General features: G+C 38.4%; 1 long non-coding RNA gene across 4 annotated transcripts; it reads left to right on the top strand.

The window, feature by feature from the left end:
• The first annotated feature begins 16,103 nt into the window (after positions 1-16,103).
• LOC123567477 (uncharacterized) lies at positions 16,104-107,022 on the top strand. 4 transcript variants are annotated; one of them, XR_012419726.1, is made up of 8 exons: positions 16,104-16,203; positions 18,684-18,862; positions 46,332-46,490; positions 48,042-48,163; positions 62,206-62,327; positions 66,262-66,414; positions 102,599-102,682; positions 106,478-107,022. It is a non-coding gene; the product is annotated as an uncharacterized lncRNA (long non-coding RNA). The 4 variants fall into 4 exon arrangements; XR_010579331.1 differs by lacking the exon at positions 106,478-107,022 and adding an exon at positions 38,956-39,049 and having other exon boundaries at positions 102,599-105,298; XR_010579330.1 differs by lacking the exon at positions 106,478-107,022 and having other exon boundaries at positions 102,599-105,298.
• The last annotated feature ends 4,683 nt before the right edge of the window (positions 107,023-111,705 follow it).

Below are 111,705 nucleotides of genomic sequence, written 5' to 3'. Positions count from 1 at the left end.
TGACATCTGTTTGGTGGTATCCTGCACTGCAGCTCCATGCTCTGTTTTGAGAAAGATGGTCAGTTGACTAATGGACCATCCATCCAGGGCAGACACGGACAGGTGCCCATTTCCCCACTGCTGTGACAATGTGGCCATTTTCAGTAAAGGAACACGTGATTTCTTTATTCTGTTCCTTCCTTCCCTGTCTCATCTTTTCTAACACCACTCTCCATTAGTCCTCTGGGCTACCATTTTTTTCCTTACTCTGTATTGGATACTTATGTGCTAGGAACTCACAACGTTCCTGCAAGATTGATACCATCTATTTTACAATCTCCAATTTATAGATGAGAAAGTGGGGTGTGGAAATGTGAGACAACTTTCCTAAGTCACTCAGCTGGTGAGGGGGTAAAGCCGCTCTGGGATCATAGGTTTGTCTGACCCAGAGTCTAGGCTCTCAAGCACTATATTTACTCTTCCATGCTTCCACTGTGGGTGGAGTCCCAGGGCATATTCTGGGCGGCTGCCCACTGCAGTCAGATCCTGCCTACCCAGTCTGTAAAATGGAGCATCTCTGTCCTTTCTTACTTCCCACTATAGGGAGCAGTCCCCCTGACCATGGGTACACACCCAGGATATGTGACTTCTAGGGAAATCCCCCTAAAGGGGAGAACCCAGGAGAGGTTGGAAAATCAAAGCATACCTGGCTGCCCACTGCCTTTGGTTTTGGTAGAAAGACTATTCCAATGGTTCATCTCTCTCAGCAACAATCTGTTCTTATTCCCGCTGGATAAGGGGTCAGAGTTAGGGTCACCTTCTGGCTATTCCAATGAGAACTCATTTCTTGCAAAAGGGCTGAACTCTACTGCCCAAATTTCTCCCATCGGAAGGCCCCAAGAGCCTTCTCCATATTCAGTAGTTCAGATCACACCACATTTTTATAATCAAATATACATGCATGTGTATATATATGTGTATACACGCATATATATTTGCATGTATATACACCTGCATATATATTTGATTATATATATAGACATGCACATATACAGTATTTATTTATTTTGTTTTATTAGTTTTCTGAGACAGAGTCTTGCTCTCTGTCATCCAGGCTGGAATGCAGTGGCATGATCTTAGCTCAGTGCAACCTCCACCTCCTGGGTTCAAGCGATTCTCGTGCCTCAGCCTCCCCAGTGGCTGGGATTACAGGTGTGCACCACCACACTTGGATACTTTTTTTTGAGGTCGAGTCTCACCCTGTCACCCAGGCTGGAGTGCAGTGGCGTGATCTCGGCTCACTGCAAGCTCCACCTCCCGGGTTCATGCCATTCTCCTGCCTCAGCCTCCCAAGTAGCTGGGACTACAGGTGCCTGCCACCATGCCCGGGTAATTTTTTGTATTTTTAGTAGAGACATGGTTTCACTATGTCAGCCAGGATGGTCTTCATCTCCTGACCTCGTGATCTGCCCACCTCGGCCTCCCAAAGTGCTGGAATTACAGGCGTGAGCCACAGTGCCCGGCCGATAATTTTTATATATTTAGTAGAGGTGGGGTTTCACCGTGTTGCCCAGGCTGGTCTCAAACTCCTCAAGTGATTCTCCCCTCCTTGGCTTCCCAAAGTGCTGGGATTATAGGCATGTCCACTGTGCCTGACCATATATACAGTATTTAAAGGCAAACAATGAATGTTACCTTTGCTTCCATAAAAGTGTTACAATCCCATGAATAGAAGGTGGCTAGCATTTATCCAGCACAACTTTTTTGAATTAGTGCCATTGGTTTATTGCATGCATTTACATTATTTACCCTAAAAAGCAAAAGATCACCCACTCAGAACCTGATTAACTGCAAAGAGAAATAAGCGACATGTTTTTTAAAAAGTAGAGAGAAAGGAAAAAGATTATATGACTTGTTATTTATGATGACTAACCTGGTAAATTGGTCCCCTAATGGCCTAAAGGTGTCAAAAAATTTACAACATATAAGTATTTGGAGGCTCAGAATATCTGGCTCTGTGAATCGCTTTAGACTCCAATCTGTTCTCATTTGCATCTGAAATAATACTGTTTACCTCAAATGCAGTAGATCTTGTCTGAAGAGGCTCACGTATGAAGAGTTCTTTAAAAAACTTGTTAACTTAATTGGTAAAAATATTTTTCGTAAGTTATGAAGTTGCTCAATTATATACAATTAAAATGCTGAGGAAAGTATAATTATGGCTCTGAACCAGTGTACTAAATTTGTTTTGTTATTGACAATTTTGAGTATTAAAGAAACTTATTTAAAAGGTATAGTTGCCCAAAATTAATTTTTTAAAAAGTTGTAAGCATCTTAGAATCTAGGTGCTGACTAATGTATTTCTATCTTGGACCTTATACAAGTTGATGATAATATGAATATTTTATTAGAAGCTGGCTGGGCGTGGTGGCTTACACCTGTAATCCCAGCACTTTGGGAGGCCAAGGAGGGTGGATCACGAAGTCAGGAGATTGAGACGATCCTGGCTAACACAGTGAAACCCCGTTTCCACTAAAAATGCAAAAACAAAACAAAAAATTAGCCGGGCGTGGTGGCGGGCACCTGTGGTCCTAAATACTCGGGAGGCTGAGGCAGGAGAATGGCGTAAACCTGGGAGGTGGAGCTTGCAGTGAGCCCAGATCACGCCACTGCACTCCAGCCTGGGCGACAGAGAGAAACTCCATCTCAAAAAAAAAAAAAAAGAAGAGGTAGGTAGATGCTATAAGTGAATTACAGAAAGAAGATCCTTGAAGAGAATATAATAGCAAATATAACGAATGCTGTTTTATTTCCCCTATGAAGAATTAGTAATAAAATAATTTTAGGATGAGTAGAAAATTTCATGGGCCTCAAACGTTAGAACTTTTGAAAGTGAACAAATGAATAATGTTTACTGATCTGTTTTTTGTTTGTTTGTTTTAGATGGGATTTCACTGTGTTGACCAGGCTGGAGTGCAATGTTGTGATCACAGCTCACTGCAGCCTTAACCTCCCAGGCTCAAGCAATCCTCCCACTTCAGCCTCCCAAGTAGCTAAGACTACAGGCATTTGCTGCCACACCCAGCTGATTGTTCATATTCTAGAGATGGGGTCTTGCTGTGTTGCCCACGCTGGTCTTGAACTCCTGGGCTCAAGACATCCTCCAGCTTCGGGCTCCCAAAGTGCTGGGATTACAGGCATGAGCCACTATGCCCAGCCTGGTTTGTTATCATGTTAAATTATAAAGTATATAACACAGAAGTAAAACAGTTGAAAACAATGTGTGAAATTTTAATAAAATAAGTTTGTATCACAGAATGTATTCTACACTTGTTTTTAAAAATGTTTCTTCACAAGGCAGGGCGCGGTGGCTCATGCCTGTAATCCCAGCACTTTGGGAGGCTGAGGCAGGTGGGTTACCTGAGGTCAGGAGTTTGAGACCAGCCTGACCAACATGGAGAAACCCCGTCTCTACTAAAAATAAAAAATTAGCCAGGCGTGGCGATGGTGCCCCTAATGCCAGCTATTGGGACGCTGAGGCAGGAGAATTGCTTGAGTACGGGAGGCGGAGGTTGCAGTGAGCCGAGATCACGCCATTGCACTCCAGCCTGGGCAACAAGAGGGAAACTCCATCTAAAAAAAAAAAAAGTTTCAAGTGCTGTATTATGGAAAATATCAAGTCAATGACATAAAATAAACATTTTTGACTCCACTGCATGAACAATAGCTGCACGAATAGACTGAATACTAAAATACGTTGTTGAGGAACTCAGGTTGATAGGATGTTCTCAGGAGTTAGCACAGTGGCCAGCTGGCGTTTTGTCTGCTTGGAATCTCTTCTCTTTAACCATAACACTCTTACTCCTTTTGGAGAACACCTCTCCACTCTGAGTGCACGTGGTTCCAGTAAGGCTGACTGTGGTGACTATAATAGTTGATGCCAGTGATAGGGTACAAGATCCAGGCCTGGGCAAGGAGGACACAATATTTCTTGGCTCCTGGGATTGATTCAGATTTGGCTGCATGACCTGAGTCAGGCCAATTAGAATCCATCCTAGACTTTCTGGAGCTGTCAGGAAAGAGGTGCACTTTTTCAACAATGGGATTGCTGAATTCATAGGATCTACAGATGAATGAAGCTGACGGTAGCCATTTTAACTGCTACTCATAGGAGATATACTAAGAAATGAATCCAACAGGAAGGAAGAAGAGTTGAGAGGAGAAGAGAGACAAACACCTGAAATGCATGAACACTTGGATCCTGCTCTGTCAAAGCTAGTAATGCATTGACTATCCAAATATGTGGGCCTTAATTTTTGTTTTTGCTTAAACTAATGTGAAATTGTGTTACTGTCCCTCCCAAATAAAATTGCCTCATGAATACACCTAACTCAAATAGTGGTAGCAATAAGTAACTAATTTATAATAGTAACAGAAAAATGTGCTAATTAGGTAGAAATTGTAAAACAAAGAAATTTATGCTTATCAGGGCTGGGTATGGTGGCCCATGCCTGTAACCCCAGCACTTTGGGAGGCTGAGGCAGGAGGATTGCTTGAGCCCAGGAGTTCAAGACTAGCCTGAACCTCATCTCTACAAAAGAATACAAAACTTAGCCAGGTGTGGTGGTGTGCACTAGTCCCAACTACTCGGGAAGCTGAGGTAGGAGGATCGCCTGAGCCTAGGAAGTTGAGGCTGCAATGAGATACAACCATGCCACTGCATTCTAGCCTGGGCAGCAGAGTAAGATCTCATCTCAAAAAAAGAAAAAAAAAAATGCACATCAAAAAGCACGAGAAGCAGAATATATTTTTATTAGGTTATTTCAAAATTTAGGTAGGATTATAGAATTTTAGTCCTGTAGAGATTAATTATTTCAACCTTCTAACTTTAAATTTATAGGTAAGAGAACTGAGGTCCAGAAGGAAGCATCTAAAATATTTAATAAAGCTTATTGATAAATGCTTCCATAGGATTATAATAATGGAAATGAGTAATGACCTGCTGAAGGAGCTTAAAAAATTTAAATTTCTCAAGGCCCAATAGTGAAACCATGAGCTTCAAGTCAGTGAGAAGTTAAAAAAAAAGAAAGCAACCGAATCAATGCCATTTTTCATCCAATTTAATCCAATCAAAAGAACCACAGGAATGAAATAGAATGAATCTAATTTAGAAATAGTTTATTCCTTTTCCTTAAGTGTGACTTCACCCTTCTTTCAACCAAGAAATGTAGACAAAATCTACGAACAGATATGCACCTAAAAATATGAGCCAGTTTGTTCAGTATTAAAATATTTCTTTGAACTGAAAGACAGAAGCAGCCTCTTCAGGAAAATCCCTCTGGGGTCCTATAAAAGTTTCATGCATTCTAAAGACTGGCGACCAGTGTAGCCTGTTCTTTGGGCTTGTTGTTCAGTGGAAAGAACATTTTCTTTGATACTTTAAGTTTGAAGAATCGGTGTATATTTTAATGCCACATATGTGAAGATACTTTTCAAATTTACTTAGAAATTTAGGCAGGAGTATAACTTTTTTGGGAGAGTGAGATGAAAGAAGATTCTTTTAAAAACAGAAAATGCAGTCAACAATCAAGAATAGAAGTTCTTCAGATAAAATATTCACTAGAACCTGGGAAATTTGATTGTAAATCTCCCTGTTGTCTTAATAACTAATACCTGTTTTAGCTGTGTTGGAAGGAGTGGCGATAGATCCTTCCACAATGAAAATAAAGCAGGATTTGCCTATTTTGTAAATAGAACATTTATATATTTAATTTTGTTCAGTTGAGATTTACTTGTATATGTTTCTCTGTAAACTTGGGGATATTGACTTATTTTGTGAACACTGCTCATTACAGACCAGTCCATCTCGACTTGACACTAGTCTATACCTAAATTACTCCCAATTATTTTAGAGTTAAATTTATGTGACTGAAAGTCATGTGGTACGAACAAACAAGAGTAAAGGATTGTTACTGGACTGATGAGATAATTTGCTTTTTAAAAAAGTTGAATTATAAACTGTGGGCACTAGAAATTATATTATTTAGGTGGCTTTAATTGCATGAAATTCTGAACAACTGTTTTTGAGGGACAGATATTTATTTAAATTTTTAACATGCATTTTCCACTCTGTCTTTATATTTCCATGATTGTCTTTATTCAGTAGTACATGTTTTGCAAACTCTTTCCTTAGTGCAGGGATTGCAAAAACTGTCATGAATTAAATATGTCATCTATGAAGTATACCTAATCTATAAGCCAGCATCACGTAATGCAGCTTAATCTTGATTTTCTTTGACAGTTGTAATAAAAATTGTTTTTGATTTTAAAAACTATTAATCTAGTTTGTTTATTCTTCAAAGGAATAACAAACACCTGACTGAAATAAACCTTTGGTTAAAATTATGGATTGGCATCATCTTACCTTTAATTTCTAAGCAACTATCAGTATTTTCATGTTACCAAAGTCTATCAAGTCATTAGGAAAAATGACCAAACCCATTGTTTGGCATCATGGAGACCAAACAGCTGGCTGACTTAGATAAAGATTCCAGTCTTCTGTAAACTGACCATGTGACACACTGGAGTCACAACAGAGGATTTGGAGATACTGAATTTGTCTTTTAACATTACACTTGGGAAAAATAAAAACTAAATCATCTACATTTTGAAATACTTTTTAAATTTATTTCAGTCTTTCATTCATTTATAATCATGAATTTGAATAGTGGAATTATGGGTTGGGTTTTTTTATGGGCAGCTTTGAAAGGTTTTAAAAGAGAAAAGGAAACTATCAGCCCTATCTCTGAAAAACAAGAAAACACAATGGAAATAGTTTACATCATATGGAGATAATACATAAATAGTAAAAGGACTGTGCTATTATAAGTCTAAAACACAGGGCACACTTCCTACTCTTTATCTTAAGATACAGACTCCTTTGATGGAGAGTATACATAATGAAAATAAAGCTGAGCTAATTGTTAGCTTTAATTACTAAAGGTAACAGGATACAGCAAACAGGGTCTCCTGAAAAAATGAGGCTATTAAGTGTCTTTGAGAGAATAAAATACCTAGGAATCCAACTTACAAGGGATGTAAAGGACCTCTTCAAGGAGAACTACAAACCACTGCTCAGTGAAATAAAAGAGGACACAAACAAATGGAAGAACATACCATGCTCATGGATAGGAAGAATCAATATCGTGAAAATGGCCATACTGCCCAAGGTTATTTATAGATTCAATGCCATCCCCATCAAGCTACCAATGAGTTTCTTCACAGAATTGGAAAAAACTGCTTTAAAGTTCATATGGAACCAAAAAAGAGCCCGCATCTCCAAGACAATCCTAAGTCAAAAGAACAAAGCTGGAGGCATCACGCTACCTGACTTCAAACTATACTACAAGGCTACAGTAACCAAAACAGCATGGTACTGGTACCAAAACAGAGATATAGACCAATGGAACAGAACAGAGTCCTCAGAAATAATACCACACATCTACAGCCATCTGATCTTTGACAAACCTGACAAAAACAAGAAATGGGGAAAGGATTCCCTATTTAATAAATAGTGCTGGGAAAATTGGCTAGCCATAAGTAGAAAGCTGAAACTGGATCCTTTCCTTACTCCTTATATGAAAATTAATTCAAGATGGATTAGAGACTTAAATGTTAGACCTAATACCATAAAAATCCTAGAGGAAAACCTAGGTAGTACCATTCAGGACATAGGCATGGGCAAAGACTTCATGTCTAAAACACCAAAAGCAATGGCAGCAAAAGCCAAAATTGACAAATGGGATCTCATTAAATTAAAGAGCTTCTGCACAGCAAAAGAAACTACCATCAGAGTGAACAGGCAACCTACAGAATGGGAGAAAATTTTTGCAATCTACTCATCTGACAAAGGGCTAATATCCAGAACCTACAAAGAACTCAAACAAATTTACAAGAAAAAAACAAACAACCCCATCAAAAAGTGGGCAAAGGATATGAACAGACATTTCTCAAAAGAAGACATTCATACAGCCAACAGACACATGAAAAAATGCTCATCATCACTGGCCATCAGAGAAATGCAAATCAAAACCACAATGAGATACCATCTCACACCAGTTAGAATGGCGATCATTAAAAAGTCAGGAAACAACAGGTGCTGGAGAGGATGTGGAGAAATAGGAACACTTTTACACTGTTGGTGGGATTGTAAACTAGTTCAACCATTATGGAAAACAGTATGGCGATTCCTCAAGGATCTAGAACTAGATGTACCATATGACCCAGCCATCCCATTACTGGGTATATACCCAAAGGATTATAAATTATGCTGCTATAAAGACACATGCACACGTATGTTTATTGCAGCACTATTCACAATAGCAAAGACTTGGAATCATCCCAAATGTCCATCAGTGACAGATTGGATTAAGAAAATGTGGCACATATACACCATGGAATACCATGCAGCCATCAAAAAGGATGAGTTTGCGTCCTTTGTAGGGACATGGATGCAGCTGGAAACCATCATTCTTAGCAAACTATCACAAGAACAGAAAAGCAAACACCGCATGTTCTCACTCATAGGTGGGAACTGAACAATAAGATCACTTGGACTCAGGAAGGGGAACATCACACACCGGGGCCTATCATGGGGAGGGGGGAGGGGGGAGGGATTGCATTGGGAGTTATACCTGATATAAATGATGAGTTGATGGGTGCAGCACACCAACATGGCACAAGTATACATATGTAACAAACCTGCACGTTATGCACATGTACCCTACAACTTAAAGTATAATAATAATAAAGAAATTAAAAAAAAAAAAAAGAAAAAAAAAGAAGTGTCTTTGAAATAACCATGTAAAGCTTAAAAACAGAAAAAAGAAAACAGCAAAGAGTATGAACATTACTTGGAAGGAAATACAAAGAGACTTTGAATGAAAAGGACTGAAGTCACTCATATTCATGTAGAAAATTTCAGAATTAGCAGCCATGTTGGTACATAGAGCTCCTGTAAATGTTTGCCAAATAACTGAGCATTTTCTGTGTTTTTAAAGAGTCATTAATGTTTTCTCAGTTTATCGCATGTAATTATACAGAAACTGTGATCCGAAAGAGCTATTACTAATAAGCCCTGAGACTACAACATGAAAAAAATACAAATAGGAACAAGTATGACTATTTATACAATAAGAGTGCTAGCAGTATTTCCTTTGTTCAAAGAGTTAGAGAAGGAATAAGATAAATGAAGATCCTTAGAAGTGATGTGGAAGTGAACTTTTTTTTTTTTTTTTTTTGAGGCAGAGTCTTGCTCTGTCGCCCTGGCTGGAGTGCAGTGGTGAGATCTCGGCTCACTGCAAGCTCCGCCTCCTGGGTTCAGGCCATTCTCCTGCCTCAGCCTCCCTAGTAGCTGGGACTACAGGTGCCCGCCACCATGCCTGGCTAAATGTTTTGTATTTTTAATAGAGACGGGGTTTCACCGTGTTAGCCAGGATGGTCTCTATCTCCTGACCTCGTGATCCGCCCGCCTCGGCCTCCCGAAGTGCTGGGATTACAGGCGAGAGCCACCGCACCCGGCCGGAAGTGAACATATTGAAGGGAGCTCAAATATTAACATTTTGCTTACTAGAAGGAATCCCTGGGCTAAAGCAGATCTTTACTGCTGCTGTAAGTCTCCATTGGTCCCTTGTGTACAGCCCTTGTTAAATGACTTGCTTCAGGTCATATCCCTTCTTAAAAAAGTGCAAGGCTGGGAGTGGTGGCTCACGCCTGTAATCCCAGCACTTTGGGAGGCTGAGGCGGGTGGATCATCTGAGGTGAGGAGTTCAAGGCTAGCCTGGTCAACATGATGTAACCCCGTCTCTACTAAAAATACAAAAGTTAGCCGGGCATGGTCACACGCACCTGTAATTTCAGCTACTCGGAGGCTGAGACAGGAGAATCACTTGAACCTAGGAGGTGGAGGTTGCAGTGAGGCAAGATTGTGCCACTGCACTCTAGCCTGGGTGACAAAACTAGACTCCGTCTCAAAAATAAAAAATAAAAAAAATAAAAAAACTAGGGATGAATAGGGTCAAAATGCAAATACTCTTTTACTTTTGTGTGATGAAATTATTCTCAAACATTTTTCTATGTGCATGCAAACATGTCAGCACTGGGGCTAGGGTACTGTGAATGAGGACTCCAGGGTATAAAATTTAAGAAGGCACTGAGAGGTAGTGCCTTACTCTTTGTGCCCCAGGCACCTCTAGTCCTGGTCCTAAACATATGCAAATATACATACACATATTTATACAAATTATATAGAATATATTTAAAATCAAAATGAGATCACACTGTGCATGTGATCCGTAACTTAACTGAGTCACTCCACAATCCATGGCAAGCCACCTGCCTTGAGACAATACATACATCAATGTCACTCTTTTTTTCCCTTTCCTTTTTTTCCCACTCAGTCTTTTTGTTTGTTTTTTGAGACGGATTCTCTCTGTCACGCAGGCTGGAGTGCAGTGGCCTGATCTCGGCTCACTGCAACTTCTGCCTTCCGGGTTCAAGCAATTCTCCCTCTCAAGTAGCTGGGATTACAGGTGCCCACCACCATGCCCAGCTAATTTTTGTATTTTTAGTAGAGACGGGGTTTCACTATGTTGGCCAGGCTGGTCTCGAACTCCTGACCTCAGGTAATCTGCCCTTCTCAGCCTCCCAAAGTGCTGGGATTGCAAGCGTGAGTCACCGCAGCCAGCCTCCCCATTCAGTCTTGATATTTAATTTTTGGTTATATGAAACCATGGCTTTGCACATATTTTAAAATTCTATCCTCAGTAAACACCACGATGGAAGAGTTGTATAAGGCAAAATATGAGAGAACGAAGGCAGAACTTCCACGCCCTTGCCAAGTGCACCACTTTCAGGCACCTTCGTAAATTTAACTATCCAGAAGCTACTTATTCTTTCAAATAGTTGCATGATACAATGTAATATGAATGTATTATCATTTATTAAATTCTCCCTCTGTTGATGGGCACTTATATCATTTCCAGTTTTGTGAGTACTGCTAATAATGCTGCCATCTTGTACATATATTTATGTATACTTGTGTATTTCAGAAGAGATTGTTGTACATTCAACAAATATTCACATTTTAAAAGTAAATAGATACTGACAACTGTCTCTCCAACTGTAGCACTGTCAAATCAAACTTTCTGAGAGGATGAAAATGTTTTCTATCTGTGTTGTTCCATATGGTAGCCACTAGCCACATGTGGCTGTTGAGCATTTCAAATGTTGCTCGTGAGACTGAGGAATTGAATTTTAATTTTACTTCATTTCAAATCTGCATTTTCAGTCAGTTATTTTGGCTGATAGCCATTGGTTAGGACCTGTATAAAAATATTGAATAATAGCTATGAATAGGCAGATTTTTTTTTCTGAATTTTAATCAAAACACTTTGAGGGTCTCACCATATGTGTGACATTTCTTGTTGGTTACTGATACATTCTTTTTGTCAAAGTAACAGACACAGCTAGTGGGCTAACCCAACAGCCGTTCTGTGGCCTCCCACTGTAGATAATGGAAAGCTAGATACTTACTTCCTCCATTAAAGGGCAGTCTACCCACTTCTTATGGGGGAGAGAGATTGTGAAGCCTCTTAAGGGATAGGTATCAGAGCATGTGTGAGTGGAGACCTCGTTGGTATTCTTCGTTCCCAACTTCCAGTCTTGATGCCTAGAGCTATGGCAACCCTTCTGATTGTAAGCAACCAATATGTGAGAATGAAGAGCAGACAGCTAAGCATGGTGAGAACACAAAGCTAGAATGAGCCTGAGTCCTGGGTTATATTTTTGGCTCACTGACCCAGTTCTGAGATTGTCTGCTTCCGAAATTCTTGTAAAATAAACACAAAATGTTTTTACAGCTTAAACCACTATTCATAGTTTTCTGTTTCTTTCCACCAGAAGCATTTTTGTTTTTTTTCAAGACAAAGTCTTGCTCCATTGTTAAGGCTGGAATGCAGTGGCGTGGTGGCGTGATCACGGCTCACTGCAGCCTCTATCTCCCAGGCTCAAGCAATCCTCCCACCTCAACCTCCTGAGTAGCTGGGACTACAGGTGCGCACCGCAACCACAGCTAGCTATTTTTTTTATTTTTTTATTTTTAGTAGAGATGGAGTTTCACCATGTTGCCTATACTGGTCTCAAACTCCTGAGCTCAAGCAGTCCTCCTCCTTGGTCTCCCAAAGTGCTGGGATTATAGTCATGAGCTGCCGGAAACCTTCTTAACTGGTATAAGTTAAGAAAACTTTTTCTTTTTTTTCTATTCCTAGCTTTATGAGTATTTTTAAAACCGGAAATGAGTGTTATGATCAACCAAATGTCTTTCTGAAAATGACTTTCAAATAACAGTAAATACTTAAATTGTGCTTAATATATGGAAGGCACTGTTCTAAAAATTTTTCATTTATGAACTAATGTAATCTTTATAGCACCTCTATAGGGTACATATTACTCTTTTCCATATTTTACAAATGAGGAAACTAAGACACAGAGAGGTTAGTTCAATTGCCCAAGGTCACACAGTTAGTAAGTGACAAAGCCAGGATTTGAACCCAAACAGTTTGGTTCTAGAATCCTGGATCTTACTGTATCTCTAGTATTGAAAATGACCCATGGACCACAATATGTATCTCTCAGTTCTATCATAATTTTATTTTTATTTGTCTTTATTATTTGGTCAAATTAATGGCAAGTGAGTATGAATTAAGTATTTTTTACTATAAAAAGAAAGCACCAGTAAAATTCATTTGATCAAGCTTCAAAGCAAACCTTGGCTATTCTTACTCATTAATTTTCTTAGTTTGACTCCACAAATTCATTTCTTAGCCTTCTTTTTTTCTTTCTGAGACTTAAAAGAACAATATCCCTTTTTTATTCCTACTAAAGCTAGAATTGTAATGGATGAATTAAGGTAATTTTTCCCATTTCTTTGACTTGTCTTGATTTTGGCCACATTTTCTGCTTTTTCCTCCCTTCCTTCTTTGATGAAGGACAGTGATGCTTTTGTTCTGTCATCTAAGAAAGCAGCATAGAAGCAAACAAAAAAGAAAATGAGAATTTACTGCACCCACCCACTCCTGGGTTTTTATGAGTCATCTTTTTTGTCCTATCCAGATAGTGCATAACTCAACAAATATGGACAAGGTCTTAAAATCCTGTTGGCATTTCCTAAATAATAAATGGTAATAACAGAGCAACCTGGCAAAAGCAGTTATATAAGTAAGATGTAAACTTAGATTATCTACAATTCATGGTATAATGGGAATTGCTTTTCAGCTTTCTAGAAGTTGGCAATAGAAAATTATGTTGATACTTTATAATCTTTCAAGGCATTTGTTCTATTTTTCTTCTTTCATATTCTTTAGGTATTGATTGGCATCTGGCAATGCCTTTGGAAATACAATAAATTCAAAATAACTAAACAGGAGTTTGTGCAAAAAATAATTGTTAGTGGCCTGACTACAGTCTAACTATCACTGTAGGCTTGTTCTATTTACTACCACCTGGGAAGACATGGAATTTCTGTGTGTGTATACAAATATAGTGATATTTAATTCATAGATTTATCATAACCATCATCATCATCACTACCTTTATCATTATCAATGTGATAATGGTAATATCACAAGTTACCCTAACAATAATTTTCATGATTATAGGAGGTTTTTGCATATCTGCCATTTGTTATAATTCATTTTCTAGTGATTAAAAAAAATCATTGCTAGGTGTGTAATTAAATGTCAGTGAATCTATATAATTAATCTGTATTCTGTAATAAACACTACAATCTCAACCTCACATAAATCCATGAATTAAGAACTATATCTTTGGCAAATATATATGAGAAAGGGTGTATAAATATTTTCTATAATGTAAATGTGAAGTTTATTTTAGCAAAGCCAGTCAGAAGGGCAGAAAAATAAAAATGATGCAGGCAGAAGGATTGATAATATTCACAAGGACAGAGGCAGGAGTATTTATAATGTTCACAGTCACAGAAGAAAATACAGAGCAAGATGGACCATGAAAATGAAAACATCAGAATAGAGGGAGGAGAAATTCAATAAAGACAAGAAGATTTAGAGACTTGAAAGGGAAGCTTGGAACTATTTATTGCTTTGCTATAGAAAGCAGTGGAACCAAATAAAGAATAAAATAAAAATAAGGAGGTTGGAGGAGGAGATATTCTAGGGAATTTAGATAAGGAATTTGAGTCTATTGGGAATGCGAGTGTTTGGAAATATACATACATCTCTCCATTCAATTTCACGCTTGCAGGAGCACAGATGAGAAACTAAAAATAAAAAGAAAGGCAAGACCTTTAGTGGGGTTTCTCAGGGCATTACCTCATGAGTACTGTTTTGAAGGACGACCGCCTTCCATGCTCTTTAGCTTTTATTTTACTTTACTCCATAATGGAATTTAGATAAATTCCCTGTGTAACATCTTCATAGACACAAGTTTTAGAAAAGTCCACTATTCCCCCTTCTCTATAGCATAGCTTCGTGGTGGACTATTGTCATGCACAGCCTTCTGTGTGAGGATGTCTTAACTCAACTCCCAAGAAGTTCTGGGTTCAAATCCTTCTTCTTCAAGCTACTACCAGTGTCACTGAGAAATCCTATAGGCTTCAGTTTCTTTACCTGTAAAATTGGGAAAACAACTGTACTTAACGCATAGGTTGTTGTGAGATATCAGATAAGCATAATGCATGGAACAGTGAATGTTCAACAGCCGATATTATTTCTTTAACATGAACAATCTTATAACCATCAATATGGTCTTTACCTACCTGTTATTAATACTTTGCCTAATGGCTTAGTATTGTACTGACAGAAAGCTCACTCTGCCTAAGCAAGTGATAAATTTATTCTGGGCATGATGAGGACTTTTACCTGGTTTTATTGATTTAGAAAGATAAAGAAATTTAGTGCCTATTTATGATAATGTAAAAATTACTATGTATCAGAGAAAAAGGCATATTAAAAGAAACCTATTTTTTAGAAATGAATAGAAACCAATCAATGTGACCTTGAGACTTTAGCAAGATGAAGTTTGAGATATCATGTGGTCATGAAGATGGAGGATGCAGTGAGGCAGGGCAGGCTGGGGTGGTGAATATGCCTCTGGGACTTTTCTTGGCCTAACTTGATCCTGCTCTAATTGAAAACAGGAGCATAATCAAGAAAATGGCTCTTGTGATTAAAAAAACATTTAATATGTATTAATATACATATATGACCACATATTTACATAAATATTAAATACTTATAAAATAGTAAATATATATACAAGTAGATTAATTATTTTAATGGAAAAACTCATGAAACCACTATCTGGACAAAGAAACAGAACAGTGCCAGCACTCCAGAAACTGTTCATGTGTCCTCCTCAACAACAATTCCTTTTCCTGCCTTAAACTTAAATACTATTGTGACATCTATAGTAATCACTTCCTTAATAGTTTTTCATAAAGAAAGTTATGTGATAAGTGTTAATTCTAAACTTTAAAAACTTATTATGTAGTGTGATCCTGATTTGTGCATAAGAACAGAAGTGTACTAAATTGTGGGTGTCAATTTTAATTTGTGACTGAATGTCTTTATCTACCTGGGTTTTGCTTAATGCTATGTTAATAGAGAACTTTTTTCTATACTGAGACCAGATTTGTTTATATTAGGTTTGTTTAACTATGATTTGAGGTCATTTATGATCTCTCAGATTTTCACTACTCCCAATCGAATGGAAATTGATTTTAGGACTTCTGAGTACTTATCAGGTACCATACCGTAGTTGGCAGTCTGATAAATATTTTTGCCTAGTATATTATTTTAAATCCCTTTACTTTCAACCTTTCTGTATTTTGTATATGTTGGAAACAGAATATTGCTATTTTTAGTAGTATTTTAAAATATTTCTCTTAATAATTTTTTCTGTTTTAATTAAAAGATTTTGTACATTTATGTTTAATGTAATTGCCACTATCCTTAGGTTTAAAGCTGCCATTTTAATATTTAGTTTATTCTTGTCTCACCTTGTTTATATATATTTTTTCTTTTTTTTCTTTTCAGAAATGAGGGCTTACTGTGTTGCCCAGGCTGGTCTTGAACTCCTGGGCATAAGTGATTCACTTGCCTCAGCTTCCCAGAGTGTTGGGATAACATACAGGTGGGAGCTACTGTGCCCAGTCTGTTCATGTTCTTTTTCCTCTTGTTTCTTTTCTTTATTATCTATTCCATCATTAGCTTGATGGCTATATACTCTTTTACTATTCTTTTATTTGCTGATTAATCTAGAAATTTAAAAATGTAGAATTTATTTATTCTGATTCTATTTAAACAATATTTAAAAATATTTATTATTTAGTGCAGTCTGCTTATAGTGATTTTTCTTTTTTTGGTTTGTCTGAAAATGTCTTTTTTTTTTCATTTTTAAAGTACATGTTGCTGGTTATAGGTTGACAGCTATTTTCTTTCAGTATTTGAATGATATTCTGTTGTCTTGTAGATTCCATTGTTGCAGTTGCTGTTTCAAAGTCAATTTGTCTTTTTATTTCTCTGGCTGCTTTTAAGATTTTCTCCTTGTCTTTGAATTTCAGTGGTTTTATTGTTGTGTACCTTTAGGGTTGTCCTTTTTATTTGTTTTTCTTGGAATATTTTAGAGCTTCTTCAATCTTTATGTGTTTGGTCAATTTTAGAAATTCTCAATCATCTTATCTTTAAATATTGCTTCTACTCTATTTTCTCTCTTCTCTCTAGGACTTCAATAACAAGAATTAGAGCTTCTCATGGTATCATCTATGTCTCTTAAATTATTTGGTCGATTTTCCATCCTTTTATGTCTCTCCTTCATCTGGATATTTTCTTTTGACTTATGTTCTAGTTAGCTTTCTAATTTTCTTAACAGCTGTGTAATCTCCATTAAGGTGATATTTTTCAGTTCCAGATTTTCATTTACTTTTGTAGTTTGCAGCTCTCTGCCAAAGTCTCCAATCCTGTATCTTACTTCCTTGAACATTAGCCTGATTCTCCTGAACTCTGTTTTTATCATCTATTGTTTCTTTGGATTTGTGGGCATGTCATCTTGGCTCCTGATACATCTGGTTATTTATGAGTACATGCTAGCCATTGATTTTAAAATTGTAAAAACAATTTGAAGTCTAAGATGCTATCTTCTCTCAGAGAGGATTAACCTTGGCTACTGGCAAGTGGCCAGAAGCAGTAGAGATAAAGGATCAAGATAAAGGATCACTTTAATTCCACTTCAGAGATGATTTGAAGTTAGGCTTTTGTTTCTGTGAAGAATGGTCTACTTCTCATTTACTCCCTTTGGCCAGAGCCTTGGGGTTAAATGGAAATAATGATACCACCAATTTCATAGGGCAATAAACATTCATGTAAAGCACTTAAGCACAGTGCTTGTATATAGTCTATGCTTAAAACTGTTAGTTAATATTGTTAAGAATCAATAGAGGAAGGTTGGGGTTATGATTCTACTAGGAATTTACTTAATTATTCAGGGTAAGTTGTGGACCTTCTCTAAGCCTCAGTTCCTTCATTTGCAAAATGAGAAAGTTAGATGAAATGACTTCTAAAGTCCCTTTAAGCTCTAAAATTTTATCACCATGCAAGTCTTAAACAGAATTGCAGACTCATTCTGCCTTCTTCTCCACCCATCAAGAACATTTGTTACAAAAATATGTTATGGGGAAAAATATAACTTTCCTGGTAATTTATAGGGCTATATGCAGGACAGTTTGGGTTGATAGCTTAGTGGAGTTATCACGCCACTAAGAGTGATTGTTCTTCAGATCATTAAATTATGAAAACAATCACACACTGGTATGGCTGCTGTGCTGCTACTGTTTCGTTTGAAAGACATTCATTAACAGAGGTAGAAAGACCAAGAGATATCTGTGAAAGGTTAAGGCCATGTTTCTCCCTAGTGTGGATTAACGTTGTCTTTCACAACTGCCATACCTTGTTTAGTAATGAAAAAATGGAAATCTTACTTTAAAAAGATAATTTTTTAAATATTAGACTTCTTTTTGCTTTCAAAGCTAAAGTGATGCATAACTTTAATTATAAGAGAATTTCAAAATCATTCTTTAATTCTACCTTATCTTCCTTGTCTACAGATTCATAATCTACATGTTCTTCATGTGTAGTCTCTACTAGTTCAGAATCAAATATGTCAATTCTATTGTACTATTTAGAGCATTACATGGCAGTGACATCAAATTAGCATATATATTATTTTCTTCACTTTGACTATGTTTAAAATGTCGCTAAGATTTTCTTTGTCTTAGCTATATTAAGGAAAAATATAGCCAAAGAACGTTAGTTACCAAATCCTTAATGCCTGTTGCTTGTTTTTAATTTTTTAACAGAAATATTGACAATACACTCTGCGTCAGAACATAAAGATGTTATCCAAAATTCTCTTGGTAGTATATACAGCTTTCCAGACTACATATCTCCAAGAAAAATCTTGGATTACTTTAAACATATCATTTAAGAATCTGAAAAATGTTCTTACCTTAAACAATTTAAACAAATGCGATTTTGTGAGTTTTTTGATTGATATCGTCTCAGTGGACTCAAGGACAATCTCACTTTCTCATCCATCTCCTTGTGATAAAATGACAGGCATTTCAAGAGATAAGAGGCAGGCTGCTGCCCACTCAAAAGTATCATTCCACCCATCAGACAGAGCTCCCAAATTAAGGATCGTAGCAATTACACACAAGCAACAGCATGGAAAAGAAGCCAGTGCTGCAGAGGTGATCTGGATCCAGGAAGAAAGGGAAGATACCTTCAATCAAAAAGTAAGTCTGTCATTTCTAACATGTGGTCTTGCCTGTCTTTTCTGCAGAATTTTAAATGCTACTACAGTTTCTTCAACTTCTTTCCTCCTCCAAGGCTGAATCATCACTAATGTTTACTAAAGAAGGTGTGTTCTATTCCTTGGTCTTAAGAAAGATGACTGAGTTTTTTCTCAGTCTCAAAGAAAAAGAGAATTATCATAGTGGAGAGACTACATGGCTTAAATTATTTTTTGGAAATTAAGTTTTATCTTGGGGTCTTGCTCTTCAATTTCTGGCTAATTAATCTTGGTCAATTTTTTAATCTCTCTCTATTACAGTTTCCTAATCTGTAAAACAGAAATAATAATAAAACCTTTAAATCCTTGATAATTGTTAGAGATTAATATAATTATTGTTTTAAATGAATTTATGCTGAAGTAGTCTTTCTACCTTTATACCCAATGACTTTCTAGTACACAATACCTGTCTGGTAAGTAAAAGACAACAACATCAATATTGGGCAGCATTACTGCTGGACCTAGGACTGAGCTAGGTGTTTTGGAAAGTGAAAACATGGTCCTGACCTTAGCTACCTTAAAATTTAGTTATGTACATGAAAAAGATACAGTAGAAAAATTACATTCAGTTGTGAAAATGCATTGAATTGTATACTTAAGATATGTGTAATTTTTATGCCTATTACTAATCAACAAAAAGAACAGAAAAGTAGACAATTTTATGGCAGTTGTATAATGTATGGTGTAAAAACCTAAATACATTTATATCCTAGTTGAAAATATAGTTAGAATTAATAGCTTCCCTTTTTTGGAGCCACCACATTTATAATAATGTAGAAATCATCATAAAGCACCACATAACATGGCTACCTTTCTAGAATTGAGATTGGTTCCTAAACTGGATGAAAATCTATGTCCTATTTATAGGACAACTAAAATAATTCTCTTGTTCTGTGTTTCCATACTAGAGCTTTCCCAGAAGGTTCGAGGAAATAAGTCTTACAAAGGAGCTTGCTAAATTAACCTGTAACCCACCAAAAGCAAGAGAGGGTTCTCCCTCTAACTCTAGCAGAAAAGACTTGGGGCAGAATGCTTGATGCTTCTCTTACATATGCCTATCTCTGAACTCTGAAGCAATCACTGAGCCTATGGGGGGAGAACATGCTCACTGTCTGGCTTATAATATGATGGGGAGTGAGGGTACTGTGACCGATAGCCCCCAGGATAACACATTTTGGAGAAGTTTCGTTCTTTGAAGGATGTGAATCTGGGCAGACCACTCATAACTGTTTGCATAGTAAGTGAAGAAGTTTGAATATTCTTCTGTGGAGTTTCTTGATCAAAATTTCAAAGTAGAGATGGGGGGCTGATTTAAAGATAATTGCTACAATTTAGGTAGGATCAATGAGCACAATAGCTATGGAGAAGAAGGGATGTGATAAGGAGAGACCTCATATTAGGATGTAGCATCTACAGAAATGATTGACTCATTGTCTGCAGAGGACCTAGAACTAGAGCAAGATATCCATGGTGGTTCCCAGATATCCAATTTGGGTGACCGGAGGATGGTGGTGACATTCCTTTTGAAAGGGAGATGGGAAGAGAAGTTGGTTAAGGTCGAAGAGAAGACAATGAGCTCTGTTTGGGACATGTTGAGTTGTAGAAAATAATAATGAGTTGGAAAAACATAAGTCAAATCATATCGTAAAGTTTTCTTAAAATTGAAATTCTTTCAACAAATCCAGGAATTACATAATTGAAACGTCTACAGAAGGAAAAGAAGGAAGGAAATAAATAGTTCAGTAACCATTTATTTCTTGCAAAGCAAGTTCATTGTGCACTTTACTTTATTTGGGTAACTGAAGGAGCTTTGACCTTCCATTTAGAATAACTGTTCCACTGCATTTTATGATTACTGAGAATATTTGTTTAAAGAATAACATTTTTCCTATTCAAAAATAATTCATACCTGTTAGCGACAATTTTAAAAAGATAAAACAATGCATCATGTACCATAATAAATATATTTGGCATGGTCTGTCTTCTCTAAAATGTTTTTAGTTATTACAAATCACATTTGTTATTATAGAGAAGAGTCTAACAATACAGAAAAAGAGTTGATATCACTTAAATCTCACTACCTTGATTTAGACACAGTTGGCATTTGACTATGTTTTTGTGCATTGCTTTATGTACACACACACACACACACACACACGCACACACAGATACTAATGTATTTGAATGTAATCATGTCATATATGTTCTTTTTTTAACCATGAACAGTCCTGTTTATTGTTTACTGGTGATTTTTCCTTGTGTCTCTCCTTTTCTTTATTCCTTTATTCTCTGTCCTAAACAACATATATTAATGATACATCTATATGCATAATCTATCCACATATATTTAGTACATTATATATAATATAAATTATTTAGCACATTATATATAATATATAATATTTTATATCTGTATATATAAATATACATATAAAAACAGAGGGACTGGGCACAGTGGCTCATGTCTATAATCCCAGCACCTTGGGAGGCTGGAGCAGGAGGATCACTTGAGCCTAGGAGTTTAAGACCAGCCTGGGCAACATGGTGAGACCCTGTTTCTACAAAAATAAAAAGTTTTCCAGGTATGGTGGCACCTGTGCTTCTAGCCACTCAGGAGGCTGACAGCAGGAGGACCACCTGAGCCCAAGGAGTTGGAAACTGGAGTGAGCTATGATTGTACCACTGCAATCCACAACCTGAATAAAGTAACAGAGAGACACCTCATCTCTAAAAGAAAAAAAAGGGAGACTTGGTCATGATTTTAAAAACTAACATTATATTATATGTATTTTTCTGCATCTGGCTCTTCACCCTTAACTACACATTGCGAAAATCCCCCCCCCAAGTCAGTAGCTTTAGGTATCAGGTAAGAGCATCTCATCTACTTCAATGTAACTCTCCTAAGAGCAGGAACAATGGCATATTTGTTTTCTGTAGCACCTAATATTGCAGCAGGTATAGCACGTACTTAAGAATGAATATGTTGCTATTGTCAATAATTTGAAGTCAGGCTATTGAGAATGAAAATATTTGGGCTGAGCAATTTGTCACAGTTCATTTATGCAAAGCACTAAGTGACATAACCCCATGAAGTTGATAATAGTATTATTATTATTCTCATTTCACACACTAAGAGGATGAGGTACGTAGACAATACATAACTCTCCCAAGAGTACAAAACCTGTGCATTGCAAGACAGCACGTTCAAGTCTCACCAACTCTAACCAAATGTGTTATCCCTTGTATTTTGTGAACTAAATAGCAACCATGATAAAATCAACATGTCCAATATGTATAAGAGAGTAATTCGATCCTGAGGACTCACACTATGATTTCTGCCTGGAGCTTTGCGTGCAACTCTCATGGACACATTTTTCCTCTTGCTCCTTAGAGTCTTTTATGGTGTGTAGTAGACATGGATTTTCACATTCCATTTACAGAGGAGAAGAATAAAAACACAATGAGGTTATTTTATCAAACGACATACAAAAAGTCAGTAAGGGGAAGAGACAAAGAAACCAGTTCTATTAATCCCCAGGCTAGATTTCTGCCTCCAACAGAACCTGAATTCCGGAAAACCTCATTGAGCTTATGTTTTATTATAAAAGCGAATCTCAGCACTTGATTAATTTATGGCTTTAAGCAGAAGGAAGGGAGGAACTGTGGTGCTTCGGTTGGAGCTGGTGCATAGCTGGGGACGCAGAGCCAAGCTGTGGTTCACCTGAGCTGGTGTGCTGCACAGATGGTCTGCATCAGAATCTCCAGGAGCGTGTGCAGAAAAGAAAGAGCCTGGGTCCACCCATGGAATCAGAATTGGGGAATAGAGCCTGGAATTTAAGGGATGGACTCTATGGGCTATACTTTTTTAAGAGAGGGGATCTCCTTATGTTGCCCAGGTTGGACTTGAACTCCTGGGCTCAAGTGATTCTTCTGCCTCAGTCCCCCGAGTAGTGGGGATTACAGGTGTGAGACCCTGCACCCGGCTTCTGTGGGGTATGCTTTTAATAATACCAGGCAACTTTATGCATGCCAACATTTGAGAACAACTGTTTTGCCCTTCCAAGGCACCTCTTGGGCATCTTGGCTTAGCGGGAAAAGCTACCACTTACTGTGGGCTCTTGGGGAAGTCACTTGAATTCCCCAAATCTCAGTTTCCACATCCATAAAACAGGGATAATAGCACTTAGGAACACATAGGGCTATTATAAGAATTAAAAGTCATGTATGCAAAGATTCTGGCACCCAGTAGTTAACTATAATTGGTATTAAACTCACATTAATCATAGGAGAGGAGGCTTATGAGGATATTTCAGAAACTATGAATCTGATGAACTTTGCATGACCCTCAGTGTGGAAAGAATCTTGAAGGAAAAAAGTTAGGAATCCAGTGATGCACAGTGACTAAATCCAAGTAAAGGTCAAGATTTTAACACGCTACACAAAGCGGCATCACTCCCTCCTGACATTCTTTTGGAGCAGATGGATGGGTCACATAATGGAAAGCAGACCCAGGCAGAGGCATGGCATGGAGACGGCCGGTTGTGAAATACATTCAGATGGGGTGGTACTGTTTAGATAATGGTGGTAAAACTATGTTGAGTCAGGTGCCAAATGATGAGGCACCGATGCCAAGACAAACTGACAAACTGGAAAACAGCAGCACCAATACAGACCTCTAGGGAAAAGATCAGGATATACCAAATTAGAGAAAAACAGGATCCTTCATAAATTATAGCTTTGTAAATGCATGTGATAGAAAACTTTACATGTTTTCTCAAAAAGGGAAGCAAACAAAAATGGAAAATTAGGGCCAATTCCGATGAGCAACATGGGACATTTGTTATCAGGGAAGCTTCTTAGATCTAACTATGGGTACACCACAATCTGTCTTAGCATTAGAGACCTCAACTGTGATATGAAAAACTAATTGTCTCTTCAGGCCTGTTTCAGTGGGAAAACCCCCTGGTTCTATAATAACACAATAAAATGCTGGCTTTAGTCTAATTTAGTCTAAGTCCCATCTGAATTGGGAATTTTAACAAGATAGCATTTCGATTAGTACGCTTTCTATGTTGTGCCTCTTGTTTTATGTTACATTATGCGTTGTTTTTCATATAAAACAAAGCTAATAGTGGGAGGAGAGTAGCATTACCATTTACTGAGTGCTTAGCTAGGGCGGGGCACTTAGCTGAATTCATTTCAGATGTTATTTAGACCTCACAAGAATCTTAGAAGATAAGTACAATGATGATGTCCATTTTACTTATGAGAAAATTGAGGAGCACGTTCAAAACCAAGCTGCTAAGGCTCAGAGGACGTACTGAACCCAAGTCTCAGTCTATGCACAAGTTACCACATTGAGAGAGAGGAGGGACTGCTCTCTGTTGTTAGATGAGTTTAGAAGGGAAGTTCCTTATTCCTCTGAGAACCAGAGGACCCCGCTTGTCTTAGATTCTGTTTTACATCCACTCCTGTATGTGCTCCACTTTCTATTCCTGGAATCATCCCCTTGGAGACCCAAAGGCTGACATTGCAGCAATGAAATGAGCCATCTGTCACTGCATATTTTGGCCACAAAGCTTTAATTGGAATCCAGAAGGAGGAAAAAAGACGTGACAGAGATTTTGCCGGGTGAAGTCCGGGGCAAAGGTCTGAATGACACCATTGATGAGTGACAGCCCCTTCCTTCCCGCGGGGCTTCTGCACACCGAGTTCCCCGAGTTGATTGTGACGATCCTGGAAATATTATCAGAAAATGGTTCCCTCGCTGTCGTACTGCTTCATTTTTGTTATCTGGGACCAAAGATAATGTACCTAATGGCAGAGAGTAAAAAAGAAACAAAACATTTTAAAAGATGTTAGAGACTATTTTCAGTCTGTAGCCAAGACTGCATGCAGTACTTAGAAATGTTTTTTATTTTAAAAAATTGATAAAGTATGCTTGTATTTACATTCCCAAGATTTATTTTTGAAGCAAAGTTTTCTGCTTTAAGTTCCCCCATTTTTAAAAAAGTATGGAAATTCACAAGGTTTGCATTTAAATTTAGAGAGCCAAGATAGGTCAACATTTTTTGTTTTTTGGACAGGGTCTCAGTCTGTTACTTACACTGGAGTGCAGTGGTGCCATCATAGCTCACTGCAGCTTCGACCTCCCAGGCTCAAGTGAACCTCCCACCTCAGCCTCCCAAGTAGCTGTGACTATAGGCACATACAACCACACCTGGCAACACTTTAAAAAAACAATTGAATGCAATGAATAAGGAAGAAGACTTTCTTTTACTTGAACAAATATATCAATTATTCATCAAAATTAAAAACTCATATTCAATAGTGAGAAAAAAATAATTTTTTGACATTGGCCTCTGAGATGGGTTTGAGTCTACCGGACCCAGGGGCTGTACATACCAGGAAATTGGGTGGGAACAACTTTTGTTCCAGTCACACAGGAAAAGGCACCTCAAAATTCTTATTTCCAACTTCTCAGCTTTCAACAATATGGTCCATGTATAAACCTGGGCTTATCTTAACTTTGAAAGTTTTGGCATATGAGGTGATACATAGGTATTGAATTGGGACTATCTGCCCAGAACATCTCAACACCATGATCATCCACATTCCTGGGCAAATACTTCCCAAAGCACTTTAACACTTGCTGGTACCTTTTTACCAACCTGTGAAGGTGCATAATCTAAGAGAGATAATATTGACCCAAACGTAAGGGATATACAAGTGATTTTAAATAAGCCATTAGTAAAATAATAAATTGTATATCCTTAAAGTCACGGTTAAATGGAAGAAGAATATACCCTAAAATGGGGGGGCGGCAAACAAGGGGAATTCATGAGTTACAAGTTTGCCAGGGAAGAAGCAGTTATCCCTGGGGCATAGGGCAGGTTTCCTTGACAGGCAGTGTGATGCTGAGAGGGGGAAACTCCGGTGACTGGACCTCCTCACAGGTTGCTTACAGAGTGGCCAGAAGCAGTCCAGACCTGGTTGGGGAAGAACCACTGCAGTTAATCCTGGAGAAGCCTGTGGTTGATAGAAGGTAGAGCTGTGCTAAGGGCTCACTAACTGGGGAGCAGGTCAGGAGAGGGAGAGCAAGATGGGTCAAGGCTAATTGCAAGACGTTGGCTGTGAACGAACGGGTAGATATCCAGGGGCTGTCAAATTAAAGGTGTGGGGTCAGCAGGACAATTATGGCCTCAAATTTTTTGTAGAACAAAGTGGGATTATTTTAGAATATTTTATAAAATTGTGTATTAAGAAAAATCGGTTACTAAAGTATTATTGGTACCTTCTTCGGAGGATGCCAATTTGTTTCTTTAAGATAGTTCTTTGAGAAAGAATGAATAAGATTAACTATTTGATAACATAACAGGGTCACTATAGTCAATAATAACTTAATTGTATATTTTAAAATAACTTAGGGTGTAGTTGGATTGTTTGTTACTCAAAAGATAAGTACTTGAGGGGATGCATACCCCATTCTCCATGATGTATTTATTTCACATCAATTATCAAAACATCTCATGTACTCCATAAAAATACACACTTACTATGTACCCACAAAATTAAAAATAAATAAATAAATAAATAAATAAAAGTTGGGGGGACAAACACAAAATAAAATAAATGATACTTCTTTGGTGTGCGCACGGTAGACCAATTCAGTCTAACTTTTAAACTTTCACGTGCAGAGATTTAAACATCATTCTCATATTATTTCTAACTGCTTCTGACTGTTAAAACTTACAGATAAAGGTATTTAAAACACCTTTATCTTTGAGGATACAGCAAAAGGATTTTTTACTTTTGTTTTTATTTTTTTGAGAGGGCGTTTTGCTCTGTCGCCCAGACTGAAGTGCAATGGCGCGATCTTGGCTCACTGCAACCTCCGCCTCCTGGGTTCAAGTGATTCTCCTGCCTCAGCCTCCTGAGTGCCCTCCCGAGTAGCTGAGATTATAGGCACCTGCCACCACACCCAGCTAATTTTCATATTAATTCTACTTGCTAGGTGTGTAGGCAGAATTCTAAATGGTCCTCCACGATTCCATGTCCTGTAATTCCCAAATGTCCTGTAATTCCCAAAACCTGTGTTATATGGCACAGTTAACTTTCTAAGAGGGAGATTATCCAGGTAGGCCTAATCTAAACACATCAGCCTTAAAAGCATAGAGCTTTCTCCTGTTGGTGGCAGAAGAGGGAGGCAGAGAGATATGAAACACAAGAAGGGTTTCACAAGATGTTGTTGGCGTGAAGATGGAGGAGGCGCTATGATGAGGAACGCCGGTGGTGGTCTCCAGAAGCTGAGAATGGCCTTTGGCTGATAGCTTGCAAGGAAATGGAAACCTCAGTTCTACTGTAACGAGGAACTGGATTCTGCCAATAACCTGAATGTGTGAATGCGCTTGGGAACGGATTGTTTCCTGTATCCTCCAGATAGAGCTCAGCCAGCTGACACTTGGACTTCGGGGATATGAGACTCCAAGCAGAGAAACCAACCAAGACCACCCGACTTTGACCTTACAAAAATGTGAGATAATTAGTCGACATTGCTGTAAGCTGCTAAGTTTGAGAAAATTTGTCACACAACAATAGATAAAGATGTTATCTCTTGTGTCTAGGCAAATGGAACTCCTGGCTGAGTTATGAAGTAAATAAACCCCATCTAAATTTTCATTCTAAATTTCCATGATCTTGTGGGTTACATGTTATCCTACTTGTTTATTTACATACATTCTAGTTTGTTGGGCACAGGAATATTATGTGGCCTTGGTGTGATACTTAGAGAAAAATGCATGGTGGGCTGTTAAGATTGGGGTGTTGCAGATGGGGGAAAAAAGGCCCTTCACTCTAACATCAGGGAAATTTTCAAAATATTACTGGGAATGAAGCATTAGTTGCTACCGCAGTTTGACAAATGTTAGGGAGAGTGTGTGCTGCTCACATATTCCTGAGGGAGCTGCAATTTGGAAGAGTCTCAGTGTTAAGCACAGACAAAGCAGACTAAGTCTGGAAGGCATCCCAGCCTACTTTCAGAACTGGGACTATGAAGTACCTCTTGAGCAAACCTTTTAAAAACTTGATCTACAATAGAAAAATTACCTGCTTTATGATTTCTCTTCTTTCTCTCCTAATCGTAGGTGTGAAAAGAGGCAAAAGCCTGACAAACGAATAGGTTAATGTCACCCTTACATTTGCTTGGAAGGGCATCACCTCCATCGACTGTGTCTAACAGAGTGGCCAGAAGCAGTGCAGACCCGGCTGGGAAAGAACTACTGCATTTAGTCTGGGAGAAGCCTGTGGGTGATAGAAGGTGGAGCTATGCTAAGGGCTCAGTACTGGGGAACAGGTCAGGAGAGGGAGTACAAGATGGGTCAAGGCTAATTTCAAGGCATTGGCTGTGAATGAAGGAGAGGATATCCAGGGGCTGTCATGAGTGCCAGTCCCTGCTCCTTTCTCATTAAAAAATAATTTTCTGCCAGGTATAGTGGCTCACATCTGTAATCCTTGCACTTTAGGAGGCCAAGGCTGGAGGATTGCTTGAGCCCAGGAGTTTGAGACCAGCCTAGGCAACATAGAGAGACCCTATCTCTACAAAAAAGAAAAACCTAGCAAGGCATGGTGGCTCACACCTATAGTCCTGGCTGCTAGGGAGGCTTAGGTGGGAGGATCGCTTGAGCCCAGGAGTTGGAGGCTGCAGTGAGCTATGATTGTACCACTGTACTCCAGCCTAGGTGACAGGGTAAGATTTTGTCTCAAAAAAAAAAAAAAAAAAAAAAAGGATTTTCTCATCTCTAAAAAGAGGAAAATTGTTGTAAAAGTTAAGTGGAAATTCATTGAATTCTTTAGCACTGTGCCTGGGGGAGCAGGTCAGGAGTAGGAGTGCAGGATGGGTCAAGGCTAATTTCAAGATATTAGCTGTGAATGAAGGAGGGGTTATCCAGCGGCTGTCACAAGTTGAAAGGGCTCCATGGAGTCGCTTCTTGATATTATTTTTACTTCTACTTCTCTGGAAAAGTCAGAGTTGTGTGCCTGGAGCACATTGTTAATTCCTGATATGACTTTTGCATCATAAAATCCAATTCTTTCGGCTTCCAGTTAGCAATGGCTGAGCTCTACAACAAGAATTACAGGACGCTCTTAAGCTGGAGGTTCTTAACGTAGTTCAAATGTTTCGAGTGCTTTCAAATACAGCTCGACTTTAAGGGCAATGTTAAGAAATGATCCAAATAAATTTGTGACGATCCATGTGTATAATCATACATGTGGAAATGCTTATCTAGTTGAGAGTCATTCTCGAGTTCATTTTACCTGCTCTGTCTACTTCCATTACCAGAATAGTAAATAAATAATAATACAGGGTGAAGTGGAGTAGTACAGAGCCCTATAGCAGGATCTTGTAGATAACTAATATTTATATCAGATTTTATAGTTCATAAATTATTGGGGCCGGATGCAGTGACTCATGCCTGTAATCCTAGCACTTTGGGAGGCCAAGGCAGGCAGATTATCTGAGGTCGAGAGTTCAAGATCAGCCCGGCCAATATGGTGAAACCTTGTCTCTACTAAAAACACAAAAAATTAGCCAGGCATGGTGGTGGGTGTCTGTAATTCCAATTACTTGGGAGGCTGAGGCAGGAGAATCGCTTGAACCCAGGAGTCAGAGGTCACAGTGAGCCACTGTACTGCGGCCTGGGTGTGACAGGGCGAGACTCAGTCTCAAAAATAATATAAAAAAATATATAAAATAAAAAAATAAAAAAATTGTTAGAACAGTCATTCTAGGTTATAATACAGCGTCATTATTACTATCACATGTATGATGACGTTAAGATTTAGAAAGGCAGAGTGACTTGCCTAAAGTTATTCTTAAAGTTCCTAGGGAACATTTTCTCTCAAATATTCTTATGAATGACAACTTACTTCCAGGGAATCATTGATACACTCAATCAGGAAATAGTGGATTAGTTTGGGCCAGGAGCGGTGGCTCACGCCTGTAATCCCAGCATTTTGGGAGGCCAAGGCGGGCAGATCACAAGGTCAGGAGATAGAGACCACAGTGAAACCCCATCTTCCGGGCACAGTAGTGGGCGCCTGTAGTCCCCGCTACTCAGGAGGCTGAGGCAGGATAATGGCATGAACCTGCGAGGCGGAGCTTGCAGTGAGCAGAGATTGCGCCACTGCACTCCAGCCTGGGCAACAGAGTGAGACTCCATCTCAAAAAAAAAAAAAAAGGAAAAGAAAAAGTGGATTAGTTCTTTTATGCCACCAAGAGATCGAGTTAGAGATTAATACTATGTAATACAATGATTTATAGCAATAGGAATTTGTTATCAAGACAGGCAAATTAAGAAATCAAAGCCATAAACAAACCTTCAGTGTGTTTTGTAGGCAAGAATATAATTGAGAAATGAGATGACATTGTATTCGCACTGTTTAGAAAGGAGATCAGACCAGGTCACAGTTTTCTTAGGCAGCTCTAGTTCTCCCTTACTCATTCATGACATGAATCTTTAGAGAAAAGAGAGACACATTTTGAAGTTTACTTTTATTTCCAATTGTATGTCTGTGGCCATGGACAAGCTTCTTGCCTGTAGAATCAAAGAACTGAAAAAGTTCCGGAGTCATATTCGCTGAGATGCCCGTCTAACATTTCTGTAATTTGGAAGTTTTGAAGTTACTTCCAGGCAAATATATCTCTTCATTCATTTTCCTTTCCCTGTTCACACTGAAGCCAGATGGAATCTTGGTGGCAAAACCACTAAGGACAATGCTATAATCACTGCAGGGGTTGGGAGAAGGCTGAAAAAAGTCACAAACTGACTCCCTGGAGAGTGTGCCTAAGAGGAGGGACAGTCTTATCCCTTTTCCTTGGTGATACTTTTAGCAATTACAGATTGGTTGTGTGTTTAAGATTTTCATGTTGGAAATTACAGATTGGTTATGTGTTCAAGATTTTTATGTCATCCCTTCCCCAACAATTACTGAACTGTCACTTTTCCGCCAATAGATATCTTCTAAGTTGCTACACAGACACTGGTGTTTTTTTGTGGTTCCCGAGCACAGGGTCTTGAGTAGTTGCCTGTGATTTGCCACTGGTTGGTCTTGCATCAACATACACATTTTGGACCCAGTGCGGTGGCTCACGCCTATAATCCTAGCACTTTGGGAGGCCGAGGCAGGTGAATCGCTTGATTGTAGGAGCTAGAAACCAGCCTGGGCAACATAGAGAAACCCTGTCTCTAGAAAAAAATACAAAAATTCACCAGGTGTGGAGGTGCACACCTGTAGTCTTAGCTACTTGGGAGGCTGAGACAGGAGGATTTCTTGAGCCCAGGAGGTCGAGGCTGCAGTGAGCTGTGATCACGCCACTGTGCTCCAGTCTGGGTGACAAAGTGAGACCCTGTCTCAAACAAACAAAGAAGTGCACATTTTGATATCTGTGATAACGATAGTTCTACACATTTAACTCTGGCACAATTTAGAATGATGCGGCTGAAACATTGTCAGCAGGCTTTCTGCCTTGAGACATTGAGAATTGGATAATCTGACACAGTCAATGAAATTGAAAGGGAGCTGTTACTTTTGAATACTTATGAAAAGCATAAATATTCGAGGTAAGTGTGGAAGGTACCATGAATCAGATAAATCCAATTGCTTCCTTTTTCAGAGTTGGGAGGGGTAGGGAATAATCCCAGAATATTCTGATGAATATAATAAATGATACACAGAGACAGTTGTGGGTGGGGGGAAATGAGCTGGGATACATGCAAATGTCCTTCGGAAAATGGCAAGAGGAGCTGCACTCTCAGTGGACATTCTGTCCCTGGGTCTCTCCTCTTCAGTCTCTTGTATATTCTTGTTACTAGCGACCTGAGTTAGTAAGAGATTTTGGTTCTTATCTTATGAATACAAGAAGAAATGTACCATGTACCAGGTACTGTTCTGGGACTGACAAGGACCAATGCACGGCTTGACGAGTGCCAAATATCTGTCAGGAGGACTGAACGAGGCAGGGACCAGAGGCCAGGACTCTTTCTCAAGTGGCCAAAGGCCAGGGAGCTGCCTCAGTCACCTACCCAGATCAGTGTGGGTGTAACAGAATGTCAAAAGGGATTTTCCCTGTTGTGCTAATGGGGAGTTAAAGGCACCATGCGCCTCACATTCTACATTTGGAGTGACACCAGCCAGTGAGCCAGTCACCTTTCCCCACAGTGTAGTGAGAGGTGCCAGTGCTCAGAATACTGTCACCTTCCAAGACAAGGAAGGTGTCTAAGATAATTGCCAAGAAAGTCTGCAGGTGGGGTGGGTGACTCTTTCACACAGAGTCAGAAACAAAGGATCTCGTCCTCTTTGAAAGTCATGACCCATTGGAGCTGCTGAGTGCTCGTTACTGCTGGGACACGGAGATATAAACGAAGAAGGTCAGCAAAGAGGCAGGCCGATGGGGCAGGTGGCCCAGATGCAGCCAGGCTCCCACCCTGAGGAGTGGCAAGGATGCGAGAGTGGCATGGACACCCTAGGATGGGGGGAGGTTACTTTCTGGAAGAGTTCCCTGCACAAAGAGGCTGCAGGGCTGGTGCCTGGTGGCAGGGGCTAAGAGCCGGTGAGTGGTCTGGCCAGAACCCACACTACGCAGGTCCAGAAGCCTTATGGGGGAAGGTGGACCCTACAAATAACCCCATGTGTTCTCCTGGAGACCTGTGCATGAGCCCTTGACACAAAAACAGCAACAAAGTCATGTCTCTAGGTCACAGTAACAGAGCAACAGTAATGACAACGAGAACCCCACCTTGCCAGCTGAGTAAGGAGGCATTGGCCTGTCTCTTCTTTCTCCTCACTGCCCTGACACTGGAGGGGCCAACACCTGGGAGAGGAAAGAGGGGAGCCCTGTGAGGGCAGATCAACACCTACCTCCTCCCTAGGACCCTCCCTCTGTCTCCACCACACACGTGCACATACAGTGAGTTTGCCTGAGCCAAGGACAGGAAAGGAAAAAATGCTTGAATCCAGCGACATTGAAATTTTTAAAACAAATAGTACCATGTCTTAAACACTCATTAGACAGTTTTAATAACAAAAAAACAGCTGAAAATGTTCTCAAGAAGTTGATCAGCAAGGAGGAAGGGAGAAGATCCACAGAAATATTTGGAGGCAGCTATTTTTTGGACAAAATAGGATGTATTCTGTTTACACCCACAATGAATAGCGGCTCCTCAGTAAATAGAACCGAGCGGGCTCAGGAGTGTAATGAATACTGTGCAACGGGCAATGTGAGTGCAACCCAGAAGGGAGGGAGAGAAGGAAAACAAAGAGAGGAAATAGACGAGGGAGGGGCAAGCACAGCCCTTGATCTGCTTCTGCCGAGTGGAGGGCTTGTTGAAGCTGTGGTAATGGGGACTGCCCTCCACGGTGCCCATGTCGCTGGGGCATTCTTTATTCTACTGCACTGTGTCTAATCATTGAATAACAAGCAAAACCAATGGCTGTCCCTCTTCATGATTGTCATTTAAGTGTCTTCCTCTGGATCAAACATGCATAGCTCCTTTCATCACCAAAATCTTTAATCATTTTTATTCCCCTTTCTTTGTTCTCTAAAATGTGGTCCCTTTGGCTTTTTTCGAGTAATTTAGCAGGAATCATTTTCTAAGTCTTTTGTTACTCTTCATGCATATAAGTAATCATTTGATTTTATGCCTCAAATGTTAGAAATGGTGGTTAAATCAATACTACCTCACACATTTGCAAGAGAAAATAATTTTTTTGAATAAATTTCCCCAGGCACACAAATAGATGAACTGTTGGATAGATTATTCCTTGGGTTTCTAGAAAACATAATAGGAATAGATTATTTCCACCAAAACAGTTTATTTCTTGCCATTCTTTACACTGTTTATGCCAAAAAAGTCAGGCAACGTCTGCAGTCATTTGGATAAAATGCTGCCCCTGAGATTGTCTGCTTTTTGATGAAAACAACCACCACCACCACCACCACCACCACAACAACAACACATTTTCTGTTTTCTTGATCAAGGATATTTCATCTGCCTTCACCATTTCCAATCTGGCTGAATGTAGTCATCAAGTTGCCAAAACAAGATACCTTGAAATTGATAATTCTCTTGGAATCCGGCATAGATGGTTGCTGCCTCCACAGTTTGAAGTTCCACAAATACAACATCTTTAATGCTGGAAGGAACTTTCTGGAAGAAAATAAATTTTACTCCCACGTGATTTTGATTTTATAGGAGACTATAACTTCTGGAGTTCCTAATAAAGAATAAGAAGAGGACTGTTTTTAGTACATGCTTTTAGAAGAAACAATTCAACATATTCTGCCAACATGAACTCTTAAAAGACTGTGCAGGTGTCTCGTAAATATCCAAAGGTTAGCCTATGTCAGGAACACATTTATTGCTTTGATACTATTAATAATATAGACATTTACTATCTGGTGTGACTCCATAGTACAGCTTACATCAGGCACATTTAGATCATAGGATATAAGAAAAGCTCACTTTTGGATACTCATGGGGAAACAAAGCAATGAGGTCTATTCTTGGCTGAGGATTAGTGACTATAAAAATCAGAGGTTTTTCTTTTTTTTCCTGGTTTATAGTTTTCTTAAATGACAAAGGTCAATATTCAGAGAAATATATATATATATTTTCTGATATTGAAATTTTATTTCAAATATATATATTTATTTGAATATCACGATGCATTAAGACTATTGTCTTCTAGGTTTTTTTCCGCAAACTTTTTTTATACATTACTTAGGGTTGCTAAATGACAACCTAATTATTCAGTGATTTTTTTCCTCTTCTTTACTTTGGGTATGCTAAAAAAGTGTTTATACGCCCTGCGAACGGGCAAATTCTGCAGGTGAGGGCTGTGAGAGCAGCCCCACCTCAGTGCCAGACTTCTCTGCTCATGTGCCCACTAAAGAAACTTCAACAAACTGTGCAGCTTTTCAGTCATTTTTAAGTTGACTTCTAGAAGTGTTTCAATCACCAATTCAAATAAATTTACTTATTTGTATTACTAGGATGTAGAAAATATTAAACATCTTATAAAATGACATAAGATGAAGATTGACTGTCATTGGATAAATATTTTACAATATGGTTTAAGTGCATTTTAACTACCTTATGAAATGCAGCACGCTGAGGTGTTACAACAAAGAAGGCATGCAAGATTTGTAGCCTGGGGGTTTTCCAAAGTATCTAAAAATTTTGGGTAGTGTAAAGCACTCCCATTAGAATTAAAAGAATGACTGTCACAAATCTGTATTTTTCTAGTTATTTTGAATATAGAAAAATTACAAAATAAGCTCAAATACCTTCCTTCTTAATGCCAAGCTTCACCTTAAGGGATACAGGTGTCAAACAGGGGAAGGTAGGAGCCTCACGTATTTATGAAAGGAATCTTTTCCCAAACCCATCTTTCTCTCATATGCCTTCATTTGGGGTCTTGGAGCCTTTTACACCACAGGAAAATGCGCAGTAGTAAGAATTGACTTGTGTGAGAAGACGGTCCTTACCGCCGTAAAGTGGGAGCGGGACTGTGGAGAGGTGGTCTCATTCTCAGGCAACTCAGTTTTTAGAAAGCATATTTGGAAGTTGAAGATCTGGAAACCGAATGCCTTAAAACTGTTTGTGTATGCAAACCCCTGTGCATCTGCAAAGCCCAATGAAGGACCACCTTTCTAGGCAATATTTTTCCTGATCTCTCACATATGAGTACAATTTTACAAGGCATCAGGAGAATGAGTCTTGACCTATGCCCAGTCCTTGGTCTCCTTGTTGTAGCCAGGTTGACTCTTAATAGAACAGGTGGATCATGACAACTTCATGATTCAATGCTATGCTGGAAAATTCTTCACAACTGGCTCTTACGGGGAGGAGGAGGAAGAAACTCAGATGTATAGTGTTTGCCCATTTCTGTGGTGTAAATACTCCTGCTATGGCCTATTTTAAGCCATGAAGTGAAGTTATCTGACTTGCAAAATTCCTGAAATTCACAAGTGGCTTTCAGGCTCTCACAGATTGGTATGAGCCAGCTCCAGCACATCACTGAACCTTCATTCATTTACAATCAGATCAGGGTCAGTTGGAGATGGAACATTTTGCAGGACCCCTGGATTTTTCAGTATGTATATTTACATACTTTTCAAAACCTAGCACCGCTCTTCAGGTTTCCACCTGACCCATTGATCACAGGTTTAAATAAATTTATTTATTTTTGTTACTAGGAAGTAGACACCTCAGTCCATCTGTCCCATTATCTGGCCTTATACCTAGAATGATGACTAACTTGTCCTTCCTTCCTAACAGTCCTAACTGTGGTTTTCCTCCAAGTATGTGCAAACCAGGTACTGCTTCTGGAATAAAAATCATGCAATTGAACAAATGTCTATTTTCAACATATCTTATAAAACACAGGTGTCAAGTTGGCTTATCTGTTTTATTTATTATGTCTGCATTGTAGTTTTACTTTTGAGGGGAAGTACTTATAAAATGCTATTTGAACTTAATGATACTATTACATCGAATGGGTCATATCCTCTGAATTTGGGCCCCTTCAGAAGTAGACCCTGAGATAAGAATTTGAGTACAAGAACATAAGTGGGAGTTGAACAATGAGAACACATGGACACGGGAGAGGAACATCACACACTGGGACCTGTCAGGGCATGGGGGACTAGGAGGAGTAGGGGAGGGATAGCATTTTGATGGGTGCAGCAAACCACCATGGTGCGTGTACACCTATGTAAGAAACCTGCATGTTCTGCACATGTATCCCAGAACTTGAAGTATAATAATAATAATAAAAGAAATCAAGTTAAAATAATATACAAAAAAAGAATTTGAGGCTGGGCGTTGTGGCTCACACCTGTAATCCCAGCACTTTGAGAGGTCAAGGCGGGTGGATCATGAGGTCAAGAGATCGAGACCATTCTGGCCAACATAGTAAAACCTCATCTCTACTAAAAATACAAAAATTAGCTGGGCATGGTGGCGTGAACCTGTAGTCCCAGCTACTCGGGAGGCTGAGGCAGGAGAATCTCTTGATCCTGGGAGGCAGAGGTTGCAGTGAGCTGAAATTGTGCCACTGCACTCCGGTCTGGTGACAGAGCAAGATGCTGTCTCAAAAAAAAAAAAAAAAAAAAAGGAATTTGAGTACAAGAAATATTTAGGAGGTGTAGCAAGCACCAACAGGGGAGAAGGAGAAGGAAAATTATAGAGGCAAGGGAAGGCAGCCAATGAAAGAAGCCAGCTGCCATAGTAAGTGACTGGGGCTTACTCTTATGAGGAAACTGTAGAAAACAGTGCAAACACATTTCTCAGAATCACCCTGCCAGGAGGCAAGGGAGCTGGGACATTTATACATGAACCCCTGACAGGCATTGATTGAGGGCTGCTTTTGAAGGTTGCTCATTCCCTGCCATTTGCCTGCCTGCCTGCCTGCCTTCCTTCCTTCCTTCCTTCCTTCCTTCCTTCCTTCCTTCCTTCCTTCCTTCCTTTCTTTCTCTCTCTCTCTTTCTTTCTTTCTTGATGGCGTCTTGCTCTGTCACTTAGGCTGCAGCGCAATGGCACGATCATAGCTCACTGCAGCCTCAAACTCCTGGGTGATCAAGCAACCCTCAGTCACGCAAGTAGCTGGAACCACAAGTGCGCACAACCAAGCCTGGATGATTTTTTTATTTTTTGTAGAGATGATGTCTCACTATGTTGCCCAGGCTGGTGTCCAACTCCTATGCTCAAGTGACTCTCCCACCTCGGCCTCCCGAAGTGCTGGGATTGCAGGTGTGAGCCACTACACCCAGCTCCACTTCCATTTCGCTAGGTACATGGTGAGATTGGTCCTCAGTTCTGGGAAAAGTCCTCAGGCTGGAGATGGAAATACTGGCAGCTGGAAGAGGCTCAAGCACATCGAAAGCCAGAAATAAAGGTGGGGGGCTGACAATGTCTCCTATGTTTCAAAACTTAACAACAAATATGGCAGTGCTTTATTTATATTACTGTTTGTCTAGAAGCTCCAGTTCCTCATACATGTAGATGGCACCGAAAAAGAGCTTAATCTTAATCACATTCTGTCTTGATCAGGGCTTCTTACAGTAGGTGAGTGTCAGAATCTCATAGAAAAATGGCTCCAGACACAACTCAGAGACCCTACTTATTCTAAACTGCACCAAAATTCAAGTCATTGCTTTAGAGGGTGATTCCTAAATACTGGTTCAAGCAGAGGTAAGGCGAGAGTTCATTATGAAACAATCATCTGGGGATTTTGTATTAAAAATAGATCCAGGCTGGGCACAGTGGCTCAGGCCTGTAATCTCAGCATTTTGGGAGGCGAACGCAGGAGGATCGCTTGAGCCCAGGACTTCAAGACTAGCCTGGGAAACACAGTGAGACCCCTGCCTCTACAAAAATTTTTAAAATTAGTCGAATATGATGGTGAACGCCTATAGTCCCAGCTACCTGGGAGACTGAGGTGGGAGAATTGCTTGCGCCTAGGAAGTTGGGGCTGCAGTCAGTCGAGACCTTGACACTGCACTCCAGCCTGGGCAACAGAGTGAGACCCTGCCTAAAAAATAAAAAATTAAAAAAAAAAAAAAAGATCCCAGGATGCCCTCCAGACCTCATTCTCTGTAGGTGTGGCTTCAGGTAGGTTGTCTGTTGAAAGCTGTCCATGTGGTAATGATGCCTAGTCTGGTTTGGGAACAAACAGTAAGCCGAGTTGGAACCGACCTGTGAGTGTGCACCTAATCTGCATTCATATTCTAAAGAGGAAAGCTTTTCCCTTTTTCAGTGATGCAATTGACAAATATTTTGCCTCCTTCTCACTGCTATCCTCTAACATGCCCTCCCAGATTCTCTGACATAAACATTATTTTAAAAAATTTCTTTTATGCAGAATATTTCTTTAAAAACTAAATTAAAATTTTTATAATGTAATCATATAACTAAACAATTAGAGCAACTCTTCTGGGAAGTCTTCCCTGACTTTTCATTCCTCTGGCCTCCACAGCCCTGTAGAGAGATCTTCCTCATGGCATTTGCCACTTGTCCAGAAATAATATGTCACGTGTTGGTGGCTCCCGAAAGATGGCGGCCCTCACCAGGTACGGACCTAGTTTTATTCATCTTTGCATCCCCATTCTTGAAGACAGTGCCTGCCTGGTTATAAATACTTATCAAAAACCACATCGTGTACTCTTTGGGAGTATATGAAAGAAACTCAGGAAGATAAACATTCTTTGTGAACTAAACACATTTATAAGTCTTTAAAGAAAAGGAATGTTTATCTAACAAGCTACAAAACAGACTTTCATAACCTTGTGTTTGTACATAATTCCAAAAGGGATTGGTTCAGTTAGTGTTCCTGCAGCAAAAATATTCAAGCTAGCTATGACCTTGGACCAAGCACTTTTGTGTGTCTGTGTATTTGTAAACATCTTTTTAATTTAAAGTTTTATTTTATTTTTTATTTTTGAGACAGGATCTCACTCCATCACCCAAACTGGAGTATGGTGGCGTGATCATGGCTCACTGCAGTCTTAACTTCCTGGGCTCAAGCAATCCTCCCACCTGACCCTCCTGAGTAGCTTAGCTGGGACCACAGGTGCAGGCCACCACACCTGGATTTTTAAATCTCATTTATTTATTTATTTATTTATTTATTTATTTAGAGGCAGAGTCTCACTCTGTCCCAGGCTGGAGTGTAGTGGCGTGATCTCCGCTCACTGCAACCTCTGCCTCCCAAGTTCAAACAATTCTCCTGCCTCAGCCTCCTCGGTAGCTGAGATTACAGACACCTGCCACCATGCCTTGTGCCACAGCGCCTGGCTTTGTTGTTTTGTTTTCTACATCAGAGAATGAATATGGGCCTTTTTAGGGCATTGCAGACTATGATGATCAAGGATTAGCAAAGAGACGATACATTTGACCATAAATTTCTTTTTTAAAAATTCCCCTTAAGAGTGTATAAGACAGAAATTTCTTAACTCAAAATAATTTTTGGGGAGAAAGATTACATTATCTGTTAAAATGTACTCAAGGAAAGAAAGTACGAAAATAAGAAAGAGGTTAATTAAAAGAGTGAAATAATTAACATTTTCATTTTAACAACTTGTATAAAATTACGTGAAAAGTAAGATATTCGTCGGATAACCTAGGAAATTCCCTTTGTAAAATGTAACCATGAAATAAGAGTTTCAAGATTGATTCATGGGAATATGTTTCATTATTACGTGGACACACCTTGAACAGTCAAAGCTATGGAAGAAGTTATTGGAAGATTTGATAAACTTTTCTTCCTTAGAGAATCCTAAGACTGGGCTTGAAATCCCTCCACCCAATGGATTCTAAAGGTGATCTGGCTTAGACTACTGGGGCCCTTAAGTTTTCTTTCAGTTCCAAGAATCTGTGATAAAGGCTATAGATTTCAAGTTGGATTAGAATACGTTTATTTCAAGAATAAATGGTTCTTAATGACAGAGAAAGAAACGTTGTAGTTCTGTGACACAACACATTTCCTTTGGGCCCCTGGACTTCAAATTGACAAGGGTGAATCATATTGAAATCATAGCATACAAATAAAACAGTGAAGATGCTGGAGCCTCTTCTCATGATATTAAAGTTCATCTGTCAGGGGATGCCCAATGGTGAGTAGAATAAAATAGTATTCTCAAATGAATGTTGGATTTCATGGTAGAACAACCCAAATCATTTGGTATTGTTTAATTTTTGCCTGGGAACTTCTTGTGGTGAAAGAAGTTTCTCTCTTCCCTTCCTCTCACCTTTCTTTTTTGCCCTAAAGTTTACTGTGTTAGCTGTTAACTTGGAAATATGTTTATGCTGCTCCTGATAGACACTCATAAAAACATAACAGAATTGTTGTGTCTTCATATAAAAAGTGTAGTTATCTCACTTTGTATAAAGGGGAAAAGGAGAAGAGTAAGAAGAAAGATGGTATGAAAACCTCAGCTTTTAAAAATAGAGAAAGCTTAAAGTGCTCTTAAAAGTTGTCAGATTTATAGCCTTAAAAGACTTGAAGACTGAGAGCCCCATTTATTCACAGCAGAGGCGCAAGGCCCATCTCTGCTCTCTCGTGACTCATCCTGCTGCACTGGAAGGGTCGCCCACAGATGAGAGGGTAATTTAGTTTCTCGGATTGTTCAATCTTCTTGTTCAGTTTGCTCACAAAGGTACTAATTAGGGGAAATTGTTTTGGTGCTATTTTTCTCATTTGAACATCTGTTCCTTGTAAGCTGGACACAGAGAATCAAAGTCACTTATAGAAGCAACTAGGGAGTCGGAGGGTGGCAGTTCTGAGTCATTGTCTTAATAAGTTCGAGTGTAAACCAGTGGCCAGTGTATGAAAGGAATCCCTCTAAATCCGCGAATTTTCCATGTCCAGGTAAACATACTTCCCCTGCTAAGACTGGAAACCATAGCAGCCAATGCTTTAAAAACCAGTAGCTTTTGTATAAAAGAGTAGCGTGTGTATTTTTACTTTTTTTTTTCTTGGAAATATGGTTAATATTTGTGCCCAGCACTGTTCTAAGTGCTTTGTTTTGAATCCCCAAAGCAACCTCAGATCCTATTAAAACATGTGCAAAGTACTCGTTAAGGACATATCTCCAAAGAAGATAGACAAATGGTCCATTAGCACCTGTAAAGATGCTCAATATCACTAGGCACTAAGAAAATGAAACTCAAAACCACAAAGAGATACCACTTCAATACACTAGGTTGGCTATAATTTTTTAAAAAAAAGGGATGGGGGGAACCAGTGTTCACAAGGATGTGGAAAAATTGGAACCCTTGTACGTTACTTGTGGCAATGTTAAAGGGGGCAGTCACTGTGGAAAAGAATTTGATAGTTGGTGCCTCAGAAAGTTAAACATGAAATTACAATAAGACTCAAAAATTCCACTTTTAAGAATATACCCAAAAGAACCAAAAAATAAGTACCCAAATATTTGTACATGAGTGTTCATAGAAGCACTGTTTATGATAGATAAAAGGTGGAAATAATGCAGTGTCCATCCATGGACAATGACTAAGCAGGGTGTGGCATATACATTCAATGGAATATTGCTTAGCTGTAAAATGGAATGGAGCATTGATACATGCTACCATGTTGATGAACTTCAAATACATTGTGCAAAGGACGTGACTTTGTTTTCTTTTTTATGGCTGTATAGTATTCCATGGTGTATATTTGCCACATTTTCTTTTTTCAATTGTTGATGGGCACCTAAGTTGATTCCATGGAGACCTCTACCCTTATTTTTAGCACTACTGCTTTCAACAACACTTTCCTGGATAATAAATTAATGAGCTTTCCATGCGTATCAGTACTTTTCCTTTGAGAACCTTGCAATGTGCTTGCATTAAGTGAAAGAAGCCAGACACAAAGATCTGTATGATTTCATTTATGTGAGTTATCCAGAAAAAGTAAATGCATAGAAAAAGAAAGCAAATTGGAGGTTGCCGGTGGCTGGGAGAGACAGGAACAGGGAGTTGCTGCTTATCAGGGTAGGGAATTTCTTTCGAGGTGATAAAAATATTTTGGTACTAGAGAGAGTTTATGGTTGCCCAACATTGCGAATGTACTAAATGCCAGTAAATCATTCCCTTTAAATGGTTATTTATTTTTTATTTTTTTGAGATGATCTCTTGCTTTGCCGTCCAGGCTGGAGTGCAGTGGCGCGATCTCAGCTCACCGCAAACTCTGCCTCCCGGGTTCACGCCATTCTCCTGCCTCAGCCTCCCGAGTAGCTGGGAATACAGACACCTGCCACCATGGGTGGCTAAGGTTTTTTGTTGTTGTTGTTGTTGTTGTTGTATTTTTAGTAGAGACGGGGTTTTACCATGTTAGCCAGGATGGTCTCAATCTCCTGACCTCGTGATCCACCTGCCTCGGCCTCCCAAAGATAATGGTTAATTTTATGCTATGCAAATTTCACCTCAATAAAATAAAGTGGGCGTAGTCTCAGGCCAACTGAAACAAATTGGTCATCCTGTTGCTTACATGTGAAAAAAATCTGTGAGCAAAATAACTGCCTCTGAGTTATTCCTTGAAACCACTTAACAGGTGACGCCTTTAAAACACTGAAATACAGTAAGTGCCCTATATACATTACTTACTGTTTAGAAAAAATATAAGTGATAGTTTGAGACAGTTTGCAAAAACACCATGCATGTTCTATTAACTGGCCTCTAGCACAGTTTCTGGTGCGTGATACACATTCTCTTAATGTTTATTGAATTGATCTGATCGGGAAATCTCATTCTCTAGAGATATTCTAGGACAAACTATTTATCCCATCACTTCAAATCTTTGAAGGTTAGTTGATGGATGCCTCAGGGGACAACTAAGTTCAGGTAATATCTGTTACTCCATATACTATTTCATATAAAACATTAAACTCTCAATGCAATGGAACAGCTGATATGGATGAAAAGCCATGTGTAGCTTTCTATTAGTCATCTTTCATACCCCTGAAACAGTAGTACAATTAATAATTTTTTTCTCTAGACAAGTTCTTAAACTAAGTAAAACCATGTGTAACCTCTAGGAATCTTCTCAACACCAATGGCACAGAAATCCAAAGAAAATAGGAAGACTCTCATGTCAAAATATGACAGGCTTTACTCCAACAAGGCAGTAATAACTTTCCAGATTGAGTGCTTTGTCAAATTACTTGTTTTGATACTCACAGACTCTTAAACTAGGTCAAGATTCATGAACAGGAGCAACAATCATTTGCTAAACATTTAGAGAAAGCATTTTATGGGGAAGAAGCTGTGTTACTAATTTTAGACCTCTACTCTTTTTCTTCTTTTAAATAGTAGATTCAGGGGGTACGTGTGCAGGTTTGTTACGTGGATATATTGCATAATGCTAAGGTTTGGGCTTTTCTTGGACTTGTCACCCAAATAGTGAACATAGTACCAAATAGGTAGTTTTTCAACCCCTATCTTCCTCCTTTTCTCCCCCTTTTTGGAGTACCCAGTGTTGATCATTCCCATCTTTATGTCCTTGTGTACATAATGTTTAACTCTCCTATAAAAGTGAGAAAATGTGATACTTGGTTTTCTGTTTCTGTGTTAATTCCGTTAGGATACTGGCCTCCCTATACACCCATGTTGCTGCAAAGGACATGATTTTGTCCTTTTTTATGGCTGTATACTATCCCATGGTGTATATGTACCATATTTTCTTTATTCAATTCACTGTTGATGGGCACCTAAGTTGATTCTGTGGAGACCCTCTACCTTATTTTTAGCACTACTGCATTCAGCAATATATTCCTGGATAATAAATTAATGAGGCTTCCATATGTCTCAATACTTTCCTTTGAGAACCTTGGGATGTGTTTGCATTAAGTGAAACCCATTGTAGTCAAGTAAGTGAGTCAAGTGGTCAAGTAAGTCAAGTCAGTGGTCACTGTTGTACCAAGTTTAAAAGAATAATTGCCGTATTTAGCTTTGTAATGTCCTCATTTTATAAAGTAGATATTTCATGGCTCAAACAGGATCAGTGATAAGGTTATTCATGGCTGAATTTCTACTCATGAACATTTCTGACAGTAAATGCATACTGTCAATTCATAGAAAGAGAATTAAATGGAATTCCAGATTTTAATTACCCTATCCTTCCCTCCAAATCTGTTTCTTAGTCTCTGGTTTTACTTACCTTTGTACATATCAGCATCCAAATACTCAAGGTTGGAACTTGGGAGCCATTGTTGCTTCTTCCTTTTTCTTGGGCATCCTCACACCCACTCCATCAGCAAGTCACATCTTGTCACTCCTCTCCTTGTCCTCTGTCCCATCCTGGTCCCAGCTGCCCACTTCTCTTACCAAGATGCCTCAACGAACCCTACCCTTTGGCTTGGCCTCCAGCAGCTGTTCTCCATAAGTCAATCAGCACAATCCTTGCAGAAAGGAAATCAGTCACTGTGGGTCTCTGCTCAAAATCCTTCATTGCCTCTCACACTCTTTCCACCTCAGGACCAATTATGCTGGTCAGTTTCTCCCAGGAAACGCTTCTCTACTGTTTCTATGGCCAGCTCCTTCTCATTCCACCTTGAGGAGTATTCTGTCTAAAGCAGGTCTTCACGCCCAGTACACAAGACAGCCATGATTATCCATCAGGCTTCATTTGTTTCTTTCATAACATTCCCGATTTTATATTTACTTGATTATTGTCTATTTCTTAGCTTTTCTCCCTTTAGAATGAAACTTCCATGGTGACAGGGATTGTGACTTATGGACCATAGTATCTATTTGCGGGTCTGTGAGTAACACTGGTCACTGCTTGGAGGGTGAACTCGTCACTGCTTCTGGGTCCTTTCCACTTCCTCTGCCTCTTCTCTCAATACTCCAGCCCTGAAAACTCTGATGATTCAGTAGGAGCCGGTAAAAATGATAGGCAGGGGTTAAAACACTCTGTTTCATTTACAACAGAGAGAATTTCTTTACACTGTATTTATTTAACGGTTTTCCCCCAAATACATGTGTGTATAGGAGAGGTGGGGATGCAGAAGGGGATGGAAAAGAGTTCACATATTTTCTCTCCCAATTTGTGAGATGTAGAAATGAGAAGGTGAAAATGATTGTAGAAAATATTAAACAAATATTTTGGAGGCAGGTCCAGCTTTTGGAAGCGCAGTATTTTTTCCAGTAATCAATCTCATTGATTGCCATGGACTCATTTTATGTAAAGTGGGCCTAGTAAAGAGATTGGGAAAAAAATATGTTAGTAAAGGCCCTTTATGGTTTCTCATAAAGTTTTTCCCTGAGTAAGCAGGTACGAGAGAAGCCTTTGTCTTCTGATTACATATATAACTAAGCTATGAGAGTTTAAATGTAGCCTTATTTGTTAATATCAAAAGAAATAAGTTGTATATTTGGTGTGGAATCTTCCTGCTTGTGCAATTTTTGTAACATTTACCCTACCACCTGGAAAAAAAGATTGGCCTTCACTTTCTACTAAGAGGCTAATTTTACTTGGGTGGTGTGGACCATCTGTGGATCCATTCACTCACTACTTAGTATATAAATATACCAGGGACCATTGGTGGAGTCAGATGAATTATTATGGACTGGTTTACTCCCTGTCTTCTACCGTGTTAGACCTCTCAACTCCCTAGTAAGAGAGGCTTCCACTTTGTATTTAGTGTGCCAGGTTAGGCATGAGATTTAAACTTAGATTAGTTTAATATTTATTTTCTCTTTCTTGACATACATTCAACCTTTTTATAGCCTTTTACTCTCTCACCAGATGTGGTCCATCTCTTCACACTGCAGTGGGCCTCATGTGATTAAGTCAGTTTCTTAAACACCTCTTGGTCCATCAAAAAACTATATTTTAAAAATTGCTTTCTAAAGGAGACCACGTCTGCAGAAAACTTTTGGATGCAACACAGCTGGTTCGCTTCAGGGGACACATTCTCAGAAATGGCCGGATGATTTCTGTGTGGGCTGGTTCCAGGAGAGCCCTAGTGAGGTGCTCCCTAGATCATCAACATTAACAAGCTCCCTTTGCAGGTCAGTCCCCCAGCATGCAGTGATGTTTTATGATGTTTAGGAAGGTCAGAGGACTGCCAAAAATCATTAAATGCTTACTGATCTCTACTTTCTGGTTCCTTAGTCATTTCCTCAGACATCTGTGGTCTGCTTACTTCCTTTACCACCTTTTTTGAGTGTAAGTATCATGTGGATGCTTTTTGACTTTTTATCATACATGATGGGTCAAAACTGCTCACCATAACACAAAATAAACAGTAACAAGAACAGCCACAGCCAAGTGAACAAATGTGTTTTAGAACTCACGCAACTCAGGAAAATGAGGTAGAGTTTTTTTTTGGCAGAATCCCTTTGCAATATGATGCACTAATACTCTTAGCTGGGAATAAATGTAAGGTAGAGTGTGTGGAAGATACCACCTAAAGCATGGTGTGGAGCGTGGGGGAGCCATATATATATGTATATGTATAATGTAATATATGTAACTGTATATGTATATACATGTATGTGTAGCCATATATGTATGTGTATGCATGTAGTATAATGTATATGTATTGTGTATGGGTGCTTTATATAGATAAGCAAACATACATATATATACACACATATATGTTAGTTTATAAAGAAAAATATTTCAGAGACTTACAGACATTTGAGTTAGCACTGTGTGCAGCGTTATCAAATAGGGTCTGTATGTATTCCCTTAGATATGGGTTTCCAGAAAAAGCTTAAGTGAATGCCCCCAGCAGATTATCATTATGTTTAGACACTACACTTACAGTTTCATTTCATTCTGTAGTAAGGTGAGTTGATGATGGTGTTATTTCAATTTACAACTGAGAAAACCAAAATCTGGATGCATTGTCAAAGGAATTGCACTAGCATCTGCTGCCTCTCAGCATTCAGAGAATGCTCAGGTATTGCGATGGTGAAACAATTGTTTACAATCTTAAATTACTTTGCCATGTCGTTAGTCACAAATCATCCATAGGCTGCCTTCTTTATGTCATGCGCTTGCTTTTAATTAAGCTCCTAAGGAAGCAGAACCAGCAAAGGCTATTGCTGTTATTATTCATGGTGCATTGTTGGCTAAGGCTTCCATAATAACTGTGTAACACAATATCACACATTGTAAATATTTATGAACTGTGCTACAAAGAAATTGAGATTTTAAAAATATTAACAAATATTATTTCATAAGGAAAAATCTATTGTATAAAAGATCACCGTGTCAGATAATCTGTTATAATTATTAAGTGAATGAACTTGTTAAAAATGAATTGGCTATAAAATGTCATAAAATGTAGCAGATTAGACTACTTTTTTGGAGTCTTGCCAGACTTTTTTTTTTTTTTAATGAGTTAATATATTGCTTTTAGCAAAGAACTCCTGAAGGCAGAAAATAAATTAGAACTGACTTGAAAATTCCCATCATGCTTCATTCTCTGGTGGAAATTTGCAGACTGTAATGGAGTTTGTTACATAATCAGCTTTGGGCATTCAATGGCTTCTTTTATTATAAAGCAGAATTCTTGCCTAACACAGCTTCTCCTCCCTTTTTTCGGCCCTCAGTTTCTGGAGTTACAAATGCATTTCAACAATGATCAAGTCATGCTGCAACAGGCACAGAGAACAAATAACTGCAAGAAGAAATTGCTGAACTTGGGTCTGAAATCCCAGCATTAACAAAAAAGGTGAGATCAATAATGTTCAAATGGGCGAGCTGATGACAAATTTGAGATAACTCCATTGTGGATTTCATACCTACTGTTTTATCCTCATTCTTCACAGAACACATGACAAGTTGGTATTATGAAAATCATTATAAAACAATTACTTGCCATTTCTAATTATGTAATATTTGGAAAATGTCCAGATGTAAATGTGTCATGCTTCTTTTTTTAACTTTTGGGCTGTAAAATAATTAAGAAAGATGAAATTGAATTAATGTAATAAAACACTATTTGACATAAAATAAATTTTGTAACTGATCCAACAAGTTGTAGGTAGAACTCCTTAAACTCCAAGTAGCATTGAACTTTCAGATGCCATTGAAAATACGTTGCTGCTTTTTAATGACTTCAGGAGATTGAACAACTTAACTTTCTTTCGAATATTATACTGATTCCCCCCAAACCAAACGCAATATGCTTTTCTCAGTGACAAAAGCCAAGTTTCTCACTGTACAAATTTACCAAAATCAGAGACTTTTCTTATGATTGTGAGCTGGCTAAAATTTACCAAAGCTATGAAGATGATATTATCACCAAACATTGCTATGAAGTTTTTTATTCAAGTATTACTACCATGGTTGCACAATAGTGTGAATGTAATCAGTGCCACTAAACTATACATTCAAAAACAGTTAAGATGGTAAATTTGATGTTATGTATATTTTACCACAATTAAAAAAAAAACACAAAGAAAGAATAATTATGCAATAATCACCTGGGCACAAGTTTAATAAAAAGAGCACTACATTTAGTTCTGACATTTTATGAGTGCCCTCCCGGTATCTCCTGGTCCCTTCACAGCCCATCCTGTCCTGACCTGAATTTTGTGTTACCGTTCGCTTGCTATCAAAGATAGCAAAAGTCTTGCACATGAAAGAACTTTATAAATGGAATCTTCTTCTATGTGTCCCTCTGCAACAGCTTTTTCATTCAATCTTTAGTTCCAGATTCATTTATATTGTTACATGTAGCTATACTTTATATGTTTTCACTGCTCTATCACATGGATATACCACAATCTATTTATCCATTTGCTGTCGATCTGTTGATTGAGGTTGCATTTGGGCTGCTTCTCATTTTATTCTTTTTTTTTTTGGTTATTACACATAGTATTGCTTTGAACCATTTGTCTCCCTGTACATATGGACAAAAATTGTCACTATGGCATATACCTAAGAGCAAAACAACTTTTCTAGAAAATGCCAAATTGCTTTCTAGATAATGCTGACTTACTTTTCAAATTTACCCACTTACATACCCACTAGCCTTGTAAAAGTGCTGGGACACTCCATGTTCTCACTAGAGTTATAATGTTTTGCCTATCTGGTTTATATAACATGATAGCTCACTGTGGTTTTAATTTTCAACTTCCTGATTTCTAATGAGGCTGTGTCTCTTTTCCTTTTTATTGGCCATTTGTGTCTTCCCTTCTGTGAAGAGCCTATTCAAGCGTTTTGTTCATTTTTCTATTGAGTCCTTTGTCTTTTTCTAATTAATTTGTGGAGTTCTTTCTGTGAGTGATGTGGATTGCAAGGTTTTTTTTCCCAGTTTGTGGCTTTTCTTTTCACTCATTTGGTGCCTGCATCGACAATTTTTTACATTTCTGTTATGGATGAAATCATGAGGGAAAGAACAAAAGATACAGTTTTGGCAGTCTAGTCATAATCTGTGTCTCGTCTCATAAATCACACAGGGTCTATCAGCCTAGAAGGCTGAGTTTGTATTTCTGTTGATTGAAGGCAGCAACTACATCTCAAAACTCAACTGCATCTCAGTCATCATTAAGCAATGTTTATGGTAGTATTTTAACTGTGCCTGGAACAAATGGTTACTCCATCCATTTTCCTAGCCCACTGCACATAGTTTATTCAGTAGCCATAGAATCTGGCAAATATATAAATGCCTGCTTTCCAAGATAAGAATAAGTTACAGACATTCAAGACTTTTGTATTAGGAAAGTGCAGGCGTTGTACACAGACCTGGTTTCAAATACCTCCTCCTTCATTTTCCAGGAATAAGATCTCTAGGCTTCCACTTCCTTATCTCTATATTGGGATTAATAATAGTTACTGCAGAGGAGATTTGAGTAGATTTAATTACAAAATCAACTTAGAGCACCCATCATTTAATACATGCTCAATAAATGATAATTATTAGTGGGATTACCACTGTAAAATAAATGGCTATGCCAAGAATCACTGTATATAGATACTTCAATTTTGTTAAAACAAAAGGGTAGACATGTAAACTCAAGGAAAGGTAAAAATTACCCCAATGAGATCTCAGATTTAAGAGCAGCAAGATAGTGAGTTGTTGCCACAGTACCAGGGCCAATACCCATAAGGGGGAACCAGAGTACAAAATGTCCTCACCTGCTCCATCTGCCCTACCATCCCCCATGGTACTTCCGGTTTGATCCAGCTGTGCCACTGTCAGAATGGAGTAACTAGAAAGTCAGTAGCTCAAGAGCACATTTGATTCTCTTATTATACATGGAGCACTTCTTTAGGGGCCAGACTGGAATTTTTTCCCACCTCTCTGCCAATGTTGAGCACATGGGTAGCACAAAGGTCTGATCTTAAATCCCGAATGAAAAAGATATTATTGCTGCCCTTGAAGAGTTTAAAATCTAGTTGGGAAGAAAGCAATCCCTATAAAACAATTGGAGAGTAATGAAGAAAAGACAATTGTCAAACTGTTGATTTTATTTTAATAGCTACATCCTATAAAGAGTTCACTGATACAGTAAAACTATTATTAATTAAAATTGGTTATTTTTTCAAGATTTGCTGCTTATTAAAAAAGAAAAAAAGCAAGTGTGCCTTTGTTCAGTACTTGTTTCCTATCCAGATGTCATCAGTGATGTTTTAACCTCATATCCTATCAGCTTCAAGTTAATTTGCTGCATTTTCTTTGTCTATGTTTTTCATTATTTTAAAAAGTGTTTGTTCACTGGGTTGGCAGCAAACGAGAATTAGTTCTTTGCAGCCTTAAGTGAACTGACCTGACCAAGGTTACCTGCCAGCAGGCAGTCATTTTTACAGAAAGGACTGAAGTATTTAGACTGGTAGCTCTGTACTTCTTCATCTCACTGCTTTTCCAGCTCAAGTGGAGATCTATTTTTGTCTGGGTGGTTTAAACAAGGTGTGATGTTAGTGCAGGGATGAATGACTCTCACAGGGAACAAGAACTCCGGCTTCCCAGTGACAGCCTGTGCCTGCCTCTCCTCCAGGATGCTTTCCTACTTATCAAGGGAATGAAGACAAGTGGACGTGGGTCCCGCTGTGCTGCAGCACCTTTGAAAATACCTGTGAAATACAAATCAGTGCTTCCATTTCTGAAGCAATTGCAACAACTCTTTAGCCCAGAGGATGAGCAGAGTTTAAGAAGATAAATCTGAAAGACCCTTTCAGGGGTTCTTTTATATTAAGACACCCAGAAGGCAAAACTGAAATAACTGAAAAAGAAAAACACACAAAAAAACACACCAGGAAACCCCCAGAAGAAGCTGCTATTCCATTGTAAAATTTAGGATATACCTCTACTTATACAAGTTGTCCTGAAATAATGTTAGTGTGCTCCCAAGGTAGCAAATATAGATATAAACACCTAGCCAGCAAAATTGGCCCCTGAATTTATAGATTGCCTTGTTTCCAAGAATAATGATTTAGTGAAGGTGTCAGCTGTCACACTACAGCCATCACTCACTCAGCAGTGGAAAGAGTGCCTAGTGCTCATCCAAGCCTAAAGCAGGATGCTTATTGACTAACCAGGAAATGAGGCTTCTGATAGTCTATTAGAATGTTAAAGAGAAAAAAAAAACCACTGAAACATTTGTAATAGCTCACTGTTGAGTAAACATCATTATGCACAGTACATCTTTGCCAATCTTTCCTGAAATCATTATAGGATGCGTACTACCTTTGACAATGAGAGGTATAACTGGCCTGTCTCCACTGCCCCAAAAGGGTGTCTGCTTTTAGAAAAGGAAATATTCTAATAAAAAGACACCCTTAACAGGAGATAAACTGGAGTATGGATTTCCACTATAATTCTTGCATTGTCATTGAAGTATATGATTCTAAAAGAAATTAGGGCCTTTCTAGCGTATTGATTTATTCACATATTTTTCTTGTTTCTTTTTAAAATAAATGCTTAGTATATAATAATTTGTGAGTCTGTTTGTTTTATTTTAAAGCAAGTGGAGAGGAACCCCTCTGTTGATGGGCCCACCAGAAAAAAAAAAATCTCAGGAGAAAGATTTGCGATGGTTTTTCCCAGAAGATCTACTTTGAGAATCACTATTGGGCCCCCATGTGGGTGGCCTGGTTCCGAGAAAGGTGATCAATTACATTCCTGGTCCTGATTTTGTTGTGTGTCCTCCACAGATGATGTCATGTTGTTACTGCTACTCCTCTGGCTATTTGACCAATGTCTGTCAGGTTTCTAGATAACGTGTTTCCATAGCCTACGCCTTCTGCCTTGGATGGGTATAAGTCGGTTGCTAACATCAAAGTGTCATAGAGCTGTTGTGTCACAACGTGAGAGACTCCAAATGGCAAGGGGCCAGTGCTTGAAGTTTTCAGACACTTTCTGTGATGCTGAGCTGGAAGGAGGGCACATGTCCTTGCTCCTTCCCATTCATGACTGGATTTTAGGTTCTTTCCCAGTATTCAGAGTGTCAGGGAGAGGGAGGGGAACTAGCAGCAGTGCATATGAAAGCTTGTTAGAAATGCAAAACCACAGGCCCGACCAAAGGCCTACTGAATCAGAATCTGTACTGTAACTAGATCTCCAGTTGACTTACGTGCACACTCCATTTTGCAAAGTGCTTCTCTACTTTACCAAAGGATCGGTTCATATGGTCTTTTCTTACCCCATACCTTTGCCCTATCCCTTTAAATCTTTCCAAGGATTCTTCACTATTCAATGTAATTACATAATACATCTTAGATTCTGCCTTTACTACTGGAACAGGAAGTCAGGATTGAGGAAAGGCAGCACAAAAATAGGACTATTATGAAGTAAGCCTCAGACATTCCGATTTCTTCATATTAAAAATCTACTCATAATGAGAATTAGTCTAGCTGAAATTACTGGCTAAATACAATACTTAATAATAATAACAATAATAATGTTCTTAAGTGAAATAAAATTAGACACTCTTTTAACCTCTGCATTTCTGTAGTTTGTGCTTTTGTTGGTGTCATAATTACTATTACATTGGGAAGAATCATACTGATTTAAAATCTGATGAAAATAAGGAATAGATGCTGAGGTCTTAGGAAAGATTCTTCGAGTGAATGCCCTCAGCGATAATACAAATGTCCCTTCTTTTCTCTTGTTGAAACTGGGTGTCATGGTAATTTTTGCATCACGTGTGTCTGTGGCACCAAAGGCCTGGGTTCTTCTGGGGAATGTCACAGGTCTGTTGGTTCAGGCCACATTCAGAATTCTGGGACAATCTCTTCATTTGACTACCCTAGAGTAACAACGATAATAGTGATAACAGCTTAAATCTCTGCAAGCACGTTATATTATGTGTGCTGAAAGGTTTATGAAAAGAAAACAAAACTAAGAACTATTCAATAACAGGCAAATAGGCAAATTATAGTATTCTGACACCCCACAATAAAAAAAAGTGGTCCCTGTATGCTAATCATTATTAGTTACTTGGCATACATTATCTCCAGTTCTCGTGTCTAGGAGCTATTATTCTTATTTTAGAGTTAAAGAAAGTTAGAGAAATTTCAAAACTGTTCTTAAGATCATGCAAATAATAAATGATGGAGCTTGTATTCAAACTGTAGTCTATACTTCCCACAAACAGGCATTTATCTAAGCTCTACAATTCTTCATCACTTGATATACGATATACAATGAGTAATTACCTTTTAAGGTAACAGGGGAAGGCAGCTACTTCCAGTGGACTCCTACAGTACCCTTCATCCCTGAACTACAGATCCACTGAGGGCCCTGGCACTGCTGGCTAATAGAAAAAGTCTGAATGAAGTCCAGGATCATAGTGATCCCAGGTCTCCAAAGGTCCTGCTTGCATTGCCCAAGGGGAGCTTGTGTTCATTTGGCAATTTGTTTTCATAGCTACAGTTACTTTTAATCAGTGCTGCTGTTATTCTATTTCCTTCAGGATTTTTCTCTATCATTGGTCTCTCTCGTGTTTATATTCCTCCCCTCTCTCAGCCCTCTTCTCTTGTTATGGGCATACTCAAGTCTCATCCTAAAAAAGCAATCAACCACTAGCAACAAGAAATGTTTCTTGACTCTGATTCTCCTTCCTACAGTTGCTCCACTCTTATACCCTCTTCTGCCTCTTGACAGAGTGGCTGCCTCACTTACTATCTACAAATCATTATTTTTCATTTACTTTTGAATCAATTGCCGCCTGGTTTTCTCTTCCTCCACTCACTGAAACTAATTGAACTATTTCCAGCAAGTTTCATGATGCTGATACCCAACAGCCTTTTTGCTGGAGGAAAATGGAAATATAAATGACATTTTATATTGGAGGAAAAGGGAATATAAATGACATTTGTGGAACACATCCTGTGAGTCATCTTTCTGCAATGTCCTTTGTCTATATTTTCTTATCTAACCCTCACAGTAACCCTGTGATATTTTAAAAAATCAGTATTATTATTATTTAAAACTCAGGAATAGGTTCAGACCATTCCATTAAAATAAGGTAGAGACCTGACTCAAACCTAGTTCTGTCTGACTCGAAATTTCATGTTATTTTATTATACAAAGTGTAAACCAACCAACCAACAAACAAAAAAGGTCTAAGCCACCACACTGCCCGCCCAGCCATCTGAATGGACCCCTCCTCTTGGCCAAGGGCTTTCCAAAGTTAACCTGAAAAACTTGTTCAGGCCATGATGGGAAGGGGGAGCCAGACATGCTTCATTATACTTTCCTGCCGTTTGGAATTACTGATAGAACAGACTCTTTAAGTCTGATAGGAAATATTCACAATCTATTCTCCCTCAGTCTGCTACCTGGAGGCTTCATCCGCCTGATAAAACCTTGATCCCCACAACCTCTTATTGTAACCCAGACATTCCTTTCTATTGATAATAACTTTTAACCAATTAATTGCCAATTAGGAAATCTTTCAATCTGTCTATGACCTGGAAGCCCCCACTTCAAGTTGTCCTGCCTTTCCAGATTGAACGAATGTAACTCTTACAGGTATTGATCGATGTATTATGTCTCCCTAAAATGTATAAAAGCAAGCTGTACCCTGACCACCTTGGCCACATGTCAGGACCTCCTGAGCCTGTGTCATGGGTGTGTCCTTAACCTTCCCAAAACAAACTTTCTAAATTGCTTGAGACCTGTCTCACATGTTTTTGGGTTCAAAAGGGAAAAAAAAGAAATAGAAGCAAGGAGTGGAGGAGAGAGAGAGAGGGAGAGAAAATGAGAGCGAGAATGGAAAGAAAAGGAAGAGGGGAGGAAAGATTTAAATCCAGCACCTGTAATCCCAGCACTTTGGGAGGCCAAGATGGGCGGATCACGAGGTCAGGAGATCGAGACCATCCTGGCTAACACAGTGAAACCCTGTCTCTACTAAAAAATACAAAAGATTAGCCGGGCGAGGTGGCGGGCGCCTGTAGTCCCAGCTACTCGGGAGACTGAGGCAGGAGAATGGCGTAAACCCGGGAGGCAGAGCTTGCAGTGAGCTGAGATCCAGTCACTGCACTCCAGCCTGGGTGACAGAGCGAGACTCTGTCTCAAAATAAAATAAAATAAAATAAAATAAATAAAAATCCAGCAAAGTTTTTCTACAAGTGAATCAAATTGACCATTAGATAAATTTCATTGCTATTATTACCTTTCAATTTTATTGTACAGGAATATTTTATTTCAGGATTGAAAGTGGAACATAGAATTGGGAATAAAATATAATACTAGTAACAAAAGTTACTTATGTTCCAAAAGTAGCATACTTAATGGAAAGGCTTCCGATCCTCTGTTAAATTATGTTTTCTATAGAAATGAAGGCTGCAGCTGGGGTATCTACTTGCTAATACTGCCACCATGCCCAAGTTTCTGAGGGATTTGTTCATGCACAAGAAACTAGGATATGGGGTGGATAGCGAATGAACACTAATTTGTGTGTGCTATTTAAGTTTTTTTGAAATTATTCAAATTTCTCTGGCCTAGAAACCAGGACAGAATCTCAGGACAGATGGCTTGGTAATGAGTTTTTCACCTCTTTTGGCTGCCAAGCAATTTGGAAATTGCACTCGTCCAGGTCCCTGTCAATGCAGTTCGGCACTTCAACTTGAAGACGAGTCTGACACCAAGAAGTTATCATCATCAGCAGCTAATGCTTAGCAAGTGAGGCACATCAAGTGTCATGAAAACGGAAAGACAAAAATTCTGTTCTGGTTATTGTAACTCCTTAACAAGTTTGGGGTGCAACTGAACTTCTGCATTGAGTTAGTTCAACTTATATCTGCATTTCAGACTTCACTCTTAGCTTGAAATTCAATACTATTTATCAGATTATCTATTGGACAATTTTTACTTGGGTGTCATGCAGACACTTCAAAGTACACAGGCTCAAAACCAAACCCTTAATCTTTCCCAAAAAAAACCCCTCCTGCTCCACCGCTTCCTGTCTCAGTAGTCTCAGTGAATATTAACATTATCCAACCAGCCAGTGACTCAAGCCTGGAAACCTTCTTGACTATTCCCCTTTCTCCCTCCATCACGTCTAATTACAGACACTTCCTAAACATCTCCTGAATCTGCCCACTTCTCTCCAACCCTATCACCATCACAATCTTTAGACCATCTTCAATTAATTTTGAACCACACTTGGTGTAGCTCCCTGACTAAAGGCCATCAGCCTTGCCCTTCTCTGCCCAGTCCATTTTCTCTGTGGAGCTAGTGTGGTACATTATATCAGATTGTGCCATTGCCCTGCTGAAAACTTCCCCAGACTTTCCGCTGGCTGAGGGATGAAGTCTAAACTCCTCAATATGGCTCAGATGGCTCCCTCCCCAGCACCAATTTTTTTTTTTTTCCAACCAGTCAGTCATTAAGTCAGCAAGTACTTACTGAGTGCCTGTTCTGTGCCAGACCTTGCTTTAGGTCCTAGGGATACAGCAATGAACAAAATAGTCACTGCCCTTAAGAAGCTTCCATGCTAGCAGGAAGAGACATGATAAACATGGCAACCAACAATTGTGTAAGCTTAGGTGCTGGCAAATACCAGAAGGGAGATATTTGTGTGTGGTGCCTCCTATAAGCTTTTCTTTATCCCACCTAAACTAAGTTAGATGCTTTGGACATGTGCTCTTCTGTAAGCACTGTGTCATCACACTTTAGCACCTCTGTGTTATTTCTTGTTTGATTGCCTACCTTTTATGCTGGATCACCATAGGTTTGGGGAGGGCAATGATTCATTCTAGATACCATCATAGCCTAATGACTAGTTATTGCCTAGCGTATGTCAGAGGCTTAGTAAATGTTTGTGAAAGGAATGTTACCTCTTAAGTATGAATTAATTGGTAGGCTGTTATCTGATTGGGTAAATTAAAATATATATGGCTAAATTAAAAAATTGGGTGAAAATTAAAAGTTATAGTTCTTCTGAAATTCACACCTGTTCGGATACCTGCAGACCTATGTGCACTATATTGAACTTTCAAACACACAAGTTGATCAAACTTATTTACTTCAAATCACCCAATTCTTACAGATTATAAATTTTATGTATTACTGATTTTGAAGTTTTTCTTCTCATTTGCTAAGAAAGCCAGATTAAGAAAGAACTTTGTTTGGAACATTGCAATGTGGAGAAATATGCTCTGAAATCAAAACATTGCAAGGAAAAAACATAGATGGCTTTTGTGTCATTTTAGTTAAAGAAACAAAAAAGTGGGTAGAATAGCATAATCATTTTAGCAATCGTATGCTGCTATCTTCTGTTTGTTTGATACATTTACCTTTGCAAGATTTATACCTATTACTCTGTTATATCAAATATTAAGTTCTTGCCAGGATGGATAGAATGATGGTACGCCCTTCTAATGGGAAATGGAACAAGCACACTCTCTTCCATCTTCAGGCTCTTCAGAGAAGAACATGTATACCTGTGCTCGCCATAAGGCCAAACAAATCACAACAAATAATATCAGCCTGAATAAAATTTGGATTGACTTTATATGCTTTTAAAAGAAACAGTTTGTCCCACCCTTAAAAAAAAAGTATTTGGTTACATAATTTTGATGATTTTGTTCTGTTTGGATGAAAGAAACTTCTGGGGAGAGTTCGAGTTCTAAGTCCTTTATCATTCTCCTCTTAAGATCTCACAAAATCTTATGCTTTTACTGTGGTTGTCTAGGGTGTGTACCAGAGTTTCTGGAAAAAAAATGTTAGCTTTCAAAACAATCTTGACACATAGAACCTACAAGAATAGCTGTCTTGATTTCTCTGTCTCTCTCTCTCTCTTTCTGTGTGTGTGTGTGTCCGTGTGTGTGTGTGTTTTAACTAACTACCCTTCCTCACCGAGTCCATTGCTTGCAAATATTCCAAGATATATACCTATAGTTTGAAATCAGTTGCTTGGTTTCCAAATGAAAATAGTTGCAGACAGAATGCAGCACAAGTGATGTGGGAAAGCTGAGCTTTGGGATTAAGAGCCACTAGACCAGGATATTTTTCTCAGTGGTCCTCTCTTCCTATTTATTTATATTTTCATTTCACATCATGTCCTTACTTAGAATTTACCTCTTGAAACTCTCAGTTTCAAACTAACTGAGAACTTGGTACTGGTTTCTTTAGTATTGCTAGTTTAACTGGTGTATTGTTTTGTAGAAACTCTTACTCGTGTACAGACTTAAATATAAAAATTCTTACTGCAAATAGAAATCCTTCTGCACACTTCACAACTTCTCAATCATTACAATGCACTGATAGTTCTCTTAGTTTTCATGTTATGTAGTCCATATTCCATTCAGTAGCTTAAAACATGAGTGAAAAAATGAGTGGTCAGAAGTACGTGGCCTGGAAAGATGTCTGGGTAATGAATTCTGGGAACCAATATGGCAGTCCAGCTTCACAGACTCTGAGGTCTCAATTGTTTAAAAAGAGAAAAGATAAAAATTGCCCAAATCTCAATTACCTATTACAACATGGAAAAACTCACACAGCATGCCACTGGCAAAACTCAGAAACAGCTTCCCAAGTGTGGAAACACATAAAGCAAAACATTCTTTCTTTATAGTAACTATTTATTCTCAGAGCCTTGCACATTTATTATGAAAACCAAATTCAGTTCCCCTAAGGGGCAAGAAAGAACTACTTCCTATTGCATAAATTTATAGAATTATAATAGCAAATATTTAAAGCCTTGCAATTTGTTCCTTGGGTAGCATTGTATCGTCCTCTTCTGGGTTACGCAATTCTGCCTTGGCCTTTCAAACACAGAAACATTTTACCCTTGACACAATTTGGAATTTGGAACTGCCTGTGAAAACATGAATAACTTCATTTTTCCATTTGAAAAGTCCCTAAGCACAAACTGATAAATTCTCAAAGAACTTCAGTGCAGAGTTTGCAGGCTAGCATTTCAAATGCCAAGACCTATATTCAAAGTGCTTGAATTGCCAGAAAAAACACAGCTGTTAGTCCCTATCTCAGGCAATCTGTACACCATCTTTTAGGCTGGGGAGATTGTAAATGAGCTGAAGGCTAGAGGCAAATCTTAGAAGAATCAAAATCAGCACTGAAGGGACACCTATCCAAGATAAAAATATATTACGTTCTAAATATTAGCACTAACTCAGAATATCAGAAGTTTTAAATTATTGTTTATTTTGAAAGTCTCCCTCTCCTTTACCACCAAAAAAAGGGTCACAGGATCCATTAGCCAGAAATTTCCTCCTGACCTTCAGTTCTACTTTTGATAAATGTTCTTGTGTCTTGTTTTAGCTATTATTTAAAGGATTATGGTGGCCTAGAAACTAGCCACTGCAGTGATTTTATGGAGTTGTCAATGGAGAAGATCTCATGAGGTCAGAGTAGCTGTGACAGAGACAGTCTCTGACATTTTCATAAACTAAATTGAATTCTTGGCATAATCGGAGCTTGGACAGCATGAGTGTCCAGCCTTGCTACCCCTTAGCTGTATACATTCTGCTTTAATTTCTACCCGAATAATGTGATAGAATAAAGTGGGCTTATTCAGCTGGGCTTTAGTTATGACTTGAGATACAACAAAGTGCACAAATAATAAAGGATTTTGTTTCTGGAGACGTGAAAAGCATCTTTGCATTTTCTCAGTATGTTCGACACCTCCATGGGTTTGTTCAGATTTTGACAGGCTGGCTGCTGCAAAGATAAGATAAGCTCTGGGTTATGTGTAATTTCCTATGCACAGACCCTAGCTACAGCCTTTTCCTACCCTTGGTCTGACCCTCTAGTGTGTTAGGATATTCTCACGAGAAACTCTGTCTTAGATTTGCTGGAATCTTTCTGGAATCAAAACCAATTGGTTACTTACATTCTTTCATTTTACCAACATTTGCAACATTTGCCGAATATACCTACCTTATGTCAGTCTTTTACATGTGTGTACATATATATGTGTGTGTGTGTGTGTGTGTGTGTGTGTGTGTGTGTGTGTGTGTATGGAGAGAGAGAGGGAGAGAGAGAGACGGGGTCTCGCTATGTTGCCCAGGCTGGTCTCCAACTCCCGGGCTCAAGCGATCCTCCTGCCTTGACTTCCCAAAGTGCTGGGACTACAGGGGTGAGTCACTGTGCCCGGATCTACATGCATGTATTAATTCATATTCACAATTTCTATCTGGCAGGTGAAAAAATGAATCCAGAGATTTAAGTAACTTGTCCAAGGTCACACGACTAATAAACGTTTTGCCAAGATATAAATTTATGTTCTCTGAAACTCTGAAACTAGGTGCCTGTCTTCAGTTTGAGATGCCTTAAGCTAACACAGTGGTGGATGCATATCACAATGGAAGCCATGTGTCTACTGAACCAATGGGATCAGTGATGTAATATGGTCCAGTGAGTGCTCTCAAGGACCTGTTCTGCACTTTCTCTGTGATGTGAGATTGTGTGAATGCTGATGATGTAAAAATTTGATCAATAATGTACCAAAGTGGTCTTTCCATTTCAGAAGATATATCAATTTCAATCCCTATTAATATCAAATATCAAAGATCTGGTGTTCCACAGTTCTCAGGAGAATTATAACCCACACCTAAAAATACACATCATCTAATTTAGATTTAATGATCTTCTTCCTAACTTCTTGTTACCAACCACTTTATTAAACATAATGAATGGCTTCTCTTAGGACGATCCTTTTTTCAGGATGCATATAACACTGAGACTGTCTCTTCTGGCAGTTGCAGCTGTGATTTTAATTGGCTTCATGCCACTCTGTTCCAAGCCTCAAGGCCTTCTCATGAAAGCCATAGAACTATTTAAGTACAAAAAGATCTCAGAGATCACCTAGTCCCAAAGTCTCAAACTGACAACTCCCAGGCCGAAGCTGCCTCAATTGTATGTTGTTTGTTCTCCACAGTAATGACCCAAATCAAGTTCTTACACCTTTTTGAATTGGTTGCCAAAGTTTCTAAGTGGGTATATTTCAAATGAAAAATCTATATGTTGGGCTTCTCTTGAAAATTTGGAATATGAGGCAGCACTGGGCCTGTCTTTCGGTGTGGGAGACACCAGCCATGGTAGCAGGTACTCCTGTAGGTGCGGCTGAGCTTGTAGTGTGAGGCCACCCTGGTACTCCCCTGTGGGCTGGCAATACTCTTGTCTGTTGGCGTTGGTCACTGTGTTTGTATTATTTTTTTCTTGTAGGATTAAGAAAGAAAAATATTTCTGACTCTGTCAGAAATAAGAAAAAAATATAATTCGAGAAGGTTTCATGTTAAAAAAAATGTTAAAAAACCCAGAAGAGAGTAAGTTTCTTTTTTTTTCTTTCTTTTTTCTAGACAGGTTCTTACTCTGTTGTCCAGCCTGGAGTACAGTGGTGCGATTTCAGCTCACTGCAACCTCCGACTCCCGGGTTCAAGAGATTCCCGTGCTTCAGCCTCTTGAGTAGCTGGGATTACAGGCAAGTGCTATGACACCCAGCTAATTTTTGTATTTTCTGGTAGAGATAGAGTTTCACTATATTGGCCAGGCTGGTCTCGAACTCCTGATCCACTCGCCTTGGCCTCTGAAAGTGCTGGGATTACAGGCATGAGCCACCATGCCAGGCCATTATTTTGAAGATATAAATACAGACATCCAAAGAGATTAAGTGGCTTTGGGTTTATAATTTTAGGCCATAATTGGTGTGAAGGTTTTTTCAACCATTTTGTATAGTGCTTGGCATGTAGGAGATAACAAACATTTGTTGAATTAGTTCGTGGGTTGAAATTAGGGAAAAAATGATCTTAATGTTGTGAAATGTTTTAAGGAAAGAAGATGAATTAAGGCATGGTATTAAAGAATTTATGTAAATTCAAAATGGGCACAAATATTGTAGGGTGCAAGCATTATTTTTTTAGGGCTTCAGAGTCAGCTGAATCTTTCCTCTTAGAAAGTACTTAACCAAGAAGGCCTTTTACCATCTCCCATGTCTGTCAGGCATGTATTTTATCCAAACTACTGTAGAATTGTGCTAGAATATATCTCAATTAAAATATTAAGTTAGGAAAAATGGTTATGAAAAAAGGCTCTCTCTCCTTTCCACCTATCTTTCTCTCTTTCTCTCTCTCTCTCTCTCTCTCTCTCTCTCTCTCTCACACACACACACACACACACACACACAGAAATATGCTCAGAAAAATAGTCGGCCCGCAAAATTTGATTTTAATTATTCATATTTTTCAAGGTCACATCTTTTTTGTGTTCTTCTATTACTAGATTATAACACATAAATATTTCTTAGATTAAAATAACTGTTTCCTTCCTACACATAAACACTAACAGAGCAGGATAAATTGAAAACATGAAGACATAGAAAAGAGAACCCTATTGTTGCACCTAACTTTTTTTCAATCCAAATGAAGTACAGAGGCTAGCTATTTAAGGTACCACTATCTTGAAAGGATATGGATCCATTCCTTACCTTGTGAAATCACGCAAATGTTCAACCCAAACTCCTTTCCAAGTTCTCCAGACACAGTTGTTCTACATCTATAAGGCAGTGAGGGGAACTTCTACACATGCAGAGTTTCTAGAACTTGGTGTGAGTTCTCAATATTTTTCATTATCCTCCAAATACTTTGTAGGCTTCTGTGATAATTATTATTATCATTTTAGAGACAGGGTATCCTTCTGTTACCCAGACTGGAGTGCAGTGGTACAATCACTACTCACTGCAGCCTCCAACTCCTGGGCTCAAGTGATCCTCCCGCCTCAGCTCCCTGAGTAGCTAGGGCTGTGGATACACATCATCATGCCTGGCGGGTTTGCATATTTTTTGGTAGAGATGGGGTCTTGTTATGTGGCTCAGACTGGTCTCACACTCCTGACCTGAAGCTGTCTTTTTGCCTTGGCCTCCAAAAGTACTGGGATTACAAGCATGAGCCACCACACCCAGCCCTGACTTCCGTGATTATTGTTTCGTTCAAAGGAAAAGATTCCACAATAACAGTTGTGCTTAAAAATCATTCACAATAGGGCCAGGTGCAGTGGCTCATGCCTGTAATCTCAGCACTTTGGGAGGCCAAGAGAGGAGGATTGCTTGAGCCCAGGAGTTCAAGACCAGCCTGGGTAACCTAATGAGACCCTGTCTCTATAAAAAGAAAAATGACTCACAATCTTTCTTCATCATCAGGAAGTTGTTTTTCCTGTTCATCCTAGATATTGCATGGGTACATTTACAACCATTTCCTCTGTCTAGTTAGGTTAAATAGAAAACTACTGAGTTTGTGCATGCACGGGCTCTTGAGGCAGCACATCTTGGTAAGAGCTCAGGGCTGGCTCATCCGCTCTGCCCTGCACCCCCTTGCACTATGTGCTTACATTTGATCAAATTACTTAACTTCTCTAAGCCTCTCTTTCCTCATCTGTATCATGAGAATAATGATACTAGTAACACCTACTGTTTTAGGCGGGTTCCCTGGGAAATAGATTCTGAGGTAGAGATTTGCATGCAGGGGGTTCGGTGTGGATGCCTTGGAATCCACATCTGTGGGAATAAAGGAAGCAGGATTCGGTAGAGCTGGGAATTGAACTACAATGCAGTGCCCACGAAAGCCCCAGCTGATCCCATATGGCATCGAGGAGCTAAGAGGGCCCTTTAGAGTCGCCCACCTGAGGCAAGTGGGCTGGACCTTTAAACCCTGGGATCAGTCAATGAGGGAAGAAAACCAACGCTGAGTGACAGCTGAGTGCAATTCCTGGAGAGTAACGCAGCCAGCAACATTGCTGGGAGCCGGGGAATGAGAGGCTCAGTTTTTCAGAGGCGATCTGGACAGCGCACCGTGTACCTGTTACTCCTGCCTGGGAGGATTGAGTGAGACGATTCATAAACATCATTTTTCTACAGGGACTGGCACACAATTTGTTATAAATATTACTGATAGATACTTACTGAGCATTCACTATTTGAAAATGCTAGAAAGACACTGGAGACACTTAGGAAAGTACAAAAATCAATCAGGAATGCACTCTTCCTGAAAAGATCACAGTTGAATGGGAAGACACAAACTAGAGGCTGTGGTCAGTCCTACCCTCCTGGTCATCGCATATGCTCTTTGTAATATTCCCTAATTTCCAAATGGATACCAGATATGTTTTGTAGCTTTCAAAGTGATTTTTAAAAGTGTATTCCTGCTCTTCAGCATCTTGTGGTTTTTCATTGGAGAGTCAAGAAATATGTGCATGAGAGAACTTGATAACAGTACAACATAGGGTTAAGTATAAAAGTGTGTGACGATGACCCTAACTAGTGACAGGGGCCTAGCCTGAGAAAGAGTGTGGGTGCTGGAGTAGTCAGGAGGGCTTCGTGGAGGAAGGGATTTGACCTGGATTTTGTCAGACAAATGGACTTTGGATAGGTGGAGAGAAATGAGGGAACTCCAGACCCAAGAAGGGCATAAGGCAGGGGTCTGCCCATGCCTGCGGGTGGTGAGGGAGGCAGCAGGATGGCAGTGGAGGTTTTACATTGACACTGACCATTCAATGCACCTCTGCAAACTGGTGGAATCAGATTACTTCTGTGACAGATTGGGGCATTTATGTCTGATCCTACCAGCACTCTTTAGAATTTTTCAGTGACAAGGATGAAACCTTGTAACAAGGAGGTCGATCTGGGGTATCGAAAATGAGCTATAAAGGAAAATTAGCATTTATAGAGCACCTCCTGGGTAACCTTTTCAATGTCTTCTATTAGTATTACCATGTAAGCCAGGCGACAGATACTGAAGCTGAGACTAGAGACTGAGATTGGACACCCAGATATCAATGCTTTGTGAGGCAATTTTAGCAAAAAGATGATTTACACAGAGGAGAAAGCATAGACTTTGGACCCAGACTGATAAGGCTCAAATCATGGTTCCACTACTTACAGGACATGTGACCTTGCATAAATGCCATAACCTCCCTGTGCCTTTATGTTTCTATCTGCAAAATGAAAACAGTAATTCCCATCTTACAGACTTGTAGGGACAAAATGATAATTTAATACAATATGTATTGAAGTTGCTTACTAGACTTATAGATGTTTGATAAATGATATTATCAGGATCAATCTTATTATTATGCCCATGTCAAGAGCTTCATCTATCTTCTTTTTAAACTTGTATTTTGGATTTGTCTCTGTTTGCCTGGGAATTCACAGTGCTTAAAATAAAATATAGTATTTAAATTCCACTCTTAAGGTCTAATTGTAGAGCTTTACCATGATTTCTCTTAAGTGTCAGAAGGAACAAGGCTGATGTTAACTTGTATCTTTTGTTGGTAGATGAAAGTGCCTTGATGAAAGGTCACTGATATGAGGTGTCATCCTTTAAATTTCAAGTCCATACTCATTATGCCACCTTTTATTTTTTCAGGTCTCAAAGTATTTTCTAGACCAGACCATTCTGCTGTTGACATCTCTGATGGAAAGCCCCACTAGATGTCTTTGCCCGGACTTTTCCTTCTTTTTCACCTCATCTTATGCCCTGCAGAGGAGTAGAGCCTAGTGACCAGGAGGAGACCTGCAGGTTAGGAGCTATGTCCATTAAAATTAGCAAAGATTAGGCCGGGCGCGGTGGCTCACGCCTGTAATCCCAGCACTTTGGGAGGCCGAGGTGGGCGGATCACAAGGTCAGGAGATCGAGACCATCCTGGCTAACAGGGTGAAACCCCGTCTCTGCTAAAAATACAAAAAATTAGCCGGGCGCAGTGGCGGGCGCCTGTAGTCCCAGCTACTCGGGAGGCTGAGGCAGGAGAATGGCGTGAACCCAGGAGGTGGAGCTTGCAGTGAGCTGAGATCGCGCCACCGCACTCCACCCTGGGCAACAGAGCGAGACTCCGTCTCAAAAAAAAAAAAATCAGCAAAGATTACATAAAATTAAACATTCTGGTCCTCAGTTGCCAATAACCACATTTCAGATGTTCACACTAGTGGCCCCTGTATTAGGCAAAACAGATTTGGAAAATTTTGACCATCACTCAAAAGTTTTTTTGGACAGCACTGTTCTAGAGTCAAATGGAATGAGTGATCGCTGTATTGCCCAAGCTGGAGTGCAGTGGTGCCATCTCAGCTCACTGCAATCTCCACCTCCCGGGTTCACGCAGTTATCCTGCTTCAGCCTCCCAAGTAGCTGGTATTACAGTCACGCGCCACTGTGCCCGGCTAATTTTTGTATTTTTAGTAGAGACGGGGTTTCACCATGTTGGCCAGGCTGGTCTAGAACTCCTGACCTCAAATGATCTGCTCACCTTGGCCACCCAAAGTACTGGGATTACAGGCGTGAGCCACTGCACCTGGCCTGAAGTTGAGTTATATCTTTAACACTCACTGTCTAACTTTGAGAAAGCAATTTACGCTTTCTGTGCCTTGGTTTTATTATCTACAAAATGAGGGTATAAGCATCAACTTACTGGGCTAATTTATGAGAATTAGATGAGTTAATATATGAAGTATATTTAGATTAATCCCTGGTACATAATATTTTCTCAGTAACTGTTAGCAATTGCTATTCATTGAAGTCTTAATTAAAAAAATACCCACTTCAAAAAGAAAACAGACTAGATAGATGAATGGAGGGTGGCTGAGAGCAGTTGGCCATTGTCTATGCATCCAAAGTTGGTGTATGTGTTGTCATGGAACTCATCATGCAATATTGTAATATTCGTTGTCTGTATCTGTTTTCTCTTCTTTTTCTTTTTTTTTTTTTTTTTAGTCAGAGTCTTGCTCTGTTGCCCAGGCTGGTGTGCAGTGGCACGATCTTAGCTCACTGCAACCTCGGCTTCACAGGTTTAAGCAATCCTCCCACCTCAACCTCCCCAGTGGCTAGGAATACAGGCACGCGCCACCACACCCAGCTATTTTTTGTATTTTTTGGTGACGACGAGGTTTCACCGTGTTGGCCAGGCTGGTCTCAGATGCTTGACCTCAGGTGATCTGCCCACCTCGGCCTCCCAAACTGCTGGGATTACAGGTGTGAGCCACTGTGCCTGGCCTGTGTCTGTTTTCTCTAGGAGACTCCACACTTTGGGAGTTCAGGGACTGGCGCCTTATCCCTTGCCACACTCCTAGCACCTACCGTGGTGCCTTGAATATAGTTAGGACTTGGTAAGTACTTTTTTCCCTCAACATGGTCGAACTAGCTCAAATGCTTAAGAACCAACAGTTTTCTTATTTACTGATATTTTAGTGGGAATCAGAGGATTGGAGTTTTGCTAATTTTCCTGTATTTTTAAGCTGGATAGAGACATAGACTTACAATTAGATTTAAAGATAATGGGGAAAAGGATTTAAAATCAGGAATGGATAGGAAGAGCCAAAATGGATAATCACTTCACATGCTGGGAAGGAGGGAGGAGGGAACGTGAGGAGAGAAGAGAAGATACCAAGTTGGTAAATCCTGTGGGAGACAGCTAAAGACAAATGTTCCCTACTTCAACATTTTACCGTAGGGAGGTCCTGAAGCCCTGGATGTAATTATCTTGGCTGGAACTCTCAGACTAGGGTAAATAGAAATCTGAGTGTGTCAACAAATTATTTAATTAAACAGAGTACATGGCAGTGTGAAAGCAAAATTATAATGTGCAATAGGATAATGTGATTGAAAGCTTCAGCTGCAGTGGAATGGAGAGAGTAAGACATGAAAGAAAAAATGATATAGTCCTGAGGACCATGGACTATATCATGGACTTGGGTAGCCAATGTGAAAAATAAAACAAGAAGTCAGATAAAGAAAATGGAATTGTGTTATTCAAGAACACCTGTTTATTTAGATCAACCCCTTGGGTTTAAAATAAATTTAAAAGCAATTGAGATTAAGCCATCATTTTAGATGAGCCAAGGAGGCCTGAAAGTGGCATTAAAAGGGTCTCAGGATTTGTGCCATCAGCATAAAAGTGGCAGTTACAATTAGAAGCAGAAGTGAAATGGCTAAGATGTACAAAAGCAAGAAATGAACAGATGGCCAAGGCATTCAGCTTGCTAGGGTGCTAAAACTGGATATATTTTATGTTTCATTCCAAGTTAACAAATATTAGGACATTAAAATGCATGAATGTAGTGTGTTTTCCATCTTGCCATGTTTTTATTACCAAGTTAGGGGGAAAAAAGTAAGCTGCACGGAATGTATGCAAATGCATCAGTCTAAACAAACTCAGAGTCAACGGAGATGAGGAAGGTCAGCCAGATTTCTATTTTCTAAAGAGCTGCCTGGTCAATTGTATCCTAAGCTTCCTGTGTCCAGATAGTCCTAAGTGGCCACCCACTTCCAGAAGGACTACAAAGAAGGTTAGATTGCTGAATGACACTTTCTTTAAAGGTGATAGTAGCTCCCAATGAAGTTTATACGTGGAAGATGTTTTCATTGACCTTTAGTATGTCATTCATCATAAGCAATCATTAATACAAGGTAAGGTCACTGTGATCAGTGGAATATTGATAATACCATTACAAGACCCATTTCTTACACATTTTCTGTGGAGCCTGGAGCTTTCTCTGTCGACTGAGGTCACAGTTAAGCACAAAATTTTCATTGGTTTGCAAGCTTACTGATTAAGGAGTAGGAGTATGTTTAGAGTCACTGATCTCTCCTGAACTTATTTATTTGATCTCAGCCCATGTCTAGGGTTCTGAAACCAGATCGCGATGCTGAGTCCCTAATGGAAAAGTTGTCAAGTTCCCTTTTTTCATGATTGTCAATTTCTAGGCTACCAGATTGTCTTCTCGGTCTTCAGAATACATAGCCATGCATCTCTGAAAATGAAGAACAATTTCTCCCTCTCCACTTTTCAGTTTTACCTGGACCAAAATTGCACTGTATTCATTCATCCAGTCAGTCACCTAATCTGTCTTTATTGAGTGCTGATTATCTGGTAGATACTGAGCCGGGAACCAGGGATAAAATGGTTTCTGCACTTATGTTTAAAAGAGATTGACTTTCTCACAGTCTGTGTTTACTAACTTTGACTCCCTTTGACATAATCTAAATGCAGTGGAGAAGAACATTCAAACCTAACACCTATGGAGGCTGAAGCTGTACATATAAAGAAATACCCAAGAGAGTGTGTGCCCTTCCTCTATTTCCATCTCCTGCCCTGCTCCAAGTTATGTTCTGGAAAATACTACTAGGTTGGTGCAAATACTTAAATATGTATACAAAAAAGTGTCTGTGAACATCAATTTTCTCTCAGGCTGCAGTGGTCATTGAGAAAAGGGCATTTAGCTTCCTCTAGTACCATATTAATATCTGGAAGGAATACAATTTTTGACCAAAGAGAAGGAAACAAAATTGTGTGTATATCGTATGATTACATTATTTCACATGAACTTATGGAAAGATGTATGTGGATGTGAGAGTCATCTGGCTGAGACATCCGTCACCCGATTGATGGACAGGGTTGATTCAGCTGAATCTGGCCGGGTAGGCGGGTGTCCCCTTTCTCACAGCTCCATGCGTATCTCTCCTGAGGCTTCTTGGTCAAAGAGGATGGCCTTTCCTGATAGAGAAGGATCATTCTTCAGTCAAGGGTATGTAAGCCTTTCTGCTGTCTGGCTAGGACCTCCCAACAAGATCTATGTGTGTGTAAACTAATATGTATATATTTTATTATATATGTATAATTTACCTATGTGTAAACACAACACCAAATAACATATACTTTTTTTGAGACAAGGGTCTCACTCTGTTGCCCCGGCTGGAGTGCAATGGTGCAGTAACAGCACACTGCAGCCTCTATCTCCCAGACTTACGCAATCCTCCTGCCTCAGCCTCCCAAGTAGCTGGGACCATGGATAGGCACCACCACACCTGGCAAATTTTTAAAGTGTTTGGAAAGATGGGGTCTCACTATGTTGCTCAAGCTAGTTTCAAACTCCTGGGCTCAAGCGATCCTCCCACCTCAGCCTCCCAAAGTGCTGGGATCAGAGGTGTGAGCCACCACACCTGGCCAACACATACATTTTTAAATATGGTTAAGGCAACCCTCACAGTAGCCATGGACTTGAGGAAATGCTGTGTATGTGTGTGTGTTGGGATAAGGATGGAGGCTAGGGCAGGGTAGAGAGACTTCGAGAAGGGATGCAGAGCACAGAAGCACAGAATGCCTTAGTGTCTTCTATAATAACTATTGAAGGGTTATGAATGGTACAAGAACCATGGCCAGTAGTGATGATGGCAGAAGGGAGAGGATGGAAAGAGATGATGATTTGAACATGGATCAAAGAAAGATGGTACCTTGAAGACATTAATAACATATCCTGATGCTAATTTAATATATAATATATATATAATATGCACAAGTAATATATATAATACATAAATCATGTACCATAGTAAATAGAAATGTCCTCCATATTTCTGAAGTTTAGAAAATGGTGATAAGTTTTCTTTATATGGTAGCAGAGTTAAGCCACCTTTATTTATAAACTTAAACTATGTGTCATTTATAAACTTAAATTACGTGTCAAAGGTAATTTAAAAAGCTATCTGTATGAAATTTGCTATAAAGAATGAGTATATTTTAAAACTGATGAAATATGGATATAATTTGCAGCCATACCCTGCTGTTGATTACATGATTTTTTAAAAGCCAATAATTATTTCAATATTCATCTAAAATATTCTGATTGAATGAAGAGATAAACAAATCTGCTATTAGAAGATGAAAGGAATATGTACATGTAAAATCATCAAAGAATGTGCTTTAGAGAATTACACAAATACTTGAGGAAAAATTATGTAAATAGCATATTTTAGAAACATAAATGTAAAAAAGTTCCAAAAGTGGCATACTATTATATCATAAATATGTATTATTCTAAAAGTAATGCTGAAGGCATTAAGCATTTCTCTTTAGGATAAACACTATTTAATGAAAATAGAAAACATTTTCAAAGTAGCTTGATTGCTAAGTGTTTATACCAGCTACAACTCTTTCAGTAAAAAATAAACATAGATATTTAGGTAGAGAAAATAACTTAAGTACACTTTTTTCAGAATACATGACCTAAGGATTTAATATTTCAAATATAGAAATAATTTTAAAGGCTTAAAAATAAGACCTATGTAGTTGAACAATAAAATGTATTTCTAAAACATTTTATAAATATAAATCCCTTTCATCAGCTCTGCAATTATTCTTATCTTTGTAATTATGTCTTCCTGGTCTTAGAAAACAGATAGAGAACTGAGACACCGTAGGGTCATGAAAGAGACACTGGACGCCAGGGTATTGCATAGCTACTAACACTAGACACTTAAGATAAATGTTTGTAAAAGATAAATAGCCAATGGTGAGTGTTTACTATGTGCCATGTGAAACATGGTTTTCCTTCATTTAAAAAATTTTATCTTTCTAAAACACTATGAGAAGTAACATTTATTATCCCCATGTTGCAGATGAAGAAACCAAGACTGAGAGTGATTTATGTTAATTTGCCCAAGGTGAAGCAACTAGAAAATGGGAAAGCAGGACTGGAACTTAGGAAGCGAGGTCTTTCACCACTGCCCTGTACAGCCACCCATATTAAATCCAACTATAACTCTTTATGATTAATTTTATCTCAGGAAGTCAGAGAACTGTAAAATAACCTGCCCAAGGTTCTTTTGCAGATTGTGTCAGAGCAGGATTTAAACCTGAGTCTGACTTCAAAGTCATCTTCCACTGTGCTTTGCTGCCTTCATCTGAGATGTTGCCAAATACCTGTGTCACATACTGGCACCTGCAGTTTATTAGGCTGTTGGCATCTAGTCAAGGATCCTCACAGGATGCTAAAGCAGTGGTAGGGACCAGAGAAGGACTTCTGCCTAAAAGTACCTGCAGACCGGTCCAGCTGTAAATCTGAATCTGTTAACTTTGTGCCACGGTGACCCCTCATGGGGTCCACATCCTATACAATACAGAGCTGACCGCCATATTTCAAAATGAGTTAAAATGTGCGAATAACCATAAATATGAGTGATGGAGTAAAAAGATAAAGTCAAACTAGATATATTTAGAATAATAAGATGACAGACATAATAGAAATATTGAAGGTCTTAGGAATTAAATGAACATTAAGAAATGCATCTGAATACATACGATCTATTCTGCAACTAAAACTTTGACTATTGTTTAGAATCAGATTTTAAAATCAATGTAGCTTTATATGGATAGTAATCATAATACTATCCATAATCATGTGTAGTTATCAAAATAAACATTATTCCTCAGGAAAAAAATATACGATTGTATGTACTGTATTATTGAAAAGGTATTCTTCTGCTTCAATGGAAATTATGCAGTTCTGCTGAAAAATTTCTTCAAAGTGACCCTTGGAGATCTGGACTCTTAAAATGTATATGCATGTTTCACAATTGCTTAAATTGAGTATGCTGACAATGGAAATAACAACTTTGTAATTACCAGAAATGAACCCCTCCAAATGAATCACTTTTTAGTGAGGACAGAGGCCTTTTGAACTTTGCCAAAACAGGTGCTTCATGCAGAGACCAAATGCTAGGATTATTAAGCAATAATTAGAGAAATTCTAGGTAGAGGGAATGTATGAAAGAACAGACTTTGATGAGACAGATAACCTTTCAGTGTTGCTACTGTGTTCTCATGGTGGATTTTCCCATTCAATTCAACAGCCAGCAAATAAAGAATAAATTAGAACATGCCCAACCGCTAGGAAGTCATTTCTCCTGTTAAAAGGAGTCCTAATAGGAAGCAGAAAATCAGAGGGTGGAGTTGATAGTGTTCTGTTCCCTCAGGGCCCATTCCTCAATGGTGAGAGCTCCCAAGAGCCTCATGGCTGATAAACTGCTGGCTCTGGAGTCCTGCCCCAGCTGGCAGACATTAAGTGACCGGACGAAGAACTGACCCGTCCCGCTGCATCAGCCAAGCCCATCCTTCTTTCCCAGATAGGAAGGGACGCCAGGGCTCCGAATGCAGGTCTGGTGTGACTTGGGGACTCCTGGCACACACTTCTCTTTTCCCTCCATCTGTTGATTCCTTTAAACCTGAAGAGGTGGAAAATATCTCTGAAGCAGTAGATCCCTGGTATTAACTTATTTTGTGCCAGGAAATACTATAATTCAAGAAAAATTCTTTTTTCCTCACTAAGGATGTTACTTAGATTATTTTAGGGCTGTCTTTATTCTGGCAAAAACAATTCTGATAAAATACCACAGTATGTGGCAAAAATAAACCAAATAAATATGTTAATAAAATAAATAAAGCTTGTAATGGGTACATTAAACCCAAGATTCTCATCATGCACCACCTTACGATTCTCTGTAAGTTACTGTACTATTAAAGTCACCACCAAGTGAACTGTTATTAAGAATACAGCTGGCCAGGCGTGGTGACGCACGCCTGTAATCACAGCACTTTTGGAGGCCAAGGCGGGTGGATCACCTGAGGTTGGGAGTTCGAGATCAGCCTGACCCACGTGGAGAAACCCCGTCTCTACTAAAAATACAAAATTAGCTGGGCGTGGTGGCACATGCCTGTAATCCCAGCTACTCAGGAGGCTGAGGCAGGAGAATCACTTGAACCCAGGAGGCAGAGGTTGTGGTGAGCCGATACTGCACCATTGCACTCCGTCTCAAAAAAAAAAAAAAAAAAAAAAATACAGCTATAGTTGGAGTCTGGGTCCTGGATGAAGCATTTTGTTTTCTTCCTTATTCCCATAACTTCGTTACTCTGCCTTTTAAGACCATCTAATTTGATTAGCTCTGTTGAGTTGCCTGTTTAAGATATTTTATCATGCTAAAACATAATGGGAAATGTTCTATAAATGATTTAGTTAAACCTTTAAAAGTTCTTTAAATAATAGAAGAAAAGCCTGGTGTGCTTCTAGTGAGATTCTTGAAGGATTAATTCACTATTAAAGCTACTACTCTATTCATTATCCACATGTGGTTATCAGGCAAACCCTCCTTTCAAGGTTCACTTTCAAAGAGTTGCCTTGTGATCTTGCTTCTTGTGGACAGAAATAAGATCTCTGTTTGCTAGAGGCAAATGTATTACGGCCAAAGCTCCAAGAAGGAATGCCATGAAGCAATGGGTTTTCAGGAAAAACCAAACCAAACAACAACAAAAATGCTCTGTTTCTAATAAGACTGATTCTTTGATCCACTGGAAGTGGCTCCTAAGGTCAACAGGAGTGGAGTTGATTTGGTCTGGAAAAGCTGGAAGGTCAACTCTGGAGATAAACAACTTGGGGTTCTGTGCTGGAAACTAGGAAACTCGGTTTCAGTCCTGAATTTCCCAGTAAGTTCTTGTGTCACCTTAGCTTGTTAGTGTACCCCTGAAGGTTACCGTTCCCTTGCTTATTAAATGAAGAGGGAGAGGGCTTATGAGTGGATCTTCATGGAAGTTGTCAGCCTAAAATCTCATGGCCTCAGATTGCCCTTGAAATATCATGAACACCTATGTCAGAAATATTGTTTAATATTAATTGGAAATACCTTTCACATCCTCATGTAAGTATGTTTGGGATGATGCCATGTGTGCATAAGTGTGTTTCTTTTTTCTCTGCTTATTTAAAAATAATCATGAATTAGAGTGTCAATATATTTTTAGTTCTAAGAAAGAGAGCATAGGTATAGGATAATTTGGGCAAGTTTTGTATTGAAGGCAGAAAGTCACTTTTACTAAATTCCTACTTAAAAATCTTAAATGGAATATTGTATTTCCACAGCACTAATAGTCATGCTAGATTTTATAGAATACCTAAACTGTATCCAAGAAGAGGTCTTGTTTGAAATTGGTGAAAGTCTATTTATTAAACAATTATTTTTTTCTACTTTTTACTTTTGAATCAAGCAATTGGGGTAATTTAATTCATTTACTCATTTTCACCTTTTCTGAGTGCCTACTAAGTGCCAATTACTGAGTTGGAAACTGCAAGGATTAGAGACATAAATGACAAAACTACTGACCTCTGGGAAATTGCTATGGACAAGTGTAGGATTATACTTATAGGCTTCCAGGTTTCAGACATGCAAAGAACAAATTACATCAGTTATTTCTATATTATGTTTCATTTGTTTGTTTCCTTTCTGCAATTACCTTATTATCAAAGAGGGGAAATATATAGACGAGGCCAGGAGCGGTGGATCATGCCTGTAATCTCAGCACTTTGGGAGGCCACAGCAGGCGGATCACATAAGGCCAGGAGTTTGAGACCAGCCTGCCCAACATGGCAAAACTCCGTCTGTACTAAAAATACAAAAATAATTAGCCAGACGTGGTGGTGCATATCTGTAATCCCAGCTCCTCAGGAGTTTGAGGTACAAGACTCCCTTGAACTCAGGAGATGGAGGTTGCAGTGAGCCCAGATCATGCCACCGTACTCCAGCCTGGGAGCCACCGAGCAAGATTCTGTCTCACAAAAGAAAAAAGCATAATGAAGTATACAGATGATCGCAACTTAAGATGGTTGGACTTATGATTTTTGGACTTTATCATGGTACCTGTACAACCATTCTGTTTTTCACTTTCAGTACAGTATTAGATAAATTACATGAGCTATTCAACACTTCATTATAAACTAGGCTTTGTGGTAAACGATTTACCCAACTGCAGGCTAATTGTAAGTGTTCTGAGCACATTTAAAGATAGGGTAGGCTAAGCTATGATGTTCTGTAGCTTTGATGTGGGAACTGCATTTTCGACTTACGGTATTTTTAACTTATAATGTGTTTATGGGATGTGGCCCCATGGTAAGTGGAGGAGCATCTGTAGAGCATTTTTGTAGGGAAACACTTTACCACTAAAAAGAAAGTTTGTGTGGCGCAGCGGGGAACCTGCAGTCTTCTTTTGGTTGATACAATGCAAATCGTGTCTATTTTGCAACACATCCTCCCTTAATCCTTGGGCATCATTCATGTCAGCATTGCTTTTGAAGGTTGCATCACAAAGCAGCTGAAGGGAACACTCGCACAGGTGTGGGAGCCATGCTACTTACCTGCACAGTGACTACACCAGGTCTTCCTTTCATGCATACAAAGACAGGTGTGAGAGATATCCAAGGGCAGAGGGTCTGGGACACTGTGACACTGGATAGCAGTCATTTACTGTGCCCTTGGGGTGTGGACAAAGAATCCTTAATCTAGAATTTCCTCACCCTCCTATTTTTCACACCTAACTGCATCCAGAAATTGAGTAGCTACAACCTGCAACCTTCAAGCTAGTAAAGAATGTCCAGAGTCAGCAAATGCAATACACGGTGGCCATGCTTAGTTGTAGTGCGGGACTTGTTTCACTGTTCTTTGGTGGCAAGAATTGACTTCAGGAAATAACTTGGAGGGGAAAGGAGACAGGTTAGCAAGTAGAGAGTTTCCCAACATTCAGGAATTGTGTGGTCATGGTATCAGTCACCCATCGGGGTGCTCACCAGCTCAGACAAACCAGGAATGTGTTACTACACGTTGGGAATGTGGGAGATCACGCAGCCACTGAAAATTTGAGCTGTCGTGTTTCTGTGATTCTGTGAACCAATGATCTTATTTTTCGGAGGGTTTTTACTGAAGGAAAATTCAAGGCAGGTTTGTGTAGTACAGATTTTCCTAAATTCTGTCCCACACAGTATGAGTTTTTAGAGATTTAAGTTATAGCAGAAACAAAGGTGTTCTGTAACAAAAATCGTTTTGGAAAATGTGAGGTGTTAGACAGTAGAATCCTCCCTTGGGGATTCATGATGTACATTACCAGGACATTTTGAAAAAGTTGATAGTGAAGAAATTCGTTTAAACTTTGTTCAACCCAGTATTTCTCAAACATATTTATTCCAAATGTAATTTTTTTTTTTTCTTTTTGAGACAAGGTCTGACTCTCTCACCCAGGCTAGAGTGCAGTGGCATGATCTGGGCTCATTGTAACCTCTGTCCACTGGGCTCAACCCATCCTCCCACATAAGATTCCTGAGTAGCTGGGACTACAGGTGCATGCCACTATACCTGACAAATTTTTTTTTTTTTTTTTTTTAGAGGCAGGGTTTCACTGTGTTGCCCAGGCTGGTCTCAAACTCCTGGGCTCAATGATTCAACTGCCTGGGCCTCCCAAAGTGCTAGGATTACAAGTGTGAGCCATCATGCACAGCCTCAAATACAATATCTTTTATTTTTGTATAAAGCCAGTGTTCCAAAGTCTACCACTTGACACATTTCCTGTGGTAAAAAGAATATGACTTTTTGACCAATTTGAGTGGCAAGTCTGAGCTTGAACAAAATTCTTACTGTTTCAAGTTTCAATGTCCTCATCCAAAAAAAGGAGAATTACTTACTCATGCAGAGTCTTATGAGTATTAACGTATGTCTTAGAAAGTGCTTAACAGGCCAGGTACAGTAGCTCATGCCTATAATCCCAGCACTTTCAGAGGCTGAGGTGGGAGAATTGCTTGAGGCCAGGAGTTTGAGACCAGCCCTGGCAAAATAGTGAGACCCCATCTCTACAATAAATAAATAAACAAATTTAAATTTTTTAAAATTAGCCAGGTGTGGTGGTGTGTGCTTGTAATTCCAGCCTTCTGAGCTCAAGCAATCCTTCAGGAGGCTGAGGTGAAAGAATTGCTTGAGCCCAGAAGGTCAAGGCTGCAGTGAGCTAGGATCACACCACTGCATCCCAGCCTGGTGACAGAGTGAGACCCTGTCTATAAAAAAAAAAAGGAAAAAAAAAGTGCCTAAGTAGTGCTGGACCAACAGCAAGTGCTCAATAAATGGTGACTATTTTCATTAGTTGCTAATTTTAGGACTTTTTTTGTTTTCACTTAAGTACCTAATCACTCCTCTTGCAGTTTAAATCTACTTCCTTCTGACTGACTTTGATGGAAATAGGAAACTGTCATTAATCAGTAAAATAACAACTCCGATTCTACAATTTGGTGAAACAGCTGAGGCTTCATCACCCAGTCTTTGCTCATGGGACAGAAGGCCTCACTGGCTGTGATCCCCAGGCCCTAATTTCAGGGAAGAACTTGTCTTTAATCACTTTTCCGAAATAGACCTAAAGCCTAGGGACACAGTGTTATAAAGGAGTGCCTAAGCAGGGTGCTTGAAGGTTGAACACCTGCTCAAATAGTATTTTCCTTGTTTGAACTGCCATAAAATTTTGTTTGGATTCATTATGGGGACTCACATTTTAAGACTGTGATGGATTGTGTACTGTTGCCTCCTGCCCCTATATTTGTGGAGTTTACTGTGGGCATTTTGCATTTTAAATATTTGTTGTTCTGAATGCAAAGATGGACCTTCCTGCCAATGCATAATCTAGGTCCCCAGGTTTAGGCGCAGAATGTAGGCTGTCATCTCCATTTTTGGCCTTAGTCCTTATAGGAGACAAATTCTCACTGAGAAAGCCTAGTGCTGTATATCTTTTCAACAAAGCTTTTCTTTGCAGAACACGACTTCTTCCTGAAATGATGGGAGATGAAAGAAAACAACTCTGTTATCATGATAATGTGGTCGGGAGAATGCCTCAAAGTGGGTGTCTAATTTACTGCGGGGCTTTCAGTGGCCAGTGGTTGAGGTGGAAATTGAAAAATGTCTTTTGTTGATGATCAGTCAGCTCTTGTGATAACACTCTTCCCTGTTTTTAATTTTTAAATTTTTTGCCAAGGGCACTTTCTTTCGGGAAAGCATGGTGACTAAGGGCACAGACGGAACTGGGTTCAAGTGGCCTTGGACAAGTTGTCTTATCAGATCCTCAGCTCCCTCATCTGTATTTGGGGATAAAGATCCCCTGGGGTCATTATCTAGGGATATTGTTAACAATAAATGTGAAAAAAAAAATGTGTATGTAGTGATTGATACCCTGAACATAGTCAAAGTCAGCTATTATTGTTATCTTTTTAAGTTTATTTGTTAACAAATAATCAGACGATTATCATTATATAACTTTATATGTGTATCATTTTATTGGATATTGTGAGATGATTAATACACAGAAGGTTAGTTTCCACTAGGTGTTTACAATCTTATCTTAATGCGAGGCAGACATGAGTCACTTCTCTGTACACAAGGGAGGAGAATGATTTTCTTATTTGGCTCACTAAGTCTTCATACTCTCAAGAAATTCAGATGTCGTATATCACACAACTTTTCCCATCAGATAGAAATTTAATCTATAAGGAAAGACATGCAGAAAGAGCTGTTTTATAAGCTTCATGTTAATTTTATATGAGGGCATTTTATTCATCAGATTACATTGGTGATTATAAAATATTGTTATCTTCAGACTTTTCTATATGGGAATCAACAATTGTTTTTTGCATAAAAGAATGCATGACTAAAGGTGTAGTGGCTCATGCCTGTAATCCCAGCACTTTGGGAGGCTGAAGGGGGAAGATCATGAGGTCAGGAGATCGAGACCATCTTTGGTAACACGGTGAAACTCTGTCTCTACTAAAAATATAAAAAAAATTAGCTGGGTGTAGTGGTGCGCACCTGCATTCCTAGCTACTCGGGAGGCTGAGGCAGGAGAATGGCGTGAACCTGGGAGGCGGAGCTTGCAGTGAGCCGAGATCGTGCCACTGCACTCCAGCCTGGGCCGCAGAGCAAGACTCCATCTCAAAAAAAAAAAAAAAAATGCATGACTAAAAGAAGTTGGTGATTTATAGGTGACAAAATATATGGGCATATCTTTGCATAGTTTTTTCTGAAGAAAAATTTTACAGCAATAGGTAAGAGAGGGAGAAGTTGATGTTGGTAACAATCCAGATACAATGTGATTAGAGATCAGCTGATAGGAAAAATAGAGAACTGATGGAGCCAGTTAGAAAGGGTTTGCAAAGGCCAAGTGCAGTAGCTCATGCCTGTAATCTCAGCACTTCGAGAGGCTAAGGGGGGAGGATTGCTCCATCCCAAGACTTTGAGACCAGCCTAGACAACATAGTGAGACCCCATCTCTACAAGAAAAAAAAAGTAGCTGGGCATGTTGATGTGTGCCTAGGGGTCCTAGGAACCTAGGAGGCTGAGGCAGGAGGATTGCTGGAGCCCAGGAGTTTGATGGTGAAGTCAGCTATATTGTGCCACTGCACTCCAGCCTGGGCAACAGAGTGAGACCCTGTCTCTAAGAAAGAAAGAAAGAGAGAGAGAGAGAGAGAGAGAGAGAGAGAGAGAGAGAGAGAGAGAGAAAGAAAGAAAGAAAGAGAAAGAAAGAAAGAAAAAGAAAGAAAGAAAGAAAAGAAAGAAAGAAAGAAAGAAGGAAAGAAAGATGAAGGAAGGAAGGAAAGAAGGAAAGACAGAAAAAAAGAAAGAAAAGAGAAGAGAAAAAAGAAAAGAAAAGGAAAGAAAAAAAGAAAAGAAAAGAGTAGGTTTGGGTTTGCAAGGATGAGGTTTCCTACCACCACCACTACCAAATAGCTCTTTGGATTTTCATACCTCTGGGCTGCCCACTTTGAGGGAGGAATCATTCTTATGTCAACTACAGGTTTTCATCATTTCTAAATTTAAAACAGAAATGTAAATGACCCATAATTATTGTAATTTTTCTATAAACCAAAATATAACATGAGCTGCAGATGTATCTTTTGTTTTACTGATTTTCCTTGTAAATTTCATTGTTTGTATTTCTATTAGTGAAGTAGGAAAGAATTGTGGCATCTGGGGTCACAAACAATCAACATTTGATAGCTTAATAGGCTAATATTGCCCATTTATTTTCACATTGTAAAGTACATAGAAATCCTAACTGTGAACATCTCAAAAAATGAGTCCTTCCTGGGCTTCATTTACCCAATGTAGGGAAATTATTCCTCATACCTTCAAAGTATCCAAACTTTCCTCATGCTCCTGAACTCACATATCTTCCAAACTAGTATCAGAACTCTTCAGCTAAAAATTATACATTGATTCTGACTCACACATTAAACCAATTATATTACTCAGTGCTTTCTCATACAAACAGCATACTTAGAGTGGTTCCATATGTTTTGCATCTTTCTCAAAATGTTCTTTGAGTCAGGACAGATTTAGCATATCTAGCCGTACTGCAAAGATTAATTGGATTATTTCACTTTTTATTTTTTCTCACCCCCTACTTAATTTTTTCCCTGTTTTATATAAAAGCTCACTGTTTCAAAGTCACTTTTTAAAAACTACAGGTATGCAATATAAATAAAAACAACATCATTAAGTGTTTTGGTAATAACAGGTCCTGGCAAGGTTATAGAACAACTGGAACTGTCATATGGTGCTGGTGGGAATGCCATTTCAGAAAACTACTTTTCATTATGTACTAAAGCTGAATTAATATATACATACCACTGATACAGCAAGGATAAAAATGCATATATATCCACAAAAAGCATGTATACGAATGTTCATAAGGGCACTCTTCCTACTAGCCCGAAACTGGAAACTATTCAAACGCCCATCAACATTAGAATGGACAAGTAGATTGAAACTACATAGCAATTGAACACTGTACAGCAATGAGACTACACAAACTACCACACACACACAATATAGATGAAGCTCAGAAATATTAATATCATGTTGAGCAAAAGAAGGAGTTACTGGATTATTCTATTTACATAAAATTAAAAAACAGGCAGTGATTGTTTTGGGAGGGTCTGATAACCAGAAGAGGGCACAGAAGTGCAATTCTGGGACGCTACACATGTTCTGTTTCTTGATTGGGTGCGAGGTACGTGAGCTGTACACCTTGTGAAAGCTCATCCAGCTATACACTTGTTATTTATGAACTTCTCTGTATGTATGTTACACTTCAATACAAAGTTTAAGAAATGTGGTAGTGTCAAAGTCAAGAAACTGAACAGATGGCATCCAAAGAATGCGATCTAAATTTATATGCAAATTGGTCCTACCTTTTTTCAGAAAATTTTTAATTGATTCAGCACATTTATGATTCAAGAGTTGTGAGCTTTTTCCATTACATTGAAATTATCCTGGAGATTTCAAAGGCCTGTTTCATTCAATGTACCTTGAATTACTCTCTTCCCTATCTAGCTGTATATCTGAGACATAGCTCCCTGGGGTCAAGGAACATTAATTTTATAACTTTTGTTTACCAGCAATACTGAAAGGTCATGAATATGCATTTTTCTCAGTCTTAGTAGAGATAGAAGATAGTCATGATTCTCCATATGTGCCTATCCTAGTTCACCATTGCTAGAATAAGATTAAATGAAATATTGTATATAAAAAGTGCCTTGTAAACTTAGTGTAATACAGTGTTTCATTATTTGAAAACATTTTTAGTAGAACACATAATATTAAGGAATCAATGGAAAAACAATAAGTTAAATTTCCTTACAGTGAAAGGATCAACTATAAGATAGATCTCTACATAGTGCCTATTCACATACATGAAGTGAAGGTGTTTAAACATTTAAAACAAGTGTGAAAAGGAGAAAACATATTCTTAATAAGGAAAAATCACTTGCCCTTTCTGGGTCTTAATTTGCTTGTATGTGAAATGAGAGTTTGCATTACTGATATCTAATCTTTCTAGATCAAGTATTCTCTGTTTCACAATATGTTATTTATGTACATAATTCACAGTTTCAGCATGGTAGGAAGGAGAGAGCACCACACTCTAATGAAAAAGTTCTTTGCACATCAGGCGTGGTTCTATTACTAGTTGGAATGCCTTAAAAAGTAATTTGGAATGATAGAAAATCAGAGATGGAAAAAACCTTAGTCACAACTGACCATTTTGCAAGTGAGGATGCTACGGCTGAGAAATATTGGATGTTGTACCTAATTACAAAGTGTTTCTTAGTAGTGGATCCAGGCCTAATATCCAGTTCTCAAGAACCAGTATACCATTTTTATAACACTTTGCCCAAAGATATCAATTGTTTTTGTCCCATAATGTAAAAAGAGTAGAAGTCAACTCAATCTCAAAGCATTAAAGCTTACACCTGGCTTTATTTTTTTAAGTACTTAAACATCCTATGTTGATAGTTCCCCTCCATTTGACTTTAAACAGTTAATACACAGCTATCTATAGTTGTTTATTTTTTCTGCTCTGCATAAAAGCACAGCCTTCTCAGTATTAGAACTTAGTGCTACGTGTCGCGTATTCACACAGATACAATTATACTTACACATATGTTTGTTGAGCACATTTCACTTCTTGTAGTTGAGATTTTCCATAATTTTGAACCATGATTCCCTCTAGCAATAAAGCTCAGTGCAGAGTTGAGGATCATGGGAGGGCAAGTCATGTGGGAGAAATACATGCCTTTTTTTTTCTCCCGAGATCTCAAAATTTCTTATTTACATAAGCCTCGTTCTTCTCAAAAATAGAAATACAAGTCCTGTTCTGTTTCATTGCACAGGATGGTTAATTCTTCTTTCACTACTCTGAAGTTGTAAGAAGTTTAATTGCCAACCAAATGGAGAAACACATAACTTTTCTTGGCATAAGAGAGGAAATAATATGAGAATAGTTCAAAATTAACATTTTCATCTGGGCTCTTTATATAGTTCTTATCTACTAGATGCATGACTTTGTGATAGCTACCTAATTTGAAGACTCAAAGGTAGGGAAAAGAATACATGGGAATTAGGCTTGAGATAGTGTCAGCCACTTTGTGATTTTGGGCTCACTTAGTCTCTCCTTCACAGGTTTTTTGCAACTATTAAGTAAAATTACATCCGTGAAAAGTACCTTGGAAAATAGATAGCATTGTACAATTTTAAGATGTTAGTTTTGTTACTAACTCAATATATGTGCCTGCTGAAAGATTGATGCCTTTTTTACATTACTGGAAGGTTTTGTCTATTGTGCATCTTCCTCCTTTACCTCTAAGTTTTCTTTAGGATTTTTTGCAAGATCATCATCCTGGATGGCCTAACTTTACCACTTAGTAGGAAAAAAAAGATGGATCCTTAGTATATTACAGAGGAAAATAATTAATCAAAATGAGAAAATCATTGCAAAGTTTTAAGAGATCTCATCAAAAACTCCTTGGGTGAGAAGAAAATCTAATCCCTAAGTCACAGATCCACCCACAGATATCATATAGTAATTATGTCATCAAAATACCATCTATTCTGTCACTGATGGATGTTTAACATGTCATATTTACAAGTTACTCACACATTTATTCAAGTAATATTGACTAAGTTCCTTGGCAAGGCATTATGCCAGATGCTAAGGCTTTGTATAGGTAATGGATCACCTATTATTCATTCCACAATATTCCTTCATATCCTTACTACCTCGATTCTCTTTATCTGATCCCTGACCTTCTCATTTGTTTGACTTAATGAGAAATCTGTCTAATTTCTGGGCAGGAATCATGTTTTAAAGTGCAAAAAGGCAAATGATGGGAGGAAAAAGAACATATTGGAAAAAGTCTTGGTAGAGAGAGAAAGAATGAAAGTAGGACAATAAAAACTACAAGAAGGAAGTTATGGTACTTAGCATGATTCATTTATTTAATGATCCTGTATTTAAGACAATATTGTCAAGACGCCAGTTCTTCCCATCTTGATCTTTATGTTCAACATCAAAATCCCAGGAAGTTGGCCAGGCACGGTGGCTCACACCTGTAATCCCGGCACTTTGGGAGACTGAGGCGAGTGGATCGCTTGAGGCCAGGAGTTTGAGACCAGCCTGGGCAACATGGAAAAACCCCATCTCTACAAAAAGTACAAAAATTAACTGGGTGTAGTAGCATGCACCTGTGGTCCCAGCTACTCAGGAGACTGAGGCTGGAGAATCGCTTGAAACCAGGAGGCAGGGGTTGCAGTGAGTCAAGATCACACACTGCATTCCAGCCTGGGTGACAGAGTGAGGCCCTCTCTAAAAACAAAACAACAACAACAAAAAGAACAACAACAAAAAAATCCCAGGAAGTTATTACGGATATCAACAGAGTTATTCTAACATTTATGTGGAAAAGCAAAAGACCCAGAGTGGCTAACAGAATACTGAAGAAAAAAAATCAGAGAACTGACACTACTAACTTCAAAACTTACCATAAAGCTACAGTAATCAAGAAAGTGTGGTATTGGTGAAAGAATCAACAAAGAAATCAATGAAATGGAATAGAGAGCTCAGAAATAGAAAAATATATTTAACTGATCTTTGACAAATGAGCAAAGGCAATTCAATGGAAAAAGCATAGTCATTTCAACAAATGGTGTTAGAATAACTGGACATATACATGGACAAAAAAAAAAAAGTCAATCTACCTACAGCCGTTATACCCTTCCCCAAATTTAACGCAAAATGGATCATTAGACCTAAATGGAAACCCAAAACTATGAAACTCCTTGAAGATAACATAGGACAAAATGTAGATTTGGTAATGGCTTTTTAGATATCCCACAAAAACATGAACCATCAAAGGAAAAATTGATGTTAGATTTAACTCAAATCTAAAACTTCTGCCCTGCAAAAGACACTGTTAAAAAAATGAAAAGACAAGCCAAGAGTAGGAGAAAATATTTGCGAAACAGATGTCTAATAAAGGACTAGTATCCAAAGTATATAAAGAGCTTTTAAAACTCAACAATAAGAAAATAACCCAATTTAAAAATGGCCAAAAGATATGAACAGACACCTTAACAGAGGATATACAAATGGCAAAAAGCCTATGAACAGATGCTTATCATTATATATTATTAAAGAATTGCAAATGAAAACAAGGAGACACCAGTACACACCTATCAGAATGGCTAAAATTCAGAACACTGACAACACCAAATGCAGACAAGAATGTGGAACAACAAGAACTCTCATTCATTGCTGGTGGAAATGCAAAATGGTACAGCCACTTTGGAAGACAATTTGGCAGTTTCTTACATAACTAAATATATTTATACCATATGATCCAGCAATTTGCATTCCCTGGTATTTACCCAAATGAGTTAAAAACGTACGTTCACAGAAAAACCTGCACACAAATGTTTATAACAGCCATATTCATAATTGCCAAATCTTGGAAGCCACTAATATTTCCTTCAGTAGATGAATGGATAAAGAAACTGTGGTTCATCTATATAATGAAATATTATTCAGCAATAAAAGGAAACAAGCCAGCAAGTCATGAAAAAACATGGAGACAACTTAAATGCATGTTGCTAAATGAAAAAAGCCAATCTGAAAGGTTATATATTGAATGATTCCAACTATATGACATTGTAGAAAAGGGAAAACTACAGAGACAGTGAAACAGGTCAGGGGTTGGGGGAGGCAGGAAGAGATGAAAAAGTGGGATACATGAAATTTTTAGGGCAAGGAAACTATTCTGCATGACACTGTAATGGTGGACACATGTAATTTTGTTTGTTGTTTTGAGTTTTTAGAGACAGGGTCTCACTCTGTTGCACAGGCTGGAGTGCAATGGTGCCATCATGGTTCACTGCAGCCTCAAACTCCTGGGCTCAGATGATCCTACTGCTTCAGCCCCCTGAGCAGCTAGGACTACAGTTGCACATCACCGTGCCTGGCTAATTTTTCTTTTTTGTTGTTGTTTTTGTAAAGACATGGCCTTGCTATGTTGCCCAGGCTAGTCTCGAACTCCTGAACTCAAGGGATCCTCCTGTTTCAACCTCCCAAATTGTTGGGATTACAAACGTTAGACCCTGGCCACATATCATTATATATTTGCCCAAACCTGTAGAATGTATAACACAGAGTGAACTTTAATGTAGTCTGTGAGCTTTAGTTATTAATAATGTATGTATATTGGTTCATCAATTACAACAAATGTACTACAAAATGCAAGATGTTAATAAATACAGGAAATTGGGGAAGGGGTAAAGGAGATATAAGAACTCTTTTTACATTTCTACTCATTTCTTCTGTAAGCCTAAAACTGCCAAAAGAAAAAAAAATAAAGAAGTCTATTAATTAAAAAAAGAAAAAAGATCCCATGCAAAACATTCACTGGAGAGCAATCAGTTACTAATCTGGTGGACAAATTTTTAAAGTCTTCCTAAAATTTGCAATTTGCTCGAATGCTTGAATTTAGATGAAGGTTATATTGTCTAATCATAAGTCATATTGTTGTTTTTTTGTAGAGACAGGGTCTCCCTGTGTTGCCCAGGCTGGTCTTGAACTCCTGGGCTGAAGCAAGCAATCCTCCCACCTCAGCCTCCCAAAGTGCTGGAATTATAGGTGCAAGCCACCACACTCGGCCTAGTCATACATTTTAATAGTTTGTGAAAAGAGAGGCCAAAGTTCTTACCACATCGACTGTATTTACTGTTAAGTCGTTGCAATGTCTTTATGCCAGCATTTTCCAAATAAAAAGCCCGAGGAATCTTAATCCTGTAAAGTCATCTTGGAAGAAAGTTTCTGGTCAAATTAGGGAAATACGGTACTCAATAATACTCCCTTACTGAAATTTCACAATGCATATTGGCATATTAAAATCTCCCAGAAGTCCTGTCCAAAACAAATCTATTAACTGTGTTTAATCCAGCCTATTTCAATTATTAAACCACAGAATCTTCTTTTTCAGTAAAACCTATTAAAATCTGTGGAACATTACTTCTGAGAAACATGCTTAGAAAAGTGCTGCGTAATGCAATTATAGAATGTTTTATTTCTAACAAATAGGATCCAACTTTGTTTATAGCTTTATTGAAAATGTTAATTTACCATAAATCACACATGTTTAAAGTGGATAATTTAATGACACTTATTTATACATTTGTGAAACCATCATCCCAGCCAAGATAATGAACCCATCCATCAACCCCCCCAAATTTCTTTATATCACTTTGCAAGTCTTCTTTTCTGTTCTCCTTAACCTTACTCCCAGGGAACTTTCTACAACCATAGATTTGTTTACGTTTCTAGAATATTTTATAAATGGAATTATATAGTATGTTATATGCTGAGTGTTTGTGTTCCCCTAAAATTTATAGGTTGAAATCCCGATCCCCAGTGTGATAGTATTGGGAACGGGGGTTTTTGGGAAGTAATTAGATAATGGGATCAATGTTTGAATCATAGGAAATACCGAAGTTTGCTCTCTCTGCTGTTTTCTATGTGTGAAGATGCAATATGAAGACAGCCATCTGCAAATCAGTAAATGGGCCCTCTCAAGACGTCAGATCTCATGGCGCCTTAATCGTAGACTTCATAGCCTCCAGAACTATAACAAATAAATGTTCATTGTTTAAGACACCCAGTCTATGATAACTCGTTACAGTAGTTTGAACTGAGTAACATAAAGTATGTACTCTTTTTGTTCTGGCTTCTTTCACCCAACATAACTATTTTGAGGTTCATCCATGCAGTTGCATATGTAGTTCATTCTTTTTCATTGCTGACTAGATTCCATTTTATGGATATACGATTATTTTCATATCCATTAACATGTTAACAAGCATTTAGATTGTCTCTGGTCCTTGGCTTTTATAATAAAGCTGCTATGACAGTCATGCGTAAGTTTTTGTATACATATATGCTTTCATTTCTCTTAAACACATAGAAGTAGAAAAGCTGAATCATATAGTAGATGTGTGTTTAACTTTTGAAGAAACTGCAGACTGTTTTCCAAAGTAATTGTACCATGCTATAGTCTCACAAGCAGGGTATAAGGGTTGCAGTTCTTCCACATTCTTGTCAATACTTGGTATGCTAAGTCTTGGTAATTTTAGTCATTTTACTAGTTGTGTAGTGGTATCTCATTTTCAAAAATTTCCATTCCTCAGTGACTAATGACATCGAGCATCTTTTCATGTGCTTATTTGCCACTTGTATATTTTCTTTGAGGAATGTCTGTTCAAATCTTTTGTCCATTTTCAAGGCATTGGGTTGTTAAGAGAGTTCCTTAAATATTTGAGATACGAGTTCGTTACCACATATGTCATGTGAAGACATTGTCACCCAGTTGATGAGTTATCCTTTCATTTTCTTCACAGTGTCTTTCAGAGAGCAAAAATGTTTAATTTTGATGAAGTCCATTGGACTGTTTTTTTTTTTTGGTTTTGTACATGTTGTACGAAGAATAGATTGGAGTTTTTATTTTGCTTTGTTTTTGGATGCTAATGTTCCATTTTTCCAAAACCACTCGTGGAAAAATCTCTGTTTTATCCACTGGATTGCCTTTATACACATGTCAATCAATTGTCTACCTAAGTAACCCACAAAAAACTATTAGAGTTCATAAACAATATCTAATTGTAATTATGGATTTATCTCTTTCTCCTTGCAGTCCATCTATTTCTGATTCAGATATTTTGAAGATCTGTTATTAGAGGTCTTAATGTTTAAGATTGTTATATCCTCCTGATGAATTTACCCTCTTTTTCATTATGAAATGCCTCTCTTTGTCTGTTACATTGTTTACTCTGATGTTAATGTAGCTACTCCAGCTTGCTTTTTATTCACATTAGCATACTATATCTTTTTGTATCCTTTACTTTGAACTTATTTGTATCTTCTAACAAAGTATATAATTGGGTCAGTTTTATTTAATCTGACAAGCTCTGCCTTTAGTTGGTATGTTCAGACCTTTTACATTCAATGTGATTATTATAATCTACCATCTTACTGTTTATTTTCTATTGTCACACATGTTCTTCCATTTTCTCTTTCTCTTCAGTATTTTTTATGGTTCTAGTTCATCTCCATTGTTTGTGCATTGGCTGTAAATATTTTTTTGTGCTAGTTTAGTTATTGTTTGGGGGATTATATTGTACATCTTTAGTTGATCACAGTTTAACTTCCAGCACTATTACATTACTTCAAGTATAAGACCCCTACAAAATACACTTCCTTTTCTCCTCTCCTGGTCTTTGTGCCATTGTCTTCATACATTTTACTTCTATATGGGTTATAAACTCCATGATGTAATAGTAATATTTTGCTTCAATCTGTTGATTAACTTATTATTTTTGTTTTGTTTTGTTTTCTTTGAAATGGATTCTCACTCTGTCGCTCAGGCAGGAGTGCAGTGGCACAAACTTGGCTCACTGCAACCTCTACCTCCCGGGTTCAAGCAATTCTCCTGCCTCAGAGAATCTCAGGTAGATTCTCCTACCTCCCAAGTAGCTGGGACTACAGGCATGCACTACCACGCCCAGCTAATTTTTGTAGTTTTAATAGAGATGTGATTTTACCATGTTGGCCAGGATGGTCTCTCTCTTCTGACCTCGTGATCTGCCCGCCTCGGCCTCCCAAAGTGCTGGGATTACAGGCGTGAGCCACCGCGCTCTGCCAAGAAAAACATTCTTTATATTTACAAGACAGTTACCACTTTTGGTTTTTTCTTTTTCTTTTTTGTATGTCCAGGTTTTTATCAGTATAGTTTCATTTTGCCTGAAGGGTTCCTCTTGACATATTTTATAGATATGTGGTCTGGTTATTTATTCTTCTTTTATGTGTCTGAAAAATTCTTTATTTCATCTTTGTTTCTATAAAATATTTTCACTGGCTAACAAATTCTATTTTGGCAACTTTTTTCCTTTAATATTTTAAAGATGTTGCTCCGCTACCTTCTAGCTTGTGTTGTTTCAATAAGAAATCTGCTTTTCTTTTTGTCTTTATTCTTTATGTAGCATTCCTTCCCCACTCTGCATCACATACACAAAAGTGGCTTTTAAGATTTATCTCTTTGTCTTCAAGGAATTTTATTAAAATTCATCTTGGAGTAGTTTTCTTTTCATTAATTATTCTAGAAGTTTGTTGGAATTCTTAAATCTGTATGTTTACAGTTTTTATCAAATTTGGAAAACTTTGGCTATTATTTCTCCAAATATTTTCTCCTACTGTATTGGAGACTCCAATTACACATATACTTGGCTACTTAAAATTATCACATAGTTCACTGATGGCTTTCTTGTCCCTCTGTGTTTCATTTTGGATAGTTTCTATAGCTGTGTTTTCAAGTTCACTCATCTTTTCTCTCTTAATTTCATTTAGAGTATTTTTTATCTCAAAATTATAGATCTCCTTTCTAAATATTCAATTTTTGTCTTTTTAATATAATTTACATATTATGATATATATTTAATACATAATATATTATATTATAATATATTAATATACAATATAAAATTATATTTCATATTATTTTATATTATACATTATTATTTAATATTATATTGTTTTATAATATATATTAATATATAATATTATAATATATAATTAAAATATATATTATTATATATTAATATATAATATAAAACAATATATATATTTAATATGTTCAGTCTTTCTGCTAGCTTTTTTTTAACATATGCGGTATCATTATCATAACTGATTTAATGCTCCTGTCTACTGTTTCTATCACCCATGTCATTTGGGGGTCAATTTTGATGGACATTTCTTCTCATTGTGCATTTTATTTTTCCCCTCCATTGTCTGCCTTGTGATTTTTTAAAAATTGGGTGCTAGACATTGTGTAATTTGCCCTGTGGGGTGCTGGGTGTTTTTGTATTCCCATAATAGTTGTTGAGCTTTGTTCTGAGACATGGTTAAGTTACTTAGGAATAGTTAATCCTCCTGGATCATGCCTTTAAACTTTATGAAGAGGGACCAGTGCAATGTTTAGTCTAATGTTCATTATTTTCCCTACTGTTGAGGCAAAACCCTGGTTAGTATTCCAACTGAGGCCCCATGAATCATGAAGTTTTCCATTTTGGCTGTTGGAATTAAGCACTATTCCTGCCCCTGTGTGAGCTTCCGACACTGTTCCCCTAATAATTTCTACTGGATCTTTACCCAGCCTTGATAGTTGATTTACGCACACGGCTAATCAGTACTCAGCTGAATACTTATAGGAGCCTTCTACAGTTCTCCAGAGTTCTGTCTCTGTGCAGCTGTCTCCCTTTCCTGTACTATGTTCCGAGAAGCTCCACCTTGACATCCCCAGACCCTCAGCTCTGTCTCCTTACCTCAGGGAGACTGCCAGCCCCTGCCTGGATTTTGCTTCCCTGTGTTGTGGACAGGCCATGTTCTCCAAGCAATTGCTGTGGCAATCAGAGGGCTCACCTTGCTTGTTTTTCTTCTCTTGAGGGTTATTTTTTCCATGACATTGTTTCGTATATTGCATCCATTTTCAAAGTTGTTTTAGGTGGGATGGTAAATCCATATCCTTTTACTTCATCTTGGCTAGCCATGAAAGTCAGAATTAACTATATTTAGAAATATTATGACAAATAGATCTTCAAAGGAAAGTAGAAACTGACACTTATTGAGGGCTTCCATGTTTTAGGCACTATATCCTGTTATCATTGTCTCAACCACCAAGTGAGATTAATACCATGAACTTGATTTGTAGTTAAGACAGAGCCCAGGCTAGTTCATACAAGTCATAAAGCTACTAAATAGTAGAGCTGAGATTTAAAGCTCCATCTGTTGGCACAGTCCAAACTGTTTTCTTTTGAAAGGCATCCTCATACTAAACATTCCATACAGACTTCTCTAATGAATTTGTCTCCTTAAAAGCTTATTTACTAGCCTACCATCAAACAGAATTCTATTGGCACCTGTGAAAGGAGCTTGTGTAATATATGATTTTCCTAATTATGCTCAATATCTCACACTGGTCCTACAGAAAGGATGAGTAAGAGATCGCAATGTATCTCCGCCTGACCAATAAATAAATAAATAAATAAATAAATAAATAGTCAAAACCCATTTCCTCCTGACGATGCTTTACTAGCACCATCTATATATTCAACAGCTTGCATACATCATTTTTATGTAGAGTGTCCAGCAGAGACATTCTTGTTGGTATGCTATACGGAATTTTTACTTCATAGTCAATGTGTCCATTTTTTGTTAGAAATCAAAGTGGCATGATAGATGTCTTAGGTGCCATTTAATGGAAGAGATGTCAGGATCATGACTGTTCCAAATAATCGCTGGATCAAATGTTCCTGGATTTATGATCACCTAAGGATGTATTTTATAATTGCATTTCCCTTATCATGGTAGCCCTGTACTCCCACAGGGCAGACACAGGGTTTGGCCTTGCAGAATGACTCATGAGTGAGGTAGAGCCACTGAGTTACTATAGAATATCAGAGCTCTCTCTGGTTCATCATAGTTTTTCTGGTGGTATATTTTCCTCACCAGAAACTGGTTCTTCTCTATCATCATGCTGTGAAACATGACCTGGGTCCCCTTTGTTCTCTCATATACCTTTCCACCCATGAGGCAAAGCCTGGAAGTCGTTTCCTCTCACTATCTATTGAAGTGAGACATTCCTGAAATTTAAATGTTGTCCTTATCTACTTATCATCTGAAGGTGAGAAACATTGAGAAGAATTCTTGATAACTTGGATGGTTGTCAAACAAGTGCTAGTAAATTTTTTCTAGATAAACAAAATCTTCCTTGAATATTTAATTTAGTGAACAAAGATATCTCGTGTGCTAGTCATTTATATACTGACTTTTATACCTTCCCTTATAGCTGAGTGCCTCTACATCTGGCACTTAAAAACATGCCATTTGGGGATGGGTGGGGAGCTATTGAACATAGGATGTGGGTCAAGTATAATGTGGAAACTTTCAACACTAAAGAAGAGAGTTGGGAATTATTTATTAAGGGCCAGTTTTCTCTCAACAACATTCCTGATGTATAAATGCAATTGTTTGCCTAATTCAGACAATACTTGTCCATTACATCTGCATGATAAAATCCGTGGCATGAGTGAGCTCCGGGAAAGGACAGCAGCAGCAGCCCAGAGTTGCAGTGGGATCACAGGTTTCATTCATTAAAATTACAAATCTTCAAATGTCTGTGAGTGGGTCCAAAGGGAATGTGTATACTTATTCTGACCAGAAAGTTTTAATTGGGTCTTTTTTCTTATCTTCTAATTTTGACCATATATCTTTAATTGGATCTCTTTTTAACTTCAAATGTAGAGTCACATCTTACCTAAGAGTATAAAGTCTTAAGTTAGCCAGCAAGCCAATAATTAATTATAATCAAAATTGCCCTGGAGAAATTCCTTAAATCATCCACAAAGTACAATGTCAATGGTTTTGTAAATACAACCCTGTATAGTAATTGGTAATTCTTTTTTTGTGTGTAGGGGAGGGGGAGAGGATGGAGGGAGACAGGATCTTCCTCTGTTGCCCAGGCTGGAGTGCAGTAGTATGTTTATGGCTCACTGCAGCCTTGATCTCCTGGGCTCAGTGGATCCTCCTGCTTCAGACTCCCTAGTAGCTGGGACTACCAGACACATGTCACTAAGCCCAGCTAATTTTTGTATTTTTGTAGGGGCAGGGTTTTGCCATATTGCCCAGGCTGGTCTTGAACTCCTAGTCTCAAGCAATCTGCCTGCCTCAGCCCCCCAAAGTACTAGGATTACAAGTGTGAGCCACCAGACCCAACCTGGTAATTCTTAAGAACAATGAGAATCACTGAGGAAAGAATAAAACTTTTAATCATTTAAATTCTGTTCCTTTAAAGAAAAGTATGAAATGGAAATGGAAAATGGGTACAAAACATTCTAAAATAGGGCATTCACTCTATTCTGTTAAAATATTAAACCTCTGTGTCCTTAAGACATCTTGGTAGATCTGCATGTTTCTATGAGGAATAAATGGGAAAAATTGTGTGACAGCACCTGGCATAGCACCTTACATAGAGAAAGCACTAAATAAAGATCCACTAGATTTGAATCAAATAGAGCTTGGTCATACCCAGGAATAATACGCTTTTTTTGGGAAACATATGGAGAACTTGACCACTTGCCTACTGACTGTCCAGGTGGTGGCTCTACTGAACAACTGTTACTCCTGTGCCTTAGGGCATTCTACTTTTGACCCTTAGAGCAAAATTGTTTCAAAAATCAGAGTAAAAGTTAAATACCTGATCGGCGGCAGCCAAAAAGTATTGTTCAACACTGGATTATTATGACTTAAAACTTCTCTAATACTCCATTAGAACAGCTTGAAACAGTTCATCAAGTGGAAGTAAAGACTTCAAACTTCTTTTCAGTTATATGCAATAGTATAGTAGCTCCCTTAGATGTAAGAAACGGGAAATAGTATTTCCATTCACCTTTTAGGAAAATGACCAACAAGCAGAGATGGAAATGTATTCACTAGTTGATATCAAAAACCATGACATATAGTTGCATGTAGTAGGTAGCAGGTTACTAAGCCAGTGACCAAGTCTAATTTATGAACAAATGACAATGCACCCGATGATTCCTGGACATTCCTGATTGGCAGACTTTGGACTTCTTGCACTCAAGTAAGTAGGGGTTGGAGGCATTAGGATTAGGAAATTGAGATTATTAATTGATTATGTTAGATTGTTATTCCATATCTGCACTGTCACTCCTTCCATTTTTTTCAGATCTCTTTGCCTAAACGCCTCCTTAATAGAAGTCTTTCTTGATCACTTTCTATCTCTATCGCTCTCTCCATATCTATCTCTGTCTCTCTAGATATCTGTCTTTATCACTATCTTTCTCTGTTTAGCTCCTGGCTCTGTGTTAGTTTTCATTCTTTCTCGTTTCTCTGTTTTATTTTTCTTATGAGCACTTATACTACCTAACATGCTATATATTTATATTGATTAGTTTATTCCACAAGAGCAGGGACTTTGGTTCATCTATTTTCACATCTCCAAGTTAGGACAGAAGCACATAGGAGGTGCTCTATCAATTGATCAATCAATGTTAATAAATATAACAAAGTATGAATGAATTATTATTTATTTAGCACCTGCTCTGAAATAGGTAGACAGTATAAAACCGGAAGTTCTAGATTCTGGCTGTGATTTGGAGTTTATCATCTTGTAAGATGATCAAGGATGTGAGAATTAGACAACGAAGCCTAATATGCTCATTTTTCTCAATAACTTCTCCCTTTATTCTCCCCTTTCAAAACTAGCACTACTGCCAGGGAAATAGTGCTCTTCCCAGGTTCACAGCTCTTCAGGCTATCTTGATGACTTCTTTTGAACTTCAAAGCTGCCTTTGATGTTCATTTTGGTGTCTGGAGAAAGTTAGCACCTGATGAGCTTTGCCTCCACTTCTGGTTGGCTGACCTTATTGTTCTGTGCTCTCTAAGGCCAGAAAATACATAAGAAGAATGACTGTAACTCACATATGGAACATTTGCCTGACTCTTCCCTCTCCCAGGACCCTGATATCCTGGCTCACCTAAGTGCCTTTTGGGTCTGGGCCTAAGCTGTCCTCATGACACAGTCTGGAAAATATCTAAGCAATTTTTCAGAGGCAGAGTCTCTTCTCTTCCTCAACATCACTATTTCTTCCCTGCAAAGTACAGAGTACTTTCCACATGGAAACAGGAAAGCCGTAGGCCAACTAGAATAGAATCAGATTGTTGGGTGTAAAAGCAGAGTGTCCGTGCTGCACAATGGGGAAGAACTTCAATGGAGAAGCCAGAAGGACAAGTATTTCAACCTGGTTCCACCACTCACCAGCTCTCTGACCCTGGGCATTGAACCTCTCCAAGTTTCAGATGCTCTGCTGAATAAATGCCGGGGATAATAGCAGTACTTATCGCCTATGAAAGTCATGAGGGTTAAATAAGAGAATGTTGTAAAATGTACTGAGTACATGGCACAGAATCTCATTTAAAATGTTCACTTTCAACATTAGAATAAGAGCTCAGACTTCTAAACATGAGACATTTAAAGTAAAGCGTCGTGTAGATAGTAGATTCCAGACTAATTCAAGCAACACCTTCACTTAGATTGCAGTGTGAAAAATGAGAGATTTGTGTTTCATTTTCCATTGCTATACACCAGCACATATCTGTAGCTACTCTTTGTATGTGAATATTTGCATACTTTATATCTGCATATATGTTAATGAACTGATCAGTTGACCAACAGAGGCTTGTATTCTAATGCTCCCAACCAATTCCCGTGAGCTTTCTGCATCTCCCATGTTGCACTTCTCCACACCTCAGACCTCACAAAGTGTCCTTCCTGCTTTCCAGAACTATGGAGACAGGGACTTTGAATTCCTCTGCATTTATACAAATTAAGTCAAAATAAGAAGAAAGTCAAAATCTCTCATATTTTAAGGTTTATACTTTTGGACTTGAAGTGCCCAGTGTCACTTTCTTGTCATTTACTGACTTGAAGTCACCAGTGTCCCAGAGAGAAGAAAATGTAATTTCCATGACTGTACCTCAGTTCTAAGATGGGGTACATTTTATTTTTGTTTATGTGAATTATTTTGTGTTAAAAATAAATTATCGAAAAGTGAGAGTCACAGCAGCCACAACCTTTGCAATCTCTCACAGTTTAAGTGGAATCAAAATAGCATTCCAGGGTAGAGAGTGTACAGAGTGTATTCTGTATTCCTGCTCTCTGGTCATCAGAGATCAAGCGTTTCTTAAGACTGACAGAATAAAGTACTAGATGTTGTGTGAAATAAGGTAAATAAACTAAAGGTTGAGGTGGACATGAAGAAATATGTAGAAATATTCCTTCCTAGCTGAGTGAAATCAATATAGATGATAAGGGCTTGGATCTGGCTGTTGGAAGGTGAAGCTCTGCTGCAAGGTCTCTCTGTGACCTTGAGCAATTCATTTACCCTTCCTGCCTGAGTTTCCCATTCTAAGAAATAGGACATGTGAGTTAGGAATATGGGGACTAGGAAAATTAGCACTTATGAAGCTATCAGAATATAAAATAATTATAAATGTTACTTTGGTTATGTATATTAGAGGAAAAAGACTGAAAACATGATGAAGATTTTTAATGAGATAACTCTAGTGTTTCTAATATGTATTAGATGCTGATTTAAATATGAAATCCTACTCTCCTCCTGACTTATTTTAGGATTTGTGATTGGGAAGATGACAATGTTCTTGACGGGTAAATCACTGAATTTGGGAATCAAAAGACTTGGAGTTAAGTTTTTGTATGCCAAGACCATGGAAAAGCCATTCAACCCTTCTTCATCTTAAAAACGAAGATGTTAATTCCACCCTCCCCCAGGGAGTTATTCAGAAAACTAAATGAGATAATTTGTGTGAGAAAAGTTGGTATCATTTGGTGAAGCAGGAAGCACCCACACTTTGGAATCAGAGAGACATTGTTTCAAATTCTTATCCCATCTCTACTCAGCCACAAGATGCTGGGGAAATAATTTACACATTGTGGATCTATTTCTTCATCTGTAGAAGACAGTAAAGTATCTACCTTAAAAGTGGGTAAGAAGAATAACATCTGAAAACTCCTGGTATGTATTTGGCCTCAGAAAATTCACTCCTCCTAACAACAAAATAGTCACCCATAGAGTTAAAATGGTACAAGGAGCCTCGAAGAGACAGCTCCTTTTTAAAAACTTTTAAAAATTAAATAATTAATAACAAGAAAATAATATTCCACATTTGTGTAAAATATTAAGAATAACAGACTGGGAGCAGTGGCTGATGCCTGTGTAATCCCAGTACTTTGGGAGGCTAAGATAGGAGGATTGCTTGAGGCTAGGAGTTCATTACCACCTGGGCAACATAGTGAGACCTTGTCTTTACAAAAAAATATTAAAAATTAGTCAGGCTTGGTGGCATGGATGTGTCCCAGCTACTTGGGAAAATCGAGCTCAGAAGTTTGAGACTGCAGGGAGATATGATCGTGCCATTGCATTCCAGGTTGGGTGACAGAACCAGACCGTGTCTCTTAAAAAAAATAGAATAAGATGGACATCTGTGTACTAGCTAATCACATTACAAACATCTTCGGGGTCTCCTATGAGACTGTACCCAATCCCTTCTCACCCTCTTCCTATAAGGTAACTGTAATGTGAATTTAGAGGTTCTCTTTTAAACTACATATACAGTATTATCAAATGATATAGTTTAGTTTCAAAAACTGTTATACTAATGGATTTTTACTACGTGAACTCTGACTTTTTTGACTCAACATTGTATTTGTGAGATTCCTCCATGTTGTTCAGCTGCAAAGCAGTCATTTTAATGACTTTATGTTATTTCATCATATAACTACCATTTATTTATCCATTCTTCTATTGATAAACATTTGGTTTGTTTCCATTATTTTGCCAATGTAAACAATGCAACTATGTGTATTCTTATATAATCTTGTGATTTTTCTTTAGGGTATATATCCAGGAATGAAGTTGCTGGTTTATAGTTTATATAACTTCATAATTACTGAAAATGTCAAATTGTTTTCAAAAGTTGTACCAATTTATACTCTCACAAAGAGCATATAAAGAGTTTTCATAGGTCTACAATCTTGCTAAGATTGGCATTGTCAGTAGCAGTATCTCATTTTTATTTTAAGGTGCATTTCTCTGATTACTCATGAGGTTGAGTATGTTTTCATATGTTTATTGCCCATCCGTAATTTAGTTGCTGATATTTTAAGACTTGCCCTTTCTACATAAATAGCATGACTGACTCAATGTGCAAGCAATTCACCCTGAATCTTGTAGAAATCCTTATAAGATGAAGTCGTCTTTAAGCATTCCAGTAGACTTTTCATAAAGAAATTTATAACACGTTGCTTTTGAACTCTCTCATATTACTTTCAGACTGTTGTAGACTAAACATCTAGCAGTTTCAGAGCATTCATAGTATACAATCAGAATATGATAAGCTACCAGCCAGGTCAAGGTTCTTGGATGCAAACATGAATGTGAACTTTCCTGAAGGAGGATTATTCATATTTTTGCAAATTGTAAATGACAGTTTTGCCTCCTGACTGGCTTTATGGGTTATCTTCATAGGAGAAGTTAAAAGATGCAGTGGAATATTTTACCTGTTGGAATTAGAAAAGTGAGAATAAAACCAATTTCTCTTACTCTAGCCCAGCATCAATTATTCTAATTTAGGATGTAGATAGTACATAGTAGCCTAATGTAGATAGTAGATTACAGACTAACTCAAGCAGCACCTTACATTAGAGCTACTAATTGTTTTCAGTCGACCCACAAATAAAAGAGAATTACATGATTTAGTATAAATATCCAAAAATGCTGCATTCACTTTCTTCATCTTCTTGAACAATTGAGTCAATTCCATTAAACTGGGCTGAGCAAAGTAGGCTTAGGGGATTGAAGTAGGCAAGTGGTAGGATGGTCCAGGCATGGAATTGTCATCCAAATAGGATGAGGAGGGAATTTGCATGGGGGCAGCCAGGTTTAGGGTTTTGGAGTGAGAACATCTGTGTCAGCAGAGAGGAGGGGCAGCGGTGAGAAATTGATTACATATGCAGAACTAATCCAATAAGTAAATATATTAAAGATAATGAGAGCCAGCTTCCTTACTATTAAATGAGAGAAATCTATGGAGTGGAATTAGAATTGCCTGTTTGGACTCATTGTTTTCAATATATAGAAACAGAGAGAGAAATATATGTATATGTATTCACAAAGAGCACACGTAGCACAAAGGGCACCTTGGAAAAATATCCAATCCCCAGTTTAACGCAGGAAAAGTATTACATGATTCTGGAACACAGTTTTGTGCCAGAAACAAAGACTTGTTCAAAGAATGATGGAGACATGTCAAAAGGACACAGAGATCAGATTGAAGAGGCTCCTGCTGGCCCAATCTGTGACAATTTAAGCTTTAAAAGAAATAATTATAGTAATGGATTAAAACTAATGAATAGCATATATATCTATGAGTCCATATTGATATAAATAAATAAATGAAGTTGATAGTTAGATGAAGAATGGGATATTCATATAGTGTCAAAGTATCTTCCCACAAAATGCTTACTAATTTCAAAGAGGAAAAAAATAGGTCTACAGTGGTGAAACCTGACAGACACTTTACTCAACGTATTTACTCGTCACCATCAGTGATGAGACAAATAAGAATTGTGACATTCCTGCCAAATAATCTGAATCTAATTATGAGGAAACATTGGATATACTCAGATTGAGGGGCATTCTACAATAACCAACCATTTGTAATCTGCAAAATTGTCAAAATTATGAAAGTCCAGGAAATACTGAGAAAATGTTCAAGATAAAATGATAACTAAAGGCAACATGTGATTCTGGACTGGATCTTTCTTCTATAAAAGACATTATTGGGACAATTTGCAAAAACTCCAGTGGGGTCTGAGGATTAGTGCTAGTAACGTATCACTGTGAATTTCCTGAGTTGGATGGTTTGTCGTGGTTGTATATAGGAGAATATCCTTTCTTAGATAAATATACAATATAACATGTGAGAGTGATCAGACATTCTCTCTAATTCTTAAACTGGTTCATGAAAAAAGGTTTTGTATTGTTTTTGCAGTTTTTCTCTAAGTTTCAGGTTGTTGGAAAAGTAATTAATAAAATAAGGTCTAATACTCAAAGAGATAACGTGAATACAATCAAGATAAATTATTTTAATTAAACTTGTTCATAGTATTCAAAGTCCAGTGCCCAGCGAGTTCATGTATTTTAACCCAATTAGTTAAATCACATCAGAGACGAGTAGAAACAGAAATTGATACATGCTTACTGAGTATTAGGTCCAGGAAAAGGAAGCTGTATATTTAAGTGTAGGCTAGGCAACCAGATCATCTGGGTTCAATGCCAGTCCCATTAGTTACTAGCTATGTAACCCTGGGGAATGAATTAATCTCTTTGAGTCAAGGTTACCTCATTTGTAAAAAGGGGAATGATAATAACATTCCTTTCCCAAAATTTTGTGAAGGTTAAAGAAGAAAACATTAAGTCATTAGCATAATGTCTAGTGCATTGCAAGTACTTAAAAGGGTAGTTCCTATTAATGTTATTGTTTTATTTATTTTTGTACCACCACTCTCTCTATTAGGAAAACTTACCTATGCTTGCATTGTTCTCTTTCCCTTCCCAGGTTCTGACTTTGGGGGCAGAAAAGATTCCCAGATTCTTTCCAAGTTTCTCTGGACCTAGAAAGTGGTGTAAAGAAGAAGTAATGGTAACAATAGCAAAATCAACATGTGGCATGCATCATTTCATTTAATCATTTCATCTGTGAAGCTAAGAATACTCGTTTGTATGTGGGGAAACAAATGTTTAATAGTCAGTAGTTTTAAGACCATTATATAAAAATGTCACATAACAACCAAGGTTATATCCTTTGACTCAATAATTTTTACCCTCTTTTTCAAATGTAAGTATGTTTGCCCCCCAGAATTGCTCATTTGTTTCCGAAGATTTTGGATAGCAGTGACATACAAAGCCTGATACTCAGTGGGAACTCAAGAAATATTTATTGTGTTGAATATTTACTGTGTTTAAAGTGTTAACAATCCATGTCACATATCATAATGTGGATTACTTTATCAGATATTTCATTGAGGTAGATTTGATAGGGAAGGGAAAAAAATAACAAGTGTCTCTGGTGCCTTGCAGAATGGGAAAAATGGTTATTGAATTGGTAATAAAGCACAAAAAGCCAAAGAATAGAAATAAACTTTTCACTGGACAATTTTCTGTAGGGCCGGCATTACTGCCTACCTTTCTTTATGACACATCGAACTTGAGTGTATCTCTTTAAAACGATTTTAATGTAGTTATTTTCTATTGATATTTCCTTGTGTCTGTTCTCAATACAGAGAGACAGAGAAAGAGGAAAGAGAGAAAAAAACAACTAGTCATCTTTCTCCTTACAACTACACTTCATTTTACATGCTTGGGAACCATGTGTGAGCAAGTCCTTTCTTTTCTAAGCTAAGCAAGAGCAGTTGCTTTCCCCATCTGATCCACTTCCCAATAATTGAAAATGTTTGTCATTTTCCTTTGGGATTGCTTGCAGACCTCCCTCTTCTTTGAATGTGAGGTTCCAGACTGTCTCCACTATTCTAACGGGAGCCTCTCTCAATTCTAAATATAGGTCTTGGAGGAATAGTCTGTCTTTATTCCTATATGCATCTCATTACAATGTGAGCAGCAGATATGGTTTGAGATTTATCTTCAGATAATTTTATTAAGCATCTGCAGGTGCCATTTGAACATGCTGGGGCAATACTAACAAATAAATGCATTAAACACCTCCTTTCTGAGAAGCAAAAATCAATCAGATGGTGTGATTTAAGAGCCCCAGAAAAAAGTAATGAGAAATTTTAAATGGTATAGAAGGTTATAGAGTAGCAAACCCCTCAATCAAGAAATTATTGATATTAAGTATAATATGTAATTACATATTTCTCGTCTACCTGTAACACATAATTTTCCTGCTTTGTATAGGGATAATTCATATTAATAAGAAAGAATGATATTTGAAATACTGTCTTAAGCCATTGGAAAATAAGAAAATTAGAGCAATATTCATGAAACTAGTTTATCATGAACTTTTCTGCTTCTAATTTATTTCACAAGGAAAACACTTCATCAATGTATAAGAAGGTTTAAACTGAAATCATTATAATTACACATTATAATGACAGCTTCCTGAATAGTGAAAACATTAACATATTTTAGATAGGAATTTCTAACAGGAAGTAAAACAAAATAAGGTCTTCTATTGTTCAAAGAAATATTTTATCTATGTTGTCACAAAGAATAAAGAAGTCTTTAATCCAAGGTCACCGAACACTTGGATCTCACTTAAATGAGACTAAAAACCCAAGAAAGAGAATCTGCACTGTTGTAAATCAGGACTTTGTTAGAATGAACTCATTCCAGTTTTTGAAGATCAAGGTACAGAGAGATTTCCTTGTCTGCAGCAAGAATATTTCACATACACACAAAAAAATTAGGTCTGTGCCCTTCAGTCAATCGAAGCATAGGGTAGAGATCCCAGACAGTTAATTTGGATTAATGAAACCTATTTGTGGAAATAATGAGCAATATAATGATCATAATGTGCTAAGAAAATAATCTCTCTTTTTTTCTGTTGAAAACTAGCACAAGTGGCCTGTGAACCTTCTTGATGGGAGAAGGCACATTTAATCCGGATGTTCATTTGCAAAGCATTTAGTTTAAAAGCCAAAGAAAATTATTCCTGCGTAATTGTTCTTTGAAACAGATTTATCGTGAATAGACCATTTGTGTTGTGTGTGTGTGTGTGTGTGTGTGTGTGTGTATTTGGTAGTGTTGTTTTCCAGTCACATGCAGAAGACAGATGGTTGACAGTCAATGTTTAGTCAAGGGTGAGAATACTTTTGTTTTAGTCACAGATCTTCTCTACCAGCCACATGATGTGTTCTCTTTTTAATCAGTGCCACAAAAGCTTTTGTGCATTATGAGAATGCTGCTAAATATGACAGATCAGATGCATCTTTTAATTTAGTCCCGCTAGGAGAATAAGCTATTCTTCTTTTACTAGGCAACAGAAGAGGACTTTTTATGTTACTTAAAGCTTAGCTGTGTGAAGCCTTTGAGAGATGGTGCTATCGTGTTGAACTTTCTTGAATCTTTTACCAGAGGCAAATGGCTGTCTTCATTTTCCACAAAGCATTGCTGTTGCTGTTGAACTGAAATGTTCTTTGGATGTGAGCCTGTACAGTAAACGTGCACACATTTAGGACACTTTTTGGCTGGCGTTATACTTAATAGGTGTGATGAAATAAAACTAAGTAACATGAGGAAAGCTCTGGTTTGGCCAGCTCATTCCCTACCCCGTCCTGCACACAGAGGAAGGCTTCACCATTTCCAGGCAATTCTTTGAGCTTTTGTGATGCAAAATTGGTGGAATGAGGCAAAGATAAAAAAACAAAAAGCAAGGCAGATGTAATTTTGACAGAAAATCAAAAAGCATGGAAAAAACCCCAAAACTATAATGTCCCGAGGTCTATAGACAAGGCACATATTTTGCTGGGGGGCTCTGGGAACAAACGATGAACCTCATGAAGACAGAAATCTGGACGATGCAATGATGTGAAAGCATAAGCAATTCTGGGATAGAAAAGTGAGAAACTCCCTGGCGATGGGACGTTATAAAATTGAGAAGAGAGAATTTTAATGGTTTGTTGCAACCTCTTTAAGGATGTTGAAATATGTACATAAATATTGGATGTCCTGTCTGGATGGTACTTCTCTGAATGTTAGCAGCTCTCTGGGACTGAGCCACATGATCAGGACTTCCTGGGGATTACATCAGCATGATAGTTATAAGCTTTTATAATGAGAATTTTCTGCTGGTGCTTCTTGCTTCAGACACATTTTGAAACATTGGAAAATTGCCAATAATGATAGGTTTCTGTGAGTACCTGAATATATTTGAACCGATAGACTTATTTATCTACAAGGCCATTTTAGATACTCATAATACAGATATTCTCTGTGTTACCCGGGTGGTATATCTGCTGACAGTGCTACATCATAAAATAAGATTTGTGATATTGTTGGAGATACAAGATGGTGAGTGATGATCACAGAGTACAGCATCTTAAGAGCCTGAAGGTGAACTGGAAAAAATTAAAATCAAGTTTCAAGAGATTTATTTGGCAACGTAAGTCTAGAAAAAATTTGGCAGAATGTGTAGAAACTAGTAAATACAGAAGTGAGATACCAAGTGGCTTAAGATTTCTTTTTGTTTAAAATATTTCTAGTGGGTAGGACCCTGATCACTTGCTGAATGTTTTCTTGAATCTCTGAAGTTTTCTGGGACTTTGACTATACAGCAATAATAAAAGATTTTCAAAAGGAAAGCTAAGCATTTCTCAAGAATGATTTCCTTTTCTAAACATGCATTCCTGATTCTATATGATTTAACTAATTAACTAATTTTCTAACTTTTAAAGTCTCCTTTCCTGTCCACTTGCTGTAGGAGGCATGGGGTGCTACAGCATGACAAGCCTGAAGATGAGCCTGAAGATGAGATACTGGGTTGCAATAAAGCTATTAATGTTAATCTCCAGTGATGCTGTGCAATCATGTTGGGAAGACTCAGCTACACAGATCCTATAGGCCTAACTGCAGACTAAGGTCATAGGGATTCTGGGAAGGATCAGAGAAACCTTTAGAGTACAGCCGAATGTGTCGCTGCAAATTTTTATGCTGCAATTTATCACAATGGCTAACATGATAGTATTAAGAAGTGGGGCCTTTAGGAGGTGATTAAGTCATGGAGGTAGATCCCTCATGAACATGATTAGCAATCTCATAGGAAGGCTGGAGGTGACTAGCTAGATCCTTTGCCTTACTGGCCCTCTTCCATGTGAGGGCACAGTGTCCATCTCCTCTCAAGGATGCAACGCTCAAGATGTTATATGTGAAGCAGATACCAGGCCCTCACCAGACATTGAACATGCCAGCTCTTTGATCTTGGACTTCCTAGCCCCTTCAATGGTGAGAAATAAACTTCTGTTGTTTACAAATTACCTAGTCTCAGATATTTTGTTATAGCAGCACAAATGGACTAAGACAACAGTCTTTTGAACTCTCTTAAGTCACATTTGTCCACCTCTTGTGTTATGCTTATTTTATATAATTTGTTTATACCCATTTTTGTATACTAATAAGCTGTGTTGTTAATCACAGTAAGATACCTCATGTGGGGAACCATGATTTCATGTATTCTTGAAGAAGTATTACACTCTTCTCTAGTCGTAACAAAGAATTTGGAAATAAAGAATCATGGAGACACTTTTTTTCCCTATGTTGAGAGCACATTTACACAGACACTTTACAGATACATCAATGCCAAGTACCCCTACCAGGTATGTATTTATTATACTAGTTGGGATAAGAAATTCACGCTCTCTAATAAACTCCTAACTCTTACTGATTTAGCAAATGAACGTTTACTTTTGGTTTATGCAGCGCAAGGTGGATGATCCTACTTGGTGGGACCACACAGTCATTCAGAGATTCAAATTCTTTGCAGCCTGTGGCTCTGCTTTCCCCTGGGGCCTTGGAGTCCTCTGCTAGATCCTCAATATGCAGCCCGCAGACAGGGAAGAGAGAGTGTGGAGTGTCACTTGGAGGATCTGTATGGGCCAGATCTGAAGGCAGCATCCACTACTTCTGCCCTTGTCGTAATAGCCAGAATCCTCTAGCCAGGCTGAATTGCAAGATAAGCTGGGAAATCCAGTCCATCTTTGTGGTCAGAAGGAAAGGGAATTGGATTTAGTGAAAAATGAGCCAATCTCTGGCATAGTGTTATGATCTTCACATTACTAATAGGAAAACTGAGTCATAAAGAGGTTAAATACAAAGTCACCCAGCTAGTGGTAAGCTAAAATCTGATCCCAGGAATCTGACTCTAGAACAGCATTTTTAACCATGGTACAAGGGTTCCTCGCCGAGAAATAATGCATGGTACTTCCCATTACTTCAAATGAGTAAAATGAGGCAAGGAAGAGTTTTATGAACTCTTCCTAGTTCACAAAATGTAGCAGACACAGGATTCGTGTTCATTTACTCCATGGAATTTCAACCCTATTTAGGATAAATGTGTGATGCTCTGATCTCAGTGTATCTCTTTCTGAACATCCTTGAGGAAGTGGTATGTGTGCTCTGATCTCCGTCAGTATTCTAGACTGAGCCAACCCACACTCTATCATCTGAGATGCCTGTTTCCAACAGCAGGAATCCGTGGAGGCAAATGGTTAGAACTGAGGATCTAGACTGGGTCGTGGAGTCAAACTAACAGACAGGCAGTGTGGCATTGGGTTAAAAGGCAGACTCTGGAATAAAAACTCTTGAACCAGTAAAACGCAACCCTGGCTATGCTGTTCTCCGGCTGTGTGACTTTGGGCCACTTAATCTCTCCATTCTGTAGCTTACTCATGTGTAAAATGTTGATAATGATAACACCTACCTCATAGGGCTGTTATGGGGCTACATTAACACATGTAAAGTACTTAGAATAGTATCTGACACATAAGCAATCAAAAGAGGTTGCTTTTTACTGTTGTTATTGTTGTTTACTGGCATCTGATCAAGCTAAAAACATAGTATATATTTTTGCTGACACTTAAAGAAAATCAGCTCAGTAAATAGCAACTTCATCTACTCAATAGCTCAAGCGATTGGATGCCACCCTCCCTCATTCCCAAAATCCAATCCATCAGTAAGTCCTGCTAGCTCCACCTCCAATGTATTTATTATATTTTTTCCTCTTCATTGTCCCTCCTTTTCCCTAGTTCAAGCGTCTTTCATCTCTTGCTTAGACTACTGCAAAAACCATTTAAAAGTTTCCTTGCTTCTTCTTGTGCCCCCTACAATCCAGTCTGCACCCAGAAGCAAGAGTGATCTTTTCCTTTTCTAGTTTTATTGAGGTATGATTGACAAAACAAAAGACAAACAAACAAAAAAAACTGTATCTGGGCAAGGCATAGTGGCGCATGCCTGTAATCCCAGCATTTTGGGAGGCTGAGGCAGGAGGATCACCTGAGGTCAGGAGTTCAAGATCAGCCTGGCCAACATGGTGAAACCCCATCTCTATTAAAAATATACAAAAATTAGCCAGTCGTGGTAGTGCACACCTTTAACCCCAGCTACTCATAAGGGTGAGGCAGTAGAATCGCTTGAACCCCAGAGGCGGAGGTATCGCTCCACTGCACTCCAGCCTAGGCGAAAGAACAAGACTCTGTCTCCAAAAAAAAGGAGTATACAACATGATGAGTTAATATACATCTATACATATACATTGTGAAATGATTACCACAATCAAATTAATTACCACATTCATCACTACACATGGTCACCATTGTTTTTGTGTGTGTGTGTGTGTGTGTGTGTGTGTGTGTGTGTGTGAGTGTGCAGTGAGGACACTTAATATCTAGTCTCTTAGTAGATTTCAAACACTATGGTATTATTGACTACAGGCACCACATTAGATCCTCGGAAGTTTTTCATCTTATAACTGAAAGTCTGTACCATTTGACCAACATTTCACCTTATCCTTCCACCCCCCAGCCCCTGGCAACCATCATTCTATTCTCTGCTTCTATAAATGTGATTTTTAAAATTTTACATATAACTGAGATTATATAGTATTTGTCTTTCTGCGTCTGGCTTATTTCACTTAGCCTAATGTTCTCCAGGTTCATCCATGTTGTCACAAAAGGCAGAATCTCCTTCTTTTTAATGGATGAATAATATTGTATTGTATATATACACTGTATTTTCTTTATCCATTCATTTGTTGAAGGACACGCAGATTGTTTCCATATTGTGGCTACTGTGAATAACACTCTAATAAACATGAGGATGCAGATATCTTTTCAAGATACTGATTTCATTTCCTTTGTATAACACACCCAGAAGTGGGATTGCTGGATGGTATTAAGGTTTATTTTTAATTTTTTGAAGAAATGATTTACATAATGACTGTACCAATTTATATTCCTTTGAAAATATAAATCAGATCAGGTAACTCCCCTGAGTAAACCTGCCAACAGCTTCCAATTTCATTGAAGTAAAATCTCAAGAACTTCTTTTAATAATGGAAAGATAATTTCTTAATAGAGTCCTAGATTGTCCAGGACAGTCCTGGCTTATACTGTTTTTCTAAGATTATTATTAATAGCACCCCTTTCACTCTCAAAAGTGTCCAACAGATGATAAATTATATAATTGCCCTACTTAAGTGACCTGGAGCATTCCCACCCTAAGTAAATACTAACAATATAATTTGGTAATAAAATTTTTTGAATTTTTATAGGAAGGGAGAAACACCTGCTAATTTAATTAAAGTTGATAAGCCTCAAATGCAAAGCTTGAAGCAATTTGATTATAATGCAGAAGGTTAGATTTAGTTTGACTGGCTTTTAGCTGTATTTTAAAATAATTGCTGTGTTACTCAGCCCTGGCCCTGAGTCTTGTTTTCTTGATAGAGGGGCTTGGCCATCTCTCCAGCACAGCCTCCTCTCCAGGCCACACTGCTGTGGTGACCTGCAACCCCACTGGTGGACTGTGGGCCTTACTTCCATCAGGCAGGGAGAGGGCATTGTCCCTGAGAACCTTCAGCAATCCTAGCAATTCCTCTTCCCTCTCTGTGCATACCCCACCTGGAGTGCTGAGTTTTCCCATTTGACTCCCTTTTTGGCTGAGGGATATCCCTTCTTTCCTCTATTAGGGATGAGGAAAATGGAAGCTGGGATTGAACCTTGTTTGTGGAGTACACACCCATGCCCTCTGAGGCCTTGTTCTCTGTAAAAAGTCCATTTATTGAGAGAAACGAGAACCTATCTCTAGTCCATAATCAGACTTCGATCATCTGACTTCTGCCTACCTCTCTGACTTGCTTACCATTCACTCTCTTTCTTGACTGGGTACATTGCCTCCCTTTTCTTTCTAGAATATCCCAAGTGTGATCATGCCTCAGGGCCTTTGCATTTATGATTCCTTCTGCCTGGAATGCTGATCCCCTCATTTGCTGGACTCAGCTTAAATGTGACCTCTGTGGGAGGCCTTTCCTAAGGACCCAACCTAAAGCAGCTTTCCCGGTTGATATGGTTTGGCTGCATCCCTACCCAAATCTCATCTTGAACTGCAGTTCCCACAATTCCTATGTGTCGTGGGAGGACCCCGGTGGGACGTAATCGAATCATGGGGGCGGATCTTTCCCGTGCTGTTCTCATGGTAGTGAATAAGTCTTATAAGATCTGATGGTTTTAAAAACAGGAGTTTGCCTACACAAGCTCTCTCTCTTTTTTTCTTCACCTGCTGCCATCCATGTAAGACATGACTTGCTCCTCCTTGACTTCCACCATGATTGTGAGGCCTCCCCAGCAACGTGGAACTGTAAGTCTATTAAACCCTTTTTCCTGCATAAATTAGGCAGCCTTGTGTAAGTTTTTATCAGCAGCATGAAAATGCCCTAATATACCAATTATGCTATCTTTCATAATCCTGTTTTATTTTATTCATAGCACTTATAACTCTCTAAAACTATCTTACTTATTTAGTTGCTAATTTTCTTTCTTTTAAACTCCATAATAATAATAGTTACTAGACTTACTACGAGCCTAACATTCTTTTAAGTACTCTTTGTAGATTACTTTATTCAACCTTTACAATCATTTTATGGGATAAGTACTATTAAAT

This window comes from Macaca fascicularis, chromosome 11, assembly GCF_037993035.2.
Source record: "Macaca fascicularis isolate 582-1 chromosome 11, T2T-MFA8v1.1".
Classification (NCBI taxonomy): domain Eukaryota; kingdom Metazoa; phylum Chordata; class Mammalia; order Primates; family Cercopithecidae; genus Macaca; species Macaca fascicularis.
Note: the sequence above shows the minus strand (reverse complement) of the source record. Positions and strands in the feature narration are given on the sequence as shown.